Source organism: Amphibalanus amphitrite, unplaced genomic scaffold (genome assembly GCF_019059575.1).
Source record: "Amphibalanus amphitrite isolate SeventyFive unplaced genomic scaffold, NRLGWU_Aamphi_draft 000614F_arrow, whole genome shotgun sequence".
In the NCBI taxonomy this organism is placed as follows: Eukaryota; Metazoa; Arthropoda; class Thecostraca; order Balanomorpha; family Balanidae; genus Amphibalanus; species Amphibalanus amphitrite.
The window spans coordinates 1-132522 of NW_024882108.1; the positions used below are offsets into that span (position 1 = coordinate 1).

A 132522-nucleotide genomic window follows, 5' to 3' on the forward strand; every position below is an offset into this window, starting at 1 on the left:
GAGAGAGAGAAGAGAGAGAGAGACAGAGAGAGAGAAAACACCAGGTAAAAGACAGAGAGGAGTGGGAGAACATGGAACGCGAAGATGGCGGAAAATACACACGAAAGCAGGTAAAAAGACGCAGAAAGCAATACAAGAGATTATGTGACAAAGACAGGTAGTGTGGGAGCTTTGGCTATCGGCGAAGGAAGGGGCAGCGGGTTGGACTGGCGGCCGGCCAGGTGCTCAGCTACCTGACGGAGCGGGCGGTCGCGGCGGGTGGTGGCGGGCATCCCCCGTGGAGCAGCAGCCGCCGCCCCAGCTGCCCGCCCGCCGGCCCGGTCTCCGGTGGGTGGGGGCACGGGAGGCACGTCCGGCCTCCGCCGTCTGCCGACGCCGTCCCCAGTGCCCCCAGTGTCGGGAGTCCCTTCGGATCACGGCAGAGCCCGCGCCGGCCTTATTGGGCTCGTAATGGGACCATGTCAGCTCGGCGGTCTTAAAGGTTTCGCAGCGGCACTGGGTGGGTACGGGTGGATCGCGGACCAGAATTCAATTAACATTCGGCAGGCTCTGGCTGTGCATCCTGCACGACATCCTGCAGCCCACGTGCTAACTGCAACTCTCGCACGCTGCTCTGAACGACCGGAGAGCGACAAATACGGAACACGCCACTGGACGATAGTGTCCTAAATGTTGGCTATTGGGATTGACCTTCTCCATCAGTGCAACTCAATGCCTTCCTTCAATTAGATCTTCGTAACCGCACACGGATCATGACCGGAAATAGCATTCACTTGCATTTTGCGGAGCGGCTATCCATGCGTTGATATAGCTTGATGCGTGACATGAGACAGGGTCCGTTCGTGTTGAGTTTCCCTGAAGCGGCTGCCCGCCGCCCTCCCCATCGGCGCTGTCCGGCCGTCCCATACACACACGGCGGCGGCGGCGGCCGGCAGCCGGCAGGTCTCTGCGTGCGTCAGTCGACCGCTATCGGGCCGCGCCAGAGGCCGCCGGTGACGTCACACGGACGTCATCGGCCGACGGTGACGTCAGAGCGCCGGACACGGCCGCCCAAAGGTCGTGACCTTCCGGAATGCCGTCTGGCTCCCTCCAGACTCCACGATAAATGGTGCGAACGACGGGCCCGCCAAGCGCGGCCACCTCCGCCAAAAGAAAAGGGAGTTCTATAGCCTTGGCCAAAAGGTTGTGTCTTCGTACAGCGCCGGCACGAATTTGGACTTCATTGCGTTCGCCATCCAACGCTACGTAAACGAGCTGGTCTATACCGGCTCGGGCCGGTCCACACAGATTTGTTAACGGGATACAGTTATTTCCGGATAACTAAATGAAGTGCGAAAAATGAATATCGTCAGTTTGCGGCTCAGAGTTACAAAAGTTATCATTTTCACGTTAAAAAAACAATACTTTCACGACTAGGACTTAGTGTTTGGCAATTGCCCTGAACTATTTGGAATGAAGCTTCTTTTCTACTGTGGCCTGATCTCATCTCTAACCCCAGCCCAGATCACAGTTCTATGAAACCTTTTGAGTGAGATTGAGCCATAGTTAAACATCATTCAATTCATCTTGACGTGGTTACCTTCACGACGCGAAATCGATACGATCCTTCTCTCTTATGACTAACAAGCGCACATGCTAAATGCTTACAAAATCTTGCTCTAAAATGGTGTGTGACCTCCATCACTTGATCTGAGCTCTGAGCACCAAACATTTCACCTATGATGTTATACTTTTATTGAGTTATCGATCACAAACAGGGCAGTGCCCACTTAAAAGTGGGCCAAATACAGACAAATGGCATTGTGCACTTGGTGCCAGGTGGATTTTCACCGTATTCCAGTTGCGGTGTCAAATTGGCTCAATTAACGGTCCGGTGACCGGTAGGTAACCGAGCAGATAACTCTGTGGTCAGTTGCATCACTTGCACTCATTAGCCAGAGTCAGACACAACAATTAAAGGCTTACAAACGACATTGGTATTAGGTAACCGCAATGCAATCCCTCCCTGCCTCTCAGATTCGCTCATAAGACATCTGAGCTGCACCTTGACCCTGCGACCGTTACCCAGAACGCTGCGCGCTCCGACTTCTCGTTAGGCCCCCGTTGCCCGCGCCACTATCACCAAGCGTTCGCCTCAGTTGGCTGTCAGCGGCCGAAACCACTCGCGTCGGCTCGTTTGTAGGGTAGGACGGCCCCTAAAAAACGCACCGACGGAGTGATAACGACGAGGTATATGGTCGGGATTAAGGATATGTAGGTTTGACGAATCTCGAAGTCGCATCTATTAAATAGGTGAGATCTTGCATGCATTTGGTCTGTGCTTGCTCGATTCCTGCACTCAGAATACACTTTGAGAGCAGTTTGAATAAAGACTCAATTGAGCGCTGAAACCAGCCTCAAATGTGTCTGATTTTAAAACGGTTTCAGTAAGGCTTCCTAAGGGCTCATGTACCCGAATACTGGATTCAAGCGATACCGAAACTGGGGTTCGGACTGGAAACTGGTTTCATAGTGAGACTAATTTTTAAAAGCTTGACACCGAAAATAGGTACCGACTGAGCTCTGTGTCTGCGATCAATGGCGTTGCTCAGAAAATATTCTCAAAATGTGTGATCTGTTTTGAATCGGGGACATTAGCCCGAAACTGATCTCTGAGACCGAAAATGGAGAAACTGTTTTCTCAGTGTGTGCGGATTGTTCGTTCGGTCTCGTCTGCCACCGTTGAGCCCAGTATTTCAGACATTGGACGAAAGAAGTTCATAGTCTGTCGATAGCTAGATGCCTGTCGAGTTGCAGAGCAGCCGATGCATGACGCAGACCGGGTGTGTATGTGTGTGTGTGGGGGGGGGGGGGGGGTGCGTGTGTGTGTGTGTGTGTGTGTGCGTATGTGTTAAGCGCAAAGTGGCCGAGGCGTCGGCAGCGGACCAGGTGTGTAGTGTAGACAGAGTGGCCGAGGCGTCGGCAGCGGACCAGGTGTGTAGCGTAGACAGAGTAGCCGAGGCGTCGGCAGCGGACCAGGTGTGTAGTGTAGACAGAGTGGTCGAGGCGTCGGCGCCGGACCGGATGTATGCGTATGCCGATTTGCAGAAATACGGAGGCGGCCACTTAGAAAATACTTTGAGACCTTTTTACAAAGAGACTCCTTGAGTGCTAAACCGAGCCTCCAAGGTGACTGGCTGAGATGTGTTTCTGCGGCAGCGTATGTCCATCAGGTTGCGTTCGGAAGCGCTTCTCGAAATGCGTGGTCTGTTTTGACAAGGGGCATTATCCCATCTAACCAACCCCGCCACGTTGCCTCGTCAACAAGTGCTGCTTTATCTCGCTATTGAAGCGGCTCCCAGGCAGGTTTCGTGTCAGGTTTCGTGGCAAGATGTTATATGCGATGACAATAGCGTGTCTGAACTACGCCTGCCAGACTCCGATCGAATCGCCGGCGTGACTAAATGGTCTGCGTTCCGTGTTTTACGGTACGGCGGTGAACACCTCCACGAGTGACCAGGTCGCCGGCGATCGACTCAGGCTCTGATGTCACTAAAATGCGCTTTAGTAAGCTAAGTGCCTACCGTGTTGCAGAGGGCCGAGGTGACGGCGGCGCACCTGGCGCCTGTAAGTTGCAGAGTAGCCGAGGCGTCGGCGGCGGGCCTGATGCGTGTGCATGGGTTGCAGATTAGCCGAGGCGCCGGTGGCGGACCCGATGTGTGCAGGGGTTACAGTGCAGCCCAGGCGTCGGCGGCGGGCCCGATGTATGTGCATGAGTTGCAGAGTAGCTGAGGCGTCGGCGGCGGTCCTGATGTACTTACGTGCAAGGGTTGTAGCGTAGCCGAGGCGTCAGTGGCGGACCTGATGCGTGTGCGTGAGTTGCAGAGTAGCCGAAGCGTCGGCGGCGGACCTGATGTATGTGCCGTTGCAGAGTAACCGAGGCGTCGGGGGCGGACCTGATGCGTGCGTGTGAGTTGCAGAGTGGCCGAGGCGTCGGCGGCGGACCTCATGTACGTGCGAACATGGGTGGAGAATTGTTTTCAAAGTTGGTATGGCGCCAGTTGCTCGAAACAATACTATCGTGTTTTATTCTTATCAAACTGAAATCCTTAAATTTCGTAGCTTTTACCCTGAAAAGTTGGTATGGCATTGCCATACCATCTTTAAGTTGGTGTGGCACGTGCCATGCCTGCCATACCATATTCTCGACCCATGCCGGTGCAGATTTTACGGGGTGACTGAGGCTATACGACGGCGGGCCTGATGTGTGTGCATGAGTAGCAGAGGGGCCGAGGCGTCGGCGGCGGACCTGATGCATGTGCATGAGTTGCAGAGTAGCCGAGGCGTCGGCGGCGGACCTGATGCATGTGCGTGATTTGCGGAGTGGCCGGGGCGTTGTCGGCGAACCTGATGTGTGTGCACGGGTTGCAGAGTAGCCGAGGCGTCGGTGGCGGACCTGATGTATGTGCAGTGCAGTGTATTGATGTCAACTACGGAAAAACGGAATACCGATACCAAACCAAGTACCAGCCTATGGTTCATTATACCATCAAAATACCGAACACATTAGGAATCAAATACCAAGTACCGAGTTGGTATCAGTATGGTATCGGTATACCGAAAAGTTGTATCCGAGGACATCTCTACTGCAGAGTAGCCGAGGCGTCGGCGGCGGACCTGATGCATGTGCGTGCCGAGGCGTCGGCGGCGGACCTGATGTATGTGCGGTGCAGAGTAGGACGTCGACTACGGAAAATCGGAATACCGATACCAAACCAAGTACCAACCTAGGGTGCATTATACCAACAAAATACCGAACACATTAGGAATCAATTAGCAAGTACCGAGTTGGTATCAGTATGGTATCGGTATACCGAAAAGTTATATCCGAGGACATCTCTACTGCAGAGTAGCCGAGGCGTCGGCGGCGGACCTGATGCATGTGCGTGCCGAGGCGTCGGCGGCGGACCTGATGTATGTGCGGTGCCGAGTAGGACGTCGACTACGGAAAATCGGAATACCGATACCAAACCAAGTACCAACCTAGGGTGCATTATACCAACAAAATACCGAACACATTAGGAATCAAATACCAAGTACCGAGTTGGTATCAGTATGGTATCGGTATACCGAAAGTTGTATCCGAGGACATCTCTACAGCAGAGTAGCCGAGGCGTCGGCGGCGGACCTGATGCGTGTGGGTGCCGAGGCGTCGGCGGCGGACCTGATGTATGTGCGGTGCAGAGTAGGACGTCGACTACGGAAAATCGGAATACCGATACCAAACCAAGTACCAACCTAGGGTGCATTATACCAACAAAATACCGAACACATTAGGAATCAATTAGCAAGTACCGAGTTGGTATCAGTATGGTATCGGTATACCGAAAAGTTATATCCGAGGACATCTCTACTGCAGAGTAGCCGAGGCGTCGGCGGCGGACCTGATGCATGTGCGTGCCGAGGCGTCGGCGGCGGACCTGATGCATGTGCGTGCCGAGGCGTCGGCGGCGGACCTGATGCATGTGCGTGCCGAGGCGTCGGCGGCGGACCTGATGTATGTGCGTGCCGAGGCGTCGGCGGCGGACCTGATGCATGTGCATGAGTGTGTATGTGCGTGAGTTGCAGAGTAGCCGAGGCGTCGGCAGCGGGCCTGATGTATGTGCAGTGCGGAGTTGCCGGGGCGTCGGACGCATTGCAGTTGCAGAGTAGCCGAGGGGTCGGCGGCGGACCTGATGTGTGTGCATGAGTTGTAGGGTGGCCGGAACCAGGTGTTTTGTGTGTATCGCGTCGCAGGTTGGGGTGCTGCGTTGCACGACCCTTCAAAGCGTGCCTACCAGGCTCCCCGGTTTCCTTTACGATTGCGTGTGCGCTTAATATGCCTCTGAATAGATGCGCGTCAGTCGCCGGGGAAACCATCCTCATGGTGGCGCCGCGTCAGTCGCCGGGCAACCATCCTCGTGGTGTCGCCGCCAATGAACCGCACTCCGCTGTACGTACCCCCGAGCCGTGCTCGATACGCCTCACCTGCCGTGCCGGCGTTAGTGTGCCTGACCATAGAATCCTTGTAGCCGTTGGTACTCCCCACAGCTTCCCTGGCTCCCTTCTCGCTCGCTCTCCGCTCCACTCGCCGGCGGCCATGTCGGCGTTAAGGAGTGCGTGATCGGATAATCCTCTTAGCCGTTGGCACTCCGCACGGGTTCCTTAGCTCACTTCTCGCCCACTCTCTGCTCCACTCGCCGTCCGTCGCAGTCGACGACTGCCGTTCGCGCCTCTCGGCTCTCCTGCCAGCGGCGCGCCCGTTCCTACACTCCCCTTCGCACCACCCCTAGTCAGGGTCTGCCCCGCGTCTGTCGGCGGGGTGATTTATCTGTCTCCGACCCCCGTCTCCCTTTGCTCCGGTCACGTTCAGTGGCGCCCAGGCAGGGTCCTAACCTTCCATAGCCGCGTCGCCGCTATGAGTTGAATACCTCCTCATCCCGAGCAAAAACTACCGGGACCTGGTTTTCACGAGGTTGTCAGAAGTTGGCCATTAATTAGTTTCATTAAATTCACGTCGTCTTTCAACGCTTTCGTTCCCTGAAAGAAAGCGTCCAAGACCCCTTAGTCCTTCCAGCCACAAAGAACGGCAGCATATCGTGGCCTTGGAGCCAAGCTCTTCCCAGAATCCACAGGCACTGGACCATCTGGTTCCATGGTGAAGCTCCCCGGGGCTATGCCGGTCCACCGGGCCCTCGGGGTCGTGTCATTGTGTCCATGGGCGCTTCCCCTCCCTGAGGGTCGCCTGGGTCCAGTGTCGGATGGTGGACCAGGTGCCACCGCCACCGCCGGCGAATTGCAAGGAACATCGACCGATCGGCACAACACCAATACAGAGGAAAGACTCGGTGGGCTCTGGACATGCTCGGTCCTGGAGACACCCTTGTCCGGACAGTGGGACGGATCGATCCTACAGCAGCATACACACAGGTCACGGATCGATGATCGATCCTACAGACACCCTGCATGACACGGATCGATGATCAATCACACAAGCACCACATAGAAAACGTGTCGGCCCCACAGACATCATACAGGACACGTATCGATCCAACATACACCATCCCTGAAACGGGTCGATCCCAGACACTATCCCTGAAAAGGAGCGATCCCTCAGACACTATTCCTGGCACGGATCGATCCCACCGACACTATCCCTGAAAAGGATCGATCCAGCAGACCATACAGGACACGGATCGGTCTAGCAGAGACTGTACAGGACACGGATCGATCCAGCAGTCGGCTGGAAAGCGCCGCTTTTCCAAGCCACGCACGTGGCGTAATGAGCAGGTGTCTACAGTTACCCCCACATTACATAACAGTCGAAACGGTACAAACGGGAACACCCGATTTTGAGGCAGCTGCAGTGGTCAAAACACGAGGCAAACCACAGGCGTGACGAGCAAATGATGGTATCGACCATTTCGACCGCTTCTGCAACTGGCATACAGAACAAAAGTTAATGAAATATCAGTGGAAAATGTCATGCACCCAAACTTCACACAAAACTCTACAAGCGTTCTTCTCACGCCCCCATTCGAGACGAGCTGAGTCCAAAGTGACGTGTTCACCCGTTCCACGTCGTCTGCACAGTCGGTATACGGCCGGCTGCAGGAGCTGACCGGGGCGGGCAGACAAACGACTGCAGGATCTGACCGGCGCGGACAGACGGCCGGCCGGCGGACCGACCCCGTTGAGGAACACACAGGAGCCAGCCGGCCAGTGACCTGACCACTGGACCGCGACCCGGCCAGCCGACAGCCGCTCGGCCAGCTGCCGCAGCTCTCGTCACGGTACGCTCGTGACAGGTGTCACACTGGCGTGACGGCGGCGTGACGGCCGCCACGCCCCGGGGAAAACCGGCCGGCGCCCGACACCTGCCGGCGAGGCGGTCGGTCGTGGTCGGTCGTTCGTAACGCCAACAGATTAAATTCCGACTAACTTCCAAAGACCCAATACCCTTGCGAGTTGCGACGCATCTGCCTACATATCACCTCGGGCCCCGTTCGGGAATATAATGTCAACTCCGTCGGCGCGTCTAGTTCGCCTGTCTGGCATGTGGCCCATGAATTTCCGAGGCGTCTGAGGACCGCCGTCCATCCGGACCCGCCGCGTGACCCTGGGGTCACTGCTGGTGGACCGTCAGCCAGCCCCGACTGACCCCCGGGGTCAACCGGTGACCGCTCCTGGCTGGCCGCCGCCGGTCTCCCAGACCCACCGAATGACTCCGGGGTCACTCCGGGAACGGACGACACACGAGTCATGCATGAAGCACGCGTGCTGACATGCAAATCACCACCAATAGACGGTGTCCATGACGCCGGGAAGGCTGTCGTCCCGGCGACAGGCGGTCCACGCCGCCGGGGGCGTCACCGCCGTCACCACCGTCACCAACGCCGTCACCATCTGGTGCCATCCCTACCAAAAGCGCACTCTGGCCGTATCGTGTCAGTTTTCGGCTAGCGCTACGGACCTGAGCGGATGAGAGTAATGCAGGTCACTGGCAGAGGCACCGGCCACATGCGGAGACCGCCGAGGATCGGCTGTTCCCAGCGAACGATTGCGACCATCACAACTCACTGTAAATGTGTTGAGTGATCTGAGTGATCAATCGCCGAGAGGAACAGAGGCTCCGCTCCTAACCGCAGACCGTGGCCCTCGCACAGAGAATAGTACGGTTCTGATCGAACAAAGACGAATGTCACTGGCTGGGAGACCAGTGATACAAATCACATGTCACCAGTAGCTGGCGGCCAATTTACGGCACAAGGTCAGTGGGAGCACGAGCTCTGCCGATCCGTGTCACCTGGATCAAACAGCATTCAGCGCCGATACATGACTGATCACACTGCGCCAAAACATTTCCTATTCGATTGTAGGATTTTGTTCAACGCCGTGTGGCGAAACGAAGGTGTTCCTAAAGACAAATAACATGCTCGGCGAAGACACGCCTGATTTTCGGAAATAAATAATGTATTTAATTTATCCTCTAGTTTTCCTCCTATACCACTAACCAATGGCCATGCTCCGTATTTCGGTCATTTTGACAATTGTCTCGCACCTGCGCCCACGTGGTTTCCAAAATCTCCGCTGTCGACGACACACACGACAGACCGGTCAGCAAACCGTTAGCCGCATCAGTTAGCGTTACAGAGATGGTTAAGGTCTCTGCGGATAGGCAACGTGGCATGTCAACTGATCAACATCGGGATTTAACATGTTACGTTAACCAGCTAGTCACACCTAGGATGTAATCGGGACGATAAAATTGGTTAAGTCGTATGACAGCAAAACGGAACAGCAAACTGCCAAAGCTCATAACGGGAAACTTGAGGAACGTCATGTTCCATACTATCAGTCTGAGTTTCATTTTACCATGAAATCGACCAATGACTGAGGGTAACGATAGGAAATCTTAAGGACTTGCTTACATTTGGCAATATACTACCTTCCAGTGATTGCCACAATACAGACATAAGTACCTTAATTAGCAGACAATGGAGTAGCGTCACACAACGCATAACCAGTAACCACCAGTCCCGCACTGAATGCACCCCTCGCCTTCCGTTGTGTCCAAAGCCCCGCCTCTGCCGCGTGCCATTTGACGTCGCCCCGGCGTCATCGCTGCCCATTATACGGCATGTCAGCACCAAAACCGACCAGGATCCGGCCGAGCGGACGACAAAAATGAGCTCACCGAGCGGACCAGCCGGAACAGAGGACCGTAAGTGGTCACCGTTAGCAGCGGTCAGTGGGGACGGCGGCCGGCGGCGGCCCTCGGAGACCGGCGACTGGGCATATCATCGCCGCGTGCCTCCTCGCCACCGTCGGACAGAGAGCCACCGAGACGTGGGGCGTGGGGGATGGGGATTTTCCTCCCAACAGTGGGGCTTGTTCAACCATTGTATGCGGCGATAAGACTTCCGACGTGATTTGTAAAGAAATATAGAAGGGTGTGATTGAGAATGATATACTCAGCAGAGATCGGTATGAGCACTGGATAATGGTTAGTGACTGCACTTACATCCCACTTCAACAGAAGTCAAGACATCTTAATCGCTGCCAAAGCTCATGTGGTCCTGACAAGCAGCACATTCTACGGCACTCATTCCATCCTTATATGGTGGATGCCGGAAGCAAGAGGGACCCTTCCGCATAACACTTTCAATGCAAACAAGCAACAGAAACAGTAACAACAAACAATGCTGATCGATTCTGGACCCACACAGACCATACACGCACAACATCCCGGGTAAGATAACTATGTAGGTGCCATCGGTCACACACCGACGTGTGAGTGCGTAATCCCAGGAATCTCTTAATGGAGGCTATCGTTGGGTTATCTGATAGCTTTGTAACCGTATCAAAAAGGAATATTTTTGCTGCTCAAAGGTACAAAATGACTACGGTTCCATGGCACAAAATAATCTGATTTTCAAAACGGGTTTTCTCGATCATATCATTGATATAGTTATCATTTTACACAACAAATATGGAATTAAGTGGGAGCTAAGACTATAGATACCTACTTTTCATAAGGTTAATTGTTTCTTAGAAAAAAAAACATAACTAATAGTATTTGTTTAAAGGAAGGGTGCCACCTTCCGAAATTTTTGTTCTATGAATCTATTTTACTTATTTGAATTTTTAGACGTGGTTAGCGCGTCCACAATATACAAAAAACCGAAACATTGCATTTAATACATTGGCCAAAAAAAAGATCGTTGTTTATATCACCACTACAACTCAAGGTCGTTTGATGTGGCAGCTAGGACGGCTGGCATATCCTGTTGTCATGGCAACATATCATTCTGCCATTTGCATTGATGGCGCAACTGAGACAAAAAGATGAACAAATAAAAAGGAAGAAGATAACATGATTTGAACTAAGGGTTTCATCAAAAGAACATCAGAAAGAACATCAGAAAAGAACATCAAATAAGTCGAGTAAAGGTTTTTCCTTTACAATGCTTAAGAGATCTATGGAACCCTTCACCCTTCATGCAACTTACTAGAAAAACTTCCCAATTAAAATTTTAAAACTTAAGTGTATACCATAAAGAAAAAATATACCCTTTCAAAATGATAAAACATGCTTCAAAAGTATAACTTTTATACATACCTTTGCTGATTTCATGTTTTATAAAATACCCTTAACACGACGAGGAAATAGTGCTGAAGATTTTTGCCTGCCCGAATGCTGGCAGCAAAACTCGCAAATGATAACTTCACGTGCGGATTCAATGCTGACCGTCTCGAGCATAGGTAAGTGAAGCCGGTTTTTAGGTTCATGTGAGGCTAATCTTGTAAAAACTGCGTTGTGTCCAAAAGGTGGCACCCTTCCTTTAATCGGTTCAGATGTGCCATGGAAAAGTTGTGCTTGTGTCAAATCACCTCTGCTTTTCTTATTTCATCGACGTGGTTCCACGCAGTTGATCGTGGAAAATATTTCTTTTTGATAAGATGCTTCAAAAGCTCAAAATATCATATTCAACCGAAACTCTTTCGGCTTGATGCTGTCTTGCCGTACGCGTACCGATACGGCTACGGTGCCTTCTTACCGTGTACCTACCTAAAGTCTATACCGAATCATGGTAATTATTTCCATTAGCCATGCATGCCGCGTATAGTGAAATGAAAAAGTGTCTTGCAAAAGAATGTCGGAAACAGCGACCGGCGTGAACTCAGCCAATTGTAAGAAACGCCCTCAAACTCTTACAAAAAAATTAGCTGCACGGCGCATCACTTGCCTCGGCGATGGAGCTAGTGTGGCACTACTAGTGACATCTATCGACAAAGTCGGGAACTTAGCAGCCCCACCGCCGCGCGCGGCGAGCGTCGGCCGAAATTCTGAGCTCAGAGCTCACTGCTGTTGATTGTTCAGAGCTGACAGAGCTCACTGGTTATTCAGCACTCAGAGCCCACTGCTCCAAGGCCCGGGGGCACGGTATATGCTCACTGCTGTCCGGGCCGTCACCACTCCAAGCCAAGGGTGACGGGCAAACCATTGCGGTTTCACGGATGGATGATCGGATTCGGGACCCGATAAATCAGTTTCCTTGGCTATTTTTCAGTTTTTTTTTTGCTCACAGCTACCAAAACAAAACTGGCTAAATATCAACAGGCAGACTGTTTTGTCTTATACATAAATTGATATGGCCTTTTATGTGGTAAGCCGTTTAGCCGGTCAAATCAGACCGAATATGACGCTTGTTTTGGCTTTAAATTGAGTCGCCTATAGATGTTTGCCTATACGTTGCCATTTTCAAAGGACGGTTTTGCAAAGTGGTGGCAAAACGCTCAACGCCTGTCCTCCAGGGGGACAGGTTATGACTACCGCAATAGCCGTTCGTGCCCAACTACGATGCCTTACTGCACTTGTAACGCCAACACTGCGATCAGCTTAAGAGCACTTGCAGCAGTTATTACGAGCGAGCGAGCGCAGCGAGCGAAGTGAGTCTTTTCAATATAACGGAAAAATCTCAGTATGAGCGGCCCGGCCCGGCCCGGCCCGGCCCGGCCTGTAACGCTTTTGAGAGGCTTATATCTCAGCAACCGCTGGACCGATTGGCCTGCGGTCTTTTTTGTTGGGTAGCCCCATCCCTTCTACCCCGTAATTGACTACTTTTGATACAGCTCAGTGACCGTCGTGGCACGTGCCACGTGAAAAGCCAAGGGTGTTCAAGCTGTTTTGCAAAAGTAGTGATTTTGAGAGGCTCATATCTCAGCAGCCGCTTGGGCGATTGACTTGCGGTAATTTTTGTAGGGTAGCAGCATCCCTTCTTCCCAAAATAGGATACTCTCGATGTATGTGGGTCACCCCCAATGCACGTGCAAAATACAACAATAAGAGGTGCCAAATTTGTTCCCATTTCAGTAACTCGGTAATTACTGGGGCGATTTCGCTGAAACTTGGCATACAGGTAGGCACCCACCAGGCAATGCATTCCCATGTGTTGCGGTTGGGGTGCTACTGCACGTGCGCACGTGCAGGGGGCGTTTCCAGATCTCGAGAACGGCTGGGCCGATTGCGCTCAAATTTGGTACACGGTTGGGGACCAGTTAGTAGGGTGCAATGCAAAAGTCATTTTGGACCCCGTTTGCACGTGCGCACGTGCAGAATGCTGCTTCCAGATCTCAGGAACGGCTGGGCCGATTGCGTTCAAATTTGGCACACCGCTAGCGACCGGTTAGAAGGGTGCTTTGCACAAGCCCGTTGGAAGTACCCTCTCGCCCCTCCGCACGTGCAGGGCTCACTATCTCGTACATAAAATAAACCATATAACACCGCAATAATACGATACTGAAACGAATTAGCTTTGGCATTGAACGTATGATGTCTCCGCAGTTCAACCGGTATTATAAAAATGTGGAAAAATCTGTGGCTGTGGAGCAATGCGAACGAAGACATGCAACCTTGAGTTACAAATATTTCCACAGGAATTTAACAAACCATGTTTCTGCAAGGAAAAAGGCTGCCGATGTATAACAAACACACAGTGCCGAGTGCATCCTCACAAAATATCCTAAATTCTTGCCATGCCTCATTCCCAATCACCACGGGACAAGCGCAACAAGCACAAGTTACAAGTAAGTAAGACAAATATGTAAGTAGAGACGCGGGACAAGAAAGTCAAAGAAAACACGAGTGGATGTGGACTATTATAGAGTTCAGTGATGTGGACGCTATGGTTCCGGGGCGTTTGTCTGTTTACCGGGGACTCGGGGCGCGTTCCGGGACGTTAATTCGTGACTCTCACGGCTGCAATTATGAATGAAGCTTATGGGAAAGCGAGAAGAACGAGTTCTAACGCTTTCATGCAAGTCGCGTCTCAGTTATTCCCAGCGGACATCGCAAGGAAAGATCCATCCCGCCAGTGCCAAGGTGCGCCAGCTTTCTCACAAATTACCACTTAAGACGAGAGGGATGGAAAAAACACTGGGGTAACTTTTCTCGACAGTTGCGGAGCGCTTGCGATTGTTTTATTTACCCCACGGATATAACGAAAGAGATCAACACCTACAGAGATGGATAAACAATGCAATGCAAACGAACTGCTACTTGAAATTTTCAGTGAACGCTCAGAAAGGATAGAGCAGCAGCTATACGAAAAATCAGGCTTCTAGCTTTAAAAATGTTCAGTGCAGAACAGAAAAAAACTACCTGGGGGGTTGCACCCCCCCCCCATGTACTGGCGAGGGTTAATGAAACAATCAGCATAACAAATTAATGTCCCATGGCCTGCATTAATATTTTACGACTCAAGGCCCGATTGCAGTTACTCCGAGGAAATTTCCCGAAGAGCGAGGAAGTTCAAAATATAAAACTGTTCTAAGTGTTCCAGTTTTATATTTTGGAATGGAAAAAACTCAAATTTGACTCAGATGCCTCAGAGGGATGGGATCGAACGGATAATGTCTGTTTACCCAACGTATAGGGGACGGGTACCGACTACCGAAGCAATGTCTGTGTGCATTGTGAGCATTGTGAAATGTTTAGGAGCAAAGCAATTTTCATTACCCTTTCTTTGCACTGCTTCTTCACCTTCACCTAGTTCATGTAGCCATATCAAGGCAGGTGATGATGACTCGGTCAGAATCACCGGCCACCGCCCACCCATAGGCAGTCGGGACGAACGAGACGACGGTCGGCAGAGATGGCGGACGTCTGGTGTAGGTGTGTGACGTCACATTTCCCGGGCCCGAGTGACGGTGTGACGTCACCGTCCGGGGGCCGTCCCGGTCCCTCCCCGCGGCCGGCGGCAGCCTGTGAGGGCGCGCGCCGACCCGCCCTCCCCGGCGGCTCCACCCAACCGGCGCCGATGGGCCGTCCGATGGCCGTCGAGGGTGTAGCTAACGGCGCGCATTCAGTAGCTGCCCATACCGCGCGGCGGCCTGGGTCGCCGGCCGGCCGGCAGGGGGCGGGCCGCCGCGCCGGCCGCCGCGCCGCCGGGGCGGTGCGAAGGCGGCTCGGGCGGGGTCGGGGCGGGACGCCGGACCGCCGCAGACATGGCCGCCGCCCAGTCACCCACGCCGGTCGGTGGCCATCAGGGGAGTGGAGCCGGCCGGCTCTCGGAGAATTACAGAGAAACTCACCGGCCCGTCTGCCTGTCCGCCGGCACGGCGCCGCCCCAAAGCGCCGGCGGCAAATTAAAGTGAGGTGACGATTCCGCGCTCTGAAAACCCTTCCAAGTGGGGAGGGCGGCACTCCTCGGTACTCACTGAAGTCGATCAGGAGACGGCCGTAGCCCTGGCGCTGGTACGGCGGCAGCGTCATGATGCACGACACGTTGTAGTTGAGGAACGAGTTCTTCTCCTGCCAACAGACGGGGCACGGGACGGTGAGCAGGCGACCGGTGACTGCAATATTTACACCAGTAGTGGGCTGCGAACATCAAGACAAGTATGACAATTCGAAATCTGAAAACGTATCCAACTGCCCCCCCCCCCCACACACACACAAAGTGACACACAAACATACACACAAGTAGCACTAATTCTATCACGACTGACTGATAGATATCGATAGCCAGAAGTGAGCGGGTTAGTCCCCGACTTCCCCTGTTATCAAACAAACCGGGGCCTCCGCACACAACGTGTCAACGGTCGCTAGCCGATCGACTGCAGCCGGTCGGGTCTGCTTAGATCATCCACTCAGCATACATCCCTAAAAGCGGACTTTTCGACCCTTGCCTTTAGTCTCTAGACGCGATCCCGAACGCCTTAAAGTAGAGGACGTTTGACAAAGAGTGCATCGACTGTTTCGATAAACGGAGAAATAACATAAGCAAATAAAGCCTCCTGCTTCTGAGAAATGGCCTCTGAGCTGAGAGGCCCACTGATGGGCTTCGAGGAAAGGTCAAAGGCTAACCCCAGAGTGCAGAGCGAACCACAGGTACGGTGATCAACCATATCAGTCACAAGAGGATATCCCATATCATCGAAACTCCTATCGAAAATCACATATCATCGAAATGTACACATCAACTGAGTGTACATTTTGCGAACTGCGATGCACGTTAAAGGTAGTGTGCCAGCTTTCTTGGACCGTATGGAGTTAATGGCCCAGATAAGGAGAACCGGATTTTTAGAACTTATCCATACCTTCAAAACTCATGGAAACGTCTTAAATTCTTCAAATTTTGAGTACCCCAGTGCGAAATTCGCCCCGACGGGTTGTCGGTCGTACCCCAACCACATTTCACACCACTATGAACAATAAATGCACACACTGAAATCGCTATTACCGATATGCTCATCCAATCAAGTTTCGATAAACCCGTTCATCATCAGCTCCTGCGGTTTCGAACACGCCTGTTAGGTGGCTTCTGATGCTCGTCGAGGTCGGAATTTCCAAATACGCGTGGTGCGTCGGGCCGCGCGCTCTGACTTCGGCCAAGAAAAATGCGTCAGCTGATCATTGTCATTTCTGCCACTTGCGTGTGGTGAAATGGGGTCATAACTTATAAGACGGCTTTTTCATATCAATTATTTTACATAAAATCATATTTCAAACCATAAATAATGTTCGACAGCCAAATAAAAGAAACAATACCAATACGGGCTTACAGTTTAAGGCTCGACATTGTGTTGTCTACGATTAGACAGCTAATAACTCATTCCCGTACGTCGTATGGTCGTAACACTATAATGACCTTTGCTTATTGTCACAAGTGCGCCGCATTCGCGATTGTTGCCCGACGCCTGTTTGCAGGTGAGCCCACTACAGTTGTTATACATATCTAAAAACCGAAAAACTTTTAGGCGAAAAAGGCTCCAGGCCCATTTTTGATTTTTTTTTTTGCGATATTAGGTAAAAACAGAAGCTTCTTATCCTAGGAAAAATAAAATGGGAAATCTTTCAAAGGTGGCACACTACCTTTAAATAATGCACATTGCAAAATTAGGTGTTCACTAAAAATTGACACAAACTTTGAACAGCTGCACACCAATAGTGAAACAAGCTATTACGTTGCAATTTAGGATATAGATAAATTGAACAAATATCATCATATCGAGTATCAAATTTCACGAAGTTCACGAAAACAGTTGCGTTGGAAGTCATTTTAGATGAGGACCACCGAAAGACCATTGGGAGGCTTTTCCCAAATCATGCGTCAATGGGAGAGTCTCGTACGTACAAATGCATAATAAAAGATTAGAATGTCGATCTTAGTCGCCTACTGTATGATGAAAAGGAAGTACTAGTGGGAGTATATAGTCAGAAAAACCTGAAGTGGTGTAAACGTGAAGACATTGGCCTAAAGAAAGGTCGGGTACCCGAAAATGCACGTGGAGGGCTTTTTGGGACCTCACGGTGCAACGCTGTTGATCAGTAAGGAATTAGCTGTGCCCAAGGCGCTGTGCCTAAGCGGAGACGATATTTCCACCTGAGGGTGGGATGAGTTACAAACGGCGGAAATGATTTATCGAATCGACCGGGAACTACATAAAGCAATAGAGGCAAATATGCAATTAAATGTCATACAAAAGATCAACTGAAAGCTTGTTACCGCCATAAATTGGCCAAAGGCACGGCCCAACCGTGCCAGAGCCTTTGACGACGCTTCCAAACAAACGTCCAAAAAAGGACCGATAGCAATCAAACAAATCTGTTAACGCTCTACAGCTTGAAGCAGATACAATACGCAGTGGAATGATAACTCGTTTGTTTGAATCTATACATTTTTACCGAAGGTACAGCCCGCTAAACTTTGTCTCAATTTTTAGTGAACACATATTGAGTAGTTGATACGCAGGGGCTCAATGATAATTATTAATATGTTTTACGAACGTGTACAAAACATCAGAAATCCATAACGCTCTACATGATGACAATCCTAATCCATCAATCAAAGGGTGGGAAACAATTCTGAAAACGTGGTTGCCCAGTCTGAACCTCGCATAACTTGAACTCGGCCTAGACCATTAATGAACAGCATTCAAGTATGGTTGGTCCTGGGCCTGGTCTAAGGCATATGAATACTTGAACAAAGCAGATTCCCGATACCAGGGTTCAGTTGTCACATGAAAAGCAAGCCTCCATTAAAAGTCGCAGGGCTCCTAATGGAAATAAAGGATAATGATACGACATCGCGGAGCCGGAGCAAGCTGTCCACCTCAGTAAAGAGCAGCTGTGGTGGACCGGACACTACAAGCGGCATCGAGCCGAACTGCGCCGCGCAGAGCCAGCCGGCTGGACATTTCAAACACCTGCTGGACCTGCTGCGAACATAATCGTATGAATGGAATGGGCCTTTTCAATCAAATGTTAAGCCGATGTCTTTGAAAAGACGTGCCACTTTCAGCCGCCATATGTTTATGCAACGAGTAATCATATCGGACATTGGTCACAATAACATGACATGACATGACATGACATGACACGACATGACAAATCGGCGTCATTACGTGTATGTTGGCGTGTATGACATGTGAAGTTGAGAACGTGCCTGAATCCTAATCAAATCAAATTCTTAAAAAAGCACATTGGAAACAATCGACATTTCGCTTGTTTGATGCTCCTTTCCGAGCGTGCTCGGCGGATACCGGAGATCAATAGCCAACCTCCGGTCAGCGATCATTGGTAAACGGTCAGCGGTCGGTTAGTCGTCGGTTAGTCGTCGGTCAGCGGTCGGTCAGTCGACGGTCAGCGGTCGGTCGGTCGACGGTCAGCGGTCGGTCGGTGACCGGAGATCGGCTTATCGGTCGGTCTTGGTCAGTCATTGGTCGGGGTCGGTTAGTGGTAGGTCTTTGGTCGCCGGTCAGTGACCGCTCATTGGTCGGTCGGTGGGTCGGTCGGTCTGTTCGTCGGTCAATGGTCGGGAGAGGGACAGCTGGCCAGCCGGCCGGGACGGCGCAGCTGACCGCGCCGGGCCGCGAGTTACCTAAGTGTGGAACTGTACGTCGACGTGCCGGCCGGATGACGTCACACCACGGCCAGTGCCGGCGCGGCGGCAGACTGGTCGAGATTGGCATGGTCTTTACTTGGCGAAGAGGCATCGGACGCCAAACTTCTGCTGCAGCTAGTTAATTGCGTTTGATTTTAGCGCCTTGTGTTTCTTTCATGTGTATCAGCTATCAAGTCCTTCAAATACCTGTAGGTGCGTGTACCTACATTTAGTGTATGCTATGCTATGTGGATTGAGAATTGGGGGGCACATCTGACACGCTGCTCAATGGATTCTGCCATTGCTTGGTTGATTATGGCTATGTGTCTTCGCGCAAACCATTGAAAGGGAGGACGTCATTTTTAAAGGTTGTTAGGTGCACTCAAACGTTCAAGGATAAGCAATTGCTGTCTGCTCATTGAATTTCTGGCGAGTGGTGGTAGAACGTTCTGTTCACAAATGAGTACCTACCTACCTAGTACCTACCCAGTGGCAAATAACTGGGTCGCGGTTAAAAGGCATGATTCACGAAGTCCCTAATCTTTTATTAGATTTAAGCCCTGAAAAGTGCAACATTTGCGTCTTTTTGCGTTGTATCGGTTAGCAAATGAGAAAATCTGCATCTTCTCGACAGCCCTCTATTCAGCAAACCTTTTCCACATCGCATCACTCCCGAACATAATTTTCAAACATGGGTATCCTCCCCACAAAAAAACTGAAGCAGTTTCCTTCAGCTCCAATGCGCCGTTCGCCCAGGGAGACGGGAATGTTATATTCTCGGCGGCCCAGTCTGCATTCTGCAGCACACTCAAACTTGGCGGACCCCCCAGCGCATGACTGCACGATTCGTATTGTTGTAAGTTACAGCGAATGAATTCAGATGTTTCGGACTAATAAACAGGCGGCGCAGCACAGTGCCTCTTATGAATTAGTGGCGAATGCACTATGCCAGGGCCTCGGCTAAGGAATTTTGACTACTGGGGCAAATCGTTAACGTGTGTTGGCGCCCTGCTGGTGGGGGGGGGGGGGGGGTGTTTGAACACCTGCGGTTTTTCCTGTGTTTTTTTTTTTCGCGGATATCTCAAAAACGGCGGCGCTCCATCATCCAACAATTCTACACGTGTTGTAAAAATTTCAGACCAAGGTCATTCAAGATCAGGTCACCAGGTCACTTCAAGTGACCTCACCTCATAAAATGTTTCAATGTAGGTATGCCGTAGCTACACCGAGTGACCGATCACTTTGAAACTTTCAGCGATTGATAGGGCAACAGCATGTACAAAATTTATATCTCGGAATTTTCATATCGGTGACCTAAGGTCAGCTCAATTTTGCGACCTCTATTAGAAGTCAATGGAAGAAAATTCAAAACCACCTCTTTTGGACGAAAGTCATTCTAAAGACACCGTACAAGACTTTGACACACTGAACATGAAAATAGCACCCGTGACCCTTACTTATGCCCCTGAGGTAATCTCAGTTCACGAATGGTATCTAACGGTTTTTCGCGAATAACTTTTGAAAGATGCATGCTAGAGCGATGAAAATACCTTAGTTGTGTTTGGCTCGACGATCAGATCGACTGATATGCAACATGACAATTTCCGGTCAGATCATGACCTTGACCTGAGGTCGAATTTTTAAGTTGACCTTCAAGGTCAAATTGTAGCTAATTTGATGCGTCTTGACGAGAGGAACACGATGTCGGTAAAAGAAAGCTCGTGCAAGGCACGAGTCAAAAGTTATTGCAGAAAAACTGTTCCCAAAAAATCGTCTATTTTGGTAGTTTTTGCCCCTTGCAGGCAATACCGTTGACGTTAGGTCAAATCTAAGAGAAATAATTCAAGGTAAGTACGTTTTTCGGCTACTAGTCGTGTATTGTTTCATGCTAATATGGCTATCAAATGCGCTTTTCCGCGGTGCTGTAGCTGTAATTGATTCCCGAGTTATGCGTCGGCATTTTGTAAACTGTCGATATTCGACCTGAAAATAGGCGAAATTTGGCCTTCACCATGACCTGACCTTTGACCTGACCAAAAAAGCGGCCGAGGTAATTTCGTCATTATTTTTGACGCTCTTTCGAACGTAGATGGATTATGGGGTGCAAAAAGATATGTTTGCCAATGCACACCTATGTTTTTGGATTGAAATTGAGGGTGCAGCTGCACACCGTGCACTCCCTCTTCCGCCGCCACTGATTTCTTGCCACAAACGTCTTCAACCGCTCCCGAATGAAAGAATGTACGTTAATGTTGATATATTCTCATTTTGTGGAGGTTGGGCAAGGCCTGACCACTACTGGGGCATTCCTCGACTCTACTGGGGCATTTGCCCCAGTAGTTAACATGTTAGCCGAGGCCCTGCACTATGCAGAGAAGAAACAGATTGAGCAGATGCCCAACCACACTGAATTAACAACTTAACATTACGCTTTACATTTTCATTAGTGCATTCATGGAAACAAACGACTTGCGACCCTTCCGCCTTACATACTCGTAACTCGGCAGAATACCCCTGCCTAAGCAGTAAACATTTAACAATTAATTACTCAGCTATGCACAGCACAGGCTCATAATTCACTGCTGAACTCCTTTCTCCCTATCATCTTTTTGGGACCGTCAATCACTGGCGGATCCAGGGGGGGGGGGCCACCTGGGCCATGGCCCCCCCCAAAAGCCTGAAAGGGGGGACCAACATATCTTTTGGCCCCCCCAAAACGCTTGGAGAAAAATTAATGTGAGAAGGTTGCGTAGTAGATACCTACTAGAATCAGCAGCGTGATTCAATAGCGTAGAGAAAGTCAGGGGCGCGGGAACTACTTTCAGACTGGGGGAGCACACCATAATAGAGATCAACCTAGGGTCCCCCCAAATCTAGTTTTCTCACCGGTTTTAGGCCACTTATTTTTCATCCCTTGGCTTTTTCAACAAAAAAAAGAAACAGTTGCAAAAAAGGACGGTATTCCGTTTGAAAGTTGTGGGGGCACCGCCCCCACTGGCGGATTGAAGGGGGCCACCGTGGCCATGGGCCCAAAAAGCCTGAAAGAGGGGGCCAACATATCTTTTGGCCCCCCAAAACGCTCGAAGAAAAATTAATGTGAGAAGGTTGTGTAGTAGATACTTACTAGAATCAGCAGCGTGATTCAATAGCGTAGAGAAAACCCAGGGGCGCGGGAACTACTTTTAGACGGGGGGGGGGGGAGGAGGTCACACCATGATAGAGATCAACCTAGGATCCCCCAAATATAGTTTTCTCGCCGGTTTTAGGCCACTTATTTTTCATCCCTTGGCTTTTTCAACAAAAAAAGAAAACATTTGCAAAAAGGAGCGGTATTCTGTCTGAAAGTTGTGGGGGCACCGCCCGCACGGCCCCAGAGTTGGGGGGGGGGGGGGCAAGCTGCCACCACTGCCCCCTCCCCCCGGTTCCCGCGCCTATGGAGAAACTACCGGGTTTACTAGCTTCCTTCATAAAGTGTCGTCATGTCTTATCGTCACCCGAGAAGGTCTTATTGCATAAATATCGATTGAGCTGTCAAGTTAACAAACTTGCTGTGGCAGCCTGACCTGACATGACCCGGCAACTTTTCATTCACGGAATATGCGCAGTAAATTTTTTAGGAAAACTCACTGAGTTTTCGTTGAAAAAACTTGTTTTGTTTCGTAATTGTACAAGAAGCATATGAGGGACCTTTTTGTCCCTTCCTGCGAAACGGTAAAAGACTTATTTCGGTCACAGCTCAGGCCAATCTCTAAGGGTCAGTGGGGTCACTTATTTCTTAAAAGGGTCCTTACGGCACCCAAGGACCAATTCCGGCTTTTGAGTGCGCCACATCAGCATTTGATGCTACGACAGATGTCGAAATCTGAATATATGTTACAGGCCGTATGAAAATTCGGTCCGTTTGCAAACGGCCTGGCCCAGTCAGGCCATATGAAACTACCTGAAAACACCGGCCGTTTGCAAACTATGACCTGAAATATCAGACCGTTTGAAAACGACCTAGTTAGTTTCGGCCTAGCGGATCCAGGGGGGCCACGGGGTCATGCCCCCAAGCCTGAAAGGGGAACAACATATATTTTTTGTCCCCAAAAACACTTAAGAAAAATGAATGTGAGAAGGGCGTAGTAGGTAGAGAGAAAATACCGTATCATTAAAAATCTGTGAGCTTGATAAAAGTGTTGGTCTTGTCTTCACCCAAGAAGTTCTTATTGCACACTTTAACCATGGATGAAAGAACCTTCATCCCCTGGTTCTCCTTCATCCATGCTTTAACTCTCGATCGACGTGAGAAGTTATCGTGTAAGGTATCATGAAGCCGATCGCGACGAAACTTTAGTACCCTCATGGTGACAAAGTCTGAAAATTTCATGACCCTGACCCAAGTGAACTTTGACTTGTGGCCTATTTCTCGAGACTGTTTGGCCATGTTGGAGGCCATGTTTGGCCGGAATAGCGATTCGGCGTATGTCGGCTCACATTATCCGCGCTTTTATAGTCTTTTCGTGGTTTAAAACGCTCAAACATGTGATATGATGTTGCTCCCACGCATTAGGGCGGATGCCAATGTCACCTTACGGTCAAGTCAGGTCATTGACCTTTGATGACCTCGGTGCACTTTTCCGAGTTTAACATGTTTCTAGGATAGTTTCGTTTAGCTGATTTTGAATTTAGCATTTTGCAGCCATTTGAACATTTACGAAGTAGTTTTGATGCCTTCGTATCATGTTACGTAGCTGCCAGTGGTAGTGGACACCTGCTATACGGACGCCCATAAGTACTCCTACTGGTTGATCTGACCTGACCTGCCCCGACATGGTCTAAACGCATGAAGACATTATCTATGATCCAAACTAACATGAAATTTGTGATCAGCACAAAAAAAAACGTATTACAGCCTTACTTTAGGAGGTTCTGACAGGTCCTGATTTTCCCGTCTTTTGGGTCTGTGACCTGACCTGGGCGGTGTTTCACGGCACGCTGCCAGCCGCTGCCAGCGCTGATGGCACTTTTGGTTTCAATGGAGACATCAACAAGCCTATACCCACAACACTACCGAAGGCTGACCTTAGCTCGCGGAATGCGCTGTCAGCGGCTGTCAGCACGACCGTGAAACACCGCCCTGGAAGGTCAACCAATGACCAAGGACCTTAAAATCGGGTATCATCGGCTTCGTCTCGTCACTCACGGGCAACACGCCTGTTTTTTTCCGCGAGCTCTAGCTTAATCAGGGGCCGAACGGCAGGGGGTCCAACCGACACCTCCCAGCCCGCGAAGGCTGCGCCACGCACCGACCCGGAGCGGGCTAATTGGTCGACAAAAGCAATTTGAAGTGTTTTCAAAGTAATATTTAGGCTCGGTTGGGTGGGCTACCATTTCTATTTTTTTTATTGTTAGTTTAAAAAAAATATCGTTTCAGGGCTGTGACGAAAAAATAAGTGGCCTAAATCCGATGAGAAAACAGGATTTGGGGGTACCCTAGGTTTGGTTACTTGCAGGAGTTGCCCCCCCCCAAAACGCAAGTCTGGATCCGCCAGTGCCGTCAATCGCCATCTGAGCTGTCCACTGTCCAGCGAATAAACCGCACTTCTCCAGTTCTCCGGCAGGGGCTTCCAAACTCAGGCGAACTCGCCGAAGTTTCGCGATTCAATGCACAGGATCTGTACATTTGAGTTTGAGAGCCTCTGGACTGGCTCGGCGCGCCTGCGCTGCGCCGTTGGTCCAGCCGAGTACGTGAGTGACGTCATGCTATAAGCGTCAGCCCCCGACCAAAGTCACCAATCAGAGCCCTAGAATCGACGGGTGAGTAAATACAGTTCCACACTTGGGTAACTCGCCGCCGGGCCACGCGCCGCCCGGCCGCGAGTTACCTAAGTGTGGAACTACAAGTCGATTCTAGGGCTCTGATTGGTGACTTTGGTCGGGGGATGACGCTTATAGCATGACGTCACTCGCGTACTTGGCCGGACCAACGGCGCAGCGCAGGCGCGCCGAGCCAACCCAGAGGCTCTCAAACTCAACTGTACAGATCCTGCGCATTGAATGGCGAAACTTCGGCGAGTTTGCTTGAGTTTGGAAGCCCCTGCCAGAGGACTGGAGACGGCCGGATTATTTGCTGGACAGTGGGCAGCGCAGATGGCGATTGACGGTGCCAAAAAGATGATAGGGGAAAAGGAGTTGAGACTTTAGCAGTGAATTATAAGCCTGTTGCATAGCTGAGTGTTAAATTGTAAAATACTAAGGGTTTGAAGAGATGCAGTGTAGTTTAGCCGACTCAGGGGCATTCTGCCGAGTTATGTAAGGCGGAAGGGTCGCAACTCGCAAGTCGTTTGTTTCCATGATTGCCTAATTAAAATGTAAAGCGTATCTAATGTTTAGTTGATAATACAGCGAGGTTGGGCATCTGCTCAATCCATTTCTTCTCTGCAATAGTGCATTCGCCACTGTAATTCATTGTAAGAGGCACTGGGCTGCGCCGCCTGTTAATTATTCCGAAACCACCAGTGAATTCATTTGCTGTCGTCACAGTCACTCACAACAATACGAATCGTTCAGTCGTGCGCTGGGGTCCGCCAAGTTTAATTGTGCTGCAGAATGCAGACTGGACCGCCGAGAATATAACACTTCCGTCTCCCTGGGCGAGCGGCGCATTGGAGCCGAAGGAAACTGCTTCAGTTTTTTTTTGTGGGGAGGATACCCATGTTTGAAAATTATGTTATGGAATGGTGTGATAAGGAAAAGGACGGTTTCTTGAATTGAGGGCTGTGGAGAAGAGGCAGATTTTCTCATTTGCTACCCGATGCAACGCGAAAAGACGCAAATGTTGCACATTGGGCTTAATAAGTCTAATAAAAGATAAGGGACTTCGTGAATCATGCCTAATTGACCGCGACCAAGTTATTTGCCAATGCAGGTAGGCACTAGGTAGGTAGATACTCATTTGTGAACAGAACGTTCCACCACCCCTCGCCAGAAATTCAATCAGCAGTTGCTTATTAAAACGTTTGAGTGCACCTGACAACCTTTAAAAATGACGTCCTCCCTTTCAATGGTTCGTGCGAAGACACAAAGCCAGAATCAGCCAAGCAATATCGGAATCCATTGCGCAGTGTGTCGGATGTGCCCCCAGTTTTCAATCCACATAGCATAGCACACACTGCTAAATGCAGGTACGCTCACCTACACATTAGGTATTCGAAGGACTTAATAGCTCATACACATGGAAGAAACACATGAAATGTGATTTATAGCTGCAGCAGAAGTTTGGCGTCCGATGCCTCTTCGCCAAGTTAAGACCATGCCAATCTCGGCCAGTCTGCCGCTGCGCCGGCACTGGCCGTGGTGTGACGTCATCCGGCCGGCTCGGCGCTGGGTAGTTCCACACTTAGGTAACTCGCCGCCCGGCCAGGACCATTATTCAATTTGGACCCGGGCACCGATGGTTTCCATGGCAACGCGTCCCGTCAGTCAGCTGATAGCGCTGGGAACGGCCGGCGGCGGCGGCGGGCGCTCAAACCGAGCCGTTGACGCCTGACGGACAGCAGATGGGATGGTATACTGGACACTGGAGCTCACTCGACTGCAGGCTCAGTGATCCATCCAGCTTTCTCGCTGATGAAGCCGAAGGCTCAGGCTAGGATGAGCACTGAACATCATGAGACCAGACAACAAGGATGAGCAAACAAGGATGAGACAAAATTAGGTACCTAAATTTCAATATTATTTAAGTTAACATAATTTTATCCTGGTGTTTGGTACAAAACAAAGATATGATCAATAACATAACGTTGTATTTTGATACATTTTGAGACCGCAAAAAAAAATGGGATTAGCTTTAGCCATAAGGCTAAAGTCACATTATTTTCACTATTTTTCATCATCATCAAATATGCGTTCTTTTAAATAAAATATATTTAAAGTTTCGTGTTTTTGATCCATTATTTCAATTTAGAACAAAATAAAGCAATAAATGACAGAATGAATAGAGAAACAATTTTGTTGAGAAGCAAGCCTTCACCTACATCAGAAGGAATTTCCCAATGTCATCTCGAGAAACGAATTCAATACATCCTGTTCAGGGCAGGAACGTTCAGGGGTCGCCCGTTGGACTTTACACAAAACACATATCGAAATCACAGCCATGGCCATAGTCGTGCCCGGCCAACTTTATTTGTCATCCGACTCCCCGCATCGTTACAGAACTTTGGCGTCTACGGAGCACCCTCACAGGGCGGCGTAGAGACTGGAGAGCCCTCACAGGGCGGCCGAGTTGTTGACTCCCGGCCGACCCCCGAGGCGGGGATGGCGCCGGCGTCTCCGTCGTCAACAACCGGGCCGGACGCCCCCCCCCCCCCCCCGGCCCGATCTGCCCTCGCAGCATGCGTGCTGGGGCCGGCGCCCGCGGGCCGCGGTCCGTCTAGCAGTGCCCCGGTCTGCGGCCCCTCGCCCCTCCCCTCCCCGCCGGCCGGCCGGAGCGCCGGTGAACGGTCACGTGACGGCGGTCGGGCCGGCGAGCAAACAGGGGCGCTCTCCGGGGGCGGCGGCCGGCCGCATAGCAACAAGTGAAAGGGTTGGCCGGCGGCAGAGGGTCCGCCGGGTCCGTCTGCCCGGGCCCGGCGCCGCCGTCGGGCCCGGCGCCGCCGTCGGGCCCGCGCCGGTCGGACGTCGGAAGGCTCTGGAACCAGGCTCGGCTCGCAGAAGGACGGGGCGTCGCACTGTCAGGAATTTGACCAACGAGCTGTAACCAGGCTCGGGCAAACGGCTTGGAAATCACAGACCGAATAATATTTCGTAATTCGTAAATGATGTATTCGTTTTCGTAAACATCATCAGTTTAAATCTCTGCCGAAACCGAGATAACCTTTCACGAAACCGTAACCTTTCACCAAAATTCACGCATAACTTTGTATATAGTAAAACCGAGATGCGGCAGGAGGGGGGAGGGGGAGGCCAAGAGCATGTGTTGGATGCTGATTGCTGGGCTTTTGCCGGGCATTTTGAGCATTTGAGGACCGACACTGTCACTGAGTAACTGGGTAGTGAGGGATGTTCGATTCCAATGTAGGCCAGACAGCACAAACACTAGAACAGGGTGGGTAATAATCCATTTATTTAGTGTTCGTAAACCTTGATCGTGATCGTGATCGTGTATTTACGAAAATCTCCACACGGTGGCTGTTCCGATTTTCGGGTCATTTTGAACATGTAAACACTGTGAAAAAAATGACTGCGATCTCGTAATATGGAGATAAGTTATTCAAATTCTATAAGTACTTGAATCCGGCAAGACCGTCTCTTACATCTCGAGCATTTATTTAAAATAAATAATAACTTCAAAGTTGGTGTCAGATACACTAGTGTAACAATACAAGATGTTTGATGTAACACTCATCTGGACAACTGCGCACTTGCATGTCAGAGGTCATGGCCAGAACTCGAGTCTCCGTTATCTGGTCCGGCCGGAGCTGCCTCAGCGCCCCAGTCCGTGTCCTGTCGCCCCAGTACGGGCCCTGTCGCCCCGGTCCGTGTCCTGTCGCCCGAATACGGGTCCTGTCGCCCCAGTACGGGCCCTGTCCTCCGAGCACGGGCCCTGTCGCCAGAGCACGGGTCCTGTGGCCTCAGCAGCTGCGTGGCTGACCGCTGACGTTGTCGCCTGGCTAGCTGAGCCGCCGGTGTCGCTGTCCTGTCTCTGGGTAGGTACGCGTCCTGTCCTGTCCTGTCGGCGCCGTCGGCCCCGGCGCGGCGGGGCGGGGAGGGCGGCACGCGCGTCCGGCCGCCGCGCCGCTCCGCGCGGGTTCATTGTCCCCGGCCGGAGACGCGTGCGGCGTGCGACTGGCTGCCGGGCCGAGGGGAGCGGGGTCGGTGCTCCCAGCCGCCGCCGCCGACCGCTGCCGACACACGCACCATCCGACGGCGGCGGCGGCGGGTGGCAACAGCCAGGCAGCTCCGGCCCGGTCCTCCCTCAGACAGGACAACCAGCTGCGCACCGGCAAACATGCCTGCACTGAGCACTGTGCAGCGTGCAGCATCGCAACCCGATACAGGCATTAGGCAATAACATCCACATTCTGAGCGTTGAGGCTTGTGCGTATCTCGCGAGACACCTAAGGCTGCATGCACAGCTCAAATTGTGTGGCAACGAATCTGAAACTAACGGCACCCTATGTGTAACGGCCTGGATGCTGCTGACGGCGTCGGGTCGGGTCAACTCGTAGCCCGACATCGCTGCCATGTCTTCGCCTGCGTGTCCCCTCCCTGCCGTGTATCTGCCCGCGTGGGCCCCGGCTCATCCCCGCGGCACCGTGTGTCGGCCCCTGGCCCTTCCTTGCCGTGTGTCGGCCCCGGCTCATCCCCGCGGCACCGTGTGTCGGCCCCTGGCCCTTCCTTGCCGTGTGTCGGCCCCGGCTCATCCCCGCGGCACAGTGTGTCGGCCCCTGGCCCTTCCTTGCCGTGTGTCGGCCCCGGCTCATCCCCGCGGCACAGTGTGTCGGCCCCTGGCCCTTCCTTGCCGTGTGTCGGCCCCGGCTCATCCCCGCGGCACAGTGTGTCGGCCCCGGCTCATCCCCGCGGCACAGTGTGTCGGCCCCGGCTCATCCCCGCGGCACAGTGTGTCGGCCCCTGGCCCTTCCTTGCCGTGTGTCGGCCCCGGCTCATCCCCGCGGTACAGTGTGTCGGCCCCTGGCCCTTCCTTGCCGTGTGTCGGCCCCGGCTCATCCCCGCGGCACAGTGTGTCGGCCCCGGCTCATCCCCGCGGCACAGTGTGTCGGCCCCTGGCCCTTCCTTGCCGTGTGTCGGCCCCGGCTCATCCCCGCGGCACCGTGTGTCGGCCCCTGGCCCTTCCTTGCCGTGTGTCGGCCCCGGCTCATCCCCGCGGCACAGTGTGTCGGCCCCTGACCCTTCCTTGCCGTGTGTCGGCCCCGGCTCATCCCCGCGGCACAGTGTGTCGGCCCCTGGCCCTTCCTTGCCGTGTGTCGGCCCCGGCTCATCCCCGCGGCACAGTGTGTCGGCCCCGGCTCATCCCCGCGGCACAGTGTGTCGGCCCCGGCTCATCCCCGCGGCACAGTGTGTCGGCCCCTGGCCCTTCTTTGCCGTGTGTCGGCCCCGGCTCATCCCCGCGGCACAGTGTGTCGGCCCCGGCTCATCCCCGCGGCACAGTGTGTCGGCCCCTGGCCCTTCCTTGCCGTGTGTCGGCCCCGGCTCATCCCCGCGGTACAGTGTGTCGGCCCCTGGCCCTTCCTTGCCGTGTGTCGGCCCCGGCTCATCCCCGCGGCACAGTGTGTCGGCCCCTGGCCCTTCTTTGCCGTGTGTCGGCCCCGGCTCATCCCCGCGACACAGTGTGTCGGCCCGTGGCCCGGGTGGGTTATGTTGCCGTGTGTCGGCCCCGGCCTCCGCGGCACGTCTGCCGCGTCTGCCGCGGCCCGTCCCGGCGCGGCCGGACGCATTGGCCAATAGCCGACATCCGGCGGCGGCGCAGCCACATCCGGTCAGCGGCCGGATGTGGCCCCCATGGCCGGCGCCGCTCAGAACGTGACCATATACCCCGCGGCCAGTGGGCAAGGATAACACGAGACCTTGGGCGCCGGGAGACCACAGACCACAGCCGAAACAGCGCGGAGACGGAGTGCCTGGCAGGCAACACACTAGAACTGGAGCGGAGAGCGTAAGACAAAGTTGAGGTCCATTTCTCGGTGATTTACTGTGAGTTGTGACTATCGCATTCCCAACAACACATGCAGCTGTCAGCTACAGCGTGACAGCCGTCCATGCTACCGCAACTGCTCAGGCGTCAAGTTCCCAGTGATCTGTTCGGTCTTCGGGCGGTTCATTCAGCCCGAAGCGCTCGGTGAAGTCAGTCCAGCTTGGCGGCGAATCGAGCTCAGACGAGCTCAGGCCAACAGACCGAGCCGACAGCCATAGGGACTAGGGAGCAAACCGACCTGATAGACTGGCAGTGCCAGTGGGCCAGGTAGCAAGGGCATCTGGGTGTGCACTGTGTAAGTGTGCCCTGGACACTGGGCAGCATACAGAAGCCCGTCTGCCCCTATACAGCTTGTCGCCGCCATAAACGGCTCCAGCCGAACGGATGCACGAGCCATTCTCGTGAATTCGTGATGATCTACATTTATTCATGAAAAAGAATACATTCTGGGTCTCGATGCAACGACAATCGTTTTCTTTCGTAATTCGTACTATAATGTCTTATTTAATTTCATTTTTTCGCAAATATCGTTAATCGCATGTCGGCTTAAAAAACCGACATTTATGGTCCTCCGGGCCGGATCGTTGGCATTCGTAACGTAACGTATAGCTGCTGTAAGGCAGAGATGAGTAATGGTTTGTGACACTAACGGGCTAGGCCCGCATTAATGCTGAAAATATAACTTACCTATGTGTTAGGTGAATTTTTAAGTGCACTGTGTTACTTAATCATAGTTAACGTAGACATCAGCATCGAAATGAGTGACAGCTTACGGCGTGTTAAAACCCGCTTGATAGACAAGTTCGTTCGAATCTGTGATCGAGCCGAGACGCTTGTGTCTACCGAGGGAAGTGTCACACAACTGAATACGTTTTTGGTAGACATCGGAGAGCTTTTTGAAGAAATCGTTAATATTAACAACGAGATCCCAAGTCACAGTAGAGATTCTGAGGAGCAGGAGCTCCCTACAAACGACATTCAACAACTAAAGGAGCGATGCAAAACGGTATCCGACAAAATAAGACTACATTTGGAGACCCGCTTGAGCGACAATCGTTCGGAGATGAGCTTAAAAACACGCTCAGTCGCACAATCCCAGAGCTCGAATGCGTCTCGAACTTCAACTGCATCGAAAGAAGCGGAGATAAACGCACGACTGCGGCAGATCAAGCTCCGACAGCTCGAACGTCGCCTAGAGAATGAGCGTAAACTAGAACAGCGTCAAGAGGAAGCGTTGCATCATCAGCGTGTGCTGGAGCGCCAGCAACGTGAGCTAAATCGCGCCACACTTCTCGCAGAAGCTCATGACGCCGCTGAGCTGGCGATCATTGAAGCAGAGCTCCGGAAGGCAGCTGAGCACGAACTTGCTTGGAGTCGCGTTGACGACTTTGCTGGTGACACAGCTACAGCAGATCGCCGTCAAGCTTTTGACGCGCCGTCTGATAAACAACCACCGGGTGCGCCTGCCTCTGCGGTACCGCTGAATGACGCCGGCGTGCCGCCTGTCGAGGAGCAGCAGTCACACGTCCCAGGAGGAAGAACACCGAAGCCGATAGGCGTCAGCCACGTGCCTCCGGCCGTCGCTGAAGAATTACCCGCATCGCGAGTAACTTCCTGGATCGCACAAGCCGCTGAGACCGCTGAAAGGCGCCGTGCAGCTGACTCTGCACCGAGCTGCGCTCGACGTAGCGTCCCACAGATTCAGCTGCCCAAATTCAGTGGCAGGCCCATCGAGTGGCCGCAGTGGGCCGGCCTATTCAAAACTCTGATCCATGACCAGCCTGATTTATCAGACGCCGAGAAGCTGGCACATCTTCAATCTTCTGTGACAGGTGTGGCCAAACAGACGATTGAGGGCATGCTTTTCGACGGTGCGCTCTACCCTATAGCATTACAGACACTTATGGACAAATTTGGCCGAGAAGAAGACATCGTGAAGGCCAACCTGTCTGCCGTCTTCGACACCACGCCAATAAGAGACCTCGACTCGACAGCGCTGGCTAAGTTTCATGCTGCTGTTCACTGCGCCGTGACCGTGCTCTCGAACATGGGATTCAATGCGGATTTGGACAGCACGGAAAATCTGCGCCGCGCTGTGCTCAAGCTACCGGTCACATTGATGCAAGCATGAAGCGAGACCGTCATCGAACTCGACCCCAAACGGCCTAATCTGAGAAACTTTGACACCTGGTTGGATAAAAAGGTCCGTGGGCTGGTGTCTGTACCGAAGCAGCGCTCTGAAGCAAGAAAGACACCACACAGCGGCGGTTCTCGCAAGCTCGACTCACGAACCGCCTCAGACCCCGCTGCATTCACCACAGCACCTCGAATCAGCACCGGATCCAACCAGCCTCAAAGAGCAGAAGACAGCACCTGTATCTGCACCTGTGGCCGTCAGCACCCGCTGCAAAGGTGTCCTGACTTTCTAAGAAAAACACCAGCCGATCGCGCGAGGACTGTCGGAGAAAGCGGCCGCTGTTTTGTCTGCCTAGAGCCCGGACATCGGTCTCGCCATTGCACAACTGACGAAAGATGTGGTGAAAACGGCTGTGAAGGCAGACACCATCGCACTCTCCACGGCAGCGGCCGAGTCTTTCCCCGCGGATCTGACTGCAACGAAAATCCTGCTCGTAGAACGGTGGCCGTCGCGGCACCACAAGAGAGTGAAACTACACTTCTTCAGATTGTGCCTATTCGAGTGCACGGTGACAAAAATTATGTCGATACATTCGCACTTCTCGACTCCGGTGCACAGGTTTCGCTCTGTACGGAAGAACTGGCCAGAAAACTTCAGCTCAGCGGCGAGTCTCGGCCGTTGAGTCTGAACAACGTTGAAAGTACTGGTCCACGCCGCGTCGCCTTGAAAACTTCGTTGAAGCTGACTGCGCTCGCGAGGGACTCGGATCCCACCGCCGTCACCGCCAGCGAGGTTTGGACCGTGCCGAAACTGAACGTCCCTTCACAACAGATCAGTACCTCCACTCGCAACCAATGGGAACATCTGAAGGGACTCGACCTCGCCTTCGCTCGCCCAGGTGAAGTAGAAGTGCTGCTAGGAGCAAACGTGCTCGAAGCTATCCTGCAGCGTGAAATTCGTGTCGGTCGCTCGGGTCAGCCTGTAGCCGTGAAGTCGCACTTCGGCTGGGCTTTGTGTGGAAGGATCAGTGGTCTGGTGCCCGCGGTGCAGCAGCATGTGATGCACGTTCATCACGCACCTTCCCGCGATGCTGAGCTGGAAGAACTGCTGCAGAGCTTTTGGAGCACCGAAGCCTTCGGCTCTGCTCACTATGAGAAAGGGCCGACGTCTCATGAGGACAGACGGGCAACGAAAATGCTCCAAGAGTCGACTCGACTGTGCGATGGTCGCTTCGAATCGCCGCTTCTCTGGAAAGCAGATGATGTGTCGTTTCCAGATAATCGCCTCGGCGCTCTACGCCGTTTGGAACGTACAGAGCAGGCACTTCGAAAGAATCCAGAAAAGGCGGCAAAATATCAGCAAGCCATCGATAACTACATCACTGAGGGACATGCTCGGAAACTGTCCAGCATCGAAGTCGCTGAAAAGAGGAACAAGCGCTGGCTACTGCCGCACCACGCCGTATCCAATCCCAACAAGCCAGGGAAAATTCGTGTGGTGTTTGACGCAGCCGCAAAGTTCCACGGGACGTCACTGAACGAGCAACTGCTCTCAGGCCCAGACCTACTGCAAGACCTCCCGGGGATTCTTATCCGTTTCCGTGAAAGGCCCATCGCCATAGCCGGAGATATCGAACAGATGTTCTTACAAGTATATATTCGGCCACAAGATCGACCGGCTCTCAGTTTTCTGTGGAGAAATATGGAGTCCAATCGACCACCGGATACCTACGAAATGACCAAGGCCATTTTCGGCGCAAAGTGCTCCCCAGCCATAGCAAGCTATGCACTCCGTCAAACTATGAAGGACTGCCCGACTTCGAAACAAGGGGACGGGGAGCAGCTCTCTCGGCAATTCTACATGGACGATTATGTGGCGTCGGCGGAGTCACCCGAGTCTGCCGGCCACCTGCTGAGGACTGTGACAGGACTGGCTGCGAGCGGAGGTTTCTGCCTCCACAAATGGGTCAGCAACTCTAAGGAGGTGCTGAACTCTGTCCCATCGATGGACAGAGCACACCAAGACTGGGACCCAGCTGAGCCGCTGCCCACCGAGCGCGTCCTAGGATTGATCTGGGACACCGAGACCGACACCATTAGTGTTCAGCCACCTGTAGCCTCGCAAACGGACGGTACAACCAAGCGAGAGGTTCTATCGGTCATCGCCTCCACATTTGACCCTCTCGGACTAGTGACGCCGTTCACCTTGTTGGCGAAACTGCTGATGCAGGATTTGTGGAGGCAACAGCTGCCGTGGGACGCAGTGCTGTCCGAAGACCAAAGCGCACGCTGGAAACTCTGGCAAGAGAACGCGGCCGGGCTGGCCGACCTACAGATCCCCCGCTGTTACGGGTCCGCCACCAGCACCGAGGCTGCTCATCGTGAACTGCATGTGTTTTGCGACGCATCTGAAGCGGCCTTCGGAGCTGTCGGCTACCTGAAACAGACTATGATGGACGGCTCAGTCAACTGTACGCTGGTGGCGAGCCGCACCCGAGTCGCTCCACTGAAGAAACTGACCGTCGTTCGTCTCGAACTCCAAGGTGCTGTCCTAGCCACCCGTCTCGCCCAAAGCATCAATTCAGCCCTCTCAACGCCAGCAGACAAGATACACTTTTGGACGGATAGCGAAGTGGTACTCGGATACATAAAAAATGACAGTCGCCGTTTCCAAACGTTCGTAGCTAACCGCATAGCTGAGATACGCGACACAACTACACCTGACCAATGGCGGCACGTACCAGGCGCCATGAATCCCGCCGACGACTGTTCAAGAGGTCTTCAGGCTGCGGAGCTCACCACCGACTGTCGCTGGTTTCGCGGCCCTGAGTTCCTTCTCGAGTCAGAAGAGCACTGGCCGGCCTCTCTTCATGTACGGCCTCCCAACGAAGACGATCCTGAGGTGAAAACGGTGGCGGCTGTGACCGCGCTGTCCACGCCCGTTCTGCAGCCAGACCCCGCACGCTACTCGTCGTGGACGCGTTACAAACGAGTAGTAGGGTGGGTGATGCGCTTTGTCTACAACTTCGCTGCTGCTCACAGGGAACACTGCTCAGAGTGGTCCCGCTGTGGGCCTCTGTCAGCTGCTGAGCTGATTGCTGCTGAGACTCAAATCTTGCTGAAGGTGCAGAGTAGAGATGCCACAAATTTGCAATTTCATTACCCGCCCCGCCCCGCAGCTACCCCTTGCCCAACCACAACTACCCGCAAGCTGATTTTGGCTGAGCCGAACCCGCAAAAAACCCGCAATTTTGAAAACCTGCTTTTGCAAGAAAAAAATACAGCTGGGTCAATGCTAGAGCTATATAAACCTTACTTGCTTCATTGCTGTGCAGAAAAAGACAGCCAAACAAATAGTAAGGACTTGAAATTGCTATGCTAAGTCCTCAGGAAGTGCACACTGGATAGTGGAAAACGAATAATGCATCAATACATTTGAAATTCCTTTCTGAAAAGAGTTCAGTAAAATCTTTCTCTCACCTTACCCTTCAGCATTGGCTGAGGATCGAAATTTTACTCTGGCTCCCTCTCAATGTTAGGCTTCTGGAATGATATTGTTATCAAAATGAATGTTGATATAAAAGATATGCGATTTCCAGTTAAAAATAAATAGTGACACGGTGAATAATAAGTATCCAGTCGATCTACACATAAAACAAATCATGCAAAATCCCAGCAAAAACCAACTAACCACCAATGAACCACGCGTTTCTGGAAACATGCGTCAGAAGCGTCACCAACAGCTGATTGCAAAGAATGTAACAGCGACTAAATTATTGCGGCCGTAGTTAGTGCGAACTTGTTGCGAAAACACCGATGTATAATGCATATTCATGTGCCATTCTGATAAAGTTATTTTACACAACAGCTAAAGTTTTACCATTTGGAGGTTAATAACCGGTTAAGAAATAAAGAGACAGTAAATACTAAATTAAATGTAATAATTTCATACATGGTCTTGGTAATGTTCTCCGGCTCTCTCGTCATACAAATGATAAGCACGTAAAAAGACAAAAGAAATAAATGCGACCAGCTACGTGGTTTTGTATGTAACATGTATAACTGCTATTTTGAGGTATTCAAAAACCAAGACAGAAAAATTGATTGTAAAATTATTGCGTCATCAATGACAGCTTTCCTTTGCCTCAGAGACCAAAATTGACGCAGTCAAATGCCAATCCTTGTCAGAATGTCGGAAGTGCGCCAGTATTGTATTGCGTTATATTTGGACCGCCCAGTCAATATTTTGATTTTTTGTAAGGGTAATTGGTGAGTTATTTTCGTAATATAGGGTGGAACAGAACATAGGATAGGTAATCAATGAATTTGCATCAAATTTTGTTTAGTTGATAGCTCTTTTTTATGCCGACCAGACGCAAATAAAGTAGCATGTGGCATTTGCTCTGATTCTGGGTTCTTCCATAATGTATATCTAGTGCACACTGCACATAGACTTCAGTTCAGCTTCCTATAAGTTTGCTTTCAGGTTCTTTTATGTTTTATGGAATGCTTTCATCAGCAATTATTTATGCTTTGTAGTTTGTTGCTTATACCTTGGTTTGGTCATTGCTAGACTGTGGATGCTATTGCTGGTTGTTTTCAGTTTTGCATTTGAAATGTGCTTCCTTGATATATTTCTATATTTGGTTCTGTTTTAAAAGCTGTTTTGATGAATATTGTATTGCTAACCTGAGCAAATGCACTTGGCATTGTGTTTTGCATCTAAAAAAAAAATATAGGTTCTTAAGTCTGACCGCCAAATACCCGCCACACGACAAGTTTTGCTTCTCAAACCCGCCAAAAACCCTGCGGGTTTTGAAAACCCGCAGAAAGCGGGTTCGCGGGTTCAAAAGTGGCATCTCTAGTGCAGAGGGAAAGCTTTCCTGATGAGTTGGCCGCCCTCACTCGCAGTCGTCCACTGCCACAACAAAGCTCGCTCCTTCAACTGACTCCTGCCGTCGATACAGAAGGGATTCTCCGAGTTGGTGGAAGACTGAAGAGAAGCCAGCTGCCTGTGGCTTCAAGACATCCAATCATCCTTCCGAGGAAGCATGATGTCACCCGACTGATAGTCGTCGCCCAGCACTGTAGGGTTCTCCATGCAGGGACTGAGCATACGCTCAACGAGCTCCGACGGCGCTACTGGATCCCCAAGGCACGATCAACCGTTAAGTCGCTGCTTCACTCTTGCTCCGTCTGCAAGAAGCGGCGGGCTCGTCCGCAGGCTCCACTCATGGCTGATCTGCCAGAGGCCCGTTTCGACAGCCGACACGCTTTCAGCTCTGTGGGTCTGGATTTTTGTGGACCCACTTATGTGCGGGTGCGCCGGCACACCGAGAAGCGGAACATCTTACTGGTAACGTGCCTGGCCACCCGAGCGGTTCATCTTGAGCTGACGCCGTCGCTCGATACGGACAGCTTTCTCCTCGCTCTACGGCGCTTCATGGCCCGCCGTGGTCGGCCTTCCCGGATCTTCTCAGACAACTGGAGAAGCTTCAAGAAAGGCGAGCGAGAGCTGCGTGAATCGCTCAAAAAATGGAATGCACAACAAATCTGCGATGCGATGTCCCAAGACGACATCGAGTGGCGCTTCAACCCTCCTGGTGGGCCACACATGGGCGGCTGCTGGGAGCGCTTGGTGGCCTCTGTGAAGCGGGCTGTTCGCGTGGTTATTGGTCGCGGGTGCGTCTCAGACGAAGTGCTGGCTACGGTCATCGCCGAAGTAGAGTTCATGCTGAATAGCAGACCACTCACCTACGTCAGCACCGATATCGGCGACCCTTTAGCTCTGACTCCGAACCATCTCCTCCTCGGCCGCGACGACCCCTGTCTGCCTCCCAGCCTGTTCTCTGATGAGAGTTCCAACCTCAGACGGCGCTGGAAGCAAGCGCAGCAGATAGCTGAACACTTCTGGAGGAGGTGGTCAAAGGAGTACCTTCCCACACTGATGAGACGTGAGAAGTGGACCCGAGACAGGCCCCCGTTCGCAGTCGGAGATGTGGTCCTCATCGCTGAGGACTGCGCTCCTCGGGGGCGCTGGCCGATCGCCCGTGTCAGCCAGCTGTTTCCGGGACCTGACGGCCGCGTGCGCTCGGTCGAGCTGAAGACAGGATCCGGGACCTGTGTGCGCCCCGTGGTCAAGCTCTGCCGTCTCGAAGAAGCATGCTGAGCTTAGCAAGGACGTCCTGCGCACGGCGCTGTGCAGCGCGGGCGAAGGAGGGGAAACGTTTCGTCTCGCCCGAGGGGGCAGGATGTCGCCGCCATAAACGGCTCCAGCCGAACGGATGCACGAGCCATTCTCGTGAATTCGTGATGATCTACATTTATTCATGAAAAAGAATACATTCTGGGTCTCGATGCAACGACAATCGTTTTCTTTCGTAATTCGTACTATAATGTCTTATTTAATTTCATTTTTTCGCAAATATCGTTAATCGCATGTCGGCTTAAAAAACCGACACAGCTGAGCCTACCTGGAGCCTACCTGACCCCTCAGCAGCGGGGCTGGCCTTAGTAACAAACCATCGGTCGGTGTCGCCCAAATGCACGCCTAATAACGACACCACGAAACACTTGTTCCTCAATAATCCCCTCCGACATTGTGTTCAACCCGTCTAGGCCTATCAGGATCGCCTCTTCACTAGGGGACGTCCGATCAGACCGAGGTGGCGGCGCAGACTGCGGACAGACTGCAGACTGCAGACTACAGACTGCGGCTGTCGGGGCCCGCTCACAGCAGCCGACCTTCTCAGTCAAGGCACTCGCTCCTCACAGCCCGACTGGGACGTCAGCGATGCAGCGATGAGTGTCGCACAATGCACGATCAACTGCTCGATACCCGGCAGGGCCGGCGCAGCTGCCGCCTGCTGGATAGGCCGTCTATGTAGTTCCAAAACAAGTGTGGGCGTTGCGGAAGGGTTGCACAGGAATGGTCAACTACACATTAGTTTGGAGGAGTTGCATAAATGCGATAAGTAATTGGTGAAAAAGTCACTCTAATTTCTTTATGATCACCCGTCAATGAGTGTCACATCCTAAAAATCTTTCCCAGACCGACATTGACAGGTAAGGTCGGTTGTCACAGGGGCAGCTGCAGTGGTGATGGCCGCTCGCAGTGAGCCGCACCATGCGCCAGTGCCGAGCGTGAGCGGTGGCGCGCGCGCCGGCACGTCGTCCGTGCAGTGAGCACGGTGCAGGGCCGGCCGTGCAGTGTGCACAGTCAGTGCAGACGGCAGACGACACGGCCGCGACCTTGGGCGCCGCCGCTGCCGCCGCTGCCGCCGCGCCGGAACCGTTAGGAATCCGCGCCGCAGACAGGGGCTGCAGTTAGTGCAGAGCGACCAGCGAGAGGACAGTCAGGGGCTGCAGAAGGCGGAGGAACCAGCGCCAGGGGTAGGGGACAGAGGACAGACAAGGAACTGCGGGCAGGGGCAGGGAACAAGACCTACAGAGGGCAACTAACAAGACAGCAGCAGTAAGTCACAAGAGGACAGTGGGCAATGGACGGCAGACAGGACACGATCAAGCGTTAGGGAACAAGCTCCAGACGGCGCGGGCAGACATCAGCAGACAGCTCCACAATACGGGCAGACATCAGCAGACAGCTCCACAATGCGGGCAGCCATCAGCAGACAGCTCCACATTCACAACGCGGGCAGCCATCAGGTAACACAAGCAGCGCGGACAGAGCGACCGGTCAGCCGCTACCGCCTGCGATCCTCCCACTGGCTCCGTGCCGGTTATGGGCGGCCTCCGTGCCAGTTTGGGAGGGCGTGCTGCCCGCTACCAGTCCCGTGGGCCGGCACCTCGGTCTGGTCTGTGTGACGCCAATGGCCGCCGGTTTCTGGCGGCAGCCGCACCGTCTCCCTCAGAGCCCGCCGCCGCCGCCGCCCGGCAACCGGTCGCCCTAGCAACCGTCGGCCGTCGGCCGGACGACAAGGCGACAGTGACCGACACGCCAGCGGCGGCGGCTGCGTGACAACGGGCGACCCGTCCCGGCCGGCGGGGGCGGGGGCGGGGGCGGGGGCGGCAGCTCAGCCCCGACAGCAACAGCTCCCCGCGGACACGGCACCGGCGGCGAGCACAGCCACGACACGGTACGGGAGCAGCTGCACAGCCACGGCACGGTACGGGAGCAACTGCACAGCCACGGCACGGTACGGGAGCAACTGCACAGCCACGGCACGGTACGGGAGCAACTGCACAGCCACGGCACGGGTTGGGAGCAGCTGCACAGCCACGGCACGGTACGGGCTGGGAGCAGCTGCACAGCCACGGCACGGGTTGGGAGCAGCTGCACAGCCACGGCACGGTACGGGAGCAACTGCACAGCCACGGTCACGGCACGGGTGGCCAGCACGGCCCGACACAAAGATGTAGAGCAGCACACGAAACGAGACAGCATTTCCCATCTAAATAGGCGACGCTGGCATATTTGATGAAAGGTTCTACTTAATGTGAGGTGGATTACGATTGAAGTATCTAGAGGCGAAGAACAAATCAGGTACCTTCTGAATGCTGTTATTACATTCCAACAAGTACGACTGTAGGAACCGGCCTAACAAGACGATGGTCGCATTAAATAGCAGGGCTTCACTATAAAGAAAAATAGAACCAAGTAGACCGTGCCCGTTCGCAGTATTTCAGCCCATTAGCCCCAGCCAGTTCCGGAAGCCAGTCGCACCACAAACATGTGCGGCTCACACCGCAATACCAGCCGCAGCGAGGGCGAATCAACTGGCCTGGCAATATCAGGGTTTTGGTTTGGTTAAAGGGACCCTCCCACCTTCAAAAAAGTTAATGTATTGGAATGAAAGTGATGTCGCTCGGTTCAGAAAGCGCAAAAACGAATATCTACTAAATTTCACCGAAAAATATTCACCGGTTTTCAAGATATTAGACTTTTATTTTTGTTTACTTTTTGGGATCTCCGCTGTTCCTAGCGACTTTATTTGAAAGTGCGGCATTTGTTGCGCGCAAAGCAGCATATACCACCGCGTGCTACCAAACGTTTTAGTAAAAGATTTTAAAATCGTTAGGTCTCTGCTGACGTCACAAATTCTAAGGGGGCATACCAATGCATTAGCCCCTTAGAATCCGAAAACTGCAAGTTTGAAATTCCATATATCCGAATTAAAGCATTTTTCGATGTTATGAGTGCCCAAACCGGTATTTTCAGGCCATGGCCACCAATTTGGCTATCTCAACTCAAAACTAATGTTAAGGTGGGATGGTCACTTTAACTGCGCCAGTGAGACCGTGTTGCCGGAATTAGGGTCCAACACGGCAGGCGGCGGGCCGCAATATAGCACCGTTCATGGCTCGGCGGGCACTGCAGCGAGGCCTCACGCCTAAATTTAGACAACAATGTGTGGACGGACACTGATGGATGAAGGACGATCTATGTGGCCACTGCATATCATTTTTTATGAAATATTGCTATAATTGTATTACCGCTAGTCAGCAGAGTGCAAGGTGAGATTACCGGACATTCACGACAATAGGACGTGCAGCCACTGTCACGAATTTCTGATGTAAGGTAAATCAGTATAGCGATCAAACAATGCTGGTATTTATTATTTATTATTATTATTATTGAACATATCAAACATATCCTCTATAAAGAGGCTATTACATGTTTTCGTCATACAAGTATAGAACACAGGAGACGACTAAATTGAGAATGCTGGCACGGTTGTCATACACACTTCACACACACAAACACTTAAACACAACACCATCAGTGTAAAAATCGGACAGTCAGGTATTGGAGAGCATGTGGCGTTTGAGGGCAGCCCCAAACTGCTTTCTACTGCCGCGACAATCACAAACATGGGACGGAAGAGAGTTCATGAGGGAAGCTGCCCTGTAGGCAAAGCGCCTCCGCCCGTACTCGTTCCGGATGCGCGGCAGATGGAGCTGGTTTCTGGCCCTCGTGGTCCGCGTGTGCACCTCGCTGTTTCTGACAAACAATGCAGCTAGCTCCTCGGGTTCGGACATGTCAGACACAAAAGTTTATGCACTTTTGAATTCCCTGGACAAGCTGACCGCTGGTTGCCCCGTACACCGATACACAGTAGCGAATAGAGGACATGACGAGACCGTCTATGAGTCGAGGTAACACCTCAGCTGGTAGCCCATGTTTGGCATGGCACAGCGACAGCAGAATACCCGAACACTTTCGCACCACATAATCAATATGGCTATCAAATGACAGATGTCGGTCGAAAATGACGCCCAAGTTCTTGGCGGTAAATCAGCAGTTCGACTAAAATAGCGCCCGGTTTCTGTTTTCACCTTTTACACAAGATGCTTGAAGCCTACGTGGGGAAAGCTCTGACTGCTGAGTGCTGGCACACGGACTGCCGCGACAATCACCTGCCGGACCGCCACCACGTGACGGCTCCAGCTGCTAGTACCAGACATCCCGGTCTGACCAGGGGGCGTGAGGCACCTGGTCGTGGCGGCTGCTGCCCCCCCCCCGTCCCGAGACCCGTGAGCAGGGCGGCGGGACCACCTGCCCCCCCCCCTCCCTGCCGGTACATTGCGTCAGCCCGGAGCGGGGGACCGGTGCCGCATTCCATTGACATGGCTCATGTCTGCCGGCTCTTGCGGCGCGCTCCCGACTCGGCCCGGCCGCGGCAGCTCGACCAAATGGGGCAGAGCTGGGCGGCAAGGTGGACGGAAAGGCTGCCGGGCCTTATAAGGCCGCCCGGAGCGCCGCGCCGCCCCTGGCCGCGCTCCCGCCGCCGCCATCAGACGGCGGGTCCGCCCCGGGACAGCGCTGTCCCTCACGGCAGCTGCGCGGCAGCTCCGACGGATCCGCCGCGGCTGCTCGTTCGAAATCGTGCCGTTCGTTTGAAGTAGCGCCGCTCGCCGCTTTCCGGACGGTTGGCGTCGGGGGCCGAGGTCACCAACGGTTATACGTATAACGAGGCCGGCCCGCGGGGGCGTCAGAACCGCAGAAGGTCGACCGGTGACCTCTCGGGTCCGATGGTGTAACAAGCCACAGTAATGTATTTTGATATCAGTTTACAGTTTGAAGTGCCAACCAATTTCAAATAAGTATGATATTCAGGAAAATGTGCGCCCCCTTCACCGACATCTTTCGAGTTATCTTTGGTTCGATCACTTCGACCTAAAACACGCGAAGTACGGTGTAAATCTGCCGGAGAATTCAGAACGTTTAGGGCGGACACCAATAAAACCCCTCTCACATTCAAAGGGATGAAGACGTATATTTAGGATTGCCCATAAAAGTCAGCCGACACAGAAAAGTCATCGGTACTGACATCAGGCATCGGTCATTCCCTGTATATTTTGAATATTTTTGCTAGTGAAATTTCCTTACCACTGATACCATTTGTGTGACTCGTCATTGGTCATCAATTATCATTATTATTATTATTATTATTATGTCAAACATCCACCAACCACAGAACAGTGGGCATTACGGTGGCATAGCACAAACAGACGCACACATGCATACAATTTCACACATATTCATATATGAACACATAATCGACTAACACAATATTCGGCGCAGTGTGAAGCAATCCATACGCGGAGATATAAATAACCATGTGTCCCATGTATGACAATTAAACTCCTTTGTTTGAAGATATTTAATCAATTCCTTTTTAGATGCACTTCTTATCTGTGTCGGCAAACTGTTCCACAATTTTGAACCCTGGTATGATAAGGAGCGTTTTAAGAAGTCAGTTTTAGGAGCAATAAGATCAAGGTTACAAGCCTGTCTCGTATTACGTTCCGATTTCCTGGTCCTAAAGAGGGATGAAAGTAACGGCGACATGGTTTCTGGATAGAGTAGGCACTGGCGAACAACGGTGAGGACAGCAATGTTGCATTCCAACTCGAGGTCACCGCGCCATGCAATATTTTGATGTTCTCTACCTGCGATGCGCCGCGCAAATTTGACAATTTTTGATATTCTCTTCCTCTGAGCCAGACCACATGTGCCCCAAAGAGACACACAGAAGCGAAGATGAGGAAGAACTAGAGCATTTATCAATAATACGATGGTTTTGGGAGGTAACACATGACGAAGGTGACTTAGGCGGATTAACATGCCTATACATCGGCCTACGACGCTGTCAATATGACTGCTCCAGGTGAAACAACTGTCTATTGTCACGCCTAGACTCACCAATGTACTTTTGACGGGTATCACAGCATCAAAGATAGTAATGCTCCGCAAGTTGATTCGCCTCAAAATAGTTTTAGAGCCAAAAACAGCTACTTGTGATTTACTGACATTGATCGTCAGGCGATTTCGAGAGAACCATACACGAAGCCTGTTCAGCAATGTTTGAAGACGATTTATAATGTCATCAATGTCTTGAGGTTTACCTGAAACAATTATCTGAGTATCATCTGCGTATTGGACTAGGGAGCCCAAGTTATTGGCAACAGAAGTCATATCATTGACAAACAAATTGAACAACGTTGGGCCCAAGACACTGCCTTGCGGAACACCTGATGAGACCTTGCCTCTAAAATCATCACAGCCTCGAACATACTGACATCTCTCAGCAAGGTAGCTCTCAAACCAGGGGTGTTCAATTCCGTAATGAGAAAGTTTTTGAAGCAATATACTGTGATCAACAGAATCAAAGGCTCTGCTCAGATCTAATGACACCAAGATACATATTTTGCCGCTATCGATGGTGGACCGAATTGACTCTGTCAACGCAATGAGAGCATGGTTTACGGAATGACCGGGTCGGAATCCAAACTGCTCGTCCGATAACAGACAACAGTCTTCTAAATATGTCTTAAGCTGAAGTGATCATCACACGTTGAAGCATTTTTCAACATTTGGTGTCCTAGACAGAAGGATGACAAGGATGGCACATAAAAGGAAACACATTTCCAACCTAACCGTGTTTCGTGTCTTTTATCTCAATGTAATCGAACCAACACATTTGCAGACAGCCATTATATGCCAAGCTTAGCAGCGCCGAAAGAATGCTGTACGCACGAGTGCAACAAATCTGCGCCGCCACCCACCACCACCTGCATCTCTCAATCAAACTTTCATTATTATTAATCCGTGCAACAGTCACAGCTGCAAAACCCGGGCAGCTGTCCGTTTCAAACTCCGGCAGCTGTCCGCTCCAAACCCCGGCGGTTGCACGTTGACAGGCGCGGGGCTGTTCGTTTCCAGCTCCCGAGCTGCCCGACCCAAACCCCACCGCCTGCCCGTCCGTTACCGGCCCTGCCGTCCGCCCGTTCCGTTTCAAAACCTCTGGTCTGTCCTGTTTCAGACCCAGGGTCTGTCCCGTGAGGTGTCGCCAGGTATGGGCCGAGGCCGAGCGGCGGCTGACAAGCAGCTGAAATAGCTGGGACCGGCGGCGGCGGCGCGCCGGGCCGGGCCGGTAGCCCGGTGGCCTTGGTCACACGCCGAGTGGCAGGTGCGTCTGACAGTTTGAACAGGCGCGGAATGGGGCCGGTCGCCGCCGGCCGAGAACGGACGCCGCGCACCGACACAGGCATAGAAGGCGCTTTGGAGGTCACCCGAAGCGGCTTTTTATCGGACCATCCCGGCGTGAAGCCAGTTCGGTGGCGTCCAGACAAAGGAACTGAACAGGACTGTCACATCTGTAACAAAGTTGTGGATGGCCGCGGAGAGCATCCAGCAACTCATCCTTTTACTACCTGAGCGCTGTGCGTAACGACCGGGATTTTGTGAGCCGGTGGCTCCTCAGGCTGCAAGGCACGACCGTTCCTCAAGAAACCTTGCATCGTATCGGATCAATTGACCCTTGTACCGACTTCACCTCGGGAAAGGCCCGCCCTGAGGTGCGGTGCCCCCTCCCCTCCCGCAGGTGATGTCAGACGGCCACGTGTCCCCGACACGTGTCAGCAGCGCACGGGCCGCGCCGCGCCGGCCGTGCTGCAACCGTACCACCTATCCGCCCTGGAATGCGGACTATCACACCACAGAGCACACATTGTCGGAGCACCGGTCGCCCATGGTTTCCTCATCGGTGTTTGACGTTGTGCAAGTGTTGACCGAACGTCGATAACGGCCGCGTATCAGTGACAGCCGGCGACCTAACGTCGCAGTTTGAGCGCCGGTCGACGGAGCGACTGGGCAGGTCACTGCCGGTCACCCCTGCGGCGGCGGGGCGACTGGGCAGGTCAGTGCCGGTCGCCCCTGCGGCGGCGGGACGACCGGGCAGGTCACTGCCGGTCACCCCTGCGGTGGCGGGGGCGGACCGGTCAGCCGGTCACCCCTGCGGCGGCGGGGCGACTGGGCAGGTCACTGCCGGTCAGCCCTGCGGCGGCGGGGGCGACCGGGCAGGTCACTGCCGATCAGTGGGGGCGACTGGGCAGGTCACTGCCGGTCAGCCCTGCGGCGGCGGGGGCGGGCCGGCCACTGCCGGTCACCCCCTACGGCGGCGGGGCGGACCGGTCACAGGGAGGGTCACTCTCACTGACACAGCTAAACGCATCAAAGGTTGTCTAGGAAGATGGACCAAGGGGATCATAGAAACTTGTATTTCAATATGTGAAAGCGGAACTCATGGAAAATAAATATGTTTTGTAATGCATGCCGGAAAAGGGACGTTGAAATTATGTTCCCTCTTTGAACCATGAACAGGCACGTTAAAGAAGAAAAAAGAAAAGGCGACGAAAATGACAATGCTAATACTAGGTATTTAAGGTATTGACTCTAGGGCCAATATCGCCATTGCCTTAGTGCACAAAAAACTTCTCCATGCTGCCGTCTAAGCCCGATTCTCGACAGCGTTTTTTCTTATTGCGTGCTGTAAGTATGATCAATGTGATGTTCAGTGTACACTGCACAGTTTCAAGTCACATGTTGACGAAAGGGGACGCTCATTAGAGGCCACAGACGTCAGGAGAGACTCCCTTCGTCGCCCTGGCCGTGCTGATATCAGGTCACGCAGGGACAGTGACCAATGACAGAAAACGTGCCTCTAGACTGGAGGCACTCGTCACCCCCACAGTGAACATGTGCGCCAACGTGACGTGATGATTATTCAATCCAGGGACAATCAGAGTCCAACGTCTCCTGTGGTGCTAGCCAAACTGTCAGTTTGGCACAGGCGTGCAGAGATCGCAGCATGTTAAAATCCACAGCCGCACAATCAATCGAAAACAGTCGTTAATTTTACCGGATGTAATCGAGATGAAAGCATAAAATGGCTCCAAGCGGTGGAAATGCATGCTCATTTCAATACAAATCCTAACCGTAAATAAAGACCTAGCACGAAACGCAAATACAATGCATATTGCAGGTGACGAGGAAGGATAGCCATTAAGGCTCCAGGTGAGATCACGACCTAAGTCGATGAGTCGATGGCAGTTTATACTTTGTGGTAGTCTGTAATCCACGTTAATCGGCGTCGAAGTCGGCAAATGCCGTTCCGCCGGGGAGTTAGTTTGTCCTACAGCCGTTAGGGGCGCCACCTGTCGGTCCCGTCCGCGGAACAGACCGACAACTTCAGTCTTCCTCTTCATAGTTTTGGCGGTCGTCAGTTTGAACAACTCAACGGAAAATAACGACACCAGATGCACATATCGCTGACGAAAGAGCAGCCTACACAGCCCAGGCGTCCAACTGACATCCCTATCCACCATGTGCCTCCTGCCTCCTGTCTCCCGCGCCCCTGCCCGGCCCGCTCGCTAAGCTGGAAGCCGGACGGCGCGGCGCGGCGGCGGCTGTCCGCTGCCTAGCAGGCTCATCACGAGGCGGCGCGCTCCCCGGCTGACGGCCGGCGGCGGTCGCCAAGCCGGCGTCTGCCTGCATCGACCGGGCCGCGGCGGACGATAATGGCCCGCCGCGCCGCCCATGTGCCGCGGCGCGCCGGGCCCACGGGCGCGCTCGTCGCGATCGATGCGCCGGCCGCCGCCGGCCGTCCGGAGAGGCCGCAGCCGTGTCCCCGACACCCTCCCCGAGTCGCCGACGGAGAGACAGCCGAGGTGGCGAGCGTCTTCCCGCATAGGGCGGCTTCAACTTGTCGCCAGCGACGCTTACGTAGAACCCGTTATAATTTCAATAAACTTTTCGGGTCGATGAGCCTCGGCACCGGGCAAAGATGCAAACTAGCTGAGCACTAACGAAATGCCAGCTTATCCAAGACTCTGTGATAGTGGTTGGATAGTCAGCAAGGCAGCGGGTAATTCTTTACATCATGATAATGTTATATAATCTGATTACCAATGGGGCGTGGGCACCTCTGGATAGAGACTCAGACTACACACGGATTCCTGGCGTGCAGAAGTTGACCTGGCAACAACACACAGTCGACAAAGACCACGGGCACGTGGGGAGGGCAGGCCGCTCCTTCTCAAACTAATGCCAAACTTAGTCTAGTTCACTGTTGTTGCGAAACTATCGCCGATCGGTTGACAGCGGACACGGTGCTCGGGCTCGGTGCTCTGTGCTCAGTGCTGTGCTCAATGTTCAGTGTTCTGTGCTCAGCGTTCAGCGTTCAATGCTCTGTGTTCTGCGCTGTGGTGCGCCGTCCAGCGTCTCTGACGGCTGGCCTCTCTGACCCCGCTGAGAGGCTACCAACCCAATTAGAGTCTACCGACCCCAACCAAAGGCTACCGACCCGGACGGCCTGTCTCCCTGCGCGGCGGACGGCACCGCCTCATTCCCAGGAACGCCACCGCCGCCGCTGTCGGCAACAGCAGGAGACACTGTGACAGGCAGTCCTACTGAGACAGGATTTGAACCGTCTCAGTAGGAAGCCCTACTGAGCAGGGGCGTCGTTTTGTATAGGCCTGGGAGTGCCCGAGCACTACCAATGTTCAGCTGAGCACTACCAATGTGTTGTTGAGCACTACCAACATTTTTCTTCACTTATTGAGAAAATTGCATTCAAACATGTCATACAAATAAAATGAATGAGGTTCTTATGTATAAAATCAACATGATAGCAAGTAACTTCAATGGTAAGTGGTAACTATTGATGAAAATCTATAGACTTACTCCACAAGTAGATTGAATTTGAATTGGTTGACCAATTCAATCTTTTTGTAGCGTACCTAAGTCCATAAATTTCCATCAATACCTAGGTATCATTTTCACTTTCCACATCATGTCATTACGTCAAGTAATTTCAAGTTATGTGGTAGGTACCTACCTACCTACCTACCTACCAAGTTTCACAATAGTCAGGGGCGTCGTTTTGTATAGGCCTGGTAGGGTCCGAGCCTTACCAATGTTTATTTGGGCCCTACCAATGTTCGCTGAGCCCTACCAATCTTTTGTCACTTATCAGTTGATAAAAAATCAAAATAAACAGATAAGCAAATATTAAATAAGCACATATGCAAGTACATAAATAAGGTTCTAGCCACAGTAGGTGCATGTAGCTGACAATGAGGTTTCACGTGTCTAGGACTCCGGTCCTTAATGGATTTTAAGAGGCTCGAAAACGCAATTGGTTATAGAGGTCCATAACTGCCTCTGAGTCCCGCATACCACGCGACCGCCCCTAATAGACCCCGATCCGTCTCCACACCAGCCGCTGGAGGCCCTACACCGACTTCGGAAGGTGCCGCGGTGCTCCAGAATAGGCCATAGGTATATTGATTTGAGTGGGTGATGCAGCCTGATTCCCCAGGGTTCAACGCCAGGTCATTACCGCATCAGACCCCGAAAACTGAAGCTCGTAACTACGAGGGGCGTTCAAAAAGTTTCGGGCCGAACAATGAAGGAGTTGGAATTTTGGCCTGCAAGGCGGTGTGTTAAATGATGTGTTATTGGGATGTCCACTTACGCAAATTAAGTAAGTGGCCATTTATTAAGTCTCTTCTGTGATTGATTCGGGCTTCTATTCGTAGCATAGTTCGCCATTTCGGATAGGATGGGCGACGCCCAGAAGAGAGCAGTGATTCGTTTCATAGTAGTTAGTGCAGAAAAGGCACCAAGCGTTAACCCTCGCCCTGGGCATTTTTCATAACACGGCCTGGCAGGGGGAGGGGTCGATGCGACCCCCTCCGCTCGTCAACTTTCCAAAACAGGGGCACACAATTGATGATGTGCGTCCATTCGATAAACATCGAGGAGAGGCTATAGGGAAGCTGACGTAAAGTGTGCACCTGATCCGCGACCACGCACCTGCGTACATGGGCGGGATGACGAACAGTGAAGCGATGAGCTTCGAGTTGTTGTCGCATCCACTTTTTTCTCTCCGAACCTTGCACACTCTGGTTAGTGGTTGCCACCTCTTCCCCAACATAAGAAAATTAGCAGCGGCAACCTCGCAAACAGCAGGGAGACGAAATCAGCCGTCTTGGACGTGCAGGATGGGTCCAAAACCCACTTGGTTATGGAGGCCTTGAGGGCTCTCGCGAAGCGCTGCGCGAAATGTGTTTGTCTTAACGGTGTTTATTTGAATAAATGAACATTTTGGTCTAATGAGTCGATGCTGTATCTCTCTGCTCCTTCATGGTCGGGCCCGTAGCTTTCTGAACGCCCCTCGTACTGTCATCCTTTTATTTTGGCAAGCAGGTCTTTCTAACTATCGTGTTTCCAGTCCTCGTTAGTTGTCGAACCCTTCAATTGGCGTGGGTCTTCAAAACCGTTCCTGGCCCCGCAGCCGTCTTTTTTAGTCGGCTTGGGCCCTCAAAGCTGTTCCTGTCCCCTTTCAGCACAGCCGTCCTTTTAAGTCGATGTGGGCCTCTTTCAGAATGCCGTGCATTCCTCCGACACTATTGCCTATATAACTGCACGTTTTGTCATGGCGTCTGGTGTGGACCCAGATTTCCAAAGTTTTTTTGTGTGTTTTTTTTTAGATTTCGGTTAGTCTTGTCAATGACCAGGGCGAAAAATAAGTGGCCGAAATCCGATGAGAAAGGCAGATTTGGGGGTACCCTACCATGTAAGCCCCGTCATATATGGCCAGCCGCCGCCTTTGGGCACTACCAATCATTTTCGGAAAACGACACCCCTGCTACTGAGACAAGCACACCTACCGAGACGCCCATACCTACCCAGTGAGGCGGACAACCCTACTGAGACAGGCACCTGGCACACCTTCTGAGATAGGGAAGAGTGGGGCACATTCGTGCAAAAAATGGATAAACCCTTATATCTGTTCTTTGGTTAGTGCAATGGCAAAATTGTTGATTGTAGTATGGAAAGGAACTATTGCAGATAGTTTTCCTCTTTAAAAGTTATCTTCTAAAATTATTGCTTCCATTAGAAAAAATGACTTTTAATAACTCTGAACATTTGCACGAAACTGCCCCACCTATGGGGCACATTCGTTCAAGAGATGGGGCACTTCCGTTCACCCTGCAAAGTTCGAGAAATTACCGGGCATTACCAGAAATTTACCAAAGGAAATTGGCAGGGGTCATTTCACTTGATTCCTTCCGACAAGAATGCATTGCACAACATATGTAGAAAGAATGGGCTGGCCAACAAGAATGTGCCAACTGCCGGCCTCCGTGACCTCGCCAAGTTCGCGTGAATTGCTCGTCACGACGTCGCAAGCAGTCGAGACTGAGTCAGGCGAGCGTCATTAGAGAAACCTACTACAGAAAAAGTCATAAATCGCAAAAACTAAAAAAAAAAAAAATATGCACGAATGTGCCCCCAGGCAGTGCGTACACGAACCTGCCCCACAACGTTATTAGTAATATATTTCAAAATTTCTTTTTGAAAAAATGACACTTTTTCAACAAACAAGTTTGCAGCAGTTCCGTGAATAGAGTGAGCTTCTTCACCCCCAATTTGGAAAAGCTGAACCACATTTCCGAGTCAGGATCACGAAAATGGATGATATAATGAGAAAAGTTTGGAAAGCTCACGAATATTACAAATTTGCGTTTTTATCAAGCATGACAGCAGGTACAGTGTTGTCTTCTACGGTGAACGAAGGGCGGCAATGATAGACATATTTCCATAATTTACCTTGAGCTCGTGCAGTCACTCGTGTTCCCATAAACTGCTGAAAACGAATGTGCCCCATGCACGAATGTGCCCCACTCTCCCCTACGCACACCTTCTGAGATAGGCAGTCCCACACCTACCCACTGAGATAGGCAGTCACACACCTACCCACTGAGACAGACAGTCACACACCTACCCACTGAGACGGGCAGTCCCACACCTACCCACTGAGACGGGCAGTCCCACACCTACCCAGTGGGGCATTCCACGTCAAATCAAACACCGAAATCCGTCATCCCCTTCGATTTTTCTGAAAATTTGTAGGCAGACTGGGCATGGTTCAAAACTGAGTTACGTATAATATTTTCGAAATTTGATAACGTATCGCTGAGATATAGGTCATCGAATATAGCGAAAAATGCCACATATCAATTTTTTAAATGGCTATAACTCTGGTTCCTTTTCTGGTATCAAAATGATATTAACAGGGTCTTATAGGCAATTGATAAGGCTTTGATTTTTAATTATAAAATTAAATTGAAGTGACCTTGAAATGCATTTGACCTTGAATTAAAACAGAAAAATTTAAATAGCAAAAAACACGTCACCTTCGATTTCGGTAATTTTTACATATTATGTCCGTCACAATGTTCCTAACCATCTGTGAAAAAATTGGAGTGGGCCATTCATAACTTTCGCGGCAAACGCCGTTTTCATGCATCAACATCACGCAACCGCGCGTGACCTTGAAAGACAGAGTCAAGACATGCTTGCTTGTGTACACTTTCTGAAATGAATGATTGCTGATTAGTGATATCCCAAACTCTGCGAGAATGGAAATGCATAGTCATCGTAGTCAAGCATTCACGTTCCATAGTAAAAGTGTCTCAGGCAAACGGTATTTTGCGGTGAATTTTGAGCCGTGTGGAAATGCATCATGAAGTAAATTCAACGAAAACATTATCACGCAACGATACCTTCACGTCTTTTGATCTTCACTATACGAAAGAACATACATTTTTTAGTATGTATGGGGAATTTCTAGCTAATCCAATAATAAATATGGCAGTTAGAGGCCTGCTAAGAGTAACATGTCGCCGGCTGAGGCGGGCTCGGCCGATGCGGGAAACGCAGCAATCACAATTTTGTGTTTACACGTTCATATTTCAATTGTTTACCAACCGATTTTCAAAACTCTTTCACCATAAGATTGCCTGTACATTTCTTAGTCTTCTCACAAAATTTGACGCGAATCGAACGTAATCAGCGGTAGGGATCGCGATGTAAAGACGGAACCGTTCCGTTCCGTCCCGGCACAGTCTACAATTCAGGCGGCACGTAGCGGTCGGCGCCGGCTGCCGAGTCGCCGCGTCGCTGCGGCGACAGGATGTTCACTTTACACCGCTATTACTAGAACAGTTGTGAACCGATTTTCTTATTGCTTGCACGATGAGATGTCCAATTCAATTCTTGACAGGTAGCCATAATTAATTTCGCATTAATCTTATGAGATATTGGCGAAAAACAGGAGGGGTGGGCGAAATTCGCTCTTCCCCCTCCACTGCGCGTGCTAACATACGTTTGCATATGTGCAATTTTCTTCAAAACTTATGAATGGCCCACTCTAATTTTTTCACAGGTTGTTAAGAATATGGTAGGCAATAAAATATATGAAAATGAGCCAAATCGAAGGTGACGTGTTTTTTGCTATTTCAATATTTGTGCTTAAGAACAGAGTTAAGCAAATTTCAATGTCATATATTTAAGTAGGTGCAATTCTAAACAAATGCTTAAGAAATTACCTAAACAGTAAGGTTTATTTCATTCAAATCAAACAAGTACAACCAAAGTTATGGTCGTTCAAAAATATAAAGATGCAACATTTTGTAAAAATTTGATGCCCTATATTTAGAAGACCTGTGGTCAGAATGTGCAAAAAAACATCAATGTTATGTCCGGGGCCACACAGGAACCCGCTCACAAATTTATAATGAAATCGCTGATGGTAAGGTGCAAAACAGCCGATTTTTGTTCGATTTGACGTGGAATGCCCCCACTAAGACGGGCAGTCCCACACCTACCCACTGAGACAGGCAGTCCCACACCTACCCACTGAGACGGGCAGTCCCACACCTACCCACTGAGATAGGCAGTCACACACCTACCCACTGAGACAGACAGTCACACACCTACCCACTGAGACGGGCAGTCCCACACCTACCCACTGAGACGGGCAGTCCCACACCTACCCACTAAGACGGGCAGTCACACACCTACCCACTGAGACGGGCAGTCCCACACCTACCCACTAAGACGGGCAGTCACACACCTACCCACTGAGACAGGCAGTCCCACACCTACCCACTGAGACAGGCAGTCCCACACCTACCCACTGAGACGGGCAGTCACACACCTACCCACTGAGACGGGCAGTCCCACACCTACCCACTGAGACAGGCAGTCCCACACCTACCCACTGAGACAGGCAGTCACACTGAGGCAGGCAGTCACACACCTACCCACTGAGACAGGCAGTCCCACACCTACCCACTGAGACGGGCAGTCCCACACCTACCCACTGAGACGGGCAGTCCCACACCTACCCACTGAGACGGGCAGTCCCACACCTACCCACTGAGACGGGCAGTCCCACACCTACCCACTAAGACGGGCAGTCCCACACCTACCCACTGAGACAGGCAGTCCCACACCTACCCACTGAGACAGGCAGTCACACTGAGGCAGGCAGTCACACACCTACCCACTGAGACAGGCAGTCCCACACCTACCCACTGAGACGGGCAGTCACACACCTACCCACTGAGACGGGCAGTCCCACACCTACCCACTAAGACGGGCAGTCCCACACCTACCCACTGAGACAGGCAGTCCCACACCTACCCACTGAGACAGGCAGTCACACACCTACCCACTGAGACGGGCAGTCACACACCTACCCACTGAGACAGGCAGTCGCACACCTACCCACTGAGACAGGCAGTCACACACCTACCCACTGAGACGGGCAGTCCCACACCTACCCACTAAGACGGGCAGTCCCACACCTACCCACTGAGACAGGCAGCCCCACACCTACCCACTGAGACAGGCAGTAACACACCTACCCACTGAGACACACAGTCACACTGAGGTAACAATCGTTACGATACGACCAACGGCACCAGCACGAAAAGGCAGCCCGTCGAATAAGCAAACTCGTAGCTCGTCTCGGTCACTCATAACTAATCATAAGACATTTCATGCGGCATTAAACGATCGTGGCGATGTTCAATACGTTTTCAACATCTGGCAAATCGCCAGTTTTCAATTATGGAAAATATGGAATCATTATATTAATTTCCAATTATGGAAATAAGCAGTTCGAGCAGCGGGTGACTCATAATCGAACGTTTACTTATTTAACCCTCGCCCATGTGGGGGGGGTTGGTGCAACCCCCCCCCCCTGAGGTTTTTCTTAGCTACACGCCGAACCGTTTCAGATAGCCTGCTCAAATTTTCAGTACCCTTTGGGGCATCCTTTGCGCAAGTTTTGGTATTTTTTTGTCAAGGTCATGTCAGGTCACGGAGTTATGACGTCATAAAGGGAACAACCTCCGGCCAGATTTACGCTAAATAGGAGATTGCTTCACATTGGTATAAATGCCGACTGACCTGACACACTGATGGATTGTTTTAGAATCACAACTGGCTGATTTGACATTGGCACAATGTCCGTTGACATTCTGAAGGTTACTAAAGGTCAAGGTAAGGTCAGTGACCTCGGTTGACCTGTAATGACTTGTTGCACTTGTATGCCTTTTCGGGGTATTTTGATGCCCTGAATTCGAATTTGCTATCCATTTCAGGCATCGTCGGTTGTTTCTTGTAGTTCATTTTGGGTCAGGGTCAGGTCAGTGACGTCACACGCCTGACGTGACCCAATGCACAAATGACCTTGCAGACTTCCGATGCTCCCAACGCATCATTTTTAGAGTTATGACATCGAAATACACACCAAACGATAGAGAATTGATCAAGGATCACGATAGTGAAGGTTTCAAGTCGATATCTCTTACCGTTTTGCCGCAATCGGCGCGGAAATCTGAAAAAGTTAGATTTTTCCGAAAATTTGACTTTTGACCGGTCATAAGTAGGTCAAATGTTGACCTAGGACCAAAAAATATACCGCCAATCGCGAGATCTCGTTGAGAGCAATCCGTTGGTCTTTTCCGCTAAGCTCTACGACGCTCCGTTTTCAAACGCCAGGGGGGTCGCACCAACCCCCCCCCCCCTGCATGGGCGAAGGTGGCAAAACACCGTTTACGGGCGAGGGTTAAACATCACTTGATGCAATATGTGGAAATACTGCACTGTATGAAGACGAGTGCACATGGTGGTCCTCATCCTAAAAGTGCCGACGTCTGATCAGTGCAGTGGATGGGGACCGGGATGTGTCAGCCGCCGTCTGTCCGTCGGCCGCTGTCTGCCCGCCGGCCCGTCTGTCGACCCCTGCCCCCCCCCCCGGCCGGTCATCGGCCCCGGGTCATGAACCGACGAGACGCCCCGGGCGGCGGCGGCAGGTCGGCCACCGCCCTCCTCAGTCCAGTACAGACGCGGGTCACAGACCGGCCCCGGGCCGAGTCAGGCGGCACAGAGGCCGGCCCCGGGCCGAGTCAGGCAGCACAGAGGCCGGCCCCACTGCACAGACCAGCCACGTGCTGCCGGGTGGGACACAAAGGACATGTTCGAAACAGTCCGGCCACCAAACTGGAACCGGTGACTTCTGGCTGTACAAACTCCACGGAATTCAGTGAACTTCTCACAGACCTGCCACTCACCGAATCACCGAAACACGGCCAGATGAGAAGAAAGACAGTACGACAACAGAGCGATGGATCTTTACACCCTCGGTGTTATCGAGCTCAAGGCTTTGTAGCCGGACAGGTCACCAGCCGACCGGTCACCGAGTCACCCGCCGACCGGTCACCGGGTCCTGTTGTCAGCCGTCGGTGCCGTCGCCCCGTAGGATCGATGCCGACACAAGGTTAACGGCCGCAGACGTCGGCCGCCAGGGCGGCGCCACTGTACAGACGCGGCGCGGCCAACTCCCAGACCATCTCGGAGAGCTAGAGACATAGAATAACGAAAAACAGAGACGACCGGCGCAAACAAGCAAAGCTGAAGACTACTGCTCTACAGGCACCAGTGCTAACGCTACAATAAATCTGGTGAAATTAACGTCCATATAAAATACTGAGCATCCAAATACGCATGGTCGAATATGATATAATCTTGTTTAGCTTATATATAGGCATGCCAGGTGTCAATCCACGACAAAATCAATTACACCATGACTCAATGTTTTGAAAACCAGCAGAGCCATGCTGGAAAGCAAAACACGGTATGTCCACTCCACCTGATATGACGCCGACGGTGTCTATCAGGTTCCAGCTCTCACGAACAATTTGGAGATGCATGAGTGTGCCTTTCACTCATGTGAAGACTGATCAAAAAATCAATCCACTAAAAGATGAGAGCAGTTCAAAGGTGTTACCGACTAACGGAACATCCAGAGCAAAGTCAGTGTGGAACTCTCAACAAATTAAAAGAGCTGGATCTAAGATAACCGTGTGATCTCACTGATCACAGATCAAGATCAGTTTTCACAGTTATCCCACATCCGTTTGCTGATATTCATTTCTTAACGTATTTTATGTCCACCAGGGATCCATAAGTTCTAAGGACCCCATAGGCATAACGCATTTTGTTGAACGACGGGGTGATTAACCCTATTAGTGGCGGGGGGGGGGGGGTTGTTTTCATCCACCCCTCAGGTTTTTCGGGAATATCTCCGAAACCGCTGAAGCTACGATGCTGAAATTTTCTGACTTTTCCTAAAAATAAATTGGGCACATTCCCTGAAAATTTCAAGTTCATAACCTTACAAGGGGCGGCTCCAGAGCACTGGGAATTGGGGGGTCCTATTCGTGAAGCGAGTCATTTGGGCGAAGATCACGATGCTGATGTATGTATTATAACTGTATGCACCAGTTTTACGAACAGTGAATGAAAGGTATCATGTGATAACATATACAAAGTTATTGTGCATCCTCTTTTGACACGTTTTTGCTATAATAGGCGGATCCAGGCGTCCAAAAAGGGGGGCTATGTTTTACCTCCCAACATAGGTGCCCTGACACCGCCTATGCATGACCAATACAATTGTAGTCGTTCTCTCATAAGAAAATTGTAACATAACAAGACCATTACCACCCTTTTTAGAAACAGTACCAACAAAAACCTAATTTACTATACTTTTTGTGTACCCCCAAGCTCAATGATCTGTATCCGCCTATGATTTTTGAAAATGCATATTTTTAGGATCCATGTGAATTCCTGGTTCATTCTCTATCGATCGGCAAAAGTTGCGTTAAGATTGGTTCAGAAACCTGGCCGTGATAAACAGTCTAAAATGTATCTGCAATTTGCCCGTTTTTACCCCCCTCTACCCCCCTATTGACATTTTTTTAATTTTTATTTTTTAGAAATGTAGATCACGTTGAGCGAAATCGAATGCCGTTTGAATTTTGAGAATCGGCCCGTTAGATCTCGAGATATCAAGGGGGGTCGTAAACAGCCCCCCCCCCCCTGCCACTAATAGGGGTAGCCAGGAGCCTGCCACTTTTAGGGTTAAACGCCGAGTTCGGGTTGATGATTCATAAGGCTGAAGGCCTTCCCGTGACCCGTCCTACCATTGGACGTAAGTATGTAAGGCACAGTTCATCATGTAAGGCGGCTCTGGCCAGTGGCAACTCCCAGCATGAACAGCGCTATTCGCAGACCAGAGAGCACAGCCCCGCCCCACGCACTCACTGTACATTCAACGCATGTAGGTGTACGGTACGAGTCATAGTGTGTACGGTACGAGTCCACACTATGATCGGCCGGGGTCCGTGCTGGCCCTCTCAGCCCCAGTCGGGACCGCGGGGACCACGTGACCTGGCTGTGACACCGCAGCCGGAACCCGGCACGTGATGCGCCGATGGGTGTGAGTCCGGTCAGTCCCGCACCCACGTGACCACTCGGCCTATGCTGCAGGACAGTACCACGTGACTAGGGCAGATACGGCCACTGATGAGTGAACAGTGTTGTACATAACAGTCACATGACCACAGCCCGATGACTGAACGGACCTTGAACGCGATACCTATGGCCGGATAGACCCACGTGACCCGGCACCTGACCGGATGGGCACCTACGACTGACCACGACACCTATAACTGGACATGTCCCGCTGACCGCACGCTCGGGGCCACGTAACCCACGGCTCTCCACTCTCCAGATCCACTAGCGCGGCGAATAACGACCATCAAGCGACGCGCTGTTATGAGCCGGATCGGAAATCTCATTATGCCAACATATCCAAATCCATTCCACGTGACCGGTTTCTGCGGCAAACGTCACCTCTGAGTTGTAACGGCCTAATGGCATATATTTCACATTTATCGGCTCCACTTGATAACGTAGATGAATAAGCCACATGTCACTCATCGACACATTTGCATTGTGCCGGGAATTGCATTGTGGATATACGTCCAGTAGTAGGTATACATGCTTATTGCATACTGCTTAGGGCAGGCATAACTTTGAAGCTGGAGGGTTGGTGCTGACTGCTGAGGGCTCTGTTGTATGTAACTATACTCTGTTCCGTTTCAAGCTTGCAGCCGAAGTGCCCAGCTGAAAACAATGCGTGATTTCTGTATATACGAGCTCTTACATTTTAAGACGGTAATTCTTGGACGGAGGAGCGATCCAAGAGCGATCTGCGCAGATCTGCCGAAGAAACTCCGACTGCAAGCTTGATATGGAACAGACTATAGATACGTAGATAAGCACAGATAGATGCGTAGATTAGATATACGCATAAGCACAGACGAATGAGCAGCACCGGAGACGAATAGCGTGAAAATATGTTTGCTATTGTTGTAAAGATTGAGACATTCGACCAACACGCTGCCAATCTGGTTATCAATGCTGCGACCCTACATACTATGTCTAAACCTAAAGACAAATAAAACAAATGCTTTGGAAACATATAGGTATACCTATATGTAGATATAGCAGAAATGCGAAGATTTGGAAGGAAAAAGAAAACCACACCGTTTTGCAAAAAAAAAAACAGCATGACAGCACAATGCACATAAAAAAAATCAAAAGCGTTGTTTTTATTAAAAACATAATTCCAATGCTTCGTTTAATGAAAAAAATGAAAAGGCTTGTATTGAAAGGAAATGTATTGAAAATATATGAAAAGGTTTGTATTATCAAAAGCATAAAACCAAAGCCTTGCCTTATGAAAAAAATACGAAACGAAAGGTGAGAAAAATGTAAAACCAAAGGTTTGTTTTAAGAAACGGAAGATGCCTGGCGGCCGTCATACGGGTGGGAATTTCCCGCGAACGCCGCCGGCCGTCCGTTCCCAGAGGCCGGCGGGGCGTGGTCCCCCCGAGACGCCGACACGCCCGACCGGAAATCAGCTGACCGCCGGCGGTGGGTGGGGCGTCAATTAGTGGCCGGCCCGTGGAGCCACCGCCGTCTGCTGTCGACATGTCACGGAGACGGCTGGCTGGTGTCACGGAGCTGGTCAGACGGCCAGACCCGACCTTACCCGTCTGCAATTCTGTCCCCGTACGTACAGGGTGTCCCATAAGTTCGTTCTCACATTATGCTTGCATGTGAAACAGAGTGCATTGCGTTTTGATATATTTACGACCCCTCAACGTGCTCCCCATTTAATAGGCAAACACATGAATACATGCTGCGGCATGCCAACCGGCATGTTTGGCTGCATAGCAGGCTTAAAGTTAACCCAGACTGACTTGACATGCGCCGTGAGCTCCTCGAGGCTGGAACAGCGCTACGCTTCGACGAGCCTCAATTTCAGCATAAACAACAAATTTTTATGAAATTTTGATCCAATGAGGTGCCTGGCATGTGATCTTGCCAAAAACGCCTGTCACAGTCTCCTTGCACCGCTTTTAAGCTTTGCTTGACCTGTGCACTGATGCACTGTCTTGCCTTAAGATGGGTCTACGACCTCCCGGATGTCATTCTCTCCTCTATAAATATGTTCATACTCGCGGTTCGAGTTCAGCTTGAGGGCTGAAACTCCTCCTAGATGTTCTTGGAAAAGCATTCTGCTTCCCAAAACTGTTTCTGGGTTGCCACTTGCAACTTGGTCAACTCCAGAACGCCTATAACCCCACAACACAGTGACCCTGTCCTTTTGCATAGAAACATAACGAGACGAAACGGAGGCCTCCTCCTTCGCCCTTATGGGGTTGTTTTCGGGTTTGGACGGGTGTTTCATCTCGAACGTGGACTAGTTAGTCCTGATGACCTGGTTGATGTCATCAGCCCTCTGTTTTGTTTAGCCTCAGGCATTACGAAACTCATGTTTGGCCATTTTTAGACGTTTTTGACTGTTTTGTGCCCTCCGGTAAGCAAAGCTTAAGTCACCTTGAGTTATATACCCCGAAAGGACACTCTTAGACAGCTGGTAATCCATCCTGAAAAGTCTGCTTGCCAACTTTGTAACCCTTTGACCTTTTTGATGGCCACTTTGGCGCGACACAGTTTTGGCCACTTGGCTCACTCCTGAGGGCTGACTGGAAAAAGGATAAACTTGCAATGACTGACTCCCGACAAATCATCGGCGTCACTTGCTGACTGTGCGTTTAGTTAGCGATGGACATTGGCTACAGACTGGTAGGCCTCAATCACCCTCAATCGTCGCGAATGGTCACGTGCTGACTAAATACTGAGACGTACCCGTATCGGAGACCTCTATGTTGCTGCGTTAGCCGTCTCTGTAGGAAGCGGGCTCTATAGCAAAAACTATTTTGTCTACAGAAATTAGCTACTGTGGAGCATATTTCTACCAGCCATGGCAACCACGTAAGCTCAGTTACGAACCAATTTCAGCGTGCCTTTAAGCAAGAGAGCTTAAAAATGTAAAATTTAGGTGAGAACGAACTTATGGGACACCCTGTACATACATACATAGACCACTTTTGTACCAGACATAGGGAAACGCTAATGCTGATATACCATTGAATTCGAAACCGACTGCAACGTTGGTTCTTCCAAATTCCAAATGCTGTATGGTCATTCAGACCATTGGAAGCGGAATTACAACAAAATGTTCACACAGGGAGGCAGCCCCGAACCGTACGATTTTCCATCGTCCATCCATGCGGGATACTCAGCGATATCAAGTATGATCGCTATCATTGATCGCCGTCGACTGTCCCGGGCTGGACACTGGACTGAGTGGGCAGTGTCAGTTCGTGGTGCAGAAACGGTTTCAAAGTCGGTATCGGTCGTGGGACAATCAAAGACCAACATAATACAACAAGTCATCAAAGCCGGTCATACGGCATGTGTTCGGAGCAAATGAAAGGCCACTTGAACTTGTTAACAGAGAATCCAGCCCAACTTGCAGCCTGGCGTGAGATACCTTTACTTTCCACACAACCCCAGCCAAAGCGCAGTGCGGCTAGCATGGTGCGGCGCGTGCGGCCGTGGCCTGCCCGGGGCGGTTCCCCGGCGGGCCACCACGTGCTGCCGGCCCGCTCCCCGCCCCCGCTGTCTGCTCCCCCCCCCCCGGCCCACAGGCCCGGACGGCGCGGAGGGCGGCTGGTGCGGTATTTTGGGACCCGCCGAGGGGATGAGCCGTTCGCGTCACTCAGCGGCCACAGACGGCCGACACGTGGCGGGCTTCGATAGACTCACAGCCAGCGGCCCCGGGGCACAGCGCGAAACACGGGCGGACACGAGCGCTGTTCGGCAGCCGGCTATTTTGTGTGCAGGGTATGACGCATTCCGCGAGCCGACGTCACGGGCGATGACGTCGGCTCGCGCGCGAGCCGAGCGCCAACGACAAACTAACGGGAACCCTCGGACACCCTCGGGGCATAAACCGCGGAGTAGCGTATTGAGTGAGTCATGTAAGGGAAATTAATATATTTTCGTTTCTCAAATGATAATCAGGGTGTCTCTTACCTTTTTACGTATCATTTAGGCTTACCTAACACTTCAGTTGCCAAATATCTGCAATTTATTCAAACGAATGTATTTTCAGTAAATATCAATGCGTTAGACCGAAATCTTTTGAATAAAAACTCCAACTGATAGAAATAAAAATAACTTATTTTATTCCAACCATTTCCTCCAAAGAAACAACGTAAAAACTCACTTTTACACATATCATTCATAATAAAGCATACTAACACGCCGTTTTTGACAATTGCGGCGTCGAGTGGCGCGCTGCTAGCGCTCTTTTTCGATCGCAGAGACCCTGCACGCGCGCGAGCACACTACGTCACGTCCGGGGGGCACAGGTATATGAAAAATCGCAGTGACGTAACACTTTTCTCGCTTCTCATTGGTCAATAGCCCGTTGCCGGGGTAACGTGCACGTATGTGAGCGCGGGCAAGAGTACTAGCCGGCCGCCGATCAGGGCTAAGAGAACCCCGGCCGGGGGGGGGGGGGGGGGGCACAGCGCGAAACACGGACAGGGCGGGCACAGCACAGCGCGAAACACGGGCGGACACGAGAAACCCCGGCCGGGGGGGGGGGGGCACAGCGCGAAACACAGGCGGGTGGGAACACTGAAAACACGGCCGGGCGGAGGAGACACTGGGAAACGCGGGCGGACTCAACAAGCGAACACAGCGAGAAGCGCGGACAACGTGGAAGGAACACACGGAGGGGACACAACAGGGAGGTACAGTCACAGTAGTGGAAACATCAAACACTGCGGACACAATGGACGCTGGGGACTGGTAGATAGTGATTACAAAACATGTTTAGGAGTGTCAACATTAGAGCACGATCTAAAATGATCAACTCCTTAGTCCTTACCAATCAAATGTGCGATTAACTTCTCAGCTCTCAAAGAAGGGTTTGCTCAGGGCAAATAGTGAACATCTTTACAGCTGCAGGCTAGCCAAATGTTTCGGCTAGCCAAATGTTTACGTGTTCCTTGTTCTAAGCGCTGCAGTGAGGTGCTTCTTGCTGTTTCATGGCTTAATCGTTACAAGTTTCGTCTGCAGTCTGCACCACAGATGCCATATTAGACAACATTCAACATGATCTGTGACATTGTTTTAGTAATCCAAATCACGACCAGCTGGGCCTTTTGACGTAATTCACGTCACAGGCGCAGCCTGAACGAGCAGCTTTATTCGTCACTAGCTGCGGCCCCAGCCCAGACGTCACCGTCAGGGCTGAGCCCCACCGACGGCCACAGGACGTCTCTGTGGAGAGCCGAGCCGCGTCCGCAGCCTGAGCCGTCTGGCTGAGGAGCTGATCCGGCGCTGTCTGGACGGGAGGCCACGCGGCCGACCGGCGGACGGGCGGCGACAGCTGGTGCGCGGCCCGCCCGCGCCCGTGTTTGTCAGTCACCCCCCCCCCCCCCTCCGTCGGACAGACACAGATCAGGGCGCGATCGGAGAGCGGGCCGGCGCCACCCGCCCGGTAAACAACTCACGGCGCCCGACGGCGGCCATCCATCCATCGGCAGACGGAGAGCCCGGCCCAGCCGGCCGGCCCGGCAGACGGCCGGCCGGCCGGCGGCGGCACGTCAGCTGATCGTGGTTCGCGCCGCCGCCGCCAGCTGGCAGCACCTGCCGGCCGCCGGCAGAGAGGAGCCGCGCCGGAGCCGATGGCGGCGGGGCACCGGGCACGTGTTAGCGCCGTGCGGAGATGGCTGCCGCCGATCGATGTCGCCGCCCGGCCCGGGTGACCGGCGGCCCTCTCAGCCGAGAGTCGCCGCCGGTCAGGGCTAGATAGGCCGATACTGAGCCGACGGCGGAGGGCAGGACCGGCCCAGATAGGGGACCGGGCCGGTCGGCGGGCGGCGGAGACGCCATCCGTCATCGCCGCCCCAGAGGGGGGGGGGGGAAGGGGCGCGACAAACACCGGCGGCCGACCTGCAGACGTCCAGCCGGGAGGGACGCACCAGCCGACACCCGAGCCAAACAGGCTCGGTTCGGTACAAACAGTCTAACCGGGCCCAGGGTTCGGCCGGTACATACACACGGGTCGTAACTAGGCCCTGGCCGGTCCAGCCAGACTGGTCGGCCGGCTGGTCCAGTGCCGAAAGGACCCAGTCCACCTCGGTCTGCCATGGGGTGGACCGGTGGTCCGCATGGTCCGCGTGGTCCTCAGGCCGATAGCCGGCTGAATCGATACGGTGCAGACTGCGGACAGCGATAAACTGTCGGGGGGGGGGGGGGGGTCATGAGGAAATGACCGGCGTCCTTCCGCGAACCTACCCCAACACAAAGACCAATCAATCCGCTGTGCCCGTTCCACCGACTCATAACTCAGCTCATGGCAGTGCCGGTCACCGGCCGTCGATTGAACGATTTGAGCGCGGCGGCACCGGTCGGCGGAACTCGGAACTGGCGCCGGCGGACCCTGTGCGCCTCAGTTCCCCTAGACAGGTCTCAGTACGCAACCGAAGTGTGACGTCATGACTAGTGGCTGGGGCATAATCAGCTGACGGCCCTGTGTTAAAGCAATGGGACGAAATTTTATCGGTATTTTTAGAAAACACTGGACCTAGTTAGATAGTTTGGGGGCCAGTTTCTAAGTAAACTGAGTATATTCTATTTTTCTACGCCTAAAAATGCTATGTTTTAAAGCAGAAAAGGGCCGAACTTCGCGAATTTGTTACGGGCGGCGAACTTGACGCATCAAATACATGACCTTGAAGACGCGAACTGCGACCACGTTGTAGGATTTTGGTGCGAAAGGTTTGACATATTTGAGTTTGAGCTGATTTAATATTTTTTATTTGTGAAAAGCAAAGGAGAAAATTTACCATATAGTTATTTCGTAAATCTTTTTTTATTTTTTATCTATGATTTTAAACCTCTTGATTCAAAATGTTTTATATTTCTGCGTCAGCTTCGCCGCAAATTAGGTTTTCACCTAATTTTGTGCTTTGCGTTATTAGATTTTGCAATATTTTTCCATAGAAAAATAGACCATAAATCGTTGTCCTAAATCCAGCTACTAAAACTATCTAACTAGGTCCAGTTTTTTTAGGAAAGATCGGCAAAGTATTGCCCCATTGCTTTAACACGGGGCCGTCAGCTGATTATGCCCCCGCCACTTATCGTGACGTCACGACTTTGGTTGCGTGTTCCCCTAGACAGGTCTCAGTTCCCCTAGACAGTAGACAGGTTATCAAACTGAGGAACGACAGCTCGGGTCATGGATAGGAGGCCAGGAGTTTGTCCAATCATCAAAAGCTAGTATCTCCGGCATTACTCTAGCACTTTGATAAGGCAAATAACGATGCTCAGAGCCTACTGGAACAGTGGCTTGAGCTAGACGGGCTGCTGCCACACATTATCATACAGACAGCCAAGGCCCTATAACATACAGACAGACAGACAGACAGACAGACCGATAGACAGACCGCCAGTCATTTGATACACTATCTTCTTATCATTCAGCGTTAACCCGCGCCCCACTGGGGTCTGTGTATAACACGCCCTACTGGGGGGGGGGGGCTATTCATAGCCCCCCCCCCCTCCTAACTCCGAAACTACTGGGCCGATCGTCAAAATTCAAACGGCGTCTGATAGCCCCGGAAAAACTGTCGAGCGAAACCTAATTTCATTGACCTCGAGGTCACCGATGACGTCACAGGTCAGGTCAAAGTAAAAATTATTAGCACTTTGGCTTGTTCACCTTTTGGGCTCTGGCCGCCGTCTTACAAGTCAGATCAGGCTCATTTTTGGTTTCCACACTCGTGAACAGATGCTCTAGATACCTTGAGGGTACCAAACTTGTACCTTGATTTTCAGGTCAGGGTCAGGTCATCACAGGTCACGAAAATATTATATCATACGTCGGTCACGTGACACATGTTTTATGGTCCATTTAGGCCATAGATTTCGAATTTGATGTCGTCTGTGTCATTCGAGGTCATTTTGAGTCGAATTTAGCTTAGGTCAGGTCACTTTCAGGTCAAAAAAGGTCAAATTTTGAAGTTAAAATTTTTCAACAAAAAAGGTGTCTATTGGATGCAGTTTGAGCTCAGGAACACGATGGTGCCATTTATATTGGTGTACGATGTCAAATACGTACTGAAAAATTGATTTGAAAAATTGATAATTGTGAATTTTTTGCAATAATGCGTATAACTTGGCCATTTTTGAAGATATTTAGCTTAAACTTGCTAGAGTTAGTCATAATCATGCGTTCTGTCACATATATTCCGGTTTTTTCGAAAAGTCAAAAACTTTTTGAAAAAAATATAAAAATATAAATTTTGAATATTATTATAAAAATTTTCAAAATTTTCAAAATTTTGAAAATCCGAGATAGCAGTTTGATAGCGCGGTCAATTCTGAGTCCCTTCATGCAAAGAAATTGGATCTAGCTTAAAAACTGAGCTCTTGGGAGCGATTGCCGTGGTTCAATGTTTTGCGTCGAAATCGGCAGAACATGACGTCACTCTGACGTCATTTCCGGCCGACCTATGGTAGCTACGAAGTTCAAATTTTGACACAAGGTGTCAAATTGATGCAGCCGAAGGTACTAAAAGTTTGGCGTCGATCCGTCAAGTGGTTTGGAAGTTATTGCAGAAAAACGGGAGGGGGGGCTATTTGTAGCCCCCCCCCCTCCCGTTTTTCTGCAATAACTTCCAAACCGCTTGACGTATCGACGCCAAACTTTCAGTACCTTCGGCTGCATCAATTTGACACCTTGTGTCAAAATTTGAACTTCGTACCTACCATAGGTCGGCCGGAAATGACGTCAGAGTGACGTCATGTTCGGCCGATTTCGACGCAAAACATTGAACCACGGCAATCGCTCCCAAGAGCTCAGTTTTTAAGCTAGATCCAATTTCTTTGCATGAGCGGACTCAGAATAGACTGCGCTATCAAACTGCTATCTCGGATTTTCGAAATTTTAAAAATTTCGAAAATTTTATACAAGAAAATTCAAAATTTATATTTTTTTCATTTTTTCAAAAACTTTTTGACTTTTCGAAAAAACCGGAATATATGTGATAGAACGCCTTATTATGACTAACTCTAGCAAGTTTTAGCTAAATATCTTCAAAAATGGCCAAGTTATACGCATTATTGCAAAAAATTAACAATTATTAATTTTTCAAATCAATTTTTCAGCACGAATTTGACACCGTAGCCAATATAAATAGCACCATCGTGATCCTGAGCTCAAACTGCATCCAATAGAAACCTTTTTTGTTGAAAAATTTTAACTTCAAAATTTGACCTTTTTTGACCTGAAAGTGACCTGACCTAAGCTAAGTTTGACTCAAAATGACCTCGAATGACACAGACGACATCAAATTCGAAATGTTTGACCTAAATAGACCATAAAACATGTGTCACGTGACCGACGGATGATATAATATTTTCGTGACCTGTGATGACCTGACCTTGACCTGAAAATCAAAGTACAAGTTTGGTACCCCCCGAGTATCTAGAGCATCTGTTCACGAGTGTGTGAACGAAAAATGAGCCTGATCTGACTTGTAAGACGGCGGCCAGAGCCCAAAACGTGAAGAAGCCAAAATGCTAATAATTTTTACTTTGACCTGACCTGTGACGTCATCAGTGACCTCGAGGTCAATGAAATTAGGTTTCGCTTGACAGTTTTTCCGGGGCTATCAGACGCCGTTTGAATTTTGACGATCGGCCCAGCAGTTTCGGAGTTAGGAGGGGGGGGGGGGCTATGAATAGCCCCCCCCCCAGTAGGGCGTGTTATACGCAGACCCCAGTGGGGCGCGGGTTAATAAATATATTCATCGATATTTCAAACCAGCATTTATGCACACAAGCCACAAAGGCACATGTTCTCCGGAGCTAGGAGCTGGGGCATTTCCTGTGTCTGGCTCCGCTCGGCCGGCGTGGTCACCGGTGGAACGGCCGCTGTCTAATTCACACCCTTTATTGGCGAGCTGTGGTTCGGGCGAACGGCGTTAGATCCGGGTCCATCAGAGCCCGGCACGGTCTGGGGAGGGTCTGTGACTATCCGGGTCTGTCTGTGATCCGGGTCCATCAGAGCCCGGCACGGTCTGGGGAGGGTCTGTGACTCTCCGGGTCTGCCTGTGATCCGGGTCCATCGGAGCCCGGCACGGTCTGGGGAGGGTCTGTGACTCTCCGGGTCTGCCTGTGATCCGGGTCCATCGGGGCCCGGCACGGTCTGGGGAGGGTCTGTGTCTCTCCGGGTCTGCCTGTGATCCGGGTCAGGCAGAGAGCTGTAGGTCTGTAGCCGTACTATCCGGGTCCGGTCTGAGGCCGTGGGACCGGAGCGCCGTCCACACCCTCACACGGGAGACGGATTGCGGCGGAGACGGCCTCCGAACTATACATCAGCCATCAATGTGTTCGTGTGATGTTCACAGGCTGAGGTAAGTAGCAGTACCGTCCGGCATCGGCAGAGGAAGCGGACCAGAACCAAAGGGCAGACACCAGCGTTGGAACTTGGAACCACACCAGCCAGGCCCCAGACAGCCGACTCAGACAGTATAGTTGTCGGAGGCTGGACACGGACAGTGGACAGCCGGCCTGTGCGGGCAGCAGACAGCAGACAGTCCTCAGATGGCGGACAGCCGGTGCAGACAGAGGACAGCCGACCCAGACAGACAGACAGTCATCAGACGGTGCAGACGCCCCAGACAGACAGTCATCGGACGGTGCAGACGCCCCAGACAGGACGTGCCGGCCCGGCCGTCAGACGGCGGACGTGCCTGCGGCCGCGCCGCGCCGCCGCCGCCGCTCTCCCACGATCGACGACCCACCCGCCGCCACCGTCCGGGACCGGACCTGCCCGCCCGCCGCCTCCGTCCGGGACCGGACCAGCCCGCCCGCCGCCTCCGCCCTACATGACGGGCGAGTCTCTCTTCCCGTATCACCCAGACCTTATCCACATGTCTCATCTCTTTGTCCGCATATTTCCAAACATTAATTAATTCTTACCTCACACAAATATTGTTTCAGTCCAAGTCATATCGGAAGCATCGGAAGATGAAACTCGCGATCGTGTGCTTGCTCCAAAAGTTTGCCGAACTTGCCACAAAGACTGGCGGAAGTGCGCTGTACGGCCCTAGTCAATGTCATTTCACCCCGCTGAGCAGGAACGGAGTAGTCCGAGGACCGACGCAGTGGCGGCCCCGGGACGGCGCAGTGGCGGCGCGGTCTGACGCAGCAGCGGCGTGGTCTGACGCAGCGGCGGCGGGAAGAGCGGCGCAGAAGCCGAGGACAGCGCAGTTCCGAGAGCCGCCGGCTGCCGGCTGTCGGCTGCGTCCCACCTCTGTTCGTCCGAATTCCGAGAAGAATCGCCGACCGTCGGGCCGCCACGGATCAAGGTCAGCCAGAGGTCACCGAGCCGACAACGGAGAGAGGAAGGGAGAGGGATAGAGAGGGAGGAGCGAGAGAGAGAGAGAGAGAGAGAGAGAGAGAGAGAGAGAGAGAGAGAGAGAAAGAGAAAGAGAAAGAGAAAGAGAAAGAGAAAGAGAAAGAGAAAGAGAAAGAGAAAGAGAAAGAGAAAGAGAAAGAGAAAGAGAAAGAGAGAGAAGAGAAGAGAGAGAGAGAGAGAGAGAGAGAGAGAGAGAGAGAGAGAGAGAGAGAGAGAGAGAGAGAGAGAGAGAGAGAGAGAGAGAGAGAGAGAGAGAGAGAGAGAGAGAGAGAGAGAGAGAGAGAGAATGGGAGAAATCAGAGGAAAAGCGGTCAGTCACGCAGAAGACAGACAGACAGACAGACAGACAGACAGACAGACAGACAGACAGACAGACAGACAGACAGACAGACAGACAGACAGACAGACTCAGAGACAGACAGAAAGACAGACCACAATTACTCCCGCAACGAGCGTCGATTCTGGCGGCAGTACCGCTCATTTTCTAAAAGCCTCTTTTCCAATTTTCAGAAAGCTTCATTACAGATAGTGTCCCTCATCGGAAAAAGGTAACTGATGTTCGAGATTAGTCCTTGACAATCGGACATGCATATCTTTAGTTTTGTATGACGGACAAAATGGTCTGAAGCCTTGTAATGTTTTTCACATATAGGTAACGGGCCTACACAGGTGGGGAGATAGAATAGAAATAAAATAGAAAGGGGACTGGGGAGGAAACAAGGAGGAAAATTTAAAAAATCGCTCCACTCTGTACAGCTCAGTTGCGTATTTGACGTTTATATGCTGCTGACGCTCTGCCACGCCCTACACCCATACAGCTGCCCCGGAGCGGACCGAGAGTCTGCTCCGGTGCTGTGCCAGCGGCCATTTTAGTCCGTCACCGCCAAATAGGCCGCGCCAGCACCGCACAGATCCGCGCAAAAACGGGCCTGCCGCGGCGGCACCGGCGCGCGGCTTTTTGTCGCGCCATTGTGCCCGCTCGCCGGTTCGTTCACCTCTCCCCAATGTCCGCCAGCAAAGGTCACAGCGACCGGCGAGACCCTGATTGAGAATGACATACCCGAAATCAGCGAATGCTAAATTCTTCATAGAAACTGGTGTTATTTGACGAAGCCGCACAAGCTAAAGGTGCGGTAGCCAGCCATCAACAAAATCAAGTCAGTTTGCGTGTTCTAGTGTTCATACAGCTTTGCAAAAAGTTTGCAATGCACAAGCATACATTCTAACGGCAGCTCCAATGCCCACCGCCAGTAATGGGATGTCGCCACACCAGCGCCGCTCTGCCCCTCTTGGCGTAGGTCGAGGCCCGGCCGGCCACCCCAGGCGGCCGCGCGGGCCAGGGCAGCGGCGCAGGACGCTAAGCAGCTCCAGTGGCTAGACGGCGGCCGCTCCGCCGCGTCTGACGCCGCCAAGGCCGCTGTGAACCCGCCGCCGCGCCGCGCCGCGCCGGACAGTTCAAGGGCGGAGGACGCTCTGCGGGCCGGCGACGGACGCTCTCCAAACCGCTCGGCGTGCCGGCCGAGCTGCTGGAATGTCAGTCGGCGTTTTTTGCCGACCCGGAGCGGACGTGTCCGCTGGTCCGCGGTTATAATGAGGTGGCGGGGAGCGACCAAGCTGCTCGGAGACCGGGGGTTCGTGATAAACTGCCACTGCCTGGGTCGGGGCGGCAGAGCCGTGAAAGGTTTATGGTCCAGTGTCGGAGGCCGAAACCGAGTGCCTTTCAGTCGCCGTCTGAAGACCCTGTGCCGAGCAGTGCGACAGATAATGATCCGTTATCTACCCATTAGGGGGACACTGACTAATCCATTGTCTATCCCGTCCAGTGCTGTGAGACGGATACAACGTCCTTCGACCACTGACCCTCCCTTCCAATCGACTGGGTGGAAGGACAGCGATACCGACACGTCCTTTCACAGGCCGCCGAACCACCCGCCGCCGTCCAGCGGGCGATCCCAGTACGGCATCAATAAAGGACATTTATAGACATCCCTTCCAAACCGGCTGATCACTGACAGGTGATGGCGGACGGTACAATTCAATCATATTCGGTCATGAACTAAGCCATGTTTCCAAACATGTGAGCTCAATGTGCACTGTCTCGGAGCTTAGTTATCTGGTTGAGTTGGATGTCATATGACTCGAATGTCTAAAATGCCCGGCGAGTGCCGGGCCTCTGGTCTAGCCTGACGGCTTCATTGAGCCGGGGTCAGGCGCCCGACCACTCGGCGGCGCCCGGGGCTGACGTCTCGCCGTCCAGCGGCAGACCAAGGCTCGGCGCCGACCCGCGAGGTCACCGCGGCGGCGGGCGGACCGGCGGCGGCGGCGGCGTGTCGCACAGGCGGCCCACCGCGCCAGGCGGGCGGCGGCCAGCTCGGCGACAGAGCACGCGTGCCGCCCCCGCCCCCGCCCCGGCCCCGTCCGCAGCCAGACGGGGTCGACCGACCACGTGGCCGCCGGCGGGGAGCGGGACACCCTCGCCGGGTCACCTCGCCGGGTCAGAGGGGGCACAGCGCCGGGTCTGACGGGGAGCAGCGGAGTCCTCGGTAAATCGGGGCACCTCGCCAGGGTCACACAGAGAGCACCTCGAAGGGGTCAGACGGGCCACAGAAGACAGACTCGGGACAGGCATTCAGCAATGAGAAAGGGGAAGGAATAGCCGACGTAACAGCCCACCAAAGGCCACTTTAAAGCTGCGCACGATTATGATCCACGGTCAGAGTCGACAATGAAAGACAAGCACACTGACCAATTGCAGGCGCCAATTGGAACAACACTATTTCGATTTTTCGAAGCACAACATTTCTTCAGTATTCGTCTCCGAGAACAGATGGAGAGGGTTGCAAATGTCGGAGACAAAATAAATGACAGCCCGTGCGTTGTGTTTTTCATCAATGTTTTTAATGCAGATATCCAGTTTCGGACGGTCCCTGCGCTCCGATCGTTCACTGTGGCGCTACCCTGCCCGACGGCCTGGGTTTCCGCCCGCCGTTCACACACTCTCCGCACGCCAATCAGGCCGGCCGGCCGACCCAAACGCTGTCTGGCACCACATCCGGCCCGCGCGCTACGTAAAAACCCAATGCATCGGCCCCGGTTTTTGCACGGTGCAGGTAAAAACGGCGAGAGGGGCGGCCGGCGCGGCCCAGATCTGCCGGTGACGCCGCTGCCGGCCGGCCGTCCTAGTCGGTCTCTGGTCATCCTTTGTTTGAAATGGCGAACAGAGAGAAGAGTGACGAACCGAGACACGATGAGCGAATAAACGTGCTCTCACATGTGTTTTAGATTGTGCAATGCCCATGCATGCTTATCGCCGATTTAACTTGTGCAAAAGTATACTTCAGTTCTGACAATAATCCGCACAGCTCGTCAATAATTAGAATGCCAAATGGGTCCAAGAAATATGCCATACGACTTCAATGTCATGAAAATTTACCCAAACCAATCACGAATTTTGTGCTCAACAGAATCTCAATACAAATCGTTGGAAGCTATAAGCTAGCCAACTGGATCAACAGATGCACAGGCATTTGCAGAGGCCGCTGCGCAGCTGTTGACGTGTTCCCTAGTGCTGGCCGGCGGCGGGCTGTGACCCCCGGCCGAGGGCGATGCCCCCTTCTACCCCCCCCCCCCGGCGGGCGGGCTGTGACCCTCCGGCCGCCGCGGGACTGACCTTGCTGAAATAGCCGACCACGTGGCACCCCTCCGAGTCGGCCACAGTCATCACGTAGAACAGGAACGGCTCGACGTCGAAATACAGCGTCTTGTTGTCCAGGAACAGCTTGGCGAGGAGGCAGAGGTTCTGGCAGTAGGACTTGAACCGGCGGCCGTCCACCTCAAACACAGAGAGAGCGTCCTTCCTGAGGGCGGTGGAAGAGAGGGAGGGCGTGAGTGGGTGGGTGCGTGGGTGAGTGAGTGAGTGAGTGAGTGAGTGAGTGAGTGAGTGAGTGAGTGAGTGAGTGAGTGGGTGAGTGGGTGCGTGCGTGCGTGGGTAAGTGAGTGTGTGAGTGAGTGAGTGAGTGCGTGGGTGAGTGAGTGTGTGAGTGAGTGAGTGAGTGAGTGAGTGAGTGAGTGAGTGGGTGAGTGGGTGAGTGGGTGCATGGGTGAGTGGGTGCGTGGCTGAATGGGTGCGTGGGTGAGTGGGTGCGTGGCTGAATGGGTGCGTGGGTGCGTGGGTGGAAGAGTCGGAAAGATAGACAGGCGACAGACAGATACATGGTTTACGCGTTTTGGAAAACTCAGCGCAACGAAACTCCACTGTGTTAGCACGGTTTTGTTAAGACATCAAGCCCTACTTATCAATCAATAGCTAGTAAACAAGCAAGATGAATGATGATATTCATGTCACCAGTCACCCTTTGCCATACCCAAAACCACCGCCGACCCGCCACACAGAGCCCCTTATCCCGTGCGCCGTGCGTCCCTCGACACCGCCGCCAGCGCCACCTACCTGTAAATCTCATCGCCCGGCGGGAAGCGCCACACACACTTGGCGTTGTGCCGCTCGAGCGAGGTGCGGCAGCGCAGGTACTTGAGGCAGTACTGGCAGATGAACATCTTCGAGCCGCGCGCAGAGTCCTCTGGGTACGGCGACTGGTACCACACCTCCATCTCGAAGCGGCCCATCTCGATCGAGTGCAGGCCCGGCGTGTCGGGCAGGTTACGCAGGTTGTCCTCCTGCCGGGACGGAGGGCGGACGGCTGTGATGTATACTGCTGTATTGGTGAGGGATTAGCAGACACAGACAGGCAGACACAGGCCCGGCGTGTCGGGCAGGTTACGCAGGTTGTCCTCCTGCGCGGACGGTTAGCTGTGACATATCCTGCTGTATTGGTGAGGCGTCAGTGGGGACAAACTGCTTAACTACCGACCAATTAGCGCGTACATATTACCCGCACCGGACCACCCACCGCGCGCCCGCGCTGCACCCGGCACTCACGATCTGGGCGCTGGCGGCCGCCTGCGCCTCCCTGAACAGCATCAGGTCGTAGCTGGGCGCCAGGTTGTCCAGGTCGATCTCCCGCGACCGGTCATCGTCTATCACCTCGGGCTTTCGGTCCATGTTCTCTGCGGGGTCAGAGGGGTCGCAGCGGTCAGAGGAGGTAGGTCGGGACGGAACAGGGCAGGGAGACCGCCGGCCGAGCTGGCAGCGGGCATATCCTGACCAGCAGTAAAGACGAGGTCAGCCCTTCCAAAGGTAATATGCATCGCGCTACGTTCAACAATATAGCCTGCTCGAATAAAAGCTCCGCTTAATAACTTCACAACACACACGCTGCTGAGCACCCGTTACTCCCAATGAAATAAAGCTCACTTGAGACTGACTGAAACCACTTTCCCATTCATCAGAGACCCCTGCAGCCCCTACACCTACTCCCCCTACACCTACTCAGCGAAGAGTCGGCGGACCGCTACCCTGAACGCACGGCTCTCGCGAGATTAAGCGGTAGGTTTTGCACTTTTACATTTCCGGTTATATCTCAGAAACTAATCGATCCACGATGAAGCCATTTTACACGATCATGGCCAGCTTGTGAACCAACAAGTCGATCGCATTTTCAACACTTAAAAGCTTAAGACGACGAAGATATAGCCTGAAGTACACTACATTTTCTAGGTGCAAAACCTACCGCTAAAACCAGCGAGACCTGCACCTGTCGACTGCCGAGCGTGGATCCCTCCCCCGTACCTGTCGACTGCCGGACATGAATATCTGCCCTGCCTGTACCTGTCGACGGATCCCAGCCCAGTACCCGTACCTGTCGACGGATCCCTGCCCAGTACCCGTACCTGTCGACGGATCCCTGCCCTGGGGGTACCTGACTGTCGTCGGATATCTACCCGTACCTGTCGACTGCCGGGCGTGGATCCCTCCCCAGTACCCGTACTTGTCGACTGCCGGCGGACCCCCACCCGTACCTGTCGACTGCCGTTGGATCTCTACTCCTACCCGTACCTGTCGACTGCCGTCGGATCTCTGCCCCGTACCCGTACCCGTACCTGTCGACTGCCGCCGCTGGCCGGTGATGCGCGACACATAGCTCTTCTGCTCGGGAGTCACCTGGCCGCTGCGGTATTTGTTGAGCGCCTTCTGGCGGTCCGAGGCGCGGATCTCACGCTCCAGCTGGTGGTCCTGGGAGGTCAGGTCAGGTCAGGTCAGGTCAGGTCAGGTCAGGTCAGGTCAGGTCAGGTCAGGTCAGGTCAGGGCAGGTCAGCAACAACACAGCTGACAAGTCAGAGTTTCAATCTGAGCCAGGTGAAGTGTAGCGTGACGCAAGGATGAATGTGAGCCGTATAAGTGTGAGTCAGCTTCAGCGTCGAGCTGTGAACCGGTGACCCAGCGTTGGTCATAGCCGCCGGCATCTGATGCCGGCAGGGCCGAGTTACACCCTGCAAGTAGCTGGGCCGGGCATGACGTATGGGAGCATGATTGGCTGGTTATGATGTGAGATATATGACGTATGACAGCGCGATTGGTTGGTGATGATGTGAGATGTGTGTCTGCGAGCTGTGGATGTGCCAGGAGGGGGATTGTGAGTTTAGTTGGCTGGAAGGTGTAGACGAGAGCAGAATAGATCTTCTTCTTGTGCTGGACGGTGACTTTTAAGTCAGTACGACAAGCTATTTCGGCCTTCTCGACTAAGTGTTGTGATTATGTCTGACGTAGAAGAGGGCAGTGGTGCACCGGTAGCTGGTACCAATACCATGGAACCAGAGTTTCCTGCGCCTGCATTCGATCTGCGGGCAATACCGGAGTTCGACGGCAGCGGTGACGTCGTCAGATGGCTGGAGCAGGCGACACAGCTGTGTGCCCTGCGTCGTGTGTCACTGGCCGCTGTCATACCCACACGCCTGAGGGACCAGGCGTACGAGGTGTGGGCCACCCTCTCCTCCACCGAGCAGCGGGATGCTGCAATCGTCCGCCAAAAACTGCATCGTGCATTTGCATTGGGACCCGACGCGGCTATGTATGAGCTGTATCACCGCCGTCTACAACCGGGCGAGTCTGTGGATGCCTACCTGGGATCAGTCAAGCGGCTGATATCCCTCATAGGTTCAGTGTCCAACGAAGTGATGACGACGCACTTCCTGCAAGGTCTGCCGCCGGAGGTGCGGCTAACAGTACGTAACAGTGCTGGAGATGAAACTCTCTCCTTGGAGCGAGCCGTCGCCGTCGCTAGGTCAACGTTGGCGATGGCGGCCAGGGAGAGAGCGACTGCATCGGTGGCTGTCGTCCAGCCGCCGCCATCATATGTACAGCAGCAGCGGGGAGCCAGAGGGACGGGTCGCCGTCCACCACTGCGGTGTTGGACCTGTAACCAGGTAGGCCACATCGCCCGGCTCTGCCCAAACGGGCACGGCGACGGCGCTACATCAGCGCCACGGGCTCCGCCGTCGCCAGCTGCCGCAGTGACCCAAGAGCCCCCATCATCGACATCAATGTAAATGGGCGCAAGTGCCGAGCACTCGTCGACACAGGGTGCAGCGAGACAGTGGTGTGGAAGGGCATGGTGTCCTGCTGGGAGCGGAGTGACGCCAGCTTGGTCGCTGTCAACGACAGCCCGGTGCTGTGCTGTGGGCGGGCTGTGGTCAGCCTTGGAGTGCGCGGGGCGACAGTGAGTGTGCGGGCGGTCGTCGTACCGGCCCGGTTGCTGGGCGTAGACGTGTTGCTGGGCATGACCGGCATTGACGCCCTGCAGGGCGTGAGTGTAAGTGGAGGATCCGTTCGCTTCGGGAGCGACAACCCAGTTGCGAGCGTCGACACGGCTGCTGTGGTGCAGCGTGAGGCCCCGCCGGAGCGGGAGGTGTGTCGAGCGGTCGACACGGCTGCTGTGGTGCAGCGTGAGGCCCCGCCGGAGCGGGAGGTGTGTCGAGCGGTTGACACGGCTGCTGTGGTGCAGCGTGAGGTCCCGCCGGAGCGGGAGGTGTGTCGAGCGGTCGACACGGCTACTGTGGTGCAGCGTGAGGCCCCGCCGGAGCGGGAGGTGTGTCGTGCGGTCGACACGGCTGCTGTGGTGCAGCGTGAGGTCCCGCCGGAGCGGGAGGTGTGTCGAGCGGTCGACACGGAGCCGGAGCTAAGGATTGACGAGACTGACTTCACGGCTGTGTTCGATGATGTGTGGACAGTCCGTTGGAAATGGGCCGGTGGCGTGGCTCCGCCCCCGCTTGGAAACTCGATAGCTCAGTACGGTGTGCCGAGTTGTGCGCGTGAAAAATTCGATGCAGAGCTGGCGCTGTGGATTAGTGAGGGCTGGCTGCGCGAATACGATGAGACGATGTACGGTCCCGCACAGGGATTGATCCCGTTGATGGTGGTTACTCAGGCAGCGAAGGACAAGGTGCGGCCGGTGTTAGATTATCGGGAACTCAATCAACACCTGACACGTCACACAGCCGACGCTGACGTCTGCGTGGAAGAGCTGCGAAGGTGGCGACGTCACGGACGCCGGGTCGCTGTCCTGGATCTGAAGAAAGCTTTTCTTCAGCTTCGTGTGGACCCGGCCCTGTGGCCGTACCAGACAGTCATCGTGCAAGGGCGGCGGTACTGCCTGACCAGGGTCGGCTTTGGGCTCAGTATCGCGCCTCTGATCATGAAGGCTGTGGTCAGGAAGGTGCTCGCACAGAGCCCCGGGTTGGCAGAGGCAGTGCTGCCTTACGCCGATGATCTGCTGGTCAACGAAGCGGTGGTCTCGGCTGATGAGGTTGCCGAGCACTTCGCTCGATTCGGGCTCACATGCAAGCCGCCGGAGCGGGTCGCGACCGGTGCACGTATGCTGGGCCTTCGTGTCGCCGAGAGCGACGGGCCGGCACTCCAGTGGAGTAGGGACGGGGAGTCACCAACGCAGGCTCCACCCGTGCTAACGCGGCGATCTGTCTTCGCGTGGGCCGGCCAGCTGACATCTCATGTGCCGGTCGCAGGCTGGCTGCGGCCGGCCGCTGCATGGATGAAGCGGACTGCCAACCGCCTCAGCCCGGACTGGGACACTCCGATCGTCAGCGAGGAGCTACAACGTGAGGTGGATGAGGTGTCACGGCGGTTTCGAGCATGTGACCCGGCACGCGGCCAGTGGTGTGTGACAGGGACGAGCGTCGTGGTGTGGACCGACGCCAGCTCCATCGCCCGCGGTGTCGTGCTCACTGACCCTGACACGGGCGCCATCATCGAGGACGCGTCCTGGCTGCGTGCCGAATCGGAGAGGGACGTGCACATCAATATCTCAGAACTGGATGCCGCTCTCAACGGTGTCAACCTGGCGGTAGCATGGGGCTTCCGTCGCCTGACGCTCCGGACAGACTCGGTGACGGTGCACCGCTGGCTGAGTGACGCGCTGTCGGGTAAGGCAAGGCTGCGAACCAAGGCGCAGTCCGAAATGCTTATCCGACGGCGCGTGGCTGTTTTCCGTCAGCTCGTCATCGAGTACGAACTGGAGGTCACTATCGAGCTGGTCGCGTCAGCGGTCAACCGTGCTGATGAGGTGACGCGGGTGCCCAACGCCTGGCTGCAGACTGCCGACCAGCCAACCACTGATTCGTCCAAAGCACAACCGGTGGCTGTCGCTGCCATCACAAGTGCCTCAGCGAGTGACATCCGCACCATCCACGAAAACATCGGTCACCAAGGAGTGAGGAGAACGTTGTGGTACGCCCGACGTGAGCTGGGGGTGAGGCGGGTGTCAAAACCAGCTGTGCGAGACGTGGTCAGACGATGCCAGACGTGTGCCTCGATTGACCCGGCGCCGGAGCGCTGGCCCGGTGGGTCACTCGGAACAGAACGCACGTGGGATCGCCTGGCCATGGATGTCACCCACGTGCACGGCCACCCATACCTGACGCTGGTGGACTGCGGGCCGTCGAGGTACGCCATATGGCGACGGCTTCGCCGGGCAGGAGCTCTGGAGATTGTGAGTGAGCTGGAGAACGTGTTTCTAGAGCGTGGAGCCCCGGCGGAAATACTCACGGACAATGCGACAGAGTTCCGTGGCCGGGTCATGTTAGCGTTCGCGGCTCGCTGGGACGTATCCATCCGGTTCCGCGCTGCCTACGAGCCCGGCGGGAACGGCATCGTCGAGCGCCATCATCGTACCATCAAAGTGATGGTGGCCCGGCAGTCCTGCTCCGTTGCTGAAGCAGTCCATCGGTACAACGTGACACCGAAGGATGGCAGTGACCCGGCCACAGCTCCAATCAACGGGGTGCTTCGACACCCTGGCCGAGACGTTGACGTGACGCCCCGCAGAACCTCAGACGAGCCTGGTGACGCCCTGCCGCTGAAGAAACCCGGTGTATACCAGGTAGGGGACAAGGTGTGGGTTCGGCGGCGGGGCGACCGATGTTTTGTAAAGTCAGACGAGGGTATTGTGACAGGCGTCGTTTCGGCCCAGACAATCGAAGTCGATAATGTCCCACGACATGTGCGAAACCTCCGACATCGGTTGACCGTCCCTGAATGTCCGAGGCCAGGGGCTCTGCGAGCGCCAACGGTGGAGTGGTCTGATGACAGCGAGTGTGATGGCGTGTGTGTGTCGCCAGCTCCGAGTGATGTGACGGAGTCGGACACGCGGCCGCCCAGCGTTGCTCAGTCCCCGGACCCCGATCCACCGACCGGGTCCGATGTGTCTGCAGACGAGAGTGAAACGTTCGTGCCTGCGACGCTGCGGCGTGGTACGCGTGTTCGAAGAGAGCCGGAAAGATATGGCGATGGTGTGCCAGAGGATGTAGTTGATGCGTTGATTGAATGACATGTAACATGTAGAGTAATGTGGTTCTTCAGAACCAGGGGGTGATGTAGCGTGACGCAAGGATGAATGTGAGCCGTATAAGTGTGAGTCAGCTTCAGCGTCGAGCTGTGAACCGGTGACCCAGCGTTGGTCATAGCCGCCGGCATCTGATGCCGGCAGGGCCGAGTTACACCCTGCAAGTAGCTGGGCCGGGCATGACGTATGGGAGCATGATTGGCTGGTTATGATGTGAGATATATGACGTATGACAGCGCGATTGGTTGGTGATGATGTGAGATGTGTGTCTGCGAGCTGTGGATGTGCCAGGAGGGGGATTGTGAGTTTAGTTGGCTGGAAGGTGTAGACGAGAGCAGAATAGATCTTCTTCTTGTGCTGGACGGTGACTTTTAAGTCAGTACGACATGAAGATAGACGCATAGTCCAGCCAGGACATTAATGATGAAAAGGCAAGTCTAACCTTCACGGCGCATTATATGGCACATGACTTGGAAATGGATGATACCGAGTGGCCGGTGGCGTATCGCTGTGACCTGTACAGTGTACGTCTGTAGTAAGGAGTACTAGGGTGACCCGCGTGCTCCGCAACGCGAAAAGGGGTATTTTCGATTGACGGGTGTTTGGTTGTTCTTGTGTCGGTTTGGTTATCTATCCATTTCGGTCGACTGCTTTTTGATGGCTAAATGATTTGGTTTGGAAAGAATATCCATCGCATCGAGGTGCCCGTGTCTGATAAGCATGCTTTCTACTTCAGAACCTGTCAAATGTGTTTTATAATTTAGGTGCGTAGTTTTATGGCAAATGAAAGGCGTAGATAATTTTCGCTTAAAATGGTTTTACAGAGGTTTGAAACATTTATATTTTTAAGAGTACTGTTGCTTGTCATGCAAACGTGATGATTGGATCTTGAAGAGAATTGAATGCTCTTTCTAATGAAAGCATTTTAAATTGCCAAACGTATCAGGTTAAGCAACAAATCCCGTGTAATTATTTAGTGGCACATTATGGACAAATGCCATTTTCTTCAGCGATTTGTACCACCTTGTTTTTGATCAATGAACTTTTCACAATTTTTCCATGAGAGGCGGTACATTTCTCTTCCCAATAGGCATTGTTTTAACTCTCTCAGTCTGACGGTCACGTGAAAATAAAATAAAATCCAAAATCCGTCCAAAACGTCAATTTTTCAAACAAAAGTGCCCTCACGGGTGCACGTGGCGCGTGCCATCCCTGCACCGCACACCATTCGATAGCCCGTTCGATCCTCTACACGATGGTGTTTTCCCCGTGACGATCGGGCGCACGGTTACCGAGATATTGCACGGAAACCGGACCCGTGTCGGGCAAATTTAGCCATTTTTGCCCGATTTTGCAAGCCGATTTATACATGTAAAGTCTATGACGCGAATTTGCACTTTTTGGCCACGCGCCACGCGCTCGCTATCGACCCGATCGAGCTGAGACCTCTCAAAGGCACGTTGTCCATCCTTGCTCAATGAGTTGCGCAAATTTCAGCGCGCTAGGTGCAACGGCGTGACCTGTAATCCGCGCTACGTAGCACCACGTCGCGACCTCGGTAACAAACAGAAACTACGTCACCACAAATAGTAATATAGATTTAGTAGGGGAGGGGGACGGCCGGCGGCGTACCGCTGTGACATGTGCGTCTGTAATGCGGAGTAGTGGGGGAGGTAGGGACGGTTGGCGGCGTACCTTAGCCTGGGTGTCCGAAGTGCTTCGGGCCGGACCAGCGGTGCGGAATGGGGAGGGGAGGCAGGGGCACTGGGCAGTTGGCGGCGTACCTTGGCCTGGGCGTCCGTGGTGCGGTGGAAGACGGGACAGGCGATGCGGCTGAAGTGTCGTTCGTAGAGGCCGCTGAGGTGTCCCCTGCTGTCACAGCCCGGCACGGGGCACGAGCCCTCGCCCATGGTGGGCGGCCGCTGCGGCGGCGGCTGATCGGCGGCCGGCCGCGGCGGCGCCGGTCCGCTGCCCCCCAGACGCTTCTTCTTGCGCGGGCCCTTGGTGCCCTGCTGACTGTCCGCTGTGGAAGGGGACGGGACGGGGCGGCGGGATAGCTCACAGATCTCAGCACATCACAGCTGCTGCAAACCAGCCACATTCGCACTGTTCAGTCGTTCTTTTCTGTGCAGTCCTAAATGAGGACATTTATTAGCATAATCATGAGGATACTTAGCAGTTAACTGTGAGTAGCTGCCATGTTTAACACGCGCACTGCAGGGGGGGGGGGGTTGTTTTCAACCCCCCCCCCCCCCTGTGGTTTTTCGCAAATTGCGAGAAAACGGCGGCGCGTAGCGCCGCCAAATTTTGCATACCTGTTCTCACAACTTTTGCACACCTTGAGTAAAAATTTTGACCCCAGGTGACCTATGGTCAGGTCACCAGGTCAGGTCAAGTGACCCTACCTCGAAACGTAAATTTCGAAGTTTGCAATCCCACCAAGCCCACAGTTGTTGAGATATGATCTTGAAACCCACAGGAAATAGTAAAGTCATCACGAGCTACAATTTGTATATCTCGGAATTTTTATATCGATGACCTAAGGTCAGGTCATTTTTGCGACCGGCCCATTATAAGTCAATGGGAGAAATTTCAACTTACTCTGAATGCCATCCTATGACTTCAATACGCTCAGGATCATAGTATTACAGGTCCCTGTTGGTGATTTCACCGAAACATATCACTTATGACCTTTGGAAGGTGATCTCCAGGTCATCTTAGGTCACCTGAGGTCACCAGCGGTTTTTCTTCAATAACTTGAGATTGAGTAGAGATAGAGACTCCGTTCGACGTTTATCGTGTTTTTCTCGTCAATGCGGATCGAATGATATGCAACATGACCTATTTCGGTCAGGTCATGACCTTGACCTGAGGTCAAATTTTCAACTTGACCTTTCGAGGTCATATTATATATCATTCGATGCGCCTTGACGAGCTAAGAACGATGGCGTTCGAATCGATCCTCTGTCTTGTGTGCAAGACAAGTTATTCAAGAAAAACTACCGCGAAATTCCTGTTGTGAAAATCGTAACAATGTCTTCGGTGACCTCTGGTGACCTCGTTTTTGACCTGACCCAAAAATGATCTTAGTATTTCTTGTCGATTAACCTATCCAACGCCGTTTACCGCTTGTCGCTACGTTGCGCCGTTTTCGAGATCTCAGGGGGGGGTTTCAACCCCCTCCCCCCTGCAGTTCGTGTTCGGCTCAGACCCGCTGCAGTGCGCGTGTTAATCTCAGCAGCACGGGCTATGTGCCACACTGATCCCATCTCGACTAAATGCCCCGTGCCGGGCGGGTGGTAGTCCGCAGTATACCCACCACTCCCGTTTCCGACTCCGAGTCGGTGTTGTAGATGGCTCTGCAGCCCGCTCCCCTATTCCGGCGGCCGGCAGCAGGCACTCCCTACTCACCGGTCTCCGACTCCGAGTCGGTGTTGTAGATGGCGCTCCGCTTCAGCTGCGAGCGCGACGGCCGGGTGCTGCGCGTGCGCCGCCGCACCGCCTCGCTGTCCGAGGAGCCCGCCGCCGGCGTGGCCGAGCTGCCGGCGGCGGGCCGCGCAGGGGCCGCCGCCGCCGGCAGCCGGGTGGACGGCGCGGCGCCGCCATCGGGCTCCTCGGCAGCGGATGACGAGCCGCTGTCGGCGCCTGGGGAGCACAGCGCCGTCACATACCAGTTATCGGCACTCGGAAACAACGGGCCGCCAAATAATCAGCAGGAACACTGCACCGTCAGATATCAGACATCAGCACCGAGAAACACCGGACCGTCAGATATTAGCGCCGAGAAACACGGCACTGTGAAAATTATCAGCATCAGCACAGAGGAACACCGGAGTGTGCGATGTTAGCACTACGGAGCCGTCAGATATCGGAGGAAGCTCGCGGCCTGCCAGCACGTCAATTCACCGCTGGATGACGAAACATGGCCAGTCGAACACTTCACGCAACTTAGTGCTGCCCACTTCAAATAGTACGAAAATGGAATCGGTATCTAGTACCTACTTCCAGCGGAACCTCTCTATACTCAATGAATATCCAAACATGATTGGAGAGCCCTCAGCAGTCAGCAATCCGTCCCGGTAGGCTCAGCACACGTCCACAGCCGCGCGACTCGGCAGCGTCTCGCCGCCACCCACCTGAGCAGGCCCTGGAGGACGACAGCGACGAGTTTTTGGCCGGCCCGTTGGGTTTGCGGCCAGCCTTCTTGGGCGGCGCCTTGGCGGTCGGCTTGCTGGCCGTCTCTGGTTCGCTGGCGCTGCTCTCGTCCGGGCTGAAGATGCTCTTCTTGGCTGCCTTGGAGTCGGCGGCCGCCCGGCGCACCGGACTCTTGGGCGGCGCGCGGGCGGCGGTCGCCGAGGCGGCGGAGCGTCCCGCAGCTGACCCGGTGGCGGAGCTGGCCTTCCGGCTGGCGGACTTGGACTGCGCCTCGGACCTGTCCGCGCCAGAACCGCCACAGGTCAGCCACGGAAGCGGAAGGGTCGGGCGACGTGAAGGACCGGGAGAGATGAGGTCAGGGGAGTGACTTCATGAGCCAGGAAAGACTGGGATGGGAGCAATGAAGCAAACAAGGGCGACGAGTTCAAGTGCTTTCGATTTCATCCACAGACACCAAGATGTAAAGCCGCACTGCTCTGAAGCCTGAAGGTTAGGACAGGAGCACAAGCATAGCTGGGTGACAACACGGATTAACAAAAACGGCCACGTTGGCAACTGTTCCTGAAAACGCAACAAATGCAGGTGCCAGGCAGCCTTAATGAGCATCACTTCAATGACCTATGTATGTAGTGGACGTAGGGAATCCAATCTGTTTTGGTAGGAGTCGGACAAACTCCCATTGACCCAGTGAGCACGGCCGCACGCACCTGGTGGGTTTGGCCGGCGCGGAGCCGCCCGACGATTTGCGCCGTTCCGGCTGCGGTTTGGGGCTTTTGCCGGGCGAGCGGCGGGTGGAGCGCTGCGAGCCGGCCGACTGCTCCGTGTCGGACGAGGACGAGTCGGACGAGCTGCCGGAGCTGTCCGAGCTGGAGCTGGAGCTGGACGAGCTGCTGGACGACATGGCGGCACCTGGGACAGACAGACCTGGGGAGGGAGAGCCAGCGTTGAGACAAGAAAAAGGGATAAGGCAGACAGCAAGAGAGAATATGACAGTGGTGTCATTCATAAATAATTTCAATAACTATAAATGGGGTCATCTTTGCAATATCATAACCTGCCCTAGGGGGACAACAAAGTACAATAGTGTCAACTTCCAACAATATCTTGTTGGTGCTGGGTCTTTCATTTGCATATTTTCTGAGGTGTACTGCTTGCAGTCTGTGCTATTGTGAGGGCTGACCACCCTGCAGCACATCTGTTTCATGAAACCATGCATATTGCAGGCCACAGCGGCCATTAATCATGCAAACTCCTGATGCCTCCTTACTAGTGCAGTGGAGGCATGACAACATCTCAGCTAGATACTAGGAGACATGATAAGGCCAACATGTGACCATGTTGTCTTTCACCACAAACTAAGTGTTTGACCAAACCTGAAATCCAAATTTTGTGGCATGCATTTAGTAGCGAAATAACATAAGTGGGGACTGGTGGATGGAAGTTCCAGCCAGGCTGGTGTAGATTCATCACTCTGGCAGCCTGGCTGAACCACCTCATTCAGCTATACTTTTCCATCCAAACCAGGGGATCAGATATGAGATGATCTGATGATATGACAGGCCAGATGGAAGCAAGTTGATTTTAACTTAGTACCTAGTACCTACCTAACCTAACCTACCTACCTACCTAGCTCCCAGACTTGGGGTAGAGGCACTCCACCAATGTGCTGTATGGTGCAGTTTTACTGTGGTTTGTGGCAGATTTTGCTTGGAACTCTGTGGAACACCACATAGCACTGTAATGAACTGTTGTAATAGCCAAAATTAATAAAACGGATAGGTACCTACCTAAACAGGAAAGAAAATGAGGCAGGCCACAGACCTATCAAACTTTAATTTAAAGTATTTACATTTTGTGGTGAAAAATCTAGATATTTTTCAATATGGGCTGTTGTGGTCTTGCCCAATTTATCAACAAGCAGGTCACCTGAGGGATGTTCACTGGCACCATAAACTGAGGAGTGCGGTGTGTGCAGTGTGTGCAGCAGGCATGGGAGCAGGGGATAGATAGTCAGTATGACATCACACAGCTGCGTGTGGTGGATCACACACAGCCATCGCTGTGGCCGGCCCTGTCCGCCCACTGTATGCAGCAACGGAAGGCTGACGTAGGGACACAGTGGGATGAGCTTGGAGCCTGTGTACGGTCCTACCACACACAGGGCCCGTGAACAGCCCTCTTGGTGCAGCTCTGGGCTCGACAACTCGTTGCCGTGCTCTGCGGTCTGGCCTGGCCTGGCTCCTTGCCGCCAGATCAAGATCTGCTACCATCTATTACCAGTTGTTTATATCCTTACCTTACCTTACCAATACAGAATTTTGAGGCCTATAAGGCCTGTAGGGATCTGATCTCATCGAGCTCCTTACTAGAGACAGTCATGAATCTTGGGCTGGGATGTCAAAGGATGCATCACCCCAGTGAGAGTCGAGACGGGCTTTGAAGATATTGACAGACGTAGAGAGGACCACAGAGGCAGGAAGCGCATTCCAGTCGTTGATGGCGCGGACCGACAGAGTGTGTCTCCTGGGTCTTGAAGCAGCTTGAGGCTTCAGCAGCTTCAGAGCATGTCCTCTGGTGACAGATGAGTACAAATATATCGCAATATATTGTTAGCGATGCCCACAGCTTATTATATATTCATAATTGAAAACGAAACGACCAAACCCAGACACAAAACAAATCATTTTTACCTCCAATTCGAGTTACCCACTTCAAAAAATGCAAGACGCGATGCCGTTTCAAAGCATTAGGCGATGACCTGCTATGTTCGAAAACATTATTTGCTGTATGATATGTGAACGAAGTCGTACAAACTCAACGAGAACTCGTGCTGAACGTCAGTCGAAAACAGCACATCGATGTGTTTTGAACAGACTTTAAAAGGTGTTGCATAAGTGATTATGGTGGAAACGAAAAGCTGCGCTTTACCTAGCGGTTGTAAAGCTAACTATGAACTCACTGATTCTTTTACTAGTTTTTGTTAAGTTTTTGATTTTCAATGTATTAAAAAAAACCCTCTTATTAAATTTTGAAGGATTTTTTTGATTATAAAAACTGCTATCTTGCTCTTAAAAAATTGATACAAACAAAACTTTGCTGTCATAAATTGCTCTTGGCAAAAGTTAAGGGAAATCTTCTGTGCTTTCAAATATTGCGCGAAGGGGACAAAATGAAATTTCCACCAAGTTTTCATTGCTATCAGCCGTCCGAGAGAGCTGAGGCCTCTTGCACCAAACTACCTAGCTAGGTAAAATCGAAAAACCGGTTTCAGAATAAGCTAATCAAACGGTGGTAAATTTGTTTGCAATAGCCCAATACATAATCCTACAGGTGCTTGGTAAATTTTACACGCAAATTGTCACATTTGAGTCTTGGATTGGGTATACGATGCAAAATAATCCAAGCATTGGTGCAAGAGGATTTTGGTGCAAGAGGCCTCTGTTAGGTTTTCAGCTCTTTTTTCAAGTAATTTAGCCACTGAACTGAATTTAGCCGATCGCCGATCATTTTCTCAAGATTTAAAACAAAGCAAAGATCTGAAGTGGAGGATCGTATGGTACTTGATTTCTTCATTTGTCATCTCTGCATTTCAGTGGTGGTTGCAAATACTCAGTTGGTGAGTTTCTAGGAAAAGTGAGTGAAGAATCCCTTCATATTGAAATTCTTATGTACAGTCCACAGCAGAAGTAATGTGTGGTTTCAGTCATGGGTATGTTCTGCTTCTGAAGCTTAGGAACGATTAGCCAGGCTACAATGAAACTTTGAATGTAGCTTATATGTATCGTCACCCTTGCAGCTGCAACTTTAGCTATTGACATCTTCTTTTCGATCGCTCCGCATTAAACAATCGCCAGTCAAAGCCAACCTTTGAGATTGGTAAAACCCTACATTACTTTAGCAGTGGGCTGTACCTACGAGTCTGGAGTACCTTTGCATGACTGTCGAGTATAGCAGTTTCAGTGTGACGGCTGATGTTGTTCATGAAGGCTCACTGATTCAGCACATGTGGTGTGGAATCAACTGTGGGTGGTGGCGTAACACAGATTTTAGGGGAGTCAGCTGTCCTATGTGTACCTATGACCTGATTTTATATAGGTACCAAATTTAGTAACTACCTAACTATGATGTATTATATCTGGATGATAGTAGTCAGTAAAACAGTACATCTGTAGACATTTGAAGCAGGGATTGCTACAAAAAGAGCAAAGTTCCTAGGCTAAATGTGGTGGATGTGCGTTATCCTACTTTTTAAGGATTTTGGTTAAGTTTGCTAACAAAGATTTTATAGTATCATCTTTGGGTATCTGCAATGAAGTCCTATTTTCAACAATACAGGAATTTTATGGCATTCATAAAAAGTGTGATGGTTATGCTATGTCACTACCTTCAGTCCTAGTTCAGGACTGAACAGTGAACAAGACACTGTTTTTGGGAAAGTCAGTGGTGTCAAGCAGTGGCCAACCAGCTATTTTGCTTCATAGCAGGCTGCAGGTATGTACATACTTTGAAATTATGTAATATGTAGTGCAAGTATGAGGGCTGGATGACAACTCCTACATATTCCCATTGGTTCCTTATGGCTGGAATTGGCTTTCCCATGTACAATTTCATGGAAATGTCACCTTACTCAGTTACCTGGCAAGTGCAACTAAGGAGTTCTTGCCTGTTTGCTGGATGGGGGCTGTATTGCCTGATTTCATCTCTCAGGCTGCTGCAGCATAAGTCATGCACTTACTGTGATATGATGCTTGACAGCAACGACCAGCAGTGACAATAGCCTGGTCAAATGAACTAGCATGCCAATATCATTGCAAAATAGATAAGCATGACAACAGCATGAAGTCAGATATTGTTTACTCAATTAGCTGGGTTCATATTTACATGGACAAAATGGTGAAATAGCCATAATGCATATAACCACATGAGTATATGTGAAAGTGGGTAATCACATTTACCCAAACACAATCTTTCAACCAGAATCAATGGATAATTGAACATACATTGACATATTCCTTTGCATTATTGCTCTTATTCAAAGGCTTTGATCAATTGGAGAAGGTATCACAAATGTACCAGAAGAAGCTACCAAGGACGAGGACAATATTGTGTGAGATTGTCCCTGTCCTGGAGGTGATATCATTTTAAGCATAAAAAGGTTTATTGTCAGGAATAACTTAGCAAAAAAAAAAAAAAAATACAGCCTTATCCTGCCTAAGTGAATAATAGGTACCTACCATTACCTAGGTAATCTTTTTCCGATTTATGAACAATAAGGTCTTACAAAACTGAAGGTTGAAGGAGGAAAATAAGACAGCCAATGGAACTTATGATATCAATGTCATGTAATATTATCATTGCTGCACTCTGAAGCACAATTCATTATCATAATGACTGTAATCTGAGGCCGAATTAACATGCTGTGGCGATGGGCCCTGCGGCTGTGGACGGGTCTGAGACAGTGCTCAGCGCTGGGACGTCATGCAGCGGAGCTGGCGGGGTCACAGGTCCGCGTCTGCCTGCCTCCAGCCCCGGACAGGAGGGCCGGAGCGCCGCCGCCGCCGCGCGCGCGCGCCGCCGGCTGACCGCTGCTCGTCTGTTGTAGGTGGCGCTCGGGTCACCATGGCCACGGGCAACCCTCGCAACAAGGTGGCCCTGGCGCCGGGCCGATCGCTCATGGACTGGATCCGGCTCACCAACAGCGGCGTCGACCTGACGGGCGTGGGCGGCCGTCGGCGAGAGGTCACCAAGGACGAGCTGGCGCGCCACAGCCGTCCCGGCGACCTGTGGATGGCGCTGCGCGGCCAGGTGTACAACGTGACCCGCTACGTGGAGTACCACCCGGGCGGCGCCGACGAGCTGATGCGCGCCGCCGGCGCCGACGGCACAGAGCTCTTCGACTCGGTGCACCGCTGGGTCAACTACGAGGGCATGCTCAGCAAGTGCCTGGTGGGCAAGTACGTCGGCGAACAGTCGCTGGCCAAGTCACTGATCCGCAAGGCGCTGGGTGTGGGCGGCGGCGGCGGCGGCAGTAGCGGCAACTCGCTGGCGCCTCCCCCCGGCCCGGTCTCGCTGCGTCCCCCGGCGCCGGCGCCCGCGCGGCCCCCGCCGCGGCCGGCGGCCGGGCCCGACTTCGACTGGTTCCAGAGCCCCCAGCAGCTGCACCTCATCACCTACTGCCGGCAGCCGGGGCTGACTGCTGACGACGTCAGCGTGCGACTGACGGGCCGCCGGCTGCTGTGCCGCGTCTACCTGCGCGACTCTGTGTTCACCCTGCACTGGGAGCTGCCGGAGGACGTCAGTCCGGACGCGCAGACCTCCGTGTCGCCGGCCGGGAAGGTGGAAATTGTGCTGGAGAAGCGGCGCGCCGCCCAGTGGGCCAGCACGGGCCGCGTGCTGGCCGGACACCGTACCAGCACGCCGCTGGCCCAGTTCTGCCCCGAGTTCGTGTCGTTTGTGCTGGTCGAGCGGCGGCCGGTGAGCCACGACACGCGCCTGCTGCTGCTGCAGCCGCCGGCCGGCTGCTCGTTGCGGGTGCCGCTCGGTTTCCACGTGTTCGTGCGGCGGACGGTGTGCGGCGCGCAGCTGGAGCGGCCCTACACGCCCGTGCCGGAGAGCGTGGGCGAGGCGGCGGCGGCGTCGGCGGCGGCCGAACGCCAGCTGTGTCTGATGGTGAAGGTGTACCCGGACGGCGTGCTGACGCCCCAGCTGGACGCGCTGCGACTCGGACAGACACTGGAGGTCAGTGAGCCGGTGGGCACGTTCCGGCGCCGGCCCCAGGACGTGGCCGAGCTGGTGGCACTGGCGGCCGGCACCGGGCTGACGCCGATGGTGGGCCTGGTGCGCGCCGTGCTCGACCAGTCGGCGGAGGCGCCCGTCCGACTGGTGACGTTTGTCCGCCGGCAGCGCGACCTGCTGTGGCCCGACCAGTGGGCGGCGCTGGCCGAGCGCCAGGCGCGCTTCAGCGTACTGCACGTGCTCTCGGAGGAGGAGGCGGAGAGCGCGTGGAGCGGCCGGCGCGGCCGGGTGTCGGCGCCGCTGCTGGAGGAGCTGATACCGGAGCCGGCGCGGCCCGGACTGCTGGTGGCCGTCTGCGGACCCACGGCCTTTTCGGCCGCCTGCAGTCGGCTGCTGGCAGAGCTCGGGGTGCCCGACCAACAGGTCCACGTGTTTGATGGCTAGGCAGAGCTGCAGCCGTGAAGGGAATCTTGCGATTCATGATATTGGCCCGGGCGCTGAAACAACGTAGATGTCAGACTGAGTTTAAGTTGGCGTTGCTGCCAGATGGTTCCAGCGTTTCAGCGAGTTTGCTTTGCCTTTGGCAAGACCAAGCTATTAAGAAATATTCAGCATTCATAAGTCTTCAGCGTTAATGTGACATGACGTTTTTAAACCTAACATTTTAAACCGTGATTTGGCCAGTGTTACGTTTCGTAGTTCCTTTTTACAGTGCTGGGCCGATGCTGCCTTAGTATTTTTTCACTAGGGATGCTATCAGATAGGAGTGAGATCGCGCCCACGGTCGCCGCGCTGTACTCGATATTTTATGTGCGACGTGTGTCCAGTCGTGCTGCTGGCCTGCCACTGAACCAATTCACAATGTGGGACGGATGAGGTGGTTCATGAAGATGCCCGGTGGGTATACGTATGACGCTGATATGAGAGTGCGAACAAACGCCTGTAGTCTTAGTCAAAGCTCCATAACTATCGGATCACAAACGGATGTTTGTACCGTTGAGATTGACAGATGTCTCATTGAGATTCTCCTGGAGGTGATTTTTTACGAGCAGTTAACGCAAATGACCCAAAACTCCATAAGTCAATCGAACAATCAGGCAACCGCATAAATGTGTGCGTGACGGGCCGTGTAGATCTTTTGTGGCTCTGGTTAATGATTCCGGCGATTGGATTGTTTGGTGCCGTTAGCGTTGGTGACTGGTGACCGGCAGAGTAGCCGACGTCCTCGGTGCCGTTTAGTGTTGGTGTTTGTTGTTATAGGTACACTGGAGACTGCCTCAGCCGGTCGCCGCTGTGGCAGTGTTTATCCGTTGTCGTCTGTGGTCTAATGTTACTGAATATCGCTTTGTTCGGTGCCAGCTCGTCGTCTTCACGGGATTTGGGTCGTCACAGAACATTGTCAAAATAGGTACCTCTGCAACTATTCTCATGTTCGTGGTGTCCGTTTGCCCGTGGCTGCTGCGGCGGCATGATATCTTGCTACTCTGTGTAGCATCAACAAACAGTTGTGTTCCATTTATAAACGCAGTCTCCCACCGCACGTTTCCTAGGACAGAGCTGACACCCCACCTATCACGCTCGCGATAGACGTCGCTCTGCGCTCCGTTAGGTTTGCCGCCCGTATCGGCATTTCGCTGGGTTTTTGTCGCCGTGTTACGGCGCTGAGCGGCACGCTCGACCCACTCAGGAGCCTGCCTTGTCAGCGGGCGGGCCGTCGTCCGTGTGCCGGCGGCGCCCCCGCCCCCGCTCCCGCTCCGTGTCGTGTCGGGGCGACCGCGGCGGACCGTGCGTGTGCGGGCGAGAGTGCCGCCGCGGGTAGACTGTCCGGCCAGAGGTGCGTCGTGTGGTAATAAATGACGTGACGGCAGTACCAGCATACCGGCTCGTTTGTGACACTTTTCCACAGATATATTCTGGCCTTAAATGCTAACATCGAGCTCTCTTGGCTGAACAGCTGAGCAGTGGTTTGGGCTGCACACCCACTGGTGATTCGTAGGTACTAATGGTTCATCGGCAGTTAACATGGTTTCTCACAGCAGCAGTGGCTCCCAGTCGGTCGCTGGGTTCATGACAGTCGGTCAACACTCACCGCAAGACGGACCAGGCTCAGAGCACCCACGGTCTCCGCTATCCATGAGTTCTGGCCTAGAACGCTATCCCTGTCTAAGAGGGTAGCGGTTCGACCCGTGACGCTTTGTCCAAGAGGTCTTGTTTGACTGGCCAAATTGTGCCCGCTCTCCACACTCCATCATCTGATGGGTTCTGGTCTGGTCTGGTCTGACTGGTCAGGCTGGTCTGTGCCACTGGTCTGGTCTGGCTGACTGGGTCGCTGTTGGGCGGAGTCGGGTCGGGTCTGTCAGTGGTTGCGTCCGCCGTACGGCCGGCGATGGGCGCTGATCACCGTCTCCGAGCTCACTGCGCTATTTATTGATCCCCGCCGGGGTAATAACCACGGCTGAGCAGGTGACACGAGCCGCCCCGGCGTCACGAGGGTCCAATATCGACGGCGGACGACCCGCCGCCGCCGCCCGGGGCCGGCCGACAGCGGCCCAGAGCGAGCTGCCACGGAGCTGCGGTGATCAGTACGGTCCGCTGACAGTGCGCAGCGAACGGTCCATTACGGGTGCTCTTCTTTAGGATTCCTGCTGCATGGGTAACAGACATAGACATGCTGTCGGAATGATGATGCTTGGTAGGGTGGCTTTGGAAGAGGATATTGTCATGGTGCCGTGCCTCAGTAACTGACGATAGTCCACCAGATCAATGAATCTAGCATGATTGTGTGGAACACTGCGTGACCGCAGGAGCCATTAGGCTAGAAAGTAGAAACCTTCTCCACTTGCTCGCTGTTAATGGAGCATGGCTGTGCCTGCTTCACGCAACGTGACTGGCTGGTGGAGTAAGGTTGTTCGCTCAAAAGGTTTGAATGAAATGGCAGAAATGTATGGTTTATTAGGCGATAGAGAACTGTGAGACACCTGAGACCCCTTCCCGATGATTAACTAAGATATTTAATGAGCAGGGCTAGCTTAGACTGAGTGACGTAATGGTCAAATATCCATGAGAGTCGGTCTGATTTCTGGCAAATCGAGAACTGTCCATGCTGGATACCGTTGGTGCTAACTGCTAACTGCTAAGGAGTTTTCCGTAAGATTGGTATCGGTGTTCTATCTGTATCTGATACTGAGTGCTGCTTATCCTGTGACGTGATCTTGTACCGATCAGAGTCTATGTCACCCATTTCCCCACTGACAGGCAGCCACGTCCTGCCCTCGTCCCGCTCTGACGGCGTCTGGCGCTGTTGGCAGGCCCGCCGAGATGCTGACCGGCTGCTGCGCGCGCCTGCTGCGCCGGGCGGCGGCCGTGCCGCGGGTGCCTCCGGTGACGGCCGGCGCCCTCCGGCTGGTGGACGCAGGCCCCGTCCCGCCGCCGCCGCCGCCTCCGCCGTCTCTGACCCTGCTGCTGTGCCGCTCCGGGCACCGGCTGGCCGTGCCGCCGGGCGTCCCCGCGGCGCCCTGCTGTGGACCGCTCTCCTCGCCGTCCACCTGCGGCCCGGCGGCCCCTTCACCGGGCCGCTGCGTCCGTCAGTCGGCCCGGCTGTCCACCGCCGTCCGGACGGCAGCCTGCCCGGCCTTCCAGTGGAGGAGTCTCAGCGACCAGTCCACTCGGGAACACAGCGACGAGCCGGCCCGGGAACACAGCGACCAGCCGCCGCGCAGCATGGTGGAAGACGTGCGGCGCACCGGGCAGCAGATGCGCTCCACGGTCCGGCGCATGGTCTCGGTATGTACCGCGGGCGACGCGCTGGCAGGCTGCCTGGAAGGCCCCGCGCCCTCCTTTGAGTATATTGGCTGACATCGATGAGCTGACACGCCATAAGGCAGGAGACTCCCTCTGATGCTCCTGTGGTGTTCATACTTCATGTCATGCTTTTTTATTAGGCCATGGAGTTGGAGTTTTAGTAATTGGTCTTTTTAATATCCGCGTTCTTGTGTAAGCAGTTCCCTGTGAAGGGTTTGGTGGACGCCCATTCTGAGGGTTGGTGGTTCATCCCCGACTCCGGGAGTGGTGTGGAACATTTCCCTTCTGAGAGCCGTTCCTCGTCCTGTGACCTGCAGCACTGGCCCGCTGCACTAAATGGCTGAATGGCGCCAAATGGGGGCCGAGCACTCCATGTATAGAGCGGTCCAATTACATTAGCAGGAGGCAGCGACCCAGCGTGGCCAAACCAGCTAGCGTTGCGCTATTCAACACTCTTCGACCCGTGTCTGGGGCCACAGACACAGTGCTGAGCAGTGGGGTGACTTATATGGTCCCTGGCTCTCGGTTAAAAGCTTAAGTGACGGTTGCGTTTCGGAGCTCTAATTAAACAGCTAAAGCTTGTTTCTTTTGTTTTGTTGACAAACCCTCAATTTCAACAATGATTTCACGGGCGACTGCTAGGTTGATTCCTGAATAAACCAAAATGACATGAGTGATATAAGTATCGGTTTTACGTTGAAACATTCCATTCTTGTGCGGATATCGGTTCCACAGGCAAGGTTATATGCACGCGTGCTGATGACGTGTGTGTGATGTGTGTGTTCCAGCATGAGAACATTTACACGGTGCCAAACGCGCTGTGCGTGACGCGGATCGCGCTGACGCCCGCCATCGGGTGGCTGGTGGCGGCCGAGGCCTACGAGCCGGCGCTGGCCTGCTTCATCGTGGCAGGGGTGACCGATCTGCTGGACGGCTGGATCGCGCGCACATTCCCCGGACAGGTGGGGGCACGGGTGGACGGAGTGTGGGTGGACAGGTGGACGGGGCGTGGGTGGACAGGTGGGTACGCACGAGTGGGTCTTACCGGACAGGCTGGGCGAAAGTTACAGGCCAGCTTTTCTCAAACAAGTGGGTGATTGGCTGCCAGCAGATTTCATGAAGAAGAGTTGCTGACTCGTTTTGCATTATTGTGCCGTTTTCGTTTGTTCCTTCACTTTGTTATGCTATATCAACTTGACAATTGCGTATATCATTTACCCCAAAAGAATAGCCATAAAATATTGGCTTCGCATTCTGTCCGGTACTTGTCTTTGCATTAGCTCGATTCTCGCCGTCAATTCACCACCATCGCACCGCTGTACTCTTCTCTCCCCACCGTCGCCTCGGCGTCCAGTCTGATTCCGACAGTGTGACGCTCTCCGTGACAGTGTGCTGAGCTGAGCGCGCCGCCGCGAGCGGACGCGAGCGCTGCTCACTCCTCCCCGTTACCCCCTTCTGCCTACTCCGTGTGTTAGTGTGAGTGTGAGTGTGGTTTTGTGCTACTTGAACAGTTTCTACATGGATACGTCGTTTGCAACCTCTTCAAGATCTCATCGTGGCCAATACCCCTTTCGCCTCAACATGCACCGTGATATCGCCCGGCTCCTGGTTCTGCTCGCCGTAGTGCGGGTACTGACCGTCGTGGCCTGCCCGGCACCAGCGCCGCCACCCAGGTCCACGCTTCGAGTTGCCGATCACCGTCTCAGGCACCACCTCACCGTAAGAAAACCTGCTTTCCCACGCAATTTTTCTCGGAATTCATCTAACTCTACTTGTGACCCGGCCCCAGCTCTAGCCACCCAACGGCTGCCGGTTTTCAAATCTTCCCGAGCCTCGGGGACGACGGCCCGCAGTCCCGCGCCGCGCGCCGAGCCCCACGGGCGCCAGCTGGCGGCCGTGTCGCCTCACCCTCCCCTCCAGCTGAGAGCCCCGCCGGCCCGCGGGGGTGGGGAGCGGCCGCTCGCGCTGCCCGCGTCCCACGGCGCGCAGCCGGCAGCCCAGGCCCCGCCCATCAGAGGCTCCACGCGCCACAAGCCGGCCCGCTGCGACGGACGCCGTCCACAACCGCCGCCCACCGGCGGATCGCCCGAGCCTCACGCCCAGCTCCCCACCGCCCTCGCCTCCGCACCCGCTCCAGCCGGTCAACCCGCCGCACCAGCTACCGGCGCCCCTAGGTCGGCCCGAGGCGGCGGCCGGCGGCCGCAGCGCCGCGGCGCGCGTGGACGGAGGGGGCGGGGCGGGGGCCGCACCGCGACCGCGCCCACCGCTCATCGCCCCGGCACCGGACTGCAAATCGGAGCCCTCAATGTCCAGAGCCTCAAGCCCAAACTGCTGGAGCTGTCGGACGAACTTAACCGCCAAGATCTCGACGTCATGCTTCTGTCCGAAACTTGGCTACGACCGAGCACACCCAATCGCCTCCTGGTCATCCCTGGCTACTCCATCAGCCGGGTGGACCGACCTGACGGCCGAGGCTTTGGTGGCGTCGCCATCATCACCAAAGCGGACCTTACGCCTGTAGCACTGAAGCCACCAAGCTCGCAGTGCCCGGACAGTCTTCTGGAATCGCAGTGGGCATTGTTGAAATTACCAAAAAATCGCAATCTGATTGTCTGCTCGGTGTACCGACCGCCGCGTTATTCCGCGACCGCACTGCGTGCGGATTTTACAGACTTGGAAACCCAGCTTCAGCGTGTCCTTATCGACCACCCCAACGTCCCGTTTGTTATATGCGGCGATCTGAATTGTGACTTGTTAAAGAGCGCTAGCTCTCCCGCCCGTCAACACATCAGCGAGTTCCTCTCTGACTACTCCCTGGATCAACTCGTGACAACATCAACATTCACTACCGGTTCTCTCTTGGACGTGTGTATTGTACAAAACCGAAAATTTGTGCGTTCTTATAGCGTAGTCCATTGCCATTTCAGCCCACACAAACTCATCCACGTGACCGTCGACGTGCCTAAGCAGCGCCTAAAACCAACTGTCATCCAATCTAGATCACTTAACCAAGTGGACGTTCACTCTATCAACCAAGAGCTGCTGAGTGTCGATTGGCAGGAAGTTTATAACTCGACGTCTGTTGCTGACAAGTGGCAGGTCTTTTTAGACAACTTTCTACCTGTCTTCGACGACCATGCCCCCCTCAAAAATGTGCTGATAAGAAATCCTACAGCGCCCCCTGTATCTGCCGCCACCCGCGACATTATGTCCAGGCGTCGCTCCGCGTTACGTCGGCTAGGCCGCGAGTCTCCCGAGTATAAGGCTCTTAACCGCTCCGTCCGTGCCGCCTTACGCCGAGACCGCCGTCACGTCCTCCAAAACGAGATCAGCGAGCGTGGGGTAAACAAAGTCTGGCAAAGCATCAAATCAGTGATCGCTGGAAAGAAAGATGGTCCAAATATTCAGCCCGATCTATCTCCCGACGATCTGAACTCCTTCTTCGTCTCTGTCGGGCCCCGCATTGCCACCGAACTGAGTACCCAAAACAACGATACTGATCTAAATGTACGTCTACCCCGTGTCGGCGCATGCAGCTTTAGGCCGAGGGCCATCACTCTCGGGGAACTCGGACTCACAGTGTTCAGCATGCGAAACTCTGCCGCGCGTGGCACTGACGGTATATGCATCCGCATGTTAAAAGTATGCTTCCAAACTATTGGCGACATCATTTTACACATCATTAACGTCTCAATCACCCGTTCCGACATTCCTGACCCCTGGAAACACTCTATCGTTCAACCGATCTTCAAGTCGGGCAACCCATCTGACCCCAGCAATTTCAGACCGATCTCCCTAGTTCCCGTAATCATGAAAATCATCGAGCGTGTAATCCATCAGCAGCTCTATCACTATCTCACCCATAACCACCTTCTTTCGTCTACCCAACACGGATTCCGCCCCCGACACTCCACTGAGACTGCACTGCTGTCAGTCACAGATAGCATCCTTGCCGCCACCGATAGGGGTGAGATCTCAATGCTATGCCTCATAGACCTTAGCAAATGTTTTGACGTCATTGACCATGAACTCCTTGTCAAAAAGCTCCAAATCTACGGTATTGAGACCTCCTGGTTTTCGGCTTATCTTCAGGGACACACGCAGAGTGTATCCCTGAAAGACAAAACCGGCCGTAAGATAACCTCTCGACCGCTCCCAAACACCGTAGGAGTTTTCCAGGGTTCGGCTTTGGGTCCCCTCCTCTTCACTATATTCTCCAACGACCTCTCACTATTTGCCGGAGACGCCACCGCTTATCAGTACGCAGACGACACCCAGATATTGGTGAGCGGCCCACGCAACGACATCAGGAGTCTCATCTCGCGCATGGAGACATCGCTAGAGTCACTTAACGCATGGTTCTGCGCACACGCCCTGAAAGTCAACGCTTCTAAAACTCAACTGATGGTATTCGGTAGCCGACAAAACCTACGTAACCTGCCTCGCTTCAAAATCTCTTTCCGTGACGCTGAGCTCCTGCCGTGCGCGCAGGTGGGAAACCTGGGTGTTGTATTCGACGGCGCACTCACCTGGGAAGCACACGTGGCCGAGCTGAGCCGTCGCTGCATGGGCGTACTGATCGGCCTCTCCCACGCACGACACTGCCTCCCAGACGGTATCCTCAAAACGATCGTGACTGCACTCGTCATCTCGCGCGTCCAGTACTGCCTCACTGTATATGGAAATGGCTCCCAGAAAAACTTCGACCGACTTCAAAAAATTCTAAACTTTGCAGCACGGGTCATATTCGGCCGCCGGAAATTCGATCACGTCTCTGGCCTCCGCGATTCACTCGGATGGATGCCTCCGAAAGCTATGGCCGATGTTAAAACCATGGTAACTGCGCAGAAAATAATAAGCAACGGCGAGCCCGAAGCACTAGCTGCCATCTTCACGAATAACAGTGACGCGCGAGAGAGGTCCACCCGGCAGGACCACCTTTTCCACCTTCCACGCTCGCGGCTCGAGACTGGCAAGCGACGATTCGGCTACCGGGCCGCGGCGCTACTAAACAGTCTGCCTCCCGGTGTCATCGAACAGCGCCCCGCCCCATTCGCCCGTGCGGCCAAGGCTGCAGTCTGTCCGGCGATGGCGACCGCCCGACGATGACCCGTGTCAGGGGAAGGAGGTGCGACATCCGTGTGCGGTGTGCTGTCTGAATCGTCCGTTTGTATATAGAGAGAGCGAATGTCAAGCGATTGAATCTGTATGCCTGTGTTTCTTGTCCCCGCATGTTTTTGTTTGTGCCCGACTCAGACTCTGGACTGTAATCGCCACGCCCCGCGTGGATTGTCCATGAAGGTAATACAATACAATACAATACAGTGTGACGCCCTCCGGACTCCCATGCGATACTCGGTGCCCCTGTGACGCCTTCCGTCCCACTGTGACGCCTTCTGTGCCCCTGTGACACACCCCCTGCCCCTGTGACGCCCGCCGTCCTGTCGCCAGTCGTCGCTGCTGGGCAGCTTCCTGGACCCGCTGGCCGACAAGCTGCTGGTGGCCACGCTGTTCCTGTCGCTGACCTACACGGGTCTGATCCCGCTCGGACTGACGGTGCTCACTGTGGCGCGCGACCTGGGACTGATCGTCGCCGCCGCCTGGGTGCGGCACCGCTCCGTCCCGCCGCCGGTACGTGCGGGGGGCTCTGCGGACCCTGGGACCCCTGTGAGACCCTCTGTCCCCTTTGAGAGACCCGGGGGCCCCTCCCACTGCCGCGCCAGTTCGTGTGGGCTACGGAATACCGTGGGACCCCTGTGAGTACCTTGGACCCATCCCGCCTGAGACCGCCCCATGACACCGCCGGTATGTCTGAGGGCACCCTGGGCTCCCTCCCCCCGCCATTATGTGTTCATTAGGAGGCCCTGGGACCCCTCCGGTATGTGTGAGGTCAGTGAGACCCTGGGACTCCTCCCGCCGCCGGTACGTGCGATCTCCAAGGAACCTGGCGACCTCCGCCCTCCCACCGGTAAGTACGTGTGGGCTGCACGGGACGCCGGTGTGGACGTGAGGAACTCTTAAAGACTCCGCCTCCATGACCCATAACATCACGGTATCACGGCCGCCGATGGGCGTGTGTTTCGAGGCGGGGTGATTTGGGGACAGTCCCTGCCACCGGAGAGTGGGCGTGTCCCAGCTCCGGCCTGACCTCCGCCGCCGGAGAGTGGGACTGAGCGTGTCCCAGCTCCGGCCTGACCTCCGCCGCCGGAGAGAGGGCGTGTCCCAGCTGCGGCCTGACCTCCGCCGCCGGAGAGAGGGCGTGTCCGAGCTGCGGCCTGACCTCCGCCACCGGAGAGTGGGACTGAGCGTGTCCCAGCTCCGGCCTGACCTCCGCCGCCGGAGAGAGGGCGTGTCCCAGCTCCGGCCTGACCTCCGCCGCCGGAGAGAGGGCGTGTCCCAGCTGCGGCCTGACCTCCGCCACCGGAGAGAGGGCGTGTCCGAGCTGCGGCCTGACCTCCGCCGCCGGAGAGAGGGCGTGTCCCAGCTCCGGCCTGACCTCCGCCGCCGGAGAGAGGGCGTGTCCCAGCTCCGGCCTGACCTCCGCCGCCGGAGAGAGGGCGTGTCCCAGCTCCGGCCTGACCTCCGCCGCCGGAGAGAGGGCGTGTCCCAGCTCCGGCCTGACCTCCGCCGCCGGAGAGAGGCCGTGTCCCAGCTCCGGCCTGACCTCCGCCGCCGGCGAGAGGGCGTGTCCCAGCTGCGGCCTGACCTCCGCCGCCGGAGAGAGGGCGTGTCCCAGCTGCGGCCTGACCTCCGCCGCCACAGAGAGGGCGTGTCCCAGCTCCGGCCTGACCTCCGCCGCCGGAGAGAGGGCGTGTCCCAGCTCCGGCCTGACCTCCGCCGCCGGAGAGAGGGCGTGTCCCAGCTCCGGCCTGACCTCCGCCGCCGGAGAGAGGGCGTGTCCCAGCTCCGGCCTGACCTCCGCCGCCGGAGAGAGGGCGTGTCCCAGCTCCGGCCTGACCTCCGCCGCCGGAGAGAGGCCGTGTCCCAGCTCCGGCCTGACCTCCGCCGCCGGCGAGAGGGCGTGTCCCAGCTGCGGCCTGACCTCCGCCGCCGGAGAGAGGGCGTGTCCCAGCTGCGGCCTGACCTCCGCCGCCGGAGAGAGGGCGTGTCCCAGCTCCGGCCTGACCTCCGCCGCCGGAGAGAGGGCGTGTCCCAGCTCCGGCCTGACCTCCGCCGCCGGAGAGAGGGCGTGTCCCAGCTCCGGCCTGACCTCCGCCGCCGGAGAGAGGCCGTGTCCCAGCTCCGGCCTGACCTCCGCCGCCGGCGAGAGGGCGTGTCCCAGCTGCGGCCTGACCTCCGCCGCCGGAGAGAGGGCGTGTCCCAGCTGCGGCCTGACCTCCGCCGCCGGAGAGAGGGCGTGTCCCAGCCCCGGCTTCACCTCCGCCGCCGGAGAGAGGGCGTGTCCCAGCCCCGGCTTCACCTCCGCCGCCCACCGGCCCTCGTTCCGTAGGCATATTCCCCGTGCCATTGCGTGGTAAGATATTCTTATTGTGACGACACCTCATAGAAAAGCTATATGGTATCAGTCACCTGGAAATCATCGGACAAAGCCAAAGGATGCTTCAAAGATGAGGCTAAATCTATCATAAATTACTTGCTGCCTGGTGACTGACAATCATTTACAAAGGTTTGTGTTTTGTCGCAAATTGTTACCTAATTCCAGGGATTAGGTGGCTGTGCCACAGTACGCCCCCCCCCCCTGTGCCGGGGACTGGTCGTCGTTATCTGTCGGGCCCGACGACTCGTATCTCCGGTCAGAGGCGTGCCATCGATATTGGTGGCGCCACCGCTGCTATTGACCCGGGCCGCGGGCCGCGGGCTGCTGTCGGCATCGGTAGTCGAGGCGCTGGGTGGTCTCCGTTCGCCCACAGCAGTCATTTTACACGGAACTTTCGGAAGCATGTTAATGATGTTCAACAAAACCTTTCCCCACTATGTTCCTCGACACAATCATGTCATGACACATCTCTGAAATGTATTTATGATTGCGTTCTTCTTGATTATTACGATACCATTGCATTCACCTGTGCATCGCTAAGCAGGTATATACCTATTCTGTCATCTTGGATTCATTAGGCTTGAACAGAAGCTAAGGCATGTTTATCAGCCGACTGCTTTTGAGCGCATGAAAAGGATATTATGGAGCTGGAGCATGATAATGTACTTTATTGTGATGATGATATCCTTTAATGAGGAAACGTTTGCTAAGATAATGTTGGCTAAACTCCATCAAAAGCCATCCATTAGGCAGCCCTGTTGGCTGTTTTTATCAAGATTACTTTACGTTTTTATTCTCGGCCCTGCGGCCGCGGCCGTACCAGTTTCTGTGTCTCGCCGCCAGGGTGCGCAGCCGTCCCTGAAGGGGGCAGCACACTGGCCGGCCATCGCATGAAATGGAAGCCGTGAGGCCTGAGCTTGATTTCATGATGAGGGAAAAGTCTTATTTCTCTTTTATGTGGCTTGTGTTGTGCGGACGTGTGACAATAATAGAGGCTCAGGCTTTGGAGGGGCTTCGTTTCTTTTTCGATTTTTTTTAACTCCATCGTTTGACCCTTCATTGCGTTTTGTTTAAGCCGAATGTTTTGTTTTTCAGTTTTGAGCGCGGTACGCTCCTTCCGTTTTTTTTTTTAATGTAGTTGCATTTTACTTCGAAGACTTTTATTGGCTGCTCCAATGAAACGATGGCCAGGCCCTTTTTCATATTTATGGGACGATACATGAGAAACGTTTGTGCTCGAAGCTTTTTCTTCGCCTTATGCAGTGATGAAGTGTCCGTGACATAGCATACCGAAGTTGAAAGGTAATTATCAGGTTGGTTGGAAGGGTTACCTGATCCGCCGGGTATCCTTCTCCCTATCTCCAGCTGGCGGTGACCCTGCCGCTGCCCCTGCCGGTCAGTCGCCGACCCCCCGACCCGGTGGTCCCGTGTAGCGGCACGCCGGATCAATAGCCTGACGGCTGGCGGCACCAACTGAGTTCGGGACACATTTCGTGACCGTCCAGTGTTCGTGACTCAGACTGTCAAGCATTCGTTATTGTTAGCCGTCCGAACTTGTCGAGGGTAACTTGTCCGTAACCATCTAATGCAGATCATGGCTGTCTATTGTCCGAGACTAGGGGAGAGTGGGGTAATTTGGCCGGTGGTGTAAATTGGCCGCCCCCACCTGTACGCTGTCTAATAAAAGTGAGTGAAATAGCTCTAGTCTCTATTCATTTGTCATGGGTAGAAATAACTGGAGGACAAATGTCAAAACTTTGCGCCTCGTAGTTTTATTCAAAATTAATAAAACGTTAATTTCATTAGAAAATGGTAACTTTTACTTCTGTTTACAAAGTTGTATAACATGTAGTATTTGGGCTAAAAACGAATTCAGACATTATAGCGCCATTCTTGGGGGTGTTCAGCGGTTCCAAGAGCAATTTTATCTAATTCCGTATAGCCGTGATGACTTTATAGACAAAAATTTTCAGAATGACAATATGGGGTAATTTGGCCGGGACTAGCGGGGCAACTTGGCCGGTGCGCTCATGGTCTATATGCTGGGACGGCCGAGTTTTCATGGTCAATTGTACCATAAATGACATGATTCATGACCAACTTTGACTACTTTGATGCCTTACTTTCGATTGGTCAACTGTAAGAGCATGTGACGTCATCAAAGGTTACCAAACGTTTTTTGCTAATAAATCATTACATAAAAATGGTACAGCCGCACAAATGGTCTCATTCTGTTCAGCTCGCCAAGGCGCATCGAATGATATGCATGATGGCCTTGAAATCACGTGACCTTGAGGTCAAGCGACCATATGCAACGTGACCTGAGGTCAACCTTTGACCTTGACTTCTCAAGGTCAACACATATATCTTTCGATGCGGACTGACGAGAGAATTACGATGGTACTCGAATTTTTGGCCTAGCTTGATTACTTCAAAAGTTATTCGTAAAAAACTGTCTTCGCATCTAGAGCCGCTAATTTGGCTATTTTGACCCCTGTGACCCCTGAGTCAACCTCCAAAATGCGGCAAATGCGTCATGGGACACACGTCATTGCTGAATCTGAAGCTGACTCGCAATATAACAGAAAATCCCGACCGCAAACTAACACCGGCCAAATTGCCCCACACCCCCGGCCAAATAACCCTGCTAGTGGGGCAATTTGGTCGCCTTGCAGACCTTTGTAATACGTCACAATTTCAATATAAGTAATTACTCTATCATTTCAAGTTCACTGTCCAGTAAAGTAAAATGAATACGACACCTGCCAGCGTTGAGAAAATGCAGAAATGTGTCGTCAATTTTAAGTTATATCGTTTTCTGAAAAAGCGGCCAAATTACCCCACTCTCCCCTATCTAGTGACCTTGTGTCCGCGGCTGCCCACTGTCCGTGAGTCCGTGACCCGCTGCAGACCACTCCGTGTCCGCCGCCCGCCGGCGACCGGGACCGCCGCCATCGACCCGCCGGTCGGCCAGAGTCGGGCGGCCGTATCGACCTGTCTGCACTTCTCACTGACCCGGAGCGCTCCAACATCCCCCCCCCCCCCCCGTGGACCGGCGACCCATGTGAGGTCGTCCTACAGTGGCGGTGTTTCTGACCGTCTGACTGAGGTCTCTGACCCTGACATCTGAGCCGCTAGCCTTGACATCTGACCGTATCCGGGCCTTTCACCCTCCAACCGCGACATCTGACCGACTGATGGTGACATACCCGTCTGACCGTCTGGCCGGGCTTCTGACCGTCTAACCGTGACATTTACCCGTCTGACCGGGGCCTCTGATCCTCTAACCGCGACATCTGGCCGTCTGATGGTGACACACCGATCTGACCGTCTGACGCGGTCGTCCTCAGGTGACGCTGTCGCGCTACTTTGACCCGACGTTCGCCACCGCCCAGCTGGAGCCCACGTTCATCAGCAAGGTGAACACGTTCCTACAGATCACACTGGTGGCCTCGACGCTGGCCGCTCCCGTGCTGGGCTTCGTGGACCACACGGCTCTCAGAGTGCTCTGGTGAGGAGGGGGTACTGGGGCGGCGAGGGGTCTGCTCTGGTGAGGAGGGTTACTGGGGCGGCGAGGGGTCTGCTCTGGTAGCACGGCGATACGGAAGCAGGGAGAGAGAAAAATCGAGCTATTTAGTGGCGAGAGGATCGATTATGTGATTAAAGTCGGATGTCTGGAAGGGGTAAACCGCCCCATATTGTTAAGAGATAGAGGGTCCTTTGTTCTCTGGCGCAAGCGCGGATCCAGGGGGCCGAAGCCCCTAGCCTATCGAAAAATGCCACCCCGCCTTCGAAGGCGGCGGAGGAGGGCGTCGTTTTTTCGATGGACGGTGGAGTGCATTTTACGGGAATGAGCATTTCTTTAAGTTCATTTCATATTAATCTGTGGTAGTAACTAGCAACTGTCTGATTTTATATTCAACCCTTAGATTATGTCGCTTCTCTCCCTGAAGTCAGAGTGCCGCCCTCAAGTAGAAGTGCCGCCCCTGCAGTGAAGTGAATGCCGCCCCCGTAGGCGGGAAATGTGCCGCCCCTGTGCTGACTGCCCCCACCCTATGGAAATCCTGGATCCGCCCCTGCCCTGGCGAGAGGGTGTGCTGCTCTGGAGGGACGTGATCTGGTTGAGATGGTTTGCTCATACTTGCTCTGGTGCGCGAATGTGATTCACTGATGAGAGAGTCTGGTGTTCTGGTGAAAGTCCTGCGGTCTGGTGAGAATACCCAGTTCTGCTGGGTCTGGTGTGACGATCACGCTCTCCGGCGCGGTGGGAGGGTTTGTGCTGCGGTGCCCGGTCTCGGTCTGTCCGTGGCGACTGGAGACCGGCGTGCAGCCGCGCTCGGTATCAGCACGTCCCCCGGACATCCCTCCGTCCCTCCCCTTCCTGTGTGGTCGGTCGGCCCGGGACGGGGCCGCAATCTCCGCAGGCGCCTCCACATCGCCCCCCGGTTTCCGCTGCAGTCAGCACTGACTGTACCTCGAGTCACATGCTGAACGTGTTATCGGTCATGTTTTGAAATACATTGGTCAGTTGGATCATGTTTTCAAATACGCTTTGCTGTAGTGGTCTGTAGTCGGACTTGGAACAATAATGATTAGAAAAAATCAAAGTATTGCGTTCCAAAATACGTTGACGACTTCTGTAGTGTGTACGGTGGTGTGTGTACGTACCTATGGTGTTTTGTGTCCGTCCGACAGGGTCTGACTGTCGCATGGTTGTCACAGACCTTCTGCTCATGTCTGACCGACATCTGTCTGTCACGGATCGTCTGATTAACATCTGTCTGTCATCTGTCTGTCACGGACCGCCTGACTGTCACATGTCCGTCACGGATCACCTGGCTGGCATCTGTGTGTCACGGACCGTCTGTTATATATCTGTCACGAACTGTCTGTCGTCCAGCTGTCACGGACCGTCTGTCTGTCAGATCTGTCACGGGTCGTCTGACCGTCCCGTGACCGTCGTCCGACAGGTGTGTGACAGCCGGCACCACTGTCACCTCGGGAATGGTATACGCCCTGCTACAGAGCTCCACCTACCGGCTTCTGGACAAAGAGGACGCCAAACGGCCGCGCTGACGGCAACTCCAGCGGCAAACGGCCGCGCTGACGGCAAATCCAGCGGCAAACGGCCGCCCTGGCCGCAGCTACAGACGGCAAACGGCCGCGCTGACGGCTACTCCAGCGGCAAACGGCCGCACTGACGGCAACTAAAGACGGCAAACGGCCGCCCTGACGGCAACTACAGACGGCAAACGGCCGCCCTGACGGCAACTGCAGACGCCAAATGGCCGCCCTGGCCGCAGCTGCTGCGGCGAGGAACCGAGGGCTGAGTCAGCCGACGGCGGGGCGGACGGGACACCCCCGACTCCACTGTAAACGAGGATCGAAACCGACTGAGCAGGACTTAGCGAACTGACATTCTGGGGGGGCTGGCTTATTGACGCGGCGTAGCCTGATCATGGCCGACAGACAGACTGATAGACTGACAGACCGGCTGATAACCTGGCGGACTGACACAGTGACAGTCTGTCGAACTGACAATGTGACAGTCTGGTGAACAGACTGACTGACAGATAGGTAGCCTGGCAGATTGATACTGACAGTGACAGGCGACTGACGGTCTGGCGAAGTGACGCCGACAGCCCGGCAGTCCGGTCCAACCGACAATCATCCTTAGTTGACGCTCGCCCTCAGACAAGGACATAAAGAGTCGGATCACAGCCCGGCTGCCGGCGCCGTGACTCGCCCGGCTACAGGCACATGACTCACGGCCATGAGGTGCATTCACCCGGTACTGGGAGCTGACGTGCACGGCCCGGCGCGGTGTTCATTATGCATTATGCAGACGGCCGTGTCGGGCGGCTGTGCAAGGGAGCCCGCCGGCCGGCCGGACGCTGACTGCGGCATGTGTTCGGCGTGACGGCGCCCAGCTGCCGCCGGGGCACTGCTTAGGGTGCCAGCCGGGAGTCGGGCCTGGCTCAGCGCCGCGGGTTAGAGCCGCCGGCGCCCGAGCCACTCACTACCAACGTGCCCAAACAGTCCAGCTGTAGTGAGTGCACGGCAGGTAGCCTATGTGCAAGTGCGAGCGTTTTGGACGCATATTTTCCGCGGCATCGATGTTGTGTGCAATCACCTATACTGTACCACGAGCTTGCTGTTTGGATCGAGAGGGACAGCACCTCCGCGAATCCCCGGGACCCGCTAAGCCGTTTTTCTCCTAATGGGGAGCCAAGTCCGCTCAAATCACAGTGAAGTTGAATAATTGAGAGTGGCATGGGGCTAATAGTGCAACTGTGATTTTTACGCAATGTGCCGATTGGAAATAAACATTTTATGTCTATGGATTCGTGTTCCATACAAGCGACTCATGAGGGGAGATGGATCCACACATGAGAGCCTCGCAGTAGAGAGCGTCCGGCTGACGCCACATACGTCCGTCCTCAACCAGTTACCGCACGCCAACAGCACCGTGCAAGCCGGCGGCGTACCGCAAACACGGCGAGTGTGCATCGGCCTGCACACTCCATCGTTGCCGCTGAGCAGTGAATGGCCACGGCTTGTGCCGCAGCCATCCCTCGCTGTGGACTCGCCGGTTTCTAAACTCTGCGGCTCCCCCCTCCCCTCCGCCCGTTCAGCCCCGGACGGTGCCGGGGTCTGTTTGTCTACGAACTGCGCTGCGGCCGGCCCGGCCAAGGTCGAGCCGGCCGCGGTACATGGACCGCCGTCACACGGCTACGACCGAGCCGGCCGGCCGAGCGGTGCGCGGCGCCGACCGGTGGCCGGTGGGCAGTGAGCCAGCTACCACCCTGGGTCATGACGAAAACAACAACCAGAGCCGGGGCCTTCCTTTTATTTTCCTCAATGTATCGCTCACTGGCGTAGCCCGACAAGGTACGAGGAGCACGGCCCGAGTCCGCGGCGCTCCAACATTGGCAGGGGAGAGCAGCCCGTGGCGCTACCGTCTGGCCGCGCTCAGTGCACCGTGCATGGCTCAGAACGAGGTCAGTGTGCGGCTGGCAGCTGGGTCGCTGCCGTGGGCCGTCGGACATGCGGCGCCCGGCAACAATCAACCGCTCCTCACATGTCAGCACGGTAACCGGCGGTCCGGTCCACTTAACGCGCGTCGCACCGCGGCACAACTATCCGCCGCGCACGTTCTGCGTAACGGCATACACAAGTAACAACCAAACGGCAGCACAACATCGTAGGCGATAAAATAATAACACACCGGAGACGAATTATGTTACAACAAACACTGGCAATTAGCGACGTGCGGCTGCCGACACTGGCGGCAGGCGAGGCGGCATTAAACTGAGAGGCGCGGCCCGTCACAGCCTGGGGAGGGGTGGCCGGCCGAGCGGTCACAGCAGGTCACACCAGGTCACAGCTCCGACCTGGCGGCACAGCAGTCAGCACAGCGGTCAGGTCAGTGGGCGACCAGCGCTCAGCAGGGCACAGACGGCGCAAAAACCGCCACGCCACCAGTCTGGAATGCAAGGGCATGAATCATCAGCACTTTCCGCTACACTTATAAAAGTGGCATTATTCCATCGCGCGGTCGGCACCGTCCCCCCTCCCCTCTCCGCAGACCGGTCCGCTCCCCCTCCCCACCCGCTCCCCCAACCCAGGCGGTAGGTCCCACCGCCGCCCCGCGGGTCACGCTAGACACCAGCCAACAATAATCCCTTTGTTGATAAGATCATGATGCTTTATGCTTAATGCATTGCACAATAATCTCTTTGCACAAGATCTATTCCAGTATATTTTTAACCCTATCATACAAATGATATAAAATACGCTATTTGTGACATGAAGTAAACGAAAAAAAATATTCACGAACATAACTGGCTCCAGAATAGAGGAAGAAGTCCACTTTTTGAGCTTATCACTTTTTCTATTCTAGAAAACACAAAAGATAGGTGAACTTTATGTTTATGTTCCGGGCGACTCGGGTGCCTGGCGCCGCCCATGGCCATGGCCCATGGCGCCTGCCGGCTGGGAACGGCTGCGGGGCGCTCCCAGGTTCCCAGTCGGCAATGGCATGGCCCTGGGGCGGGGGCGGGGGACCATTTGAGGCAAATGTCCCTCCCCCCTCAGCGGCACCCCAAAATCGGCATATTTTTGCGGTTTTAAAGGAAACAGTTCACTTTCCTGAAATTAGTATTTTGCTATGGATTTACGATTTTTTATGCTCAAAATGATCAGAAAATAAAATAAAACCTTTTTGTAAAAACAATTATTTTCTATATTTTAATATAGGACGAACTATATTCTATGTAAAATAATGTTTGACGCGGAAGCTTATTACGCGTTGACCAATCATATTGCGTAGTTCAAACCTACGCATGCTGCATTAGCTGTAAGCAGCATGCTGATTGGCTGACGATGACGTGGTTGCATTCCTGTGCAAGGCACACATTCCTCTGCAAGGCACTCTTTTCGGAACGAGAAATGGAATATCTTCGTCTAGGGTGATCGTTGAGCCGTAAAAGCTCCTGATTTGTGCTAGTCTCAGCTCAAGCTACGAAACTGCTATTCCAGTTCAAAATCCCATGTTAAAAGTGAACTATTTCCTTTAACCCGCGCACCGACTTTAATCTGCGCCAACTTCGTACCGACGGGGGGGGGGAGCGGATGACCGCTCCCCCCTGAGGTCTCGAGAACGAAGCAAGATAGCGACAAGCGGTAAACGGCATCGGATACACACGGACAAGGTCTACAATTTTTACAAAGGTCATTTTCAGGTCAGGTCAAAGATGACGTCACAGGGGTCAAAAAAGTCAAAATGGCGGCGCTAGGTATGGAGAGTTTTTCTCGAATAACTTTCGCGGATTAGTCAAGATAGGAACAAACTAAGGGCATCATCGTGATCCTCTCGTCAATCCGCATCGAATGATATATATGTTGACCTCGAAAGGTCAAGGTCAAAGGTTGACCTCAGGTCACGTGACCTAGAGGTCATCATGTATATCATTCGATGCGTCTTGACGAGCTGAACACAATGAGACCATCCACGCGTCTGTATCTTGTTCCTGTACGGAGTTATTGGCAAAAAACCGCTGGTGACCTTTGATGACGTCACATGACCTTACAGCTGCCCAACAGCAAAACAGACCTCAAGGTAGTGAAGGTTGATCGTATATGAAGTCATGTATGGTATATGGGGCCATTCCGACCCGTTTTGGTGGTAAAAAAAACAGGGATTTGATTTTTCCCCCATTGACTTATAATGGGGAGGTCGAGAAATTAACCTGACCTTAGGTCACCGACATCAAAATTCCGAGATAAACGAATAGTAGCTACTAATGACCTTATAACATCCTGCGACTTTCAAAGGCCTCCGACATCTACTGTAGCTCTGGCACGGTGACAAAGTTACAAAAAAGTGACTTGAGGTTGGGTCATTCAATGTGACCTGGTGACCTGACCTTAAAAGTTAGGAGGTTCAAACTTGCACACCATGTGTAAAATTGATGAGAGAGTCGTACCAAATTTCGCGGCGCTTTCCCGCTATCCGCGAAAAACCTCAGGGGGGGGGGGCGGATATCCGCCCCCCGTCGGTGCGCGTGTTAAGAGAATAAATGGGAAATACCACTGGCCAGACAGTGACCCCTGGTCAGACAGTGACCCCTAGCCAGTGACCAAAGACCACGCCTACGGCGCCAGCGGTGGGCGTGGACTGTCTCGGTGGAACCATGTAACTGGATCAGATCGATCTTGGGCGGTGGTCGGGAGGGGGGGGGGGGGAAGGACGGCACTCCCCTACACTCAGCAGGGGAAGTGACGCCGCGGAGCGTGCAACATACACCATGAAACAAGTGGAGGGCCCGCTGCACGGTGCACCCCGCAGCGGCCGTTGATAACGAGGGGGGAGGGGGAGGGCAAGTCAGCGGAAAGGAACGAGCATGGCGTGCAAGCGTCGGCGAACTGGAGAGGCCAGCGACGCTGCTAGTGCTACCCAACCCCAGCTTAGTGGGCACATACTGCACCAAGCCTAAGCTCGCGCTTTTTTTGGTTTCTGCGGGATTTCCGTTCTGTTACTGCCAGCCTGGCGTACTGTGGAATGGAATCCCCCCCAATGACCGACGATCGTAAATATATTCCTGGTTACATGCAACAATTTCGAAACTAGTATTTGTTGATAGTTTTGCAAACACAAAACACACGTTATACAACAGAAATAATATTTTCACAAATTGATCACCTAGCCATCACTATTCACTATGCTTTAAACAAAAAGTAAAACAATCCACGCGGAGGGCCGGAGGCCGTTCGTAACAAAAGAAAAAACACGCAAGAACCGAAAAACCCAAAAACTGGAATCCCGCAGAAACCGAAAAAAAAAACGCTGCTAGTGTAGGCTGAGCTTAACGGACTCATTTTGCCCCGTATTGTCTCCCTGATGTGCTCTGTTCCGCAGATGGCCGTCAATGGCCATGCATGTACGGCCCTCCAGCAAAAGAGTGGTTGGTTAGCCTATGTGCTCTTGGTGTAATAACTTTGAATGACAGAGGCACTCCTGTAAAATGACTCGATAGAAATGAGAACAGGGTTCGTGCACACACTTCGGCAATGGTTTTCAACAGCCATTAGACGTATTCATCAATGCAGATCGCTTATTGTGATGTTGGCAACCAACCACTAAATACCTGGAGGACCGTACATACATCAGTGCATCACAAGACTCTGCTCTTTTGTCCCGTACTACGTACAGTCTGTCTTAAAAGTACCGCGCAAAGTAGCGGTGGATCCATCAAGCCTGACCGAGGAAGGGCGTGCTAAATTTGAGTCACCGAAGCCATTCATATCCTCGTCCATTCCCCAGGTCAATTGGTTCGGTGACTTTCAATTTATAGCAGGCCCTTCCTCGGTCAGGCTTGATGGATCCACCGCCACTTCGCGCGGTACTTTTAACCCGCGCACCGACGGGGGTCTGTGCCAACTTAGAACCGACGGGGGGGAGGCGGATGACCACCTCCCCCTGAGATCTCGAGAACGAAGCAAGATAGCGACAAGCGGTAAACGGCATGGGATACGCACGGACAAGGTCTACAATTTTTACAAAGGTCATTTTCAGGTCAGGTCAAAGATGACATCACAGGGATCGAAAAAGTCAAAATGGCGGCGCTAGATATGGAGACAGTTTTTCTCGAATAGCTTTCGAACTAGTCAAGATAGGAACAAACTAAGGGCATCATCGTGATCCTCTCGTCAATCCGCATCGAATGATGTATATGTTGACCTCGAAAGGTCAAGGTCAAAGGTTGACCTCAGGTCACGTGACCTCGAGGTCATCATGCATATCATTCGATGTGCCTTGACAAGCTGAACACAATGAGACCATCCGCGCGGCTGTATCTTGTTCCTATACGGAGTTATTGGCAAAAACCTTTGGTGACCTTTGATGACGTCACATGACCTTACAGCTGCCCAACAGCAAAACAGACCTCAAGTTAGTGAAGGTTGATCGTATATGAAGTCATGTATGGTTTATGGGGCCATTCCGACCCGGTTTAGTGGTAAAAACAGGGAGTTGATTTTCCCCCATTGACTTTTGGTGAATTTGGGGAGGTCGAGAAATTGACCTGACCTTACGTCATTAATATCAAAATTCCGAGATATACAATTTGTAGCAACTAATGACCTTATAACATCCTGCGACTTTCAAAGGCCTCCGCCATCTACTGTAGCTCTGGCACGGTGACAAAGTTGCAAAAGGTGAGTTGGGTAATGGGTCATTCAAAGTGACCTGGTGACCTGACCTTAAAAGTTAGGACTTAGGAGGTTCAAACTTGCACACCATGTGTAAAATTGATGAGAGAATATACATGCCAAATTTCGCGGCGCGTAATCTACGAAAAACCTCAGGGGGGGGCGGACATCCGCCCCCCCCCCGTCGGTGCGCGGGTTATGACAGACTGTACAGTGTACACTATTGATAGCCGGCGGGTGGCGTATCCCGGGATATAGTGTCAGTACACCGACCCCCTGCCCTGCCCACGGTCACCTGCCCGGCCACTGTTTCTTGCGGTCGGTGAGCGGCACGTAGACGACGCCCAGCAGCCGGGAGCGGGTGACGGTGCCGTCGGCAGCCTTATCCACCTGCTCCATGTACTGGGTGTCGCCCTGGGCGCCCACCGGTATCAGCAGCCGGCCGCCGGGCTTCAGCTGCGCCACCAGCTGCCGGCAGTCGGCGCCGAGCACGGTCAGACGGCGGCGGCCGGCGACCGGCCCAGCACGGTCCAACAGAGCCCGACCGTACACAAAGGAACCACCAAACGAGAATACCGCACAACAGGTGGCACGCTACCCGGCATGACAAATGGCAACGACGAAAACCTATTCCATAGTAAATTACGCTTATTTGGATCAGCACAAAGTGAGACAAACTTCACCTCAAATAGAGCAAAATGTTTACGTGAGGCGCCAAAACCGCTCGCCAGTTGGGCAGCCGCTGCTACTGAGCGAACGAGTCTGTAATGTACACACGGACCATACAGCACGGTCTGCCTGCACTGACCTGCTCGGGCAGCACGGGCGCCGCGGCGCCCACGTGGATGGCGTCGTAGGGCGCGCGCTGCGGGTAGCCGAGCCGGCCGTCGCCGGCCACCAGCTGCACGCGGCCCGAGCTGATCAGCTGCGGCTGGTCCTTGTCGATGTTGCGGCGCGCCTGCTGGACCAGCTCCTCGATGTGCTCCACACCGACTGCCACTCCGTTCTCGCCCACCTGGCGGCACAGGCGGCCCGCTCTGACACCGGCAGTGCGACAGCCGGGGCCGAGCCAAGGCGCGCCACCATCCAAATGGACAGGAAACAACGAACAACTAAAATAAATAACAAAAACCGCTCTGATCCCTTCCAGCACCTACCCCGATTCTCTTCCAAGGTATCAGTCCATTTCGGAGTCACATATATGAGTAAAAAACATTATTATCGTTAAAAAGCCGTACGACTCTGACCACACGTACCATCAGGGCCATACATGCGGTCAGGTAGCCACTTCCTGAGCCGATATCGAGTACAGAGGCACCCGGCTGTAGTCGAGACGACAGATTCTCCAGGGCATACGCATGCTGCAAAACATCCGCCAGAATCAGACAGCTGCGAGGGGACACACAGCAGAACGACGGCACCCCTGCAGAGACATCCCTCACATGAGACTGAGAAACTCAGTACCAACGACAGCGGCTACTCGCACAAACACAGCTGTCCTAACGACGGCTCGCACTGACACAGCTGTTCTAACGACGGCTCGCACTGACACAGCTGTGTGAGGCCGACCCTGACTCGCCCCGCCGCGGCTCGTCGGTCCGCGTCGCTCACCATGTGTGGCGCAGATATGGTGACGCCATAGCCGATCGACTGGGGACGGTCGCTGTACGGGTTGTGCGCGCAGTAGTTGCCGCGGTCCACCTGGCGCATGATGCGCTCCACACGGTCCGTTTCAATGACGCCGTTCCCTGCGCACATGGCCAAGTGTCACTGAACACGTGGCCATGTCACTAACTTAACCCGACACAACCATCACTATCCAGTCAAGCTTTGGTAGTGACAGCTGTATCTATGTGTTCATTTCGGTTTTATAACATTTCCTTTCCAACCGTATTCCACGACCACATGGTACACTTTTTTGTTTAGTATTTACTATTTGTTGTTTACTATTTACTCTCGTTTACGATTTGTGACGCTCATTCATATCAATTAGAGCGTGTGATCAACTATCCACCGGGACGCGATGCCGCCGCGGCCAGGCGCCCTGCCCTGTCCCGGGGAGGCGGCGGTGCGCTGCCGCCGCGGCCACCAGGGTAGCCCCCCTGTCCCGCGACCCAGGGAAGGGTCGCGCTCGCTGTGGCGGTGCCCACCTCGCAGCAGACGGACCATGTCCGCGTTGTCGGTGCCGTGCGAGCGCCAGGCCATGTGGAGTCGCTGACAGGACGAGGCGGACGTCAGGAGGGTGAGGGCCACCTGCACCCGCCGCCACACCATCCGACCAACTGGGGGCCGGGCGGGACACATGACAGCTCAGCATCAGCACACTGACTGACAGCGCCAGAGCCGGTCATCGCCGCTGTGTACCTACTACACCTGAACAGTCCAGTAGTGAGGGTAGTCATTAAACCGTGCCGTGCTGGTGGTCTCAGTTATCCGTGTCGTGCTGGAGGGGAGGGGCATTTTCACGCCCCCCCCCCCCCGTTTAACTCGGCTCCTGGGCCACGACGCGACACGAGGTAAGCGGTATTCGATAAAGAGTGTCACAAATAAAGACGGAAATACTTCGGTCATTTTAAGGTCGGGTCAAAGGTCAGGTCACCAGAGTCATCAAAGGTCAAATTTTGTTATTTCAATAGTTTTCGAAACACCCGACAGCGACGCATAACTCGGGAACCAATAGAGCTATATCGCCCCGGAAAGGGCATTCGATAGCTCTTTCAAAGGGCTTTCTGAGCGTTGTCCGTAGATTTAACCTAAGCTGAACGGTTTAGCCTCCACAATCCACATGGCAAAAAGTGTAAAAATAGCAGTTTTTTTACAAAAAAAGTTTTTTTTTTGCGGAAATAACTTTTGACTCAAGAGAACCACGATATTACTTTTGCCAGCATCGTATTCCTCTCGTTGAGACGTGTCGAATAAACTATAAGTTGACCTTGAATTTGAAAGGTCATTTTGAAAACTTGACCTCAAGATCATGACCTGACCGGAAAGGGTCATGTTGCATATCAGTCGATCCGTATCGTCAAGATAAACACTTCGGGCGTGTTATCACCGCTCTAGCACGTCTTTATTAAAAGTAATAGTAACAAAAAACCGCTAGTGACCTTTCATAGCCAGAGATGACCTCAGGGACAGGGTCACACAGAGGGGTCACGGGTGCAATTTTCCGATTCAGTGTGTCATGTTTACATAAAAAACGATGTTTGAGAGTTTTTAGAACTACATTCGTCCAAAAGAGGCGCATTTCATTTTTTCCCGTTAACTTATAACGGAGAGGTCGCAAAATCGACCTGACCTTAGGTCACAAATACGTGAAAACGCCCTCCAACAGGTCACAACAGAGCGTGAAAACAGAGCATGAGAGCGTTGTCCCAGGGAATGGGGGCACGGTTGGCCAGACCTCACATTTCCCCCCATGTCCTCACATTTCCCCCTTCGATGCAGAAATGTGAGGACATAAGGGCCATACTATTCTTTGGCCTCACGTTTTCAGATCGACAAAAGTCCTAAAAAAGTCATGTGTTTAATTTTCTCGTTTAATTCATAAAATGTGTTGCCTCTGCCATCAAATGAAGTAAATTTCACTTGTGGATGGGCTCAGTTTCGCATTGTCATATTAGCGGTCGCCGTCCGGCGATCGCATTCTGTCTCGAGTGCAGGGTGTCCCGAAATTGATGCGCGGTTGGTGCCGCATGTTATGTTGTTCCTTCCGAGTGCTGAACAAACGCAATTTTTCCGGCTCTGGCACCACTGACACCTTGCTGGTCACACGATCACGTGAACCAAGCGGCTAACCCGACCTCGGCCGGCAGTGGGCGCGAGAGGCCACTCTTGTCCAGACAGGCAACCTGGAGAAACTGCACATACCAAAAGTGAAAAGGCACAAACTACCGATCCGCTGCCGCGCGGTGGGGGATGATCAAGGACAGGTCCAGGATGCCAGATAACTGGGCGTCAACTCTGCAGCGATTAAACGCTGGATGGCCCGCAGACGATCAGCAGAGACTCTCAAGAACGGCACAGTTCGAGGGCGGAAGACTGCCTTGAGCCGAGTGGCGAAGATCGTGATTACAAAGTCGACGTTTAACCCGCGCCCTGGTGGGGTCTGTTTATAACGCGACCTGGTGGGGGGGGGGGCTATTTTTGTCCCCCCCCCCCTCGTATCTCCGAAACTACTGGACGGATCCACAAAATTCAAACGGCGTTCGAAAGCCCAGTCAAATTTGTCGAAGGAAATCCAATTTCATTGACCTCGGGTTCACCGATGACGTCACAGGTCAGGTCAAAGATAAAATGTTTTGCCGGTCACGGGTCTTCTAGGGGATGCGCTATAACATCGAATAAAACGTATTTTATCGAAAATCAGCGATAGGACGTCAGTTGCCTAGTGCATATGTTGCTAATAGAGATCACTGATAACACCAGGTCAGGTCACAGGTCAGATCACCAAGGGTCAGCACATGAACCCAATTTTACTAGGGCTGTGTGATGCATGTTTTATGGCCAATGTTTCATTTCAAACTCAATGGTGTTGATTATAAGACTATCAGGAACGTTTTAGGTCACTTTCTGGTGGAGTCAGGTCAATGTCAGGTCAAAAAGGTCAAATTTCAAAGTTGATATTTTTGCATAAAATGGGTATGGATTCGATGCAGCTCGTCAGGGCGAGTCTAATGGTGGTCTTGGTTTTGCGCTACGTGGTCTAGAATTGCTAAAAATTGAGTTTGAAAATTTGACGTAATCAATTTTGAACAGTTTTTCGCTATAGCTTGGCCAAAAAGAGAGGCATCGAGCTAAAATTTGGTATGTGAATAGATGTCGGTAAGGGCTATCACATATATTCAGTTTCTTTTTTCGAAAGACGATTTTTTTATTTTTGGCAATTATATTTCTTTGTTAAATATTTTTTGGGGGCCAAAATTCAAAAAATAAAATTTCGAGATAGTAATTTTGCAGCCCTGGTAATTCTACACCTTTTATGTCTGAGACAATTTTCTGTATCTTCAACGCTATAGGCCTGACAGCTCTTCCCGCGAAACCTTTTTTTTGTTGAAAATGGCAGAACATGACGCCAGTCTGACGTCATTTGCGGCCAACCTATCACAACCTTTGCGAAAAATTGGTCATAATGTGTAAAATTGATGCCCAGGAAGGTACTGAAAGTTTGGTGACGATCGGCGCAGCGGTTCTGAAGATATATCGAAAAGTCTGAAGGGGGCAAAAAATAGCCCCCCCCCCCACCACCACCACCAGGGCGCGTGTTAAAGAGCACCATTCAACATAAGCGCTGACAAGAAAACTGATTGAGATGCATGGCCATTGGCCAATCATCCAAATCGACCCTCCACCAGTATTTGAAGACTACCTCTTAGGCTGAAGTTGCTCAGCCTCAGCCCTCAGGATGCAGACCTGGCTTACCGTGGTCCAGAAGTGCAGGCAGCTGGATTTCGCCAAGACCCACAAAAACTGGACCATTCAGGATTGGGGATGCGTCCTTTTCAGTGACGACTGACGAGGTGCCCTCTGTGCTCGCTAAGTCCCTAACTGCCAGAACGATCGAAATGTGGGCCAACAGCAGATCTGAAGTGTCCGCTGTCGAGACGGTGAAATATCTGCTGAAGAATCTCATTTGGAGCATGATGAGCTACAGAGGCGCTCTGAGCTTCACGAGGTGCCGCGGGGGGGGGGGGACAGATCGTGACTGCTGATTACTATGTCAGCGAGATGCTGAAGAACACTGTACTGTTGCCACAAAAATGCTGAGGAATAGGGTAAATGGTTCAAAAACCAGAGTCAAACCTTTGTCGGACACGTCCAAGGCCATATTCCCAGCAAGAAATGGCTCCAACTTATCACGCCAGGAAGACCCAAGACTGGTGCCAAGCGAGGATCCCAGGCCTCTGGGATAAGGGGACATGGTTTGGCAACAGTCTGGACCTGTGCCCGATCCAAATTATCTGGTCGATGGTCAGAAAAGAGCTCAGCAAGCTTCCACCGGCTAGCTCAGAGAAGAGACTATTTCAGAAGTTATAAACGGCATGGCGTAGTTTTAAAGGAGAAACTCTTGACAACCTGAAACGTGACACGCTTTCCATGACCTGTGACTGTGTGATGCCCTGACAGCTGACCCTGATCTGAAAATCAAAGTACAAGTCTGATATCCTGAGGGTATCTAAAACATCTGTTCATGAGTGTGTAAACCAAAAATGAGCCTGATCTGACTTGTAAGCCGGCGGCCAGATCTTAAATGGGACTTTGCCGGGAACCTTTCTGATCTCATATAGAGTTCACACATGCCTATACCTAAGGTTTTGGTTGTAGCACATGCCAGCATCAAAAAGGAAAACAATTACGCAAGCATTGACTCGCACTAAGGACAAAGCATATGTGTCAGTGTGGACTCAAGACTGGTTAGCTTACTTAAGGCCTGGCTACACTATGCGTTTTCTATGTGCATTTATTTCGTGTTTGTGTGATTTGCGTAATATCGTTCTAGAAGAAAACTATATTTAATAAAACTTTTACATAAGTTATGTATAAAGGTAATGCAATTCTTATGTTAGCTAAAATTGAATAACAAAAAAAATTACAAAAACGTGATATCGTTTTCTACTAGCACGATATCACACAAAACACGCAAACACGCAAAATACGCAGACAGAAAACTCATAGTGTAGCCAGGCCTTTAACACTCGCCGGCCGAGGGGGGGGGGGGCGGGTGCCGCCCCCCCCCCCCATAGGGTTTTTTCGCGATAGCTCCGAACACGCTGGCGATAGAGAGCTGAAACTTGGCATACCTGACCTTTGATCCAAGCCGCATCTTTTGACACCAACCGCATTTTTGGGTCAGGTCAGGTCACTGACCTATGACGTCATAAGTGAACCTCTGCACGGTCTTCAGATGTCGCAACTTCGCAACGCCCTCACTGCCAGAGGAGATGTCACAGGGAAATGAAACTTGCAGGATCTAGTATCCATTATGAGTCCCACAACTTGTATATCTCGGATTTTTCCTAAAGGTCATATGAGGTCAGGTCATTTTCGTGACCTCACCATTATAAGTCAATGGGGAAAAATTCAAACTGCTATTCTGGCGCCGGGAACGATCTCCAACTATCTCAAGCACACAGAATCGTGATTTGATGCACTCCTTGCAAGGTTAGATGCGTCACTTTTGCAATGTTGACCTTGCGTGACGTCATTTATGACGTCATCAAGGTCATATTAGTTTTTCGTCAATAACTCTTGAGCAAATTGAGCTAGCGAGTCGGGAAAGCCACCAATGGACTCAGGAAGACCTGCCGAATCGAATGATATGCGACATGACCCCTTTCGACCAACTTCGTGACCTGGGGGTGCTGACCTGACCTTGACCTGAGGTCAACACCCCAAATTGACCTGACCCGGACAAAAAGTATATCATTCGACGCGCCTGAGCGAGATGAACACGATGCTGCCAAAATCGGCGCTCTGCGGCCGTTTTTTTGCGAAGTTATTCACCAAAAACTGAACCGTACCTTGGGGCACTTGACCTGACCTCAGAGGTCACCGGTTGACCTACAGTGTCCCAAAATTATGTGTTGGCTTGGGTGTCAGAGGGGAATATTCGTCACTACAAAGAGGGCTGAGAGTGGAAATTTGCCAGTCAGAAAGGCACTAAAAAGGGTTGAAAACAGAGATCAACAATTTATTTGTGAATGTTGGAGGATGCGGGAGCTGCCTTATAAGATGATTGAATCAAATATGAAGGGGTGCAAAAGGTACACGCAGATGCTCTTAATTGGTCTAACAGGGAGTGAAAAATCTCTCTGAGAAATTGGACGTGAGAGTGGAAAATTATTTTGATTTGGATGTCGCTTCCCACCCAAAATGGCAGATTTTTGGACACTGTTGACCTAGGACCTTAAAATCGGGTACCAATCTCTGCGTCTCGTAACGGCGCACACGCTCGTTTTTTCCGCGACGCGCTAGCTCCACCAGGGGCGAAACGGCGAGGGGGGGGTCGTACCCGCCCCCCCCCCTCGGCCGGCGCGTATGTAGAAAACCAATAGGTCCGGCGAGGGTTAAAGTGACCATCCCACCTTAACATTAGTTTTAAGTTGAGATAACCAAATTGGGGTCCCTGGCACTTCCCAGTTTGGGCACTCAAGACATTGAGAAACATTGAGCTTTGATTCTGAGATACTTAATTTCAAACTTGCAGTTTCAGATTCGAAGGGGCTAATGCATTTGAACGCCATCTTAGAATTTGTGACGTCAGCGAAGATCCAACAATTTCTAAAAGTTATGCTAAAAAAAACATCAGTAAATCATGGTGATATATACTGCTTTGAGCTTAACATCTGCTGAACTCTAAAGATGCCAAATTATTTCTTCCAAATTGAAATGACCTAAGAACAGCGCAAGCAGAGGTCTAAAAAAGTAAGCAAAAGTAAGTCTAATCTTGAAAACCGGTGAATATTTTTCAGTGAAAGTTGGAAGCTACTCATTAAGTTAATTTTAATCTGTCTAAACCACGGGAAATGGTAACAGTAAGGAAATGTTATTTATATACTGTCGGTGAGACAACTAATGATGCAGATGCGACGTATGTGGCGTGAGGGGACGGCATCTTTATTTGAAGTATTATCTTTCCTAGACCAAGAGAGATGTGAAAAAATGATAAATCCCGCGAATATTCATTAATATAAAGCACTTACATGAAAAATTCAAACCTCGGTTGGCCTGCGACAGTCAAAATAAAAAGCAGCAATTCCACTCTCACCCCTCTCACCGCCGTGATCTCTGTTCAAGAAATTGTACTATAGATGGCCTTGAATTGTACCAGGCCCATGTCACTCCACTTTTGATGACATCATAAGGGGGTCTCAGGACAATTAATGGCGCGGTGCGCCACAATCGCTCCCAAGCTACTGGCCAACAACTGCCATTTTTGAAAATATTATTTTGAAATAAAGTTCCAAGTAATGAAAATATTGTAATAAAGTTGTAACTTAAATCTATAGCATATCTAAAAACTTACTTAAAAAATGAATTATCCATAGTAAAAATATAAGCTCGATGCGTTTTTACGTTGCTTTCCTGCTGCTGCAGAGGGTTTTTAAATCGTCTATATCTTCAAAACCGGCCATTTCTTAGCATATTGCTGCTCTTTTTTGTCGCTGGAAAATTAGTTGGGCTTTCCATTGACATCAACGGCTGAGCGGTATGTGTAGAGTGCCATCAATAATCTTCAATCATTTTTACGTTGCAAAGGAATGGAGTACCCCTTGCGAGCATCAGGGGTGACGTCACTCAGGATCTGTCTCTGATTGGTCGGCGGGGGAGTGACTGTACCTTCTATAGATGGCCTTGAATTGTACCGTAAGCAGCTCCCACGAGCTAGCGAAAAGTGACCAATCAGCGTGCGCGGCATCTAACTGTGATTCGTCCTGCAGTCGTGACGTTCCCGGTAAGGATTAGCCCCATAATTAGCCTTATCTATGACCAAGATTCTTACAGTCTATGACGGATGACCGTGTAATTAGCCCATGATTAGCCCTAATATGCATGTCAGTCATGACAGTCCATAGCTCAGCTTCAGTCCATAGCCCAGCTTCAGCCCGGATTCAGCCCAGACACTGGCGGGCGCAGCCGCTAGCAAAAGGGGGGGCCAAAGTCACACTCGCGGGACATACCATGACTTGTATCCGTCACCGGGAGGGGGGGGGGGGGGTGATCGGCTAATTTTTTACGTCCACGAGGCGCCGCACAGTTGGCATTACTCTGCTTCATCCATCTCATTCTTGCGTGAAATCTTTGAGCTCAATTTAAGGCAAAATCACCACTTCCATTTACCGTCTCACGGTGTGCCCACCGGTCGGGCCGCTGCACCATGACGACGGATCGGTGTAGCAGTATACTGGAAGGTCAGGCACGCGGATTCATGACCTTACCACTATAAAACAATTCGGAAAAGTACAGATACCTCTTGCTAAAAAGTGCAGATACCTCTTGCTTTGAACAAGCATGTGAAACCCAGAGAGCATTTTTAGACTATGACATTTAACCATATAGGTACCTAGTTGTGTGGCGGCGGGAGAGAGTAGGTACACCGACCTCTGGAGACCCCCACAGGTTCCGAGCTTTCAGAATTGGCATCTGAGGGCCGCGCGCGACTCCTGCGGGGCTTCGCAACGGCTCTGTTGGGGCTCACTCAACCTGCCTAGTCCTACTGCTAAAAGACTGGCCCTGAGCCCTAAGGACTTCATCAGTCTCTGCCAGCCCAGGACCCACACCGGCTCATGGGGTCCCGACGTCGAAATATGAGGGAATCAGCGCGGGACCATCAGGACGTAAAGCAATCTCGATCAGGACCAACGTAAGGCGGTGCCGGAGACTGCGTGAGCCCTCTGATCTTCAGAAACCCACCCATGTAGGGGAGAGTGGGGTGGGTTGTATCAGTTTTTACTCCGAGACCCATAACCTCGTAACTATCCGTGATAAACTCATTATTTCCATACTATCCCCTTCCTTGATTCTTCTGCTTTTTTGTGCAAAGTAACTTTTTCGCTACCTCTACCAGTTTTTCTCCTACGGTCTGCCGAATAGACCAATGTTTTTGATACAACTTGCCCCATGGCTTGGGTGAGTTGTATCACATGGTGGGGTAATTTGTATCACTATTTCACGTTTCAGGGAGTGTGCTTGCTACTGGTTTTGAACATAACAGCAACATTAAATGGGGTTAATACAATGTATAGGTATGCTCAAAGGCTTCACTTTATTAGACCAAACTAAGGTAAATGCAATCCGAACGAAACATCAACAGACCAGGCGCAAAAGTGGCCCGTTAAGAGCAAAAAAGCCAACACATTGTGCCGAAATGAAACGAGCATTGACTAGCTCGTTTAAAAAAGTTTAGCTCCTACAAACGCGAGCCAGGGCTTAGCTTTCGCGATCAAAAGCAACATACCCATACATACATACATACATACATGTTACAACATACCCCACCCGGCTCTGATACAACATGTACCTAGCCGCCATCTTGGAAAAACATCCTCGTGCTAAAAAAAACAGCGGACAGCTGGATAAATCCGTTTTCACTCACGCAGCCTTAGAACCTACCCTCACCACTGCTACGGAGATCTTTCAAATTCGTGCACATCTAAATGCCCAAAACACACATTTTCTTGCAACTTATTTTTTTAGAATGACATTAAAAAAACAAAATCGGCTCTCACCTCGAGACGCGTCCACTCAGCCACAAGACAGAACGGGAAAAGATGGCGCCCGGAAAACCTCGTCGGCTGGTCGTGTCGCGAGCGCCATCCATTGGATAAGTTTGGCACAATTCGCCCTGATACAACTTGGACATGATACAACTCTCCCCGCTCTCCCCTATGTTTTCATGTAGAGGCCAGTTTAGGGCCCTCAGAGACCAGTACAGGGCCTGCAAACTACAAAGGCCAGTAGTTTGAGACCATCAGAGACCGAGTTGGGCTCTCAGAGGCTAATGTTGGTCCTTACTCATTACAGGCCAACATGGGCCCTCAGAGGTCAGCGTGGGGCCCTAAAAGACCGGCATGAGCCGTCGTTGGACCCAAGAGGCCAGCAGAGGGCCCTCAAAGGCCAAGATGGGCCCTCCTCAGAGGCCAATGCAGACCCTTAGAGGCCCGCATCGGGTCTTCAGCAGCCATTGCGGGCCCTTATTGGCACCTAAAGGTTCGTCTTGGGACACCAGAGACAGAAATAAGGCCACCAGAGACCGGTGTGAGACCCTCAGACGCCGGTTGGGACCCCTGAGGCCGGTTAGGGGCCCTCATAGGCCAGATGTGGGGCTTCAGAGGTTGATGTAGACTCTTAGCGGTCAACGTGGGCGCTTGACCGCCACTGAAGTTCCCTCAGAGGTCAGTGTAGGACGCTCAAAGACCGGTGTGGGAGCTATATTAATAGCTTGGCGTGGTTTTTTAAGCCTCGTGACGATCGAATAATTGCCAGGGCCCCATACACCTACAGGGTGTCCCATAAGTTCGTTCTCACATTATGTTTGTTCATACTCGCGGTTCGAGTTCAGCTTGAGGGCTGAAACTCCTCCTAGATTTTCTTGGAAAAGCATTATGCTTCCCAAAGCTGTTTCTGGGACACCAATCGCAACTTGGTCAGCGTCTGGACGCCTATAACCCCACAATACCGTGATCTTGGCCTTTCGCATAGGAACATAACGGGACGAAACGGAGGCCTCCTCCTTCGCCCTTATGGGGTTGTTTTCGGGTTTGGACGGGTGTTTAATCTCGAACGTGGACTAGTTAGTCCAGATGACCTGGTTGATGTCCTCAGCCCTTTAGTTTTTTAGCTTCAGGCATAACGAAACTCATGTTTGGCCATTTTAAGACGTTTTTGACTGTTTTGAGCCCTCCGGTAAGCAAAGCTTAAGTCACCTTGAGTTATGTACCCCGTAAGAACAATTTTAGACAGCTGGTAATCCATCCTGAAAAGTCTGCTTACCAACTTTCTAGCCCTTTGACCTTTTTGATGGCCACTTTGGCGCCACACAGTTTTGGCCACATGGCTCACTCCTGAGAGCTGACAAAAAAGAGGATAAACTTGCAATGATTGACTCCCGACAAATCATCGGTGTCACTTGCTGACTGTGCGTCCAGTTAGCGATGGACATTGTCTACAGACTGGTAGGCCTCAATCACCCTCAATCGTCGCGAATGGTCACGTGCTGACTAAATACCGAGACGTACCCGTATTGGAGACCTCTATGTTGCGGCGTTAGCCGTCTGTGTAGGAAACGGGCTCTCTAGCAAAAACTATTTTGTCTACAGAAATTAGTTACTGTGGAGCATATTTCTACCAGCCATGGCAACCACGTAAGCTCAGTAGCGAACCAATTTCAGTGTGCCTTTAAGCAAGAGAGCCTAAAAACGTAAAATTTAGGTGAGAACGAACTTATGGGACACCCTGTATATGGTGGCCCATTGGTTGTTTGAGGGGGGGGGGGGGGTCAAATGATATGATGGCCCCCTTTATTGACCTTTGAGGGCATGGCCCTGATGCCCCCCCCCCGGCCCCCCCCGCGAGTCGCGACCGCCACTGTGTACACATTACACACATGCCTCTGAGATTACATACTAGCTCATGCAAACTCTATGCAGGCCCCGAAGGTCCCACGCTAATCCTTAAGAAACCAAGCCGGCATACGGCATCACCACCGGGCTTCTGAGGTGCACAGCACCAACCCATGAGGTCTTACTTTAGTGTCTTGGAGCCAATCTCCTTTAGCAGGGCCCACCCGCCACTGCCGAAGAGGGTCGCATGCCAGCCATTGCTGAATGCTGGGCCTACGAGAGCCTTAAAGGGACGCTCCCACCTTAACATTAGATTTGAGTTGAGATAGCCAAAATGGGGTCCCTGGCTCACAATTACCGGTTTCGACACTCACAACATCGAGAAATGCCTTAAATCGGAAATATTGAATTTCAAAATTGCAGCATTTTGATTCAGAGGGGCTAATGCTTAGGAATACCCCTCTGAATGTGTGACGTCAGCGCCAATATCTAACGATTTTTAAATGTTTGACTAAAACGTTTTGTAGCACGCGGTGGTATATGCTATTTGCGCGCAACATCTGCCGCAAACGCCGCACTTCTAAAATAAAGTCGCTAGAAACAGCGGAGATCCCAAAAAAGTAAACAAAAGTAAAAGTCTAATATCTTGAAAACCGGTGAATATTTTTCAGTGAAATTTGGTAGATATTCGTTTTCGCTCTTTCTGAACCGAGCGACATCACTTTCATGCCAATTCATAAACTTTTTTGAAGGTGGGAGGGTCCCTTTAAAGGAAGGCTGCCACCTTCAAAAGTTTTCTCAGATCGGCCTATGATTTATTCCCTGGACAAAACAAAATTTTAGAATTCACCTGACAAAGTATCATCACGTGAATCGCGAAAAAAATTGTCGGTTATCATACAATTATCAATCGGTTAATGTCTAGCGACAATCTTTACACATCACTAGACTTCAAGGTCATAAGATTATTACATTTTATTTGAAAAAGTAAGGTGTTTTATGATTTACTAATATATGATTTCATAAGAAATTGGCCATGTTTAATTTATTTTGCATTTAAGTTCGTAAAACATTTAAAAATCATGGCTCATTTGGAATGGGTCTGGCCCATGTTAAACTCCATTTCCCACACTTTTTTGGAAAAAATGAACTACTGAATATATAAGTTTAACTTTTATTTTGACACTCCAAAATTCTTCTCTGATCTCGAAACAATCAAAGTTTTGACATATATTTACCAAAAGATAAGAAAATTCATGTTTCAAAGTTATCGATAAACAGTAGAGATGTCGGTGTTCTTGGACTAAAAAATGGCATCAAACTGAACTTTGGTCTCCGATTTCTCGCAAACGGGTTCGAATTTCGGAAAACCGACTTCAGTCTGGGACATAGGTGGCTCAGCTCTAGTGAAAACCGTTTTGTGGAAAAAAGGTGGCAGTCTACCTTTAAAGGAAAAGGGCCACCTTCGTGAAATATGAAGATATCGTTGTTTTTCATTTTGACATTATTATTTTTCATTTTCTTTTTAAAACTGGTGCCAGAAGTGCACAATTCGCGAAAAAGTATTTAAAACTATTTAACATATTGGTACTATGTTGATACTCTCTACGGCACCTACTGTATGATGGCATAGCGATGACGTCACACTAAAGCCAATCAGCGTTCAGAAGACAGACTCGTCGGATTGTGTCAGATAAGCTGATTGGTTAAAGCTGAGCTGGTTGGAGCTGATTGGTAAAAAAACAAAGCCTCGCCGCGGGTGGCTGTATTGTCGGATAAGAACGCATTCCTGGGATAAGGACGCATTCCTGGCGTATTTTCTTTTAAAATTGCCGATAACTACGAATGGAGGCCGAAATCGGCCGTAAGGAGGTAGACAGATAGGTTTTCGGACACGGGCTACAAGATGGCTATCTCAATTTCAATCCCCATGTTAAAGGTGTCCCTTTTCCTTTAAGTAAACCCACGCTGATATTCCATATAAGATCCGGCCATACTCGTGAACCGGTGCCAGCGACGCTGACCGCCAAATTGACAGAATGCGAAACTGAGCCCACTCATGAGTGAAATTTACGTCCTTTGATGGCGCAAGAAAGAAAATGAAACATACGAAAAGCTTTTCTAGGACTTTTGTTCGATCTGAAAGGTGGGGCCAAAAGATAGTATGGCCCCACCTTTCAGCACCAAAGGAGGGGCCATGGCCCCGTGGCCCCCCCCCCCTGCGACCGCCAGTGAGCCCAGATGTCAACAAAGGTCACGTGGCCCAAATTTGCACAGCACTTTAACCTTCCAGGCGGTGGGGGGGGCATTTTTTGCCCCCCTTTAGTTTTTTTCAATATATCTCGAAAACCGCTGCGCCGATCGTCACCAAAGTCCAAACTTTCAGTACCCTCCCGGCCGCAGACATGTGTATGGATCCGAGTGATGGATCTATCCCAGTAAACATGCCGACGTCGGCCCGACGTCGGGCCGAGGCTCGGCCCGACGTCGGCCCAACGTCGGTTCAACCTCGGCCCGACATCGGCTGGACGTCGGATATGCCCGCATGTTCCGACGTCCAGCCGAAGTCCAGCCGACGTCGAGCCGACGTCGGGCCGAGGTCGTTTGCCGAGGTTGACGAGATCGTTTGTCGTTGGACCGACGGGGCCGACGTCGGCATGTTTATTGGGACAACGCGCCAAAAATATCAACCGGCGGCGGGATTCGAGCCCCCCAGTCGCCGACGTCGGCATGTTTACTGGGACAACACGCCAAAAGCATCAGCCGGCGATGGGATTCGAACCCCGTGTCATTTGAACGCGAGGTTAGTGCGCCAACCACTACACCACGCAGCCAGATAGCAAATATAGTTTGTTTTGTTGGGTTATGCCCTTTCGGTCTGACAAGACCATTTCAGAGCCGGAAGGATGATCGGATGGAGACATTGGTCTTCTTGGCGAGCATCCTGGGTCCAGTTCATATAGAGTTCCTGGTCCCATTGCTGTTACGTGACACTTATTGGAAAGGGCGACCCCACAATGGATTCATATAGCAACTCTTACACGCCTGCACCAACGTTTCCCAAAGTGTCCCTTTGATTAGTGGCACTTTGGCAAAGTGACACTTGCCGACTAGCCTTTCTATATGAACTGGGCCCGGCCCTGGTGAGTTGCCGGGGCTGAGCCTGACCAAAGGATAGGCCGGGCAGCCCCCAAGCGCTCACCGCACCCGGCTACGGGCGAGCTCGGCTTACGGGCAATCCCAAATGGGATAAAGTTTCCCGTCCAGTCCGGATCAGGGGGTCGCGGCGTGGAGGAAGATTTGAGTTTTCTGAGGATATTTTGAATACAGAAGCTCTTTATGAAACATGAAACATGTATTTTATATTATTTTTGCGGTCAAAACAGTGGCCGATGTCGGTCCGACGTCGCCCCGACGTCGGCCCGACGTCAGCTGGACCTCAGCAATTGATCTCGGTCCGACGTCGGCTGGACCTCGGCTGGACGTCGGTACATGCGGGCATATCCGACATCCAGCCGACGTCGTGCCGAGGTTGGACCGACGTCGGGCCGACGTCGGCATGCCGATGCCGAGTTGCCGACGTCACCCCGACGTCTGCCGACGTCGGCATGTTTACTGGGATGATCTCAGCGGATCTCGAGGCACATTGCAGGTTCGGATCTATAATCCCACCGAATCCGGCGTGAAAAATTTATCCT

General features: G+C 52.8%; 4 protein-coding genes across 12 annotated transcripts; 2 read left to right on the forward strand and 2 right to left on the reverse strand.

Annotated features, from left to right (window-relative positions):
• Positions 1-15240: 15240 nt before the first annotated feature.
• On the reverse strand, positions 15241-87026 carry LOC122363308 (histone acetyltransferase KAT7-like; the record flags this gene model as incomplete). Its single annotated transcript, XM_043332429.1, has 9 exons — positions 86728-87026; positions 86002-86297; positions 85277-85510; positions 83650-83888; positions 77112-77244; positions 76051-76178; positions 75562-75788; positions 74785-74971; positions 15241-15334 (listed from the first exon to the last, which is right to left on the reverse strand). Coding segments are annotated over exons 1-9 (1837 nt in total), but the record flags the coding sequence as incomplete, so codon positions are not given.
• A 2154-nt stretch (positions 87027-89180) lies between these two features.
• LOC122363293 (probable cardiolipin synthase (CMP-forming)) lies at positions 89181-110217 on the forward strand. 4 transcript variants are annotated; one of them, XM_043332379.1, is made up of 7 exons: positions 89181-89267; positions 89466-89636; positions 96064-96538; positions 97345-97518; positions 102008-102187; positions 107405-107565; positions 109025-110217. In XM_043332379.1, the coding sequence occupies exons 3-7, from the start codon at positions 96074-96076 to the stop codon at positions 109128-109130; spliced, it is 1086 nt and encodes a 361-aa protein (XP_043188314.1). In that variant the 5' UTR covers positions 89181-89267; positions 89466-89636; positions 96064-96073; the 3' UTR covers positions 109131-110217. The 4 variants fall into 4 exon arrangements, with proteins under 4 accessions (XP_043188314.1, XP_043188315.1, XP_043188316.1 ...); XM_043332380.1 differs by having other exon boundaries at positions 89204-89267; positions 89474-89636; XM_043332381.1 differs by having other exon boundaries at positions 89212-89234; positions 89461-89636.
• LOC122363292 (cytochrome b5 reductase 4-like) lies at positions 89497-94631 on the forward strand. Its single transcript, XM_043332376.1, has 2 exons — positions 89497-89653; positions 91623-94631. The coding sequence occupies exon 2, from the start codon at positions 91640-91642 to the stop codon at positions 93197-93199; it is 1560 nt and encodes a 519-aa protein (XP_043188311.1). The 5' UTR covers positions 89497-89653; positions 91623-91639; the 3' UTR covers positions 93200-94631.
• Positions 110218-110888: 671 nt separating the features above from the next.
• LOC122363294 (protein-L-isoaspartate(D-aspartate) O-methyltransferase-like) lies at positions 110889-124575 on the reverse strand. 6 transcript variants are annotated; one of them, XM_043332385.1, is made up of 7 exons: positions 124466-124575; positions 117917-118048; positions 117378-117514; positions 117023-117127; positions 116575-116781; positions 116062-116234; positions 110889-111448 (listed from the first exon to the last, which is right to left on the reverse strand). In XM_043332385.1, the coding sequence occupies exons 2-7, from the start codon at positions 118038-118040 to the stop codon at positions 111436-111438; spliced, it is 759 nt and encodes a 252-aa protein (XP_043188320.1). In that variant the 5' UTR covers positions 118041-118048; positions 124466-124575; the 3' UTR covers positions 110889-111435. The 6 variants fall into 6 exon arrangements, with proteins under 6 accessions (XP_043188320.1, XP_043188322.1, XP_043188321.1 ...); XM_043332387.1 differs by having other exon boundaries at positions 124540-124560; XM_043332386.1 differs by having other exon boundaries at positions 124531-124560.
• Positions 124576-132522: the final 7947 nt, after the last annotated feature.

Bases quoted from the DNA above. Each gene is read 5' to 3' on its own strand.
- LOC122363294 (XM_043332382.1), bottom strand. From the start codon at position 118,040: ATGGTGTGGCGGCGGGTGCAGGTGGCCCTCACCCTCCTGACGTCCGCC. The intron at 117,128-117,377 runs GTGAGCGACGCG...GATGTTTTGCAG, and splicing joins CCATATCTGCGCCACACATG to CATGCGTATGCCCTGGAGAA. The intron at 111,449-116,065 runs GCAGGTGACCGT...CTGTGCCGCCAG, and splicing joins CCGCAAGAAACAGTGGCCGG to GTCGGAGCTGTGACCTGGTG.
- LOC122363293 (XM_043332379.1), top strand. From the start codon at position 96,074: ATGCTGACCGGCTGCTGCGCGCGCCTGCTGCGCCGGGCGGCGGCCGTG. The intron at 102,188-107,404 runs GTACGTGCGGGG...GGTCGTCCTCAG, and splicing joins ACCGCTCCGTCCCGCCGCCG to GTGACGCTGTCGCGCTACTT. The intron at 107,566-109,024 runs GTGAGGAGGGGG...GTCGTCCGACAG, and splicing joins ACGGCTCTCAGAGTGCTCTG to GTGTGTGACAGCCGGCACCA.
- LOC122363292 (XM_043332376.1), top strand. From the start codon at position 91,640: ATGGCCACGGGCAACCCTCGCAACAAGGTGGCCCTGGCGCCGGGCCGA.